The sequence below is a fragment of the Pipra filicauda genome, unplaced genomic scaffold (assembly GCF_003945595.2).
Source record: "Pipra filicauda isolate LSUMZ 115617 unplaced genomic scaffold, ASM394559v2 scaffold420_size638996_pilon, whole genome shotgun sequence".
NCBI lineage: Eukaryota > Metazoa > Chordata > Aves > Passeriformes > Pipridae > Pipra > Pipra filicauda.
This window is the reverse complement of record NW_024104555.1, coordinates 419,843-564,021: the sequence shown is the minus strand read 5'-3', so window position 1 is coordinate 564,021 and position 144,179 is coordinate 419,843. Positions and strand designations below refer to the sequence as shown.

The 144,179-nt window shown below is 38.0% G+C and overlaps 2 protein-coding genes and 1 long non-coding RNA gene across 3 annotated transcripts; 1 reads left to right on the top strand and 2 right to left on the bottom strand.

Annotated features, from left to right (window-relative positions):
- Window positions 1-44,124: 44,124 nt before the first annotated feature.
- Window positions 44,125-51,502, top strand: RNF32 (ring finger protein 32). Its single transcript, XM_027715496.2, is given in 7 exon segments — window positions 44,125-44,141; window positions 44,670-44,947; window positions 48,972-48,988; window positions 50,466-50,561; window positions 51,000-51,037; window positions 51,039-51,159; window positions 51,344-51,502. Coding segments are annotated over 7 exon segments (726 nt in total).
- A 5,796-nt stretch (window positions 51,503-57,298) lies between these two features.
- Window positions 57,299-130,061, bottom strand: LMBR1 (limb development membrane protein 1). The gene is made up of 17 exons (XM_027715501.2): window positions 129,826-130,061; window positions 114,347-114,419; window positions 111,884-111,923; window positions 109,369-109,508; window positions 104,158-104,261; window positions 85,024-85,150; window positions 84,743-84,811; window positions 82,227-82,291; window positions 81,059-81,131; window positions 75,463-75,543; window positions 74,382-74,458; window positions 74,043-74,120; window positions 73,061-73,134; window positions 72,735-72,825; window positions 71,192-71,258; window positions 66,755-66,916; window positions 57,299-64,830 (listed from the first exon to the last, which is right to left on the bottom strand). The coding sequence occupies exons 1-17, from the start codon at window positions 129,886-129,888 to the stop codon at window positions 64,748-64,750; spliced, it is 1,467 nt and encodes a 488-aa protein (XP_027571302.1). The 5' UTR covers window positions 129,889-130,061; the 3' UTR covers window positions 57,299-64,747.
- A 4,958-nt stretch (window positions 130,062-135,019) lies between these two features.
- LOC113984994 lies at window positions 135,020-140,006 on the bottom strand. Its single transcript, XR_003539697.2, has 2 exons — window positions 139,887-140,006; window positions 135,020-136,262 (listed from the first exon to the last, which is right to left on the bottom strand). It is a non-coding gene; the product is annotated as an uncharacterized LOC113984994 (long non-coding RNA).
- Between the last annotated feature and the right edge of the window lie 4,173 nt (window positions 140,007-144,179).

Here is a 144,179-nt window from a genome sequence, read left to right as displayed (position 1 = left end):
TAGAACTATTTTCATATAACTTTGATACTGAGACTAATTTAGAGACATAACATGACCATCCTGCTCTTAAAAGACATCACTCTGATCTACTCTTTCAAAATAAAATTAAGCAAACTTGAGGATTCTTTCACACTTATTTGGGCTTTTTTTAATTGACAGTATAGGTTAATATGAAACATCATGTGTTTCCCCTTTGAAAATGACTGGAATAACTTCCTCAATATTATTAGAGAATAGAATCTTTCTCCCTCTGTAGAGACCCATGTGGAAACAAGAGAAGATGAACATTTTGCATGACACAAAGATCAATTGCTCTGCAGCTGCTGCCACGACCCTCAGGCTACAGTGGAGTCATGGCCCACTTCCTTTCCCCTATAGGAATCTTTTGGTTAATGTATCCACTTAGTTTGCAGCCCAAGTATAAATCTTATTTTATGCCAACTTACTGAGAATTACATAGCAGGTTGATATCTATCTATGCGGCCTGCACATTCCCATATAATAAAATATCTGTATTCAAGTCCTTTCTGACACTACATGAAATCCAAGGGATTTGTGTGGTGAAATCTTTGTGGTGTGATTGACAAGACTCCTGGGGCCAGGAAGCCACCACAGGTATATTTCTTTGTTCAGTGTATCTGGAAGGAGTGACCTGGTCTGCCTATGGAACAACTTTATTAATATTCAATAGTTAACACTCAACAGCTTTCAGAACTAACATATAACACAAAATACTCCTAGGAATACAATGCAGACATAAATTCCTTCACAGATGTCTGTTCATACTCAGTCAGTCATCAATATTGTCTTTAACCGGCATTCTCATGGCACCTTCCGTGTGAAGACCTCTACTGGGATTAGTTAAGCCTCTCACAGCACATATGTGAAGATGGCAGAGCACTCAAGGACTAGCACTGCATATAAAAGCATGTTACAGAAAAGGGAAAAGTCCTGATGCAGGGTGAAATATTGGCCTTTTAAAGGTCAAAAAATGTTTTCATTTCAATGTAAATGGAAACAGGAATTGAGCTCATTTGCTTTTTTTTTTTTTAACCTATGAAACTAAGGATCTTTTCTACTCCTCCTCTCCTTTTGGCTGTACTCCAGCTCCTACACATGCAACAGGGATTGATAACAATAAAATATGCTGGTATTGAAAATCTGCCCATTATTAATAAGGCAGATGATTCATTACTCCTTCAATATGATGTTAATGTCAGAATAAAGCCAGCCTTTTATTGCTATGGGGGGTTTATTTGTTTACTTCAGAGCTCTGTTGCTCTTGCCAACGGTTTAGATCCGTAAGAAAGTGAGATCATCACAAGTGCTGCCGCAGCAACACCCACTTGACCCCTGTCCATTCCAGACAGTGAGAGATTTTCCATTCTTCTGAATTGGAGTAGGATCAACCCCACTGTACATCACTGGAAACTTCCTCACCCTCCTGTTGTTGTTCCGCAGAGTCGGATTAGGACTCTTCCATAACTGTACAGTTCATTAAGGTTTCAATATACACATATTCTGGATGTAAATTACTTTCATGTCTCAATATACACATATTCTGGATGTAGATTGCTTTCATGTCTTCACACAAAAGGTAGCAAATGCAAAGTCCATAATGTTGTCACGTGGCAGCTCAGTCTGGACACTGAGTAGTTACAAAGCCTTGTCTTCCCCTGCTACCTGAACCCCAGTGTTCATTAAATGTGTATTTATAGAGTGAATGAAAAAACAGAGTATAAGGAGAGCAGAGATGGAGACCAAGGGTACACTGGGATGGTGATGGCAAAACCCATAGCACCCATAGCATAGTATTCATCAGTTGTTGACGATGACACAATGACATTCTATCAAATTAAAACTGGAATAATAATTTCTCAGATCTTGTGGCTTGAAGCAGTTTCTTAGGATATTTTATTTACAGTGACCTCTGTTTACCAAGTCCTTTTACCTGCAAGTGAATTCTGTGTACGTTATGCTCCTTGACTTTAGGAATGTCCAAAACCAAAGACTTTATGAAATTTTGAGTGGAATTTATTTTCACTCTTCAACAGAAAGAATGTGCAAACATATCAAGATTTCCATGTAAGAAATGAGAGGGATTTGATTCTAAAACAGCTGAGTAGAACAAGTACTTCTCTGGGACAGAGGAAATCTGCCTTCCTGAAGATAATCCTAGTGAGCAAACTGCAGTCTTTCTTTGCTCTATGATAGAGATGATACTCCTTGCTGTAGAAATGCTTTGTCATTTAGTTAAAACATGAGAGGAAACTTCCCAGGCTGGATCTGAAATGAAGCAGCTGAATACCTGGCAAAACCCATACATCATAAACTGTACCTCTAAAACTGATATTCACTTCTCCTCCTTATATACCAGAAACCTAAAAATTCCTTCCTTTTACCAAATTGCAGGAAACATCTCATCTCATTAATGCCACTCTTTCTTAGAATCTTTTAAATATACATTTTTCATTAAAATTCTAATTCTTGATAAACTGAAAGCAAGATCTGGTGACAAAGAGGTTATAATTAATCTAGCAAGACTAGTCAAAGAAATCCATGTAATTGAAGGAAAATGTATGAATGAGGAGACTAATGCTACAGAACTTCCAAAGTCTTTTCTGTGGAATTAATACTATGGAGACCTATAAAAGATTAATCAAGATAAGCAATCGATAACTTCTCAAGTGCTAATAAGCACTGCCATGTTCCATGATATGTTGAGCAGTTTATCATGTTTAACCATATGAAGATTTATAGAAAATCCATTGTTAAAACCAAAGGATGAGGTAATGCACCACTTAGTAAATGAAGTGCAATTAAAATTTATGCTTGATATTACACATTCAAAAGATCTGTAAAAATCATTTTGATTTCCTCTTTTTAAAGAAAAGAAATTAACGTACGAGTTGTACCTTCCAGTCAGTAGTCCTGGGAGAACAGTGAAGACAGCAATGGCATTCTTCAAGTTAATATCTGCTTTCAAGGGAAAGGTGATGAAATAGCCTTAAAAAATTGTTAAGCTCTCTTCTCACTTCATTTTACTTAGGGATCAAACTTTGCTTGAAAATTCTGAAAGTTAAATAGAATACCTATTAGGAACATAAAGGTCTCTGCTATCCATCAATCTGATAGATTTGCAGGTCAGCTGAGCGAATTACTTAATGGCTAATTAATAGTCCATAAACTACAGGTCTTGACCTTGGGGTCACTGTGACAGAACTCCACACTATAGCATATTATTAATTAAAATCTTCAAATTATGTATTTAGTAAATCAATTATTTAACATTATTAAGGTCTCTCAAATGTATTGACATGATTTTTTATTTATTTATATGTCATTGGGCAACAATATATTCTGACAAGCACACCATAAGCATTCCTGGTAAACTTGACAGAGTTACAGTAACAGAATGTATACCAATGCTTTTCCTTTACATGTGTCTATTGTTTGTCTAGTTTTAGTCTTATTTGGGGGAATATTTTGTAAGTAACAATCTCCTCCAAAGCTCAGCAAAAATTTTAATTTAAAAATCTTTATGGTCATAGACATCTCATAGGAAAAAAAAAGTTAAGATCCTGTCTGCTTGCTCGATGAATTGCTAACTCTTAAAAGCCTTGTATTAAAACCACTGACACTACGTACATCCTTTTGCTTTTGCAGTGTCCTGGACCATATATTTAAGTTTATACATAGCTGCACAGCCACATATATATGTATGTATCTCTATACACATACCACATCATTGCTCTGCTCCAGTTATGGTCATTCTGGAAGCACAGATGATTCATGTTTTTTCTATGGTATGCAGATAATGATGTAGGAGAGAAAATAAGCAAACTAAACATTGTCCCAAGGACTATACAAAATTACAATCAAATTTCAGCAAACAAGAATCAGATTTTCAAGGTACAGATGACTGTCACCTTGTAGGACCCAGCACAGTCACTTCACTGATAGAAGCTGGATAGAGAGAGAATGAGCTGAGGTGCCTCCACAGACATATAAAAAATCTAGGATGGAGACAAATTGAATCCAAGGCTCTGGCAACTCATGAGATGGCCTGGTGATTAGTACTTATCCTGTCTCATAAGATAAACTCTTTAACATCATTGCTACTGCTCACAAGGAGGAGCACATTCATGTGTGCAGATGTACTTCCTTTGAATTGCCTTTGGAGGTACCTGCTCCTCTCCCCTAAGATGTGGCACTGAAGTTCTTAACTTCTGGTGTGCTAAATGACACCTAAACTAGATGCCTTAAATAAACAGCGTGAGTTACCTCCCTCCATGGACAATAAATTATCCAGACAAATGTATCAGTATAAATTAAATTGGTATGATAGATACATACAATTGAGGGTGTGTAGCACCCAATTAATTAAGTGGCATATTCATCTGCAATTAGCAAATAAGCTCTCAGATCTTGGCATGGGTACTGTAAAGTGTGTAAGCCATGGCTATGTAATTACAATGAAGCATGACTCTTTCTCATGATAGTTTCTTCAGGAGAACATATCCACTCTAACCTATATTCACAGATTGCTCTGACTCACTCAAAATAACATTTTTCAAAAAAAATATATAGTTTAGAAAGCAATGGAAGGATTAATAAGATTATATTAGAGACATACTTTGCTGGAAGATCACTTTGATTACTAACACTAGCTGATTGTTTTTAAACAGCTTTACTTCAGAGTGGTACAAATCATGTACCACCTATAACTGATATATATATAATAGTTCAGGAAAGTGTTCCAGAAACATTTACAGCCCATGCAAGTTTGCTTGCAAGGTGAGACCATCTTCTTCCTTGATTTGAATAGCATGAGTAAAATTGTCTATAATGCATCACTCTGCATGACAAAGTCCTTATCAGTAGACGCTGACAGAGTTGAGTTGGCCTTGGATCTCCTGTCTGCAGAAAAAAAATAAAGAAAAAGAATCCTGCTAAATACTGTACAACTCTTCCACTGATGAGCAGGGAGTTGGTTTAAACTGAAGCAGTCTGCTCAAGTCAGGCATTATATTTTTGAAATATCAACTTCTTGGCAGAACCTTCTTACTCAGCCACCACAGTCTTGAGCAAGGAACCACATAAAGTCATAGTGCCCAAACACGATGCCACTTTCACTCTGAGCTTCAATTATTGCTCTTTGTCTGCAGGTCACACACGACACACCACCTCACTGAACCAAAGGAAAATCACGCCCGAGGGCCATGAAATCAGTGACACTAAAAAGACATTCAGTGACATTAGTATGTCATGCTGGATGTATGACCTGCAGAAGAAACACTGTGTTCCAGAGCAACAAGCATTTCCTATGAAAACCACGTTGCTTCCTGGCATCTCCAGGGCATAGGATTCACTGCGTTTATAGCGATCGTCTTAATGTATCATTTTATTAAATGTTTCAGGCACTTTCACTTACCTTTCAGAATTAAAGATTAATCAATTCCATGGCTGTGTACATCTAAACAAAATGTATTGATCCCATTCATTTTTAAAAGCAAGACACTACGTTGTATTTCAATATGTCATATTTTAAGTCTTGCTTATTGATCACATTTTGAGAACTCTTGATATTCCACTGGAAATTAAGATACAGAGCAAGCATAGGATTTTCATTATGATGATGTATCCATGGAAGCCACAGTCTTTTGTATTGACATGCTTTTGTTTGCACTGAGATCCACCCACTTCTCTTATTATAAGCAGAGGCTCTACCTGAGAAACATTATTCATTTTAGTGTTCCTGCTGTCTTCCCTGGGACCACACATACACATTGAAAGCAACAGATCCTAAAAACTGGGAGTAGACTTGCATGAGTTTCACATTACATATAGTCCTATACTGCAAGTCTGCAGAAACCAGCTAGTTTTCTGGGAGCAATTTTACTGAATTCAATTCCTGACTTTCACCTTTACAGCAGTTAAGTTCTTCAAACCAAAACCAGCACCTTTGGTTTGCCTCTTTAGTACTTAATGTTGGTCTAGTTGGCTAAAGATAGATTTCATAGAGCACCAACAGCTTACAGATTCCAGACATGACACTGAGGATCTCATAACTCAGAAAGATTAAGCAAGGAGGGCACTGTTCCTCACAACTGCACAGTCAAATCAGGAGTCTGGAGGCATTAAGCAATGAATCGACAATCATTGATACCATTTTCAAGATTTACAGCTTTATATTACTCAGCCTTGGAATGTTTATAAAGCAGCAAACAGAATATTCAGAAAGTGAGTCTGTTCACCAATACCAAACATGTTCCTACAAGGCCCCATTTTCTTGGGTAGTATTTCTGAATGCATGCACAGAAATTGAGCCAGATAGTCCTATTGGTCCCAATAGAAGTCCAAATGCTAAATATACACACAAAAAGCATGCTGGAAACATGCCACTTATGTAGTAGTTTGCTGAAATGGGAATACATTGGATTAGAAGAAAGCAGTGAATCATTTCTGGATGCTGCTTGAAAATATCAGATTCACAAGAGGATCTAAAAGAAGATGGCACATATCTTAAAACCCCTCATCTGTGCATGCATTCCATGTGTTGCTCTTCAGCATTACCACTGAAGTGTCTTCCATAAGTAATAAATACGTTATGTAAATAAAACATAAATAAATAAATTCTAGAGCTCCGGGCAAAAAAAAAAGAGCTTATATTATAATATCATAAATTATGAAGAGTAACTTTTTAAAACAGAACCGTGCTGATAAATATGTGTGATAAGACTGAGTAAGGCTTATTTAGTTTCAGAGTGGAGTAAATCAGTCAATTTAAGTCAATGTAATTATAGAAGGAAGATAATACAGTGAAGTCCTCAAAAAGTCATCAGATTTCTCCCGACACTTTTTTTAATCCTGAGAAAGAACAATGTAAATGAAACCTGTGCAAGAGGCTAAAAAAAATTTATTCAGTGAGTTATAATCACAGAATCGTAGAATATGCTGAGATGGAAAGGACTCATTTGGATCTTGGAGTCCAACTCCTGGCCCTGCACAAGACACCCCAAGAATCTCAAAAGATACCACTTTTACTTACTCTTTTTAGTACCTTTACTCTCTAGCTACTTTTAAGAAATCAATACACTCTTTTCACAGGAAATCACCGTCAGTGATTTCCTGTTTATAAAATGTAGAGGAGAATAGAAACTATGGACTTTATGCTAGATCACTTCCTGAAATGTGGTGGTTTAAAAGACTAATTAATTGAGTATATCTACCACAAACAAACGCACTTTGTAAAACAAAACACAAATACAGCCCTGCCTACCTAGATATGAGGTTTCTCAAAATGCGTGCTGATTCTTCAAAATAAAGTGAGGCAAAATCAATTTTTTTTCCCAAAATCCTAGAGCGCTGATAAAAGGAGATTAGGATTTAAATTGTTTCTGCTTTAATGGAAAATGCAAATTGATTTGATCAATTTTCAAAAACAAAATTAAAAGTGCAGGCTGCCAACCATTTTTCTCAATAGGGAATTTCATTTGTTCTAAACACCAATCTTTCTGCTCCTGTATCTGTAGCCCACTTGCATAGTAGCAACTGCTTGGTGTAATAAATGTCTATTATAAATCTTTAGGAGAGTCAGAACTGATAAAAAACAGTGACATTTCTCAGATTGCCTTCTGAAGTTTTCATTTGATTTTCTCTCAGACAACTTCCTCCACACTTAATTACCCCCTTCAATCTCTTAGGTGACTTCCTCTGCCATACCCTGAAAGTTTATCTCCCCACCTTCTATAGATCCTGTTACACCTAAGATGTCTATATTTTTATGATATCATTAATCCTCAAGATGACTTAGTAGTGCACCTAATAAGTAAGCTGTCTTTGGGAAAGGCCATTCAACTCACAAAGAATATGACCCAATATCAATAATATCCCATTTCTTTTCCTTTTTACTTGTTTGATGACACCAGCCTTTATATTAATGAAATCCCCATCAATTTCCCTTGTGGAGCCCTCATACCCAGACACCGAAGTTCCTCCACTTTCTACATCTCCAGTTGAGTCCTCTATTGTCATTTTCACAGCTAAGACCAAACTTAATTTCTTATTTTCCATAACACATTCTCACTCTCAACCTTTCCAGCTCAGCTGCACTTGAAACTAAGCTCTCTCTGACTTCTCTCTCTCAATGTATCTCCTCAAATCTCCCACATCCATGTTTCTTCTTTCTTTCAAAGCTTTCTTTCAAAGCACCTCTACTTTCATCTCCTCCTACACTCCTTAGCTCTGGCAAATCCATCCTCTTCACCACCTTTCCTTTCATGTATATCCCTCACTTTGTGCCACCCAATTTGTTTGGAACATACTCAATTATTTATCAAATTTTCTCCCTCTCCTTCTCATCTATGGAATAAAAACTTCACCATTACTAGGCATGAAGAGTTAGCATGAGTGTATAAAATCATGGACATCTCTAATCTTACTCATAACATTCTGTTGATGTTTGGGAAAGTATCTACGGCCGATGTGGTCTTAAAGTGGGTAAATCACAGAGTCCTGGTCTAAAAAAATCTTGATCTTTAGAACAAAAACGTTTCTAAGAAATAATCACACCTCTAAGCACATGGAGTCCCTCATATTCCCTGCAACATTTAAACCCAGATACATTTAAAATTTACTTCCATGTGTATATAATCTAATCCTTTATCAGAACTGAGCATTGTACCAACTCATATTTGTAGAAATGAACATCTAATTCTACCCAGAAATTTACTCTTGGAGAACCAAAAAAGTGCTTTAGGTATGCCAGATTCATTGAACACATGATACTTGCTAGATTTCTTTATCTTTCTGCAAGCATCACGCTATATGGTAATACCAAAATTGTCCTAAGGGTTTGACATTAGTTCAGATCTCAGGGCTTTGATTGCCATCCAGACTAAAAGCATTTTGTAAGTATGCCAAATTAATAAAAATGCCTCCTTGATACTGTTCACCCGGCCCTGCATTACCTGTCTATACCCATCTACACCAGAAGAACAATGTAATTTCAATTCTGAGATTCCAGAGAGAGTTCAAAAGACATTTCACTCCACTCGGGAGTACTCATTTATCTCTAATATATAAACCCATAAAATTAGGGTAAGAAATAGCTCTTCTGCTGTAACCTAAGCCTGTCTATGCAAGCAATGTTTTGTTTTCTACTAATCCTAATTGTAATCAAGTTGTAGGTTCCATCTATCCAAAAAATATGGATCCAAACTGGCCTTTCCTACCGTTATGCTTTAACATTTCATATTTACTCAGCCTAAACTGAATTGTGGATTTTGCACAAGAGAACTTCTATTTATTTATTTACATCAAGAATGTGTTCTAGAAGGTAAGTATTTGAATTACATTCTTTGTCTCTTAAGACATGTCCCAGTATCTATTACAAGAAAGGAAAAAGATTGCATGTGGAAATGTAAATGCATCAAAACACTTTAGAACGATCTAACTACAAAAGGAAACGAATGAGACTAAGTTAAGGAATAATAGGGTAATACTGGTCGATGCTAAAATATATCTGCAGAGGAAATAAGTTTAAAAACTATGTGGTTTGTTGGTTTATTTTAAAGTGGGGAAGAAGAGGGAAATCAAATAGATTTCAATGGCACACAAAATTCCACACCATAAAATGCATCAAAATTAAGAAGATGTGCCAGGAAAATCTAAAATATCTTTGGTTCACGACTGGATTAAATATCTAGATCACTAGTGTAGAACTGAATTAGCAGAGCCATAAACCCTATGATTCTACGATGGCCTCATCCTTGAAATTCCACATAATGAATGGAAGCAACAGTAAAGTACTGACAGAACTGACACTAAATCTCCTCCAAAAAGAAAAGTTCTGATATTATAAGATACATCACCTGTATCTCGTACACATTCTTGAAACATCATAAGTAGGCACCATCGTGCCATCCAGTCAAATGCTTTCTCCTTTTCCAGGTGTAGCTTACAACTGGAATACCTGAGTTGTGGCTCCATAATTTCCACAGAAAATCTTATCTACTATCAAGCAAGTTCCTTCTGTTCAATTAAAATACTCTATAAAATATATAGCCAAAGATAACGCTATCAACTTTGTGTGCTGGTAGTCTGGTATAAATCTTACTCCGTATAATGGAGAAAGAGTAGCATGTTATCAGGACACTGCATGCTATTGTAGATACAAATCTACTTCAACTTCCATCTTATTCCCAAAACTCATTAACATATGAAATTGGAAATTCTATGTAGGACCTCATGCACAGTGGTTAATCCTCTAATAATATTATTAATGTGTTGATATTAATAATATTGGCATATGGTCAGAAACACCTGGTTGCAAAAATCGCATACTTTCCTTCTGATGGCAAAAGATAAAAGTCTGTTTTTGAACGAGGAGCATGACAACTTGAATGGAATGCTGATCTCCTTTCATAGAGTGCCAAACTTATCTACTATCAACTCCAGAGTTTCAGTAAATATTATCCAGTCCTACCTCTTGGAGAATTTTAGCCAGTTATGTTGCAGTCAACAGAAATCAATTAATGCTATTTTCATAGGCATAGTTTTTTCTAAATCTCTCCAAATCAATATAACATTCAACTAATTTTATTCATTCAGTAAGCTTTGGAGTCTTCCTATATTTTAATTTAAGAAAACCATTCACTGGTACCAAAGACCTGAAATGGGTTTACACTGTTAACACTATTACAAATCACATATAATGGCATCTCAGGAAGTTGACACATTTAAGTAAGATTGGAAATGTTATTGTTCATCCATCAATTTAAAATGTGACAGAATACTGGTTACTGAAGAAAGAGTTGCAGAAGGCAAGGGGACAGTACAGACTCCAGAGAGTAATAAAAATGTTTCTGTTGTATGGAATTTTCAGTTGACTGCTCCTGTATTATCCTCTTCAGCATAGTTTAATATTCAGCAGCAATAGATATTTCTTTACATAACTCACAAACTATGCTTCATATACTTTTAATTCCTTCCTATCTAATGAGTTCATAAAAAAAAACCCTGAAACACATATCAAAGCTAACGAGCTGATGCAAGAGCACACTATGTCAGCATCATGTGCTTATATTTCTCTACCCCTACAAACCAGAGACGAGCACAGCTGAGTCTAACTTTCTAACTTCTCCACTATTGACTTTCAGGGCTTGATTCAGCTGCCCAAACAAAAGCCAATCTAATCTAATGCCATCTGAGATACTACAGAGACTCTGCAGCATCCACCTGACACCCACCAGTGGTGACGCAGGAGTGGCACATGAAGGACCGTCATGATGTCCCAAAGGATCTCAAAAGGCACTAGATATCTATGCCTATGTTGCCGTGGAATTTAAGTGCTGAAAAGATCTCCTGGAGCAGTTAATTAGGGGTGAGATAAGAAAGGGTTTATTTTGCCAAGGCTAAGATGTTACAAGACACGCGCCGGCCGTGCCTGAGATGTTACATTTTATGATACCATCCATCCAATCCCAGATGTGTCCACCCTGTGGCCTTTACTCTGGTCCGCCCCGGGTCCACCCCCTGAAAATGAGTCGGGGGGCTTTTTGGGACCCCCTGTTCATCCCATCTTCCTCTCCCTCAGAGCACAAAGGGTACATAATTACTCAATTTTTGACCGTGTTCTGTGGTTTAGGCCCTGATATGCTGTTCTGCCAACAATCTAGGCCTTGCTTGACAAAAGACTAAACATTTCTGCTATATTCAGGGGTATGAGTGATATAGGGAGCATAGAATGGGGTAAGAGGGTTAAGGAATGTGTAAACAAGGGTGCTAGAGGGAAAGGGAAAGGGACAAGGGACAAAGGAGGGAGGGTTACTGCTTTTAAAATCTACTTATAAAACTTATAAGGCTTACCAATAAAAGAAAAATAAAAAAAAAAAATTAGGGGCTTAAGGTATCACCTAGGCAAATGTATCTCACTTCTTGTTATTTTAGCAATATGTTTACTAGAAGAAAGCTCTTGGGACACAGTGTGCTGTCATAAGCTACTAAATTATACTGCATTAAACTCTTTTAAAAACTGAGCACACTCTGCTCTTATCTCTTCACAGTTTGTAATGGGAGGTGGTTCCAGAGCCTTACCTGCTCTATCTGATACTTACAAATGTTGCTCATATTGCCGGCCTTACTCATGGATGATTAAACCCATTTGCTTTAATGCCAGCATGTTCCAGCTTCACTAGCACTGGTGATTTTCCTCCCTTGCTGGTTGTACAGAGAAGCCATATACACTTACAGCACAGTGTTTCCTATGCTAAACAATGCTGGGCTTTAACAATGCTTTTTGGGATGACATTAATACTCTTTATCACTACTGGAAACACTGTGTCTGAGGCTCTGTTTGCCTTTTCTGCCGTCACTTCGTGAATCACACAGACATCCTGTTTTTAACTGGCAAACTCCAGACTTTCTACGGTGTTTGTCATCTTGTGTGGGTGAACTTCCACATTACAGCAATTTGTCTTTTTATTAACCCTAGTTAGTATATTGACATTTTATTTAATTTCTTTCTCTTCCTTCCTATTAATATTATACATAGCCAGCTAAGTTATCTATTTACCGCTATTCAGTATATCCCTTCTTTGATGCAACATGAGCTCTCACCTTCAATCTTAAGAACTGCAAGCTCACCATTTTTAGCATAACTGAGGAAGGTCTTCATTAGTTTAGAATTTACACCTTGGGCCAAAAAGAAAACAGGATTGCTTTCTGTTTGGAGGGTTTGAGAAAGAGAGAAGCAGGAAAAAGCAGATGAAAACAGCTGATTATCTGCAGACAGGCAACCTAATTCTTGTACTTGGGTGTTTAAATCTGATATCTAGAGAAAAGTACTGTGAACCACATCTTGATTGGGCAGGAAAGAATGTAAAAACCAATGATGAAACTCACAACCACGGCACTATCATGGCCATGCAAGTACTACAGTATATAAAGATGTACATATGATAAACTCACCCTCCATTGTAAGAAATTTCCACTTGTGTTACTATGTTCCAAGGAGCTGATGCATAGTAATGGCTTTTCGCTCAAAATGAGACTATCTCCAAAACAGTCATCTCTATCAAGTGTGAGGAAGCAAATCCACAAAAGGAGGAGTGTTTAATAGGCCAAAGGGTTGTGTTGTCATCCAGCAGGACCTCCACGTGCTGGAGAAATGGGCAAAGAGGACTGTCATGGAGTTCAACAGAGGAAAACACAAAGTCCTGTCCCTTGGGAGGAATAACTTTGCTATAACTTGCTGACCAGCTGGAAAGCAGCAAAATAGGAATATTCTGGTGGACACCAAGTTTATCACGATCCAGTTGCACACCCTTGCAGCAAAGGCCAACAGAATCCTGAGCTGCACTAGGAAAAGCACTGCTAACAGTTCAAGGAGGGTGATTCTTCCCCTCTACTCAGCACTGGTGAGGGCAGATCTGCAGTGCTAGCTGAAGTGCTGGGCTCCCCACTTGAGACATGGACACATTGGAGCAAGTTCAGGAAAGGGCCACAAAGGTATTGGAATTTCTGTCATACAGAGAGAACTGGGATTGTTCAGCCTGGAGAAGAAAAGGTGCAGGTGGATCTTATCGAGGTGTATAAATACCTCATGAGATGGTGTACACAAGATGGAGATAGACTCTCAGTGGTATCCAGGAAAATAAGATATACAAACAGGGAATAAGAAAAAACTTCTACATTGTAAGGATGACTGAACACTGCAATAAGTTGCCAGAGAGGCTGTGGAGTCTCCATGTTGGATATATTCAAAACCCAACTTGACAGGGCGATGAGTAACTTGCTCCAGCTGACCCTGCTTTGAGCAGGAGGAGCTGGACTAGCAAACTTCAGAGGTGCCTAGTCCAAAACCCACAAGAGTCCAGATAAATCAAATGGACCCTTAAGTCTCTCACCTGTTGCAATCAAGAAAAGAGACAACACCTATAACAAATTTGGTTTTCACCTCTTCTAATTTCATGAGGCACCTATCCAAGCTATGTCTCTAGGCTCCATCTATAGTCAATGGGGTAGGGCAGCACTTCACAAGAGGGTGCAATTCATGTCTAAGACAGGAGGCACTAATGACTATTTGAAGAAGCCTCCCCTTCCCCCTTCACCTAAACAAGAATTTTGGGTGTCAAGAGAGGTCAGCTGAACCCCATGCCACTTCTTACACACTACCTTTGTCCATTGCCACATTCATATTTCTGCTCTTCCCCTTTCCCCAGTCAATTGCAAGTCCATTTGAATTTGCTTCCACTATGTCTCCAGACTTACTAAATCAAATCCATTGTACGGCACAAAAGCAAAGGCTTTCTTCAAATCCAAATAAATTATGTTCAATGTTTCAGGATTGCCTCCCAATCTGCTAGTGTATATAATGCATTTAAATGAAACGTATGCATATGAATGGTGATTGCTCCTTATTGAAACGCACATCTCTAAACACCCTGTAATCTTGTTTCTTACCAGTGTCTCCCACAAATTATTCCAGCATAAAAGGCTTTCTTCTTCATCCTCAAACCAGTTTTAAAGCCATAAAACACAAACTGTTACTCAAGCGCTTATATTGTCATTGTATTTATTATTTATTCCCTTTGCTAACACACACAGTTATAAGGGTTTTCCAAATGTATAAGGGAAATTCTCTGAAATCGAAATTTGGACGAAGATTAAGAAAACAATTAATGTATGAAAGACACAAAGGAAAGTCTCCTAATACTCTAATAATTGATAATTATTTAGAGACCTCATCTGATGCTTATTGCCAAGAGTAAGAGACTTTTTCTCTCTGCAATGATTTTTTTGCAGCCTGAATTCCTTTCCCATCAGGCAGTCTCACAGAACCATCTGATCTCCTAAATGAGCAAAGTAAATGAGTTGTCCTTTCTCTGCCTATGTCTCATGCATTCTGATTTCATATCTGTCGATTAAACCCCTGAACAACTCAGAAGCATTAAAATCCAGATACATTCTCTCCAAAAAATAATGTATAAAGGTTTTCCTAGAAGATTTCTAGGATACCTGTATTTTTATTGAGTCTCAACCGCTGTCAAACTGCAGTTCTTCCAATTTGCCTACTAAGAAGTAAATTTCACAATCAAAATTACTTAAAAACCTAAACTTCATTTTCCCGTTGACTGAGGTCCTTCAGACTCAAATCACATTGAAAACACCCTACCTACCTAAATCCCTTTTGAGAACTGAGTGCTTCATAGCCCTTTCCCAAAGAAACCTACAGATCTGACTATTTATTTTCTTTCAAGTAACAAGGTGACTTTTTTTTTCAGAAAACAGAGATTTCATCACCAAGAGAATAAAATAGTCTTCTAGAATGACGACATTTAAAATATGCTAGTTGCAGTATGATTCTTGCATGAACAGGTGATGAAAGAAATGCATTTCTTCCTGCCAAAACTAACAGCTGTATTATTAAATATATTGATAGGATTGTGCAAAAATCCAGTCAGATTACAATTGTGAAAAAATACCTCATCTGCTGCTTCTTTTTAATACAGTAGCAAATATACTGCCTGGTTTGGCTTCATGCCAAGATTAATTTTAAATTGGACCTCATGAAATATTTATGAGGTCCAATTTAATGGGATTGCTTTCTCTGGCATTAAGCCTGTGTGGATAGCATCTTAAACACTAATGTTTTTAACAGAACCTCAAGACACACACACAAAAAATCCCTGGCTATTAATAGGCTTATTAATAAATTGTTTAACACTGACAGTCTGTGTTAGAAGTATTTTGACAGGCCCTTTGTAGTGAATCTTTACCTGCTTTTCTCTGAGCCCTCACTTTGCACTCTGTCAAACAAACGCTGCTTAGCATTTAGCTAAATGGTAAATCATCATTAGTTAGAAACAAGCTGAAGTAAGTCTGAGTAAAGAGCTAATCACACTTAGGTAGGCTTTGTGGGGAACTGACAGTGCAGTGCTCAGAAAGCTACAGACACCACTCAGCTCCTCTGTGGCTTTCTTGACTCACTGAGACACCATTTGCCTTTGGTTTCTAATTACATTTAATAGTTCAATAAAAACACTGTATTAAGACAAGTATACTTACAAAAAACCTCAGTGTTTTGTACAAAGGAAACATACTGAATAATTGATAAATCATTTTCCTTCCCTTTTTCAATTAAGAGCGTGGACCTAATCTCTAGAGCAAATTATTTCAACTGCATTTGAGCCCATTTCTAAATAGCTGCTTCACTGCTCCTCCTCCATCAGTGTTCAGAGTGGACCTTCAGCAATCAAAAATCATGAGTGGAGTACAGTGGTAAGGTCAGTACAGACCACAGCCAAATTTGATCTCAGTGTGTTGCTACTAGACAGCACCACTGATGTGTGACCTCTGGTTAATGTAGAAACAACACTGGGGGTACCCAATGGGGGTACCCTGACTTTATGGGTCAGCTCTGCAAGCTGCAACACAGGTGCTTGAGTATAGAGACACGTACAGAACCAAGTACCCAACGGAGTACAGAACCCGTCTTTTTCCTACAGGGAGCTTTGGGAGGCCTGCCCAAACAGACGTATGTCTGGAGCGTAAGGCCAACATATTCTGCACCAGAAAATACATTCCAGTGTGTTTCCCAGCATGATCCCTTTAGAAGGGCCACAGATAGCTCATACACCTTTGGGAAAAGCAACCGCTATGAGACAATCAGAAAAAAGAGGTTGTCCTTCAGACCTGCTTGGTTCAACAAATCTCTGCAAAAAAAGGATGCTTGTCAGAAGGGTAGAATGTATCAGGCAAGCAGGAGTGAGTAGCACACAATTCAGAAATGAAAGAGTGTGGGGAGAAATCACATCAAATTATGTGTTTAAGTAATTGGAAGACAATAGCAAAAAGATACACTTTTCCGTATGTGTGACATCTAATTCTAGAACAGCAACTTACAGTCACAGAGTGTGACATGACATTATAAAACATTCCTCAGATCCTTTATAGTGGAGTTAGATGTATTCCCACTTAAATTCCATATCTGTATCACCAATTCTGCATTCAAAGAGGCAGAAAGTTGGCTTCACAATTTGCCTTCCCAGGACTCAACATGTTCAACAGTGAGAGTTTTTTAACAAAAATAAAGCCACACTACTAAGAGTTTGGAACTAAATAAAAAAAGCTAATGATCTAAATAATGAAACTACATGGGAGTCTGAGGAAGGCAGATTGTAATTAGCCAACTGGAATTTAGCCAGGATACCACAGCTAACACCTCTGTGACCTTCAATCAACACTCTTTTAATATGCATGAAGTTGGGTTTCTTTATCATTAATAAACTGAATGAAAATCCAGTTGGAGCAAATGCTCTGTTGGTTGATTTTCATCATTACAGAACTGCTGGAATGATGAAATTCATGAGGGAAAAATGGGTGAATAGTCAGTCTTAAATGCTTAGATATCTAGCAGTCTGTCGCCTTTCCAACACTTCTGATGCTGACAGTTGTTGGATGTGCACAGAAAATGTTTTCACACTCATAGCTGGGGTGTATAAGCAACATGTTCACTCCAGAACTCTTCCTGGCAGAAACCCAACCACCCAAATTCCCACTGTAGTCAGTCGGAATAAAGAAGAATCTGTGGAATGATACCTTGAATTCATTTCCACACTCCTGTGAGACCACCGTAGCTCTTTCTGGATCACATGCTGCACACACCCACTTTTTTAAGGCATGAAAGCACCGGGTCAGAACAGCACAAAGCCTGCCCATTTTGTTGTTCCCACACAGATCAACACCCACAGCATTAAAGAAAAGCTAATCACAGGAAAGCCATGATTCACAGGCAGCCATTTCAAATGAAGGAATCCCACCCCACACAAAGCAGCTCTATGGAATAAAAACTTTGAACCAGCTACCCCTGTTTAGGAGTGTTGATAGCAAGATTAATTATCCTTCCGTTGAGAGGCAGAAGCTGCCACAATGATGTGTCACCAGCACTTACCGAGCAAGGATGTATTCATCACAAGTGACAAGACTGCAGAGAAGTGAAATTCTTGCTTAATATTTGTCTGTATGCTAATGCAGTTTGAAAACAAAGTTCTCTAAAGCTGGATGAGAAGAAAAAAGAGAAGAAAAAAGAAAAGGAAGAAGAAAAATGCTTTAGCCAAAGTAAACTACAGGAAGAAGTAAAGCAATTTAATTTTTTTACTCATTTTACGGGCCTTTTGAGATTTAATCTGCACAGCCATTAGGGATTTAAAGAGGACTGATGTTTAACTTGTTTGCCCATTTGACTTAAGACAAATCCAACTGACAACAACAAAGCACTTTCTTTGTCTTCGCCACCACTTAATTTAAAAGGGACATGTTTACTAACAGCTTAATCTGTTTAATACAAATAGTCTTTTACATTCTTTAATCCTGTCCAAAAAAAAAAAACCAACAAAACAAACCTTCAAAAACCATTTGGTCCCTTCCAAAGCCCAAAGCTGGACTTTGGGGCAACCTGATATCAATAAAATATCTTAGCTGTACAAACAAAACCGCACTGAACTATTTACATCATCTTTATACAAGCAGAAAAAAATATGTTATTTTAAAAGTGTCTGCTGAATACTATACATTTTTTTTTTGTGATAAAAGCTGTCAGTCTGAAGAAATTCTATGGCAAATGCACATATTTATTTCATGGAGCTGCATGCACAAAATTCTAGTTAGCATTAGTGAGGATTAATGTCAAAGAGCATAATAACTGCATCATCTCTCAATGTCACACTGTTTCTAAAAACTGCTTGGGAGAGTTCAGTGGTCTTTCTTCAATGCACATATAGCCTTGAATTGCATATGGAATGTCCTTTTTTTTCCTAGTATATTTTCTTCCATGACCACCAGTGTCGCTTGGTTGTTTAATGCTAATAAAGATGGAAAATGTCTTATTCTGTAAAAGTGTTAACCACCTGCCAGTCAGGTTTATTCTTCTCTGATTACATTTTCTCATCTTTGCTGCTGATGTTAACCCCAATCTAGCAACAAAGCAGAGTAATGAGAATAAACATATTCCAGTAGTCTTAGTACTGGAACTGTCTGCTGTATGACCTTCAACAAACAGTTCAGCCCCAAGCCAGTGTAACATGTGAGCATAGTTTAAGTCAAAGAACAATCTTTCACAATAAAGATGCACTTTATTGTCTCGTAGCATTGAAGCCTTGCCTTTCCTCTGTATTTCAATTTCTCCATCTGCAAAACGGACTAAGAGACATTCCAGCAAAAGGATATTGTAAATACAAAGTAATGTTCTTGTCACTTTGCCTGAAAACTTAGTTCAGGTAGTGTCAAACTATCCTGTAAGGTGTCCAGGGTTAAATTTTGTGGTTTGCATTCAACATTCTTAGTTCACAAGCTTCAGAACCTTGCAGAACACTCTAGATGTACCACGTTACCATCATCTCTTCTTGTATTTCAAAAATTCTAGTAGCGTACATCTTTCCTCCTCTTTAAATATGAAGGAGAAAATATATGTCTGTAAAATACTTTCAGGGTTTAGTATTTTTAATAGAAGGCACTATAAAAATTGTGTACTGTTTTACCTAATATGTCAGCATTGCTTCAGGAATTAGACAGTTATTAAAATAAAGCCTTTTATCTTCAGATTCAAAAAGGAATGGAACATAAAGACACCTCTGTCAAAATACTCATAGTGACTACATTCATGAGTAAACTCAGCCATACAAAAGCTAAGTGATTATTAGTCCCTGGTTAAACAAGGAGCTCGTGGAAGAAATGGGAACAAGCCAATACTAAGCATTTACATAGGCCTTTTCACACAAGAATTTAAAACATTTTACAAAGAAAACAACAACGAAAAAAGCGGCACTTGATTCCTGAAACTCAGTCTTCTGCCATATTTACTACACATCAATCTTCTCCAGAAAATGTTGGTTGAAACATTTACTTTGTTACACATATTTTCACTCTACCTCTGTATCAGGTATACTGAGTAAACTGCAATTTTATACCAACACACGTGCTTTTGAAATCAGATAAATATTTGAACTTCACTACAGAGGCTTCTATAAAAGCAAATTACACCCTGTCCTGTAAAAACAAACCAATCTTTGATAGTAATAATAAAAATCATATGACAATAATCGTATTTTCAAGTTAATGGCAAAATAAAGAGCTGTTAAAAGGGAGTCTTTATCAGCCTAACAAATATACTATATTTTAAACAGACCAGGGCCACGGAACAGCTTAGATTTTCAGAGGTTTATCTGAAAATTTCCCCTTAAAGATTATTTAAGATTTTAAGTGTTTTTGGAGGGAGGCTGTTTGTTTATTTCATATTTATAATAGCACCTGGAGGAAAGAAGACCTCAACCTATCTGTCAAAATCATAGAAATAATTAAGAAAATCCCTAGCAATATTTTCATTAATATTGTGTTCATCAATTGATCAAAATATCTAGTTTGGTCTCAGAAATCTTACTGGTTTAGTGAGACACAACATCTTTAAAAAAAAAAATAAAACAAACCATGCTGTCTCAAGGCACTTGTGAGAGTAAGACTGGGGGATCCACTTGCTGTAAGTGTAAAATGTTCATCCCAATTTTATAGACCTCTTTCGAAAGCCTCACTGGGCTATTTTCAAAAGCATGAAGATGCTTCAGCTGAGAGGCTGTCTTTCCCTTCAGCTGCAAAAGTATACACAGGGGATAATTAAATTGCAATTAACTTCTAACCACCTTGTCTCTCAACAAAGTGATTCTCTCCTGTGGGAAAGGAGAAAGTAAACGGGATTTGGAGGTGTGGTGTACTTTCCTCCTTGCTTTACCAGAGCTGACAAATGCCTACTCCAGCTGGAAAAATATAAACAGCTCCAATGAATCACAGAAGTTTGGACATCTTGCTTGGTTACTTGATGCCAGATATCTGATAATGCAGACACTCACTAATCCTCCACGTACCTGGCATTTTTGGAGTAAAACACAGTATGAATAGTTGGTTAGTGAAGACAGGGACTTTAATTAACCTTACTTTGTGGGAATTTACAATTTTAGGCTACGCAAGTGGTGTCATTTAAATTTTCTGCCCTATCTCTCTTCATATTTTCGTGCATATAAACTGTAAAAAAAGCCTTGGGTGTCCTCCTTTTTCAGAAGGCAGCCCAAAAAATTCCTTGGAGACAAACTCAGTTAAGGAAAAAGGCATAATAAAATAAAGGAAAAAATCAGTTTAAACATCAAGAATTCTACAATGTGTAACTATTCCAAAGTCATAAGAGCAAAGAGCAACCAGGGATTTTCCAAACGTGACCTCTCCCAGTGGTAGCAAAATGCTGGATGTCATGCTGAGAAATGGGACAACCTGAAGAGGAGGTACTCATCTTATTGTTTTTTAGTGAAGAATGATCACTTCTGCTGTGCAGGCAGAAGAATAACAGGTGAAAGAAAATAGCTTTTTATTGCAAAGTTTTTAGTGCAAGAATCTTCTGTGTCTATGGTCTCACTGTAATGTCTCACCATTACCTAAAAACAGCTGAAACTAGGCAGGCTCTGCAGGGAATGTCACCATAAGGAAAACCCCAATTACAGCCAATGTGCCCCAAATCTGTGATGTATTTTGCCGTGTGCTGCTTCAGTTTCCTCTGAAGTGATAAACCTGTAACATGAGCGGTAAATCTGTTGCTCCCAACTTCTTCAACTGTTATAGTGCCTGGAATTTTTATGGATGTATTTTTGGTGGCCTTTGGGCTTTATATTATTTCTTCATTTAATATTGAGAGTAAATACAGACTATTTATGGACCAAAGACTAAGTTCCTCTCTAATGTGCCCTTGTAAAAAAAAGTTAAGACTGTCCAACTTTGTGACATAATAGAGGATTAGGCACTTGGTGGGTTCATCTGGGTTGGAATTTAAAAGTTTCCGCTTTCAGTGTTCACCTTCTTGTGTCTGAATCCATTTCACATTCAAAATATCCTCACAAAATGTGTCTCACAAATTATTCCTGTTTTTAAGAAGCTTTCCACTGCTTTTAAGACCATTGTCAGTGTAGTCAGAAACTATCAGAATCAAGAGTATGGTGATAGGAATGAGGGAAAAGGTTATTTATTTTTTCATGCCAAATGCATCAAGAGCCAGGTATCCCCTACAAGGCAATTGCTGTATGTTTAGTTTACAGCAGCTGACCTGAGCATCACACTACAACCAAGCAATGTAACATACATTAGAACAGAGTTTCCTCTCTGAAAAGAAATGGGAAGTCAACAATGCAGCTAATTATTACAGCAAACAAAAGTCAAATTAATTAAGACTTTTTCTTGTACACTTCATTTTTGCTAAAGGACTTTGTGAGGACACAGGAGGGGTATTTGCAAGTACAGTGAAAAAAGACCATAAAAAAAGGATGACAAAGACTCAGTTCAAACTTGGGTGTGCAAGCTCAGAACAGTCACAAAAGTAGAGGCCTTTCAGCTCCTGTTTTTGTCTTTAAAGGAATAGTTTGTTGAAGATATAGTCTGCAGAAGCACATTTTGGTTTAACTGTGCTCACTGTAACTATCTATTGATACCAGAAAAGAATTCCACTTTCACATGATTATTGAAGAATATTATGCCAAGGCATCCAGATTTAAGGTATGGAACCCTTTTACAACCTTGTAAGTAATTAACCATTGATCCATGGCATGTTTCATTCAATTGAAGGAAGAACTGAGAAGGTATCGCAGAAAATGTAAGTTATTCACAGGTTTTCTTGGTATTAATATAAAAATGCAGAAGACTCTAGCATTGCAACATTGCAGAATCTAGCTGTGCAACATTTTATTTTAATATCTCATTATATTTTATTCATGTGATGAGCTAATCCAATTTTGATGCAATTCTGTAAATATGGCACAGTAAAAATTTCAAGTTATGGTTTTGATTGCCATTTTTATCCTGTCTACTCTATTTCACAGCTCAGCATCTCCAACCAGCCTTCACCTCTCACAGTGCACCAGTATGGTTCCATCTTACCTCACTATTGACAATTCATGGTTCAGGGGAGATAAATTAAAAATGAAGAGTTTGTCTCACTGAGGAAACTGAGAGTAGAAAGGACAATCTCTAAAGCCTACATAAACAACTATTTACAGTTTAAAATCAAATTTCCTTGTGACAGAGGAGAGAGTTTTTAATAGGTTAAAATAGTGACAAAATATGAGTATTTGATAAGATGCAAAAATAAAATGTAAAGTTCTATAATCCAAAAGGCATTTCTTTCTCCAGTGTGTACAGGATAAAAACTGTTAGCAGATAACATTAGTAGCCAGCTAAACCCAACCATCTGATTAAGCCAGGTCATGTCAATCAAAGTTTAGGGTCAAATAATATTGTGAAGTGTCAGAGATCATGAAGAGATGGACACAGAGTAAAAGATACGAATGGTAGGATGTCACACATGAGATGAATGCTGAAAAGAGGCACAGATATTAGGAATATGAAAATATATCACTGACCTGATTCGCATTTCAATTATGGAGCTTTTATTTCTTTCTGTTTGTTCAAAGTGGCTTTGAATGAAAAAAAATTAAAAATCATAATCCTACCGGACTTACTGTCATGACCTCATCTGGTTCAGTGCCGACAAGAATTTAAATCTTATTTTTCAATAAAATTCAATTATTTAATACTAGAACTGGTTAAATATGGAGGTGGGGGGGATAAAGAAAAGAAAAATTCAAATTCAAAAAACTATTCAGTCGTACTAGATTTCTAATATCTTTATTCATCATTCATGCATGTTCATCTAAATTCATTTTCGGCTGCCTGAATGGGAATGTTTCAAAGACTCATACTTGATGTGAACACCCTGGGATGTGCATCTACAGTTCTGTGTAATCTATTCAGAAAGCAAAACCATTATCATGTGTACCAGGTAACCAATCACAAAATACCAATATAGTCTACCAATATAATCAACTTCTTGTTCGGGAGGTTTAGTTTGGATTTTAGTCTGAACTACTTGCAATTGGAGTGTTTTAAAATTGCTCACAGAGAATTGCATTGGTTCTGTCACAGGAACAGGTAAGTTTCAAAGTAGCTTTTAAAGACTAAACCCATGCGAAAGTCACATAACTGAAAATATCAGATGCAAACAAATAAATGGTACAAAAATGATAGGTGGCCTCCCTTCTATACTCATATCTTGCAGTGGTAAATCTGAATACCAGAAGTGTTAACATACAAATCAGTGAGCAGAAATTCACTACACATACTACCCTAACCAAACCCCTCTTATAAAGGAGGGAAGTGGAAAACCATTTTCATCCCAACTTCCTTTTATGAATCTTGCTGTCAACAGAGTATCAACTGCTAATGAAAGGTTCCTTCAGGCTGCCTTGTACTTTACTCTGAATCAAAGTATCATGACTGCTTTCACCTGCTCCTGCCAGGATAATCATCTGAAAGTTGATCAAACATATCTGAACCCGTACAAGAGCAATAACTGATGGAGACGGATGCTGTCAGCTGGGAAGATGTCTTCACGCGCTGTTTGTTCAGCACTTGTCACCTCTGGATCACAGTTCCTCTGTGTGCACCTTTCTTTTTTATTATGACAACACTGCAGTCCAGCAGCTTTCATTCCTGAAAGCTCGATGAAAATACGTGATGATTTTTTGAAATATGAGAAGAAGCTGCTTATCTTTGGAAAGATGTTTTCTTTGATGCTGGTGTAAAAATGCATGGAATGCATCTAAACTCAATTAAGGAATATTTGTAGTATCACTTAACCTCTTACAAATGCTTCCTGGCCAACTGTAAAGAGAGATGACATTTTCTTTGAACAGAAGAAAAAAGAAGGATCAGGGAGATACATATTAAAACTTACTCCTTGTGGGAATTTGGTCTGGGAAATTTCTTCCCAGAAGAGGAAAGTTTTGCCAGCAAAATGTAACACTATGTAAAATCATGTCATTGCTTAAGGGTTGGATATATTCATTACCCAAGAAAAATCCATCTGAAGTGCTGGACAAGTTGCAAAGACACCAAAAAAATCTGTATTTTGCTTAAGAATATTACTATCAAGAAACACTGTTCCTTAGCTCTTCTACTGCACAGACTTTTCCCACTTCCTGGTGAAAACATAAAAAAGCTTCTTCCAAAAAAATTTGGTATATTTTTCAAAGGTGGTTTTCTATTAATTTAATTCATTTAAGAATTTCATTACAGCAGATAGATGGAACATAGTGGCAAAGATCTGAGAAAGAACAGATTGTGCTAATAGGACATACATCTAAGATCCCCAAGCTGGAAGGAATACAGACCTTGTCTTCTAAGCTGGCCATTCCAATGTAAAGTAAGTCACGAGATGCTGCCAAGTGCTGCTAACTATCTTACTGTTCAAGTATTTTACATCTCTAAAGTTATTAACAAAACCCAGCTTTACCTTTTGACTAATCACATCAACACCTCTAGGAAACAGGCTGGTGGCCATACTTCAGCTACTAACACCTCCATGGTCCAGATTCTTACAGCCCAAACTCCATCTGAATCTGAACTCCTGCTGCTTGTTGCCTTGCTTTCAAGGATTCTCAAGTAGCAGAAAGCAACAAATAAGTGGAGGTTAGGCTGTGTGAATCATGGAATTTCGTGTCCAGATCCATACCATGTCTCTCCAGGGCTGATGGTTTTAACATGAAGCTTTGGAGGAAGAGGGAAGGGATAGTGCAGTGTAACACACAGTGTTTGCCTCCCCAACCTGTGCCAATGTTACGCATTCATCTGAGACTGAAAAACAGACCAGGAAAATAAATCCCAAGGGTTCTCCAAGCACTAAATGAAAAGGTAAAAGAAGATGAACTGGTTTGGGCTTTTAGATGCAGTAGAATAAGGAAAGGTGACTTCAGAACACTCCATGCTTCTGAAATTCAAATCTCAGCTGTGTTCTTTCACTTACATGGATGATACAACAGGCTCTTTAAAGAATGATAGTGGGTAACTACAGACAGAAAAACTGAAAATAAGAGAATTCTTTGACTGCTCTAAAAATACCTCCAAAGGAAGGGTGTGTATTTATTCTGCCAGAGCCAGGATAAGGCTGAGGGTGAGAGATGAGGAATTAAGCAGCAACCTGATAACACCAGCATTAAGAAATACTATGCACAATGACAAGGTGTCAGCTGTCCTTGGTTACCATTCAAGGACAGTAATGGAATTGCTAGTGACTGTAGGAATCTTCTCCACCACACTTTTGCACATTAGAGAAAGGTGGTCAGTAATTAAATGAGTGGATTTTATGCTGGCAAACATCTACTCAAACTAATGTGCATTGGCACAGCATCCACACCGCTGCCACTGCCATGCACAAAGCTACCCACAACCTGCCCAAAACAAAGTTTGCTCAGATACTCATGCAAAATACCCAAGTATTTGCCAGACTTTCTGGGAGGGATTTACAACCCATACTCCCAGAACAATATCATTAGTACTGACCATTATCTACTTTTCCTACAAAGGGTACAAGCTGTTGACCAAAGGCTGTTGTGTCATGAGATAAATGACTTCCTGGAATTCCCTGGATAAAGGCACTGAGAGATAATGCAACACATAATGACCTCAGGTGGCCTTTAGACTAAGTCTAAGTTTCCATAAGCAGGAAACTGGAATTTCCTACACTGTTTACTGAGTGGGGGCAAATTTTGGTAGTTCCCTATCAGTCTGCCTTTAGCATCAAAGAAACACCAGATCAGTGGGATTTGGAATTTTAAGTCCTGGTTCCTCATAAGACTTTATTGCAAACTAAGGAGCAATCACACTAGTTCCTCCTAGTTCCTCCTGACAGAAGCTGGCCAGGTAAGTAGTAAACACACTAAACTGTATGAAGAAACAATTTATGCATGTTTTTCCAATTTGTTTTTCCAAGTCATTTTTCCAATTTGTTTTGTTTCATTTTCAAAGTGTTTCTTCATAAATATTTATCAGAAGGTGAGCACTTTTGCACTTTTCCAATTCATGCTTTAAGTGCTCTGCCCTCTGAACATCCAAGCCTTTTGATTTTGTTGTGTTATCAAAGTGACTCACGCTGGAGAGATCTGTCACCCTGCAGGTTTTGGGTCATCATGAACAAAATATTCTTGGTCATTTTGGTGTTTAAGCCAAAATCCAAATGCATTGATAATTAATAAATACTTCACTGGTATACTTTAGATATTGTACACTGCCCTGGTAAAAGGATATTACATTGCATTTATAAATTTATAAAGTGATGAAGGAACAAAGAGTCCTTCCATGTGGAGCTCTCACTTCTAATTGTAAATCATATCTGTGTGGGAGATAATAGACCTCTCTGCTTTCTCATTTCTTCTTTTATTCTTCCAATTCTTTCTCCCATGTAAGTTTTCCCTTCTGTAGAGCTTCCTTTTTCCATCCTCCTTGGAAAGAATGCTCAAATGCTTTCAACACAAGAATATAACATAAAAATAATTAAAATCATCAAAAATAGGGGATCTTATTTACTGGTGGGCCAAAGAAGAAACAAAATTAGTGGTATGTAATCAAAAATAACTGAGACACAGAATGGGGGAAACAGTGTGGATTTGATATAATTTGCCTGAGATTTAAGAAGGCATTTGCTAGCCTAATCTAAAAGTTAAATGTCCCCAGTACTGGGAAGGAGTTGTTGGTTGGACTGGGAAGATATCAAAGGAAAAAGACCCTTGCAAATATAAAAGTATAGGGCAAATAGAAGTGATTGACAGGTCAACACAAGGATTAATATGAGGACAATTTCAGTCACACTGGATATAATATAAGAGCACACAGTATGGCAGAAGAGCTTAGCAAGAATTAAAACAAAGAAAAGGATGGAGCAGTATTAAGTTTGGTACCAATAATTTTGCAAGTGATCTGAACAAACTGGGAAAGCATTTGGGAAAATTGTTGGCTTCCTTATTTCAATGTCAGAAACGCAAGTTAATGAGACTTTCACAATAGTAAAAATTAATAAAACAAAAAAACTCTATGCTGTAGAACTTTGCAAGAAAGCTCCCCTGATGAAAAAGTATAGTTTTATCTGCTAAGTCTCTCCTGACTGCTTAGTTCTCAGTGCTCAACAACTTTTAAAGAGAATTATAACAGTAGTAAAAACACATACACCTCCTAGTATTTACATGAAATGAAAAATCTCCATCTTCACTTAACCTTCTCAAAGGGCATGAGAAAAATTATCTGCCAAATGGTGTTGGCATACAAAAGCAAATTGCAAGAAAACATTGCCTTCACTTGGTGCAGTGAAGCACTAAATTTGTAAAAAATTCATGAGCCTTATCAACAAAAAGTTATCACATATCTGAAAATGTATCACTGAAGATAACACTTTCTCTTAGTACTGAAAAATCATTTGAGAAGCTAATGTTTCATTCGGAGACTTTGGAAACTGAAAATCCTACAAAAATCTGAATAATAAAATTATTTGGGATGCTTACAAGCTTCATTTGGGTCATCTCTTTAGATATATGTGGGGATTTGACCCTGGCTGGGCACCAGGGACCCACAAAAGCTGGTCTGTCACTCCCCTCTTCAGCTGGACAGGGAAGAGAAAATATTACAAAAGGTTTGTGAGCTAAGGACAGGGAGAGATCACTCACCGGTGACCATCTTGGACAAAACAGACTCAACTTGGGGAAATTGGTTTGATTTACTACCAATCAAATTGGAATACAATAGTGAGAAATAAAAATTAAATTTTAAAACACGTTCCCCTCACACCTCCCTCTTTCCTGGGCTTAACTCTGCTCCCAGTTTTCTCTACCTCCTCTCCTCCAGTGGTGCAAGGGGACGAGGATTGGGGGTTGCAATCAGTTCATCACATGTTGTCTCTGCTGCTCCTTCCTCACACCCTTCCCCTGCTCCAGCGTGGGTCCCTCCCACAGCAGACAGTTCTCCACAGACCTCTCCAGTGTGGGTCCTTCCCACAGGCTGCAGTTCTTCATGAACTGCTCCAGTGTGAGTCTCCTGCAGGGTCCCAATTCCTGCCAGCAAACCTGCTCCAGCGTGGGCTTCGCTCTCCACAAGTCCACGGGTCCTGACAGGAGCCTGCTCCAGAATGGGCTTCCCACAGGGGCACGGTCTCCTTTAGGCTCTGTCATGGGGTCCTTCATGAGCTGCAGGTGGATCTCTGCTCCACCACGGACCTTCATGGGCTCCAGGAACAGCTCCTGCCTCACCATGGTCTGCACCATGGGCTGCAGGGGAATCTCTGCTCCAATGCCTGGAGCACCCCCTCCTCCTCCTTCTGCACTGACCTTGGAGTCTGCAGAGTTGTTGCTCTCACTTAGTCTCACTCCTCTCTCTCTCTGCAATTGCACTTTTCCTTTCCCTTCTTAAACACATTATCCCAGAGGCACCACCACCATCACTGATGGGCTCAGACTTGGCCAGTGGCAGGTCCATCTCAGCAGAGCTACTTGGCACTGGTTCTATTTGACATAGAAGCTTCTGGCAGCTTCTCACAGAGGCCACTCCTGTAGTTCCCATGTAAACCCAACACGACACTGAATAAACTGTCACAGCCCACCACTGAAACCTCCTAGCAAAGGCTGTGCAAGTCATATACCTCGGACACTGACCCCACCAACTCACTCTCACTGCAGGTAACCTGTTGTGATGCTACAGGCTCAAACCTGGAAGTGAATCTTACTTACACTCAGATGTTTAAGTGTCCACTAAATGGACGAGCTGGCTCACAGGAAGTTAAGCACATGCTCAAGCATTTTTTCAGTCCCGGGTGACAATGCACTCACGCCACAGGAATTGTCAGTTTTAAGCAACCTAAAAGCACCTAAGAAAAGAAGAATTTTAACATAACCAAATCTGACTGCTCTCTCTCTCACAGCTGAGGTAAGGATACAGGCATGATTTGAACTGCTTTGTTTTCTACTCAAGTGATGATGACTTTGGTCACTGAGTGCATTTTACTAGTCTCTTCAGAAAGAATGATCTAACAGGGTAAAAGAAAATTGCTAGGGTATCTTCTAAGGTTCAATACTTTCACTTATTCTCCCTGAATCACCACTTAAATCACCTCTTAAAATCACCACTTAAAATCCTCTTTCAATGTCTAAATATAAACAAATAAAAAACAAGCCAAATCTTTTCCTCTAGTACTAGGTTTAAGAAGAGTATTATATCACTTTCCTCAAATAGCTACCTAAATACAGACATGTTACAGTAATAGTATCCTTAACAAAAATGTCTTTATTCCTTAGCAGCTAGAAAGGAAGATCACCTTCTAGAGACCAGTAAGGAAGAATGACATTAATTTGACCTATAAGAAAATTCTACTGTTGGAAGCACTAAGAATACAACTGTGAAAATGGAAAATAAGCAAAATTTTCAGTAAAACACATTTGGAAGTGAAGCACACTAATTAGTTACAGTGTCAAACAAAAAAAAAGATGGGATAGTCTTCAATTTAGAAAGCAAACATTTTTTGTATTACAATCATTTTCAGGAACTCATCATCTGACACCTGTTCTAGCAGTAGCCTCAGATAATAAAGACATCACCTTTGGATTCTGAACTGCTATTAAAAAAAAAAAAAAACCACAAACAAACAAAACTAGAACAAAAACATAAAAGTGCTTTTGATGATGCCAGAGGAAGCAGAATTTGCACATGCAAGAACTGGAGTTAATCAAAATGGTATCTCTGAGGTAGTAAGGAAGAACTACAAAGGTGAAGAACAAAACGCACCACCAGAAGATTCTGGTTTACAACAGAGAACGCACTGTCTGCAGAGTACAGTGCTCTTAAACAAGGCTGTTTTAGACTTCCCACTTAAAGACCATCTTTATGAGAGTTCACAGCTTCCCCAAACTGTAATGATTTGGACTGACATTCTCAAAAATTTGTCTGATAAAGACTGAAGTTTTTGAGAAATGTTGACCTAAAATGATTCTCTTCTTTCTAAGGGATGAGAGGATGAAAGCATTGCTTCCTCTATTACCTCCTCCCCCTCTTTTTATTCTAAGTAAAAAATACCTTTCACAGCTGTTTGGTGGAGATGCTACAGCTGCCTCCATGACTCAGATCAGGATCTGGAAACATGGCATAGCAGTTGCCATAGCATCAATATTCTGTTGTTCTGTTGTCCACAAATTAAGCCAAGTTATGAGCTTCTGCAAATCTGCCCACACAGACTGAGAGGAAATTTTGACTGTGTAGCAGATAATAAGAAGCAAGCTCCACTGATTGAAACCTGTTGAAACCAAACTGAAACCTGTTGGGACAGTTGGATTGTGAGCACCACATCCTCCCAAATCACAGGTCCATCCCCTGGCAGGGCTGTGCCTTTCTGCCTGTGTGCACCCACCAGGCCCACTGCCTAGGAATGAAAGCTGGAAATTTTCTCCCTCCTGTGCTTTTCATTGCCTCTGTCTGTTATCCATCCTCTCCTCATTCAGGGTTAGAAAGCATATATTGCAAATTATCACAGTGGAATGAGAACCAGGCAGAAAAGTTTTTGGATGATTGGATAAAGAATCTCAATTACAAAGTTCACGGTGAAAGCTCAGCCACATAACAAAGAACAACAAACGACAGCAGACTGTCCAGTGCCTCCAGTGACTTTGGCAATCAGCATATTTCTAGGTGCAACTTCACAATCACCTTTCCAACAAATCTGAAATTTTATTTCTCTCCACAGGATGGCATTATAAATATTAAGGATGGAAAAAAACCCGAACACTCTGGAATCCCCCCATAACTTTTTCTCAACACCGCAGTAGTTTTTAACTATTAGATGTTCATCTACAGGAAGCCATTTCATTCCATGTACCAAGAGGGCAATAGTCTGGCAACTCATCACAGCTGGGCAGGAAATGAGACTTACATCTTTAAGACCCTCTCTCATTTACAACAGGAGTTGAAAGAGAGGCAATGCATAAGGAAAAGAAAAAAACATGGTCTTAAGATAAAAAATATAATCCTCAAGTATTGGAGTCTGGTCAGCTTTGGCCACAGCATCACTTACATGATGCTGAAAAAGTCACCCTGATCTTTTCACTGCTGAGCCCTGATTGTCTGGCCCTCACTTCCTGAAAATCCAGATTATGTATGAGATCACTGAATCTGATTTATGAATTGGCTGAGAATTCAGAACTACAGGAGTTGGCTACAGATCTGTTTTCACTACAAGAAGTGTAAAGTACTCTGAAATGTGTGAAGTTTAAGGCATCTCAAACTGAATTGATAAAATTAGTCATCACTTTTACCTTGCATTTCATCATCTTTCCCGTCCTTGTGTGTTAAATAGCAACAATACATTAAACAGTGATTAATCAAAGGATTAATAAACTATCCTCTTATGGTAGTACTATAGAAAGATACTTGAGGAAGTTGATAATCATGTATTCAATGCTGGACAGAATGGTGTGGAGCAAATAACTCAGTGGCATACACTGAGCAACTGAGATAAAAAGAAACATTTCATAAAGCTCCTATTCAGCGGTGTCTATTGTATATGTTAAAGGCACAGACGCCTCATAGAAAAAAGTAGCTATGCAATCATGTAATTTAACATCCCTGTCAGGGTGTGGATGAACAAAAATTACCAGAATTAAGATTGCCTATGTATTTTCTGTTTTCTCTACACTTGACTTTACAACCTTAACACTCTTGTAACAAAGCATATGATATACTGACATACTAAAAACAATTTTTCCACTTTTGAGTGTTTCCATGTCAGGTATTTGTAAACACTTTTTTTGTATTAAAGTCCTACTAACATTTAGAAAGGTCATGAACTTTGAAAAGTCACTGAAGTTTATATTCAAAAATATTAGTTTATTATACATTTCTAGTTATTTAGATACTGTGCCTGCCTTTCAAAAACACATGCAAATGCTATCATTTATCAAGCAAAGGTGTAAGACCACGTTCAGTGACCCATTTAGGAGGGTATGGGGGTAGAAGCCAGGAATCTGAAAATATCCACTTTAAAATGTCTCCCTTCTTTAACTTGGATCAATTAAGGAAATGGTTTGCCATTAAACTATGGCTCTCCCACACACCATTTAAATACACACTTGACTCCCATTGAAATGGTCAGTTCAACTTAAATTAGATTGAACTGTGCATAAACAAAAGGCTACTGGAGAGCACAAAACTCCCATAGCACCCTCTACTGATAAAGAGGGAATGGGATTAACATTCATACAGAGCAATTCCACAGAACAGGCAAAGTAAGAGAAAAGTGAAAATGGGTTTTCACTGCGGTTCAGAATTTAAGCTGCTGCTTTATAAAGGGACCCTTTCAAGACATTACACTTAAAGGCCCAGTCCTGTAGTCCTTACTCTGGCAAAATTCCAGCTGAAGTCAATGGGAATATTGCCTGTGTAAGGACTATTCAAAATTAGTCAAACTGTCTGAATATCATTCAATCAGCTCTAATCACTGCATTGAGAATAAAGGCCGTAATTTTGGCAGGTTTTGTCACTTTAAATTCTTCAACAAATACTTGCATTATTCTCTGTAAATCATCTTGCCAAGCAGTATTTGTCAAATAATTGGACAATTTTTTTCCATCAACCATTGAATAAATTATGAATAACAAGCACTGATTTAACCATGTGACTCCCATCAGTCAATTCTTAAGTTTCCTATGAAGGACTTAACTGGGGTTTTTATTGGTGGCTTAAACATTAGAGAAAATCTCATTCAACAAGAACTACTCAGCGACCTTTCCATCAGTATTGAAGATGTCAAGGCTAAAACTAAATGGTGATTTGTTTTTTAATTGTATGGACTCTCATAAATGTTATCATATTTTTGATAGAATGTCTAATTTCACTCATTCTTCCAAATTCTGGAGTATAATTTTAGAAAAAAAAAATATGCAAAGCTCTTCTTCAGAGAGTTGATATATTTAAAGAGATTTAATAACATTTGCCAAATTAACAGATATACTTGGAATAAATATTTTCTCTCAGTAACATAAGCTTCACATAGGCACGATAGCTACAAAACTATCACAGTATTAGCAACAGTATTTGTGTCTCCTATTCAACAAATATTTTTCTGGTTCTTTTGCCTTTGAGACAAACTCTAATTAGAAATATGAGGGTCATTAGGAAATTTTAAAGGGAGGGTGAAGATCCAGATTTACTACCTTTTACTGCTCTGTTAATAAGAAATTAAACTAGAAAATAAATGCACATTAAAACATATCTCATAGGCATTTAAAGTAGAAGTTTAAAATTTCTTTTTAAAAAATAGGGAGAAAAATTAATTTAAAATTAGAAATACTAGGGCATCAGAGTGCACTGATCACCAGTATCTAAAATATTAAGTGACTTCTGGTTTAGAAGAAGAGACAAACCCTTTAAAAGATCTGTTATTGTGCAATACAGTAGCAAGAGAAAAATCTTAGTTTTACCTGAAGTTCTATAGCAGCTGTTGGTACTATTACTTGGAACAAATAATTTTGGATATTTATGGTCTCATCTGAAATTGCTCTTCAGTAACACCTATTCCTCCAAATGGCACACACCCTGTCATGATGGATACACACACAAGGCAGTCAGAACCAAGCACATGCACAACCAGGGCCTAAAGCATCCCTCTCCTCCTTTTCTCTCTGAGATGAGCACACGGGCTCCTTGAATGACTTTCTACTCAGGCCAAAACAAATAAAAACCAATAATGATGTGAGGAGGCAAGGGCAAATGAGCAGATGAGCAAAAAAGATTGTCAGAAGAGTTTATAAAGCAATGGTGACTGGTAAAACAAATTAAAATCTCACAGGGAAAAATTAATTGTAGAAGGCATTACTACTCTATGCAGTGGCTTGCCCTACAGAAGCAACAGGGATTCCCTCTCTCTCTCTCTCTCTCTCTCTCTCTCTCTCTCCCCCGTGTGGATGTATCTATATGCACATTTTCTTGTCTCTTATTAACTTTCATTAACTTTGTGTTTCCCTCTCATTAATTCACCTTTTATTTCAGGTAGTATCAGGAAGTGCAATTAGCTGCATCAAGAACATCTCTGCTACCCAAATTATTTAGCTGGTAACTATGTTTATAATTAAGCGGTTTAACATCACTTTATTACATCTTCTCAGTTGCTTACAACCTTGCCAAACTTCAGTTGTCTTCCATGCCAGGTTTCTGTCTTGGGAAGAAACTTTTCTGGAAATTTTCTGTAAAAGCCTTCTATGTGAGTGGAAAAACTGTTTTGTCTACGTTCAAAAAACTTACGCCTTTCACTGATATTGTTGGTGTGATAATTGCAGAAAAAGAGATAAAATTTGGGCGTGTCCTTCTACATATGCTCAAGGGAGTCTTGTCAGAGTTGGCAGATTTACAGCCTCTGTCTACTGCTAACATGTTCCATCTTCCCAGAGCTCTGAAAATAAAACCACATTGACCATATATTAACCCCAGCAGTTGACCGCTGTCTATTCTTGTCCTACACAGGCCTTTTTCTGCAGCCAGGGGACACCAGAGTAAGAAGCACAGGGCCTGAGATCAGAAAAACTGTGACAGTCTTGCACTGCAGCCTAAGATCTGTGGATGTACAGTTGGGCAATACGGCCTGGGCAGTTTAACCACACAGCTCTCCTGTGCTCACTGCTCCCCTTTCACTCTGTGGTGCCTAGGCAGTACAGTTAAAGCACTCCTTCCTGATGCCAATGGAGTATAGACATGGAGCTGGGAAAAGGTGGGAGAAAGGGCTGGACTGGAATAGACTGGGGTAAGAGAAGGGAAATCTGCATCCTACAGCAAAAATAGAGAGCAATTTTACATTGACTGTAAAAACTGATCCTAATCAACACTCAAAAAGAACCCCACATCTCTAAAGACACACTCCCTAGCCCTCACAGCCTTATTTCTGTAATTATGTTGGTCTTTTACTGTAGGACTCTTCTATAATCGCTCTGGTTTTTCATATTAAAAACACATTGGGGTGGATTCTCTGCTGGTGTAAACTGGCACAGTGCCACTGATTCTAGTGGAACCGTGCCAATTTTCATCAGCTGCAAATCCGGACCATTCTTGCTAATTTACTTGTAAAGAAGCTCCCCACATGCCTCTAATCATTTCTATTTTCCCCCTTGACCCTTCCCGTGTTTGAGGTTGGGTTTTTATCTTAGAAACGTAGTGAGAAAATGCTTTATTTTGTTTCATCAGCAAATTGGGATGTCATTAGTCACCACTTCTAGCCTCTCCTCCAAAATCAGACTCACAATAGAGTGCAGCACAAAAAGCTTTGCAGCACCTCTACGGTTTGTTGAGGTGCAGGAAGGGACACACACCCTGCAGCTTCCACGGAGACTCAGGTGTTAAGACCTGCTCTGTCAGAAAAAGAGATGGCACGTGCTTTGTCTCTATGGCAGTTTAAACACATCTACAACGAACCTTGGACATTCCACTGACTGATTTATTTTTCTGATGAAAGCTTTTGCTTTCTATTGCCAACCTAATTTTTCCCCACATTGGCTTTAATTGTCTCACCTTAATTAACAAGGGGGTTTCTTATGATGAGCTGTGTTTCTAGCTTCTGTAGAAAAACCTTGTGTAGCATTCTTTGTGGAACACGACTTTTTGAGAAAACTATATGGGTACTTCTACTGCCAAACTTCTCCATTAAATTGTTAATCTTTAAAATATATTGTAAGGCTGGAGCAGCAAGATATACAGCTGCAACAGTCAGAGTTATTTTTCCTTAGAATTGTACTCCATCCAAGCTCTTTATAGTTTCGTGTTTTCTATCTTAAATGATTTTATCAATTAAGTTTCCTAACACTAAAAGAAGTTCACCATTCTAATTCCTGGAATCATACTCAGAGCCATTTACCCAAACACAGTTTTGTGAAGCTGTCTACCTTCAGTTTTTCTCTGTTGTATCACATTTTGCTGATTAATTACCTACATTTTAATAGGAATTCAGTTAGCAATTCTTTAGCTCCTTCAGATTCCTTGGATGAATGCCACGTGTTCTGACTTTCACTGTCATTTAATTCCATGGTTGCTGCAAACCCTGTATATACATCACTGCTTTTGGCAAAGATTGCTCTTAGTAAATAGCAAATACTAAGACAAGTAGTTCCTCATGATCTGCTCTGCTGAAGTTCTAAGCCACCAAAATACTTTATTTCTGCATAAGCTCTTTGCCTTAGTTTGTTCCCTTTGTACCTTGGTGACTTCTCATGCATTTCCAGCACATTGGCAGTATAAGTCTAAACTTTCTTCAGATTTCCTCTGACATGTTTGAGATTAATTACACTTGTATTACAGGGAAACAGCTTTGAAAAAATAATAAAACCTTATTATTTAAAATACACACCAATAATGTCATCTACCTCTACTCACGCTCTCTTTGAAACCACATTGGAGAACAGACTTTGCTTTGTGCTCTTTACTGTCATTCTCAACCAATTCAATCTAGTATTTAGCCCAGATATTCTCTCTTGGTCCTATTACTCTTCCCTTTTCTTGCCTAAAAAAAAAAAACAAAACTATGTAATTTAGAGAACAGCCTCCCACTTCCACATCCAAATCTCTTTCCTACACAGTATACAGAAATGAATTATTGTACCTCATTGATTTTTTTCCTGAGCACCATATTTCACAAGTGATAAATTATACCTACATTATCTTGATGTCAGACATTAAGCCCTACTCAGAGTTTCCTTTAAGCTCCTTATAATCAGTGTTTGCAAGTTTTATTATTTTACTGAAAAGTTCCTCTTTAGAGATATCTTTTCACCCGTGCTGCACCACAGATGCAGTTGCTTGCTTTATCTTCTGTTCTTGGGCGTATTATGCAAAGGTGAGAGGTCTGAACATTTCGTAAGAAATGGGACATTTTCGTCTGCAAATACCAAGAGGAGAAAAGTAAAAATGTAGAAGAATACTTTTTCTTGTAAAGAATGTTTACTGCATACACTTTTGTTCTATCAGGAAATGTATAATACTAAATAGAAATAAGAAATATTTTTGAGTTGTATAAGTTGCTGATGAAACAAAGAAGAGAATACTATATTATTTAAGTACCTTAATTTTTTTTAAGTTAAAATTTGTATAATGCACAGGGGGAAAAAAAGACAAGAAAATATTCTAGGCATCGGCAAATGTCTCAAGAGTGGTCTGACAAACTCAATCTATTCAGATTAGCAACAATAATTGAGGGATGACTTGATGACATTGTTAATGTATCTTTTCAAGGAGAAAATACCAGTTAATAAAGAGCTCTTCAGCCTAGCTGAGAGAGGCATAAAAAGAGCAAATGGTTAGAAGCTGATGCCAGACAAATTCAAATGAGATATAATAAAGAGTAACGATGATTAATCACTTGAACAGACAACCTCCCTCAAGTTATGAAATTTTTAGATGAAAACAGAATGGCTTTATGAAATACATGATTTAAACAAATGGTTTGATTTCTAAACTTTGCTACCTGCATAAAATTCCTTGCACAATCTTAGGAGCTCAAACTGGGTGATCAAATTGTGCCTCAAACCTGAAAGTTTTAACATGTGACAATACATAACTTTCAGAATCACACGACCATTCCTAGCTACTGCTGGTTTGTTTTAATTGTCTTTTTTGCATTCTCTTAAAATGGTACATTTGTGAAACAATTTTCTAACCCTCTGCCTTACTACACAAAAGGTTAATTTCCCTTCAGACAGAGCAGGTAAAAAGCAGGTGAAAGTTGTATTTAAAAAAACACTCCTGTTTCAAATAGCATTTTACGTAGAAAAAGAGAGAGAGGGAGAAAGAGACACAAACACGAGCACTGGAAGTATTTAAAGCATGCTCTGAAAATCTCTGTGATGACAGTTCGAAGAAAGCAGCTTTATGTGCTACTGAGCCCATCTCTACAATGTCTTTTAAATGCAACTGTTTACCTAGAAAATATAAGCAAGGGCCAGAATCTGAACTAGATGAGGCACCTTTTGAGTGCAGACACTGAACTGAATCCTTAACTAATAAATTGTTCCACACCTTTGTCTGAAACAAGAAAAGCAAAGGTCTGCATTTTCTCACAAGAATGCACAAGCCCCCTCAAAAGCAATATGGTTTTCTACATCTAAGTCTCAGTATTTGTTGACTTAAAGAGTTTGTATGAATGACAATGCACATCACTGGTTTGTTACTTCTGTCATCTGTGCTACTGAGTGTACCTTGGCGCAGATCAAAGTTGAAAGCTTCTTAAAAGATACACAAACCACAATGTGACAAATAGCATGCTTTGTTTGACACAGCAAACAAGAAATTACTTTCATCAACCCAGGAAAAGAATCCTGTGTTTTCAGTGCTAATTCTGAAGACCACAGTGATGGAACCAGAGCTTTACTTCATCCCCAAGGAATGAGGACCTCTCCAAAGACAAACAGAAAGGAAGGAACAATATCAGTGCATTAAATGCTGACAGTGGTACGAATTGGAGGCTTGTACTCTATGGTGCACATTTGCAAAAAAATCACCCTTTACACAATTAAATGGATTTCCCACAAAGCGAAAAATGCCTCCACTGAACAAACATTAATCTGACCGGAAATTATGGATTAAAACATAGACAGTACTTCACAGATAGATCCAAAGCTAAACATTCCTACATCTATCACATTACACAGCCTAGTACCACACATGGTTAATGCACAGGCATCAGAAATATTGCAAACAAGATGCTTTGTTCTTTTTACAGTAACATTACCTAAATAATTGCTGACGCATTCTTATAAAATATTTGAAAGTTTCCACAAATATAAGGCACTTCATATCTGTAAATCCTTACTACATTTGCACAAATTGAGTAAAAAAAATTTCACTATGACATATGCTAATAAAAATCAATGGTCATATATGAAATCACATTCAGTTTGGAGTCTAATTTGATCCAAAAATATATATATACAAATTTCCCCTTAAATTAAATTTTTTCTCCCAGAGAAGGAAATAATACTTACTTAACAGAACAGATTTTTAATTCGACTGTGAACAAATGACAGCCTTTTTACTAACTTGAAAGGGCTTTAAATGAGACCTAGTAACATCTCTACTATTCTTACAAAATAAAATTGTGCAGCTTTCCCACTGACTTGGAAGAATGTGCCTGGAAGTTAACAGAAGTTCACAGAAAATGTAAACAGTAAACAAAGAGCACAACAATGAAAAATACAGAGTATGCCTGTGTACACCTACAAATAACTAAATAAACACTGAATATATGTGAACAAATAGTAAACAAGGTAAAACATTTTCAAACTCTGAGAAGAAAGAGCAGACACTGTGCTTTGATAATTAAGGACGTCTGATTCAGTTCTCTTAAAATAACCTTTAACAGGGCAACTACAAAGCTCTGTGACACGGTGTTCCTTGCTGAGTCAAAGGCAGGGCTCACATGTGCAGATTTGCCAAAACCTGCCCTCCTCAGTCAGCAGAAGTATTTCAAACCAGAATTCCTTGTTAATGCACTCAGATTCAGCTCTCATTCTTTATGACAACAGTGCACTTGATTCTCAGATGAAAAATTGGCTTGTAAAATTTTGGTAGCATAAATGTCCTGATTTCCAGTGGGGAAAAAAATATCTGTATGTTTACATGTGCAAAGGTTTACCCATCCTATTCGCTGTCCCTGGAGCCTGGTTTGGAGGCAGTGACATAATCCAACATCACTGTAACTAGTACATAACAACCCTTTCAGGGAGAAGCTTAAGACAGGTACAGAGCTCATCAAGCTCATTTACCACACAGGCTTTACTTGTTGTGCCAAGACACGCTTTTATAACACATTCTTTTAAAAAACACCATTCAAACACTGATCAATTTGAAGTAGCCTACACAAAAGTACTGCATTCCTTTCAAGTGTTTTAACATTTTTATTACACTCCTCTAAACACGACTAAGTGTAAAAACATATTACAGACAGCAAGTTTCATAATATAAAGATACAATATCAGTGAAGCTCATTTCAGTTGCTGTGCTAAAAAGTTCACTTCAAACTTTTGAACTAGAATTACTGTTTCTGTATCAGATTTATTCCACAGACACAATTTAATAGCTCTTCCTGAAAAGTTGCTCTCCTGCCATTGATGACAGCAGGCCACCTGCCTCTGTTAATTAGCAATACCATGTCCTGTTGCAGCTCTATAACAAGAAAACAGATTGGCTCTTCGGCTGGAGCATTTTGTTCTGCAAGACCAGAAGCTGTTGAATCTGTGTCTTGCTCCTTCAAAAAGGCTTTAAAACTTACTGCACCCATGGTACCTCTGCTGAACGCTGCTATTCTGTCACTAAAATTCTCACTGTTTCTAAGTCTTCTTAAAAAAGGATTCTGTAAAAGTCAATCATTCTAGACAGTTCCATCATTTCAGCACTATTTAAACACATGATTAAGATTTCAAAACTATACACATGGATAAAACCAGGTATCATTAGTCACTTATTAGTCACCTTCAAAACAGGCAGTGTGTTCATTATGTTAATGTCCCTGGAGTGCTTAAAGCAACCTTTTGCATTTTGAGGGGAGGCTCTTGGTAAAAGGTGGCACTTAATAAGAAAGAGCAATTACTATGGCATGTTACTCTCCAGAAGACTGTAGTATGAATTTTAATTTCTTCCTGACCATGTTTCTTCTAAGGCTAATAGAGACATTTTAGCTTAGAAGCAGTAGGAAGTACTGTAAAAGTGAAAAGCAAAATAAGAGACTACACTAATCTTCTCTGAGTTTCAATTAAGGCCCAGCACCTCTGGATTAAAGGCTTATTTTAACAAAAAGCCTTAATTAAGCATACATGTGTATAGGATCACCTTAATGAGGTATGACAGAAACAGAAGAGATGGCAAATATTATTTTAAAGAAGCTTATTAACAACTTTAGGAAATTCTGTCAATGATTCCTAAAAAAAAAAAAAAAAGTAATGCAATACTGAAAAGACACAAGAATGTTGAACCAAGTTCAGGCATAAAACAGTGAAACCAAAATAGGTGCAAGAGAGATATTTTTCAGTATCTTTGTATTTAATTGATACATATTAATGATTTTTCTACACATCAGTGGCTTTAATTTTACAAATATTACAGCATTTATATTTCCATTTAAATTTTAGACAGGAGAAAATAATTTTCTACTTTATTTCCTAATTTAAATTTATTGATAAAAATCTTTAGGAGTTTATATTGTAAAATAGCCCTTCATCATCTTACTGAATTGAATTCAGTGTTAGTCTTAACTTGCAAGTTCACTTTAAAAACCGTTATTTTATCTTTTCATTCCTGCCTTTGGAAACAATCAGTGATTTAATGTCATTTTAAAGATAGCCACTTCAGTTGCTTTTTACATCATCCCCTACAGTAAAGAGAGGTATTCTCATTTGCAGATTTGACTTTAAAGTAATTACTTATAATTACAGAGAAGTGCATCCAATGGATTAATCACTCCATTTATATGCTGCTCGAAGGATTACTCTCAGGACAGCTTCACTGCTTTTGCTTGGAAAATGTCAGTTCCACAAGAAAACAAATCTCTCAAGTCCGTGGCAGCTGAGAAGGACTCTGTCAACTATTTAAACCCAAAAAAATAAATAGCACACCTGGACTTAAGACAGCATCTACGCCTGTTCTCATCAGAAATAAAGGGCCATCAAGTGAGAATAACCAGGAAAATAGCCAGAGAAAGCCTACACTCCTACTGGGGGGCTAGAGGTACCTTCACATGGTTCTGGATCTGCAAGAAACGTGTTAGTGCTTATCAAAGACAAGGGAATTGTTTCTGGCTCAGGAAGCCAAGCTCTAAAGCCTGGGAAGTCCCTGAAGGAGCTGATGCTGTACCAAACAAAGTCTTACTGTCCCCCTCAGCTGTCTGCTTTCCAGAGGTGGACGAAGATTGGACATTAGGGGACAAAGCTCTTTGTGTGATCTGTAATTCATCTCACCATTCATCTCATACAATTCACCACCATGTTCTCTTTGTATAGATGATTTTTTTTTATAATGATGACTCTGTTATGGAGTTGCCAAAAATACAGGTCACTGAAAATGGCAGTGAGGAAGCTGATGAAGGATTCGGAACACAGGTCTTGTGAGGAGTGACTGAGGGAGCTGGGGATGTTTAGCCTGGAGAAAGGGAGGCTCAAGGGGGGACCTTATCACTCTCTGTGAGTACCTAAAAGGAGGCTGTAGTGAAGTGAGTGTCACTCTCTTCTCCCAAGTAACAAGCTGTAGGATAAGAGGAAAGAGCTCCAAGTAGCATCAGGGGAGGTTTAGATTGGATATTGGGAGAAATTTCTTCACTGAAAGGGTTGTCAAGCATTGGAACAGGCTGCCCAGGGAAGTGATGGAATCACCATCCCTAGAAGTGTTAAAAAAATGTGTAGATGTGGCACACGCGTGTAGATGTGGCATATAGGGACACAGGTTAGTGGTGGAATTGGTAGTAACGGTTGGACTCAATGTTAGAAACCTTTTCAAACCTAAAATATTCTATAAATCTATGACAACTACAGGGCCTGCCTCCCATCTTACTGCTGTGTCCCTGCCCATGGCAGGAGGTTTGGAATTAGGTGATCTTTAAGGCCTCTTCCAACCCAAAGCATCCTCTGATTCTGTGAAACAGAACAGCATTGTAAGCAGTGGCTCTCCTTTGCTACAGACACTGTTAAAGGGTCTCTCTTCACCCTCTGCCAGACTCCACTACTGAGCCACATTCTCCAGCTGTACCAGTGAGGATGTTGAGATCACAGCAGAGCAGCTCCAGCCCCGAAGGGGCTGCCAACATCATCCTTGCTCTGAATGTCACAGGTTTCCTTGTCTACAATAAACTAATCTTGCAGAGCAGTTCAATGGGACTTATTGCTATGGCTATATTTTTTCCTCAGTTCAGCTTGAAATTTGTGGTTCCTCCCATTCATTCTGAAGCCATTCTGTGTCCATCTGGGCAGTTGACTGGGGGTGAAATGAGGTTGACAGGGCAGGAACACGGTGGTTTATGGATCCAAAGTTCACTTCTGTGCCTGGAGCAGATGTTCTCTCCCATGGGAGCCCTAGGAGAAAACAAGTGAAATTTTAGTGAATTTCTCATCTGCTATTGATGAGGCTGTTTCTGCTGAGAAACATTACTCAAATTCTTGTACGTGTCTGTTTGTAAAACCACACTAATCCTGTAAAATCAGCTAAAGGCTATCAATGGAACATCATGATTTTACACTGTACGATTTCACATCTCTTAAAATAAAGCATAAGTGTGGGGAGAAATGGAGGAATAGGTAGATAAGCCCATTCACTGTATAAAAATAATTCATTCTTATTTATATTCAGTATTCTGGAAGGCAAAGTTAGCCTTTGGGATTGTTTTTAATTATATGAAGTTAAAGTGTGTTTGGGCATGCCAAACTTGTATAGTTCTTAATGGGTTTATTGCATATAATAATTATAGGCTCAGTAATTAAAACTTAAAAATTACTGCTATTTTATCTAATATAAATGATAAATCAAAGATTTCATTTGACTTTTTATAAGTTAAAACTCGGATGTGTCAGAAACATCAATCTTAAATTTCACATTATGGTAATTGTATGTAAGGCTTCAAGTACTGGAGTTGTATGTGTATAAAAGCCTTTGACAAGTCAAAAATATTGGCTAAGAGTGAAGTTTCTTTTATTTTAGTGTAATATGTACAGGTTTAAATAATTTACAACAATAACTATTCGAGACTGGTTGGGAGTTCTTGCTTTTTTAGGGTTGCTCCTCCAAAAGAAAGATGATACAGTTTCTGCAGTTTGTCTGCAGGATCATATAATACACACTCATCAGCTCCAGGATTTTTCATTAGCAGAACATTTTAAGTCAAGGATAAGGGATACCAAAAACATTTACAAACCTGTGAACAAAGAAATGGACAGAAGAATAGTAGATACTGGACTAAGAAAAAAGAGCACTCACCACAAAACCAAGGAAGATGCAGAAAAGGAGTATGTTCTTGATCCCAGTACTCCACAGCTAAAGTTAGGTAAACCATTCTGATTTGTAATTTTGTTTTTTATTTAAAATAAACTAAAATGAGGACACTAAAGTTTCTGTTCAGTAGGATAACCTAATGCTAAACAGCATAATATCTGTTTTAAAATTTGACAAAATTCAGCAGTTTAGTCCATTAGGTAAACAATGGAATTGCCATCAGTTGCTTGAATGTTTCTTTTCATATCTGAAGTGTATTTTAAAATATTATTCTTGTGACAGTGAAAGTAAAAAGGAAGATAGTGCATTTTCATGAAGACAAATTCTTCATTAAGAAGCAAGAAGTATTTTTAATGTATATTGACTGTTATAACTTTCTTTACCTTTTATTCTCAAGGAAACAGTAGTGATTTTGATACTGTATTTATTTGGGGGAATATTTTAGCATTAAGATTTTTTTTAAGCCTATTTGAAACTGTTTTATTCCTCATTCTGTAAAAAAACATTTACTTGTGCTGCATGAAATGTATTCTTCATTAATATCTACCCACCTTTGCTCCAAGTTAAAAAGGTTTGTTTTTACAATGGTCCTGGGGCTAAACCAGAGAAGAATTAACACCTGTAGTTAAATACCTTTTTCAGTTTAGAAGCAAACGTTCAACAAGATAAAAGTCACAGATGTGAGGGCTTGGAATGATGCCTGGTGAGAAAATTCACTTTTAAATAGTATTATAATAGTACAGTTGTGGAGCAGCAACAGATGATATTGCTTAGAAAAACAAAGCCAGGGAGCATCTTAACAGACCAGGAGAGCAAATGTGCTTCCCATCTCTCAGTTTCAGTCTTGCATTTCCCTTTTCTAAAGGCTTCAAAAGTATTTTTGCCATGAATGTCTTCTTGTCTCCATCCTTTCACTTGCCCTGATTAGGCACTACTTACAGGGTCACTTGGCTCCACAATTTTCAATTTTAAACATAATGAACTTTCATCGTCCTTAATAGTTGTTTTGTTTATTCTTTTTCATAGAAACAGCCTTGGGCCTCTCTGAAGATCACGTTTCCTCTGCTGTAGCAGAGTCCCAGCTCTAAAGGGAACCATGTAAATCAGTGACTCTCCCTGCAAGCGCAGGCATCTGCCTTTTGGAATCAGCTGAAGGTTAAGAGGGAAACTTCAAATAACAAAGGAGTGTAACAAGTGACAGGACAATGGTAGTAAAACAAGCGGGTTATTACTATGTTTACATGGTTATAGTTCTAAAGATGGGCAGGGTTTTTCTTTGGTTCATTTTGAAGAGAGGATAACGGAGGGGAAAACAGCAAAGAGGTACTGGGGTTAACACAAGTATCGATAGTGAGTGATTATGGAAGCTAAAGTTTGTGGTGAAAAAATGCAGCCCAAGTGTTAACATGTTCTCTGATTATAAGATGAAGTACTTTCTCTTTAAATCCCAGCACTTACTGAAATGTTCCATATAAATGTTTGTGGGAGTGATTCAAAAGAATGTGCCAAAATATTTTTTTAAATGGAAAATGTTTCTGGGTTTTGTTTTTTAACATTTTCACCTGTAGTCTCACATTATTTTAAAATGCTTGTGCCAAGCTTTCTTAATAAGAATTGTGTGGTTTAAAACTTGCAAATGTGAAACAAGTTTGAAAATGTAATTCAATATAACTTTGTCTTCTTGAGTTTGTGGGTAATCAAACAAAATCACACAGGCCTCTATAATTCCTTTTTTTTCCAATAGGCACTTGAGTCTGAAAATCAAATAATAATGGTTTCAAAGTTAATGCATGCAATCATTTTGATAATCTTCATATTAGGATAAATAACTTTGATGTAAATTGGTGTGTCAATAGATGGGTTGGGTTTGTAAACTTGATGCATAAGGATGAAAATTCTTCAATGTCTTTAGCTGTGGTAAATGTAAGTTTTCACTACTTAATTTTTTTTAAATGGTGCTTTGAGAATATCTTCACAGAGCCTTTTGCTTTGACCACACATCCCTTCTTGTGTGTCCTGCTGCCAGTTTTCCTTCACCAACTATGTAGTATAAAATCTTTCCTTCCAAACACCTGTATAACCTGTCCCTCACAAATATCCCAGTTGGTTTTTATCAATTTGAAGTTAGGTTTTACCACCAATACCTTCCAGTTTCAATAATCCATATGTGAAAATTTTAAATAAGCATTTTTTTTTTATACCCCAGGGATATACACAAAGCCATCTCAATTTATTCCTTAAAACAAAAACAGTCTCTGACCACTGTAGTTGGAAGGAAATCAAGGGCAGGCACTTTTTATGTTGTGATACTGTCTTTCATGCTATGACTTGCTTTGCTTCTTGTTCACTCCCTCCGTACCCAGATTTTCTCATCATCACTTGTACATATTGGACTATCAAAATGGGACCTTGTTTCTTGATACCTTTACAAGGGTAACAAAAGTAACAATGTGGGGTCTATGTGAGCAAAACCACATTCAGCGAAATCACTCTTCACGTTGTTCCAAAAGCTTGAAATCTCAAAGCCATCCTGTTGTTCTAAGATATGGATTCAAACAGATTTATGTTGGAAGGATGTCATGACCTCACAAGGAAGTAGGGTAGGTATATAGTTCAACCAAAGGGAAGAAAGTATTCCTTATCATTTCTTTAGCACCTCACAAAAGTTCTCTAAAAAGATCAAAGGCAGTTTGTGCAAATTTTAGATGATTAATGATATACATCTGTAGATGGATGTCTCAAAAATTAACAAATCCTGTCCTAGAATAATGAGCTACTTGAGCGAGGGGATCACCAAAACTCCATTCTTTGGTTTGCTAGAATTCCTTTTTCCTTCATAACTAGTACAATGGGTTTGGATACACAAGCTGCCTGATGGGGTTTTGAAAGCTTATACAGAACAAATATGTCTCGAACAGTAATGTCAGATTTATGCAAAGACTCTGGTATGAATGAAAGAGTTTACCCTTTCCTTCCCATTTAGAACTAGAACTCTCATCTAGGTGCCATCAGTTTTCATTGTAATCATTGTATATCCCTCTTCCTTTCTTGTTTTGTCAAATACCACTGAGGCCTCATCATGGACTCATGTTATTGGCTTATTAAACATGCCTTCGACATTCCTCCATGGATTTTGGTAAATCCACACAAGCTGCTTCTTCTGGTCTTCAAAAATGGAAAAGATCTGTTCTTTGCTGTACATACCAGCATATTTTTTTTACTACTAGGATACTGACTCTGGACTTTATCTGCCATTTGTGGGGGCAGGCAGGAATACTGTAAGTATTTTCAGTGATCCCTTCTTTAAGAAGGCAGAGATTTCACATGAACATACAGCAAGGCACCTCACGGTTATCATTTAAGATCAACAAGCTCAGCAATCACAGTGACACTATCCCTGGCGTCTTGTGACAATATCTTTGTTTCTTTATGCTCTTTATTTCTGTTGAATATGTTACAGTTTCATCACAATTCAGTATTTTTCAGCAGGAACAGTTTTTTATTATACCACTTTATTCATTTTTTTTTAAGAACACATGAATGCAATGCTGGAGAAAACTTCACAAATTAATTTTAACAGATTTTATTTATACTGATGATTTGAAATTATGTTATTGTGCATTGTTACATTGTTTAGTTAATCTCAGTTTAATGGCTCTGAAAAGGTAACAAAATAAATCCAAATTACTCACAGATAAAAGTTTACATTAGAAAAATCCTGTATAAATCCTGTGTGTAAAAGAAGTTCTGATAGTTACTGAATAGTTAATTCATTAATGGTTTGAGTTGGAAGGGACCCTAAAGATCATGGAGTTCCAAGCCCCCTCTCATGGGCAGGGACACCTTCTACTAGATCAGGCTGCTCCAAGACCCATCCAACCCAGCCTTGAGCACTGCTCAGGGATGGGGCATCCACAGCTTCTCTGGACAACCTGTGCCAGGGCCTCACAGTGAAGAATTTCTTCCCAATATCTAGTTCAAACCTGCCCTCTATCAGTTTGAAGCCATTACCTCTTTGTCTATCACTCCATGCCCTTGTAAAAAGTCCCTTTCCAGCTCTTTTGTACCCCTTTTAGATACTTACTATGAAGAAGTATGTTGCCTGTCAGTGGTTTGTCTGATGTTATTTTGGACATGACATGGCAGAGGAAGGTTGGTAGTACTTGTTCACTTCTTAAGTTATGATAGTAGAGAAGGTAATCAGCCTTTTTATCTGTTCTTTCAAAGCAGGTATAGGCTATTTTCTGCTTCATTTAAACTGTTGTTAGATACAATCCTGGCCTTCATTCATCAGAATGCTAAACACTCGCTATTTATACAATCTAAGATATATTTTGTTTTCTCACAAGTTTCATTAATTGCAGTTTAGTGCAATAGTTATTTCTATTTGGAACATGGAAATAGATGTAGATTTAATACCAGTCAGTCACTTCCTTAGGTTACCTGATGAAATTCCTGCATTTTACCTTGATGGCTTTGTTCAATGTATGTGTGTAGCATAAGCATAAATACATCATGCTTTATTACATTCTCTCATCTATCATCTTGAAAATATTAAGCAAAAGGGACAAGTGACTGATTGAAGAGAGTGCTGCTTCAGAGAGGTGATGATGGCAATTAGAAGAATTATCCCAACTGCTTGCAAGTTTCTTTCTGCAGTGCATATTTAGGGTAGTTTTTTCTGTCTGTTCTCCCTTTTAATTTTTCAAGAAGACTTTTTACAGCCAAGTCTGTGATGTGAATCAAAGCCTTTCAATAACCTTAGATGCAGAGGTTTTGCTTCCTTTTACATCAACTGAAAGCGTATGACTGTCCAAAGACAGGTAGGACAGATCTGGCAAAAGACCATTCTGCCAATTTTTGGCTACCCTGAAAGTCTAAAGTTTGACAAGAGAGAGCAAAAGACAACACTCATTAAAAAGGTTACTTCAGATTTGGCACAAAAAAGGGAAATGCCTCTGGAATTCTTTTTGTCCTCGGTGTTTCGTTAGCTTTCCTCAGGGAAAAAGCCACTGTATCTGAAAGCTTTGCCTTCAGCTGGCTGCTGGCCATTAATCCTCTTGTGTTTGCCAGCTCAGTAGTGCTCACTACTTGTTCACTCTTTTCCCAGCTTTTCCTTCCTCTAAGAGCCAACTGACCTTTTTGTCCAACTCTATGTCTTTTGTCGGGATGTAGATCATCAGCATTTGGTGGGAATTTAGGTCAGATAAAGGTGAAGTTTTCCTGTAGCCTGTGAACATAGTTTCTCTTTTGGTTTTGTTTTGGGTTTTTTTTGGTATGCATGAAATGCTGCAGTTGATGTGTATCACTTCTCTAAATTTAACATCTCTGTTGGGAAAAGGGACGAAAATTAATCAGCTTTCATTTTAAGTGTTTCTTTTATAATCTTTCCTCCAGTCAGTAGCATTTGGCATTTCTTGCTTTCTGCCACTCCATGCATTGTTAACACAAAATTCACAGATTCACAAACTAATTTTATTTTCACTGGAAAGATTGCAGTAGTAACAGACAGAAACCGATGACCTTTCAGGCAGCCAGATTTTTTCTTGTCAGCATTTTTTACTTTTCAGCTTTTAGAATGCTTTAAAGTCAGGCTTGGTTCTTGGGGTTATTTTTCTCCTTTGAAAAAACAGGTGCTGCATTCATGTTCCCGTGTACTCCATAAAGTGAGTACATTTTCATATAACTATTCAAGCACATAATAGATGAGTATTTTAATTAAACCACTTAAGTGAATATCTTAATGAATTAAATGTAATCATCTTGAAAAGTAATTTTGATTCCAGATTTTTATGATAAGAAATATAATTTAAGGCTATTTTATGATGAAGCACTTTATTCTTTTTTATTACCTTTTTAAAAACTGTATGTGTAGTTCCTAACTGAGCTATACACGGATATACTAAGCTGGAGTACTTTAATTCATGAAATTTCGTGCAAACATATGGAGATTTACAAAAGTCTCTTAACACTTTAATTTTAAAAATATGCATCTTGTAGAGTGTTCATGGATTGATGAATAAACTGTTTTTACATTCTGTAATCTATCCTGTTTAATCTGTGCCAATGAGATTAAATATAAGTAATTGTAATTATTTTTTCAGGCATGCCTGAAAACCTTTGGAAAATTTACAGGCAAAAAGTTGTCCTATGTGTAGAAAAGAGCAGTATCAGACCAGAGTGATACATGATGTGGCATGTTTGGTTAAAATAAAGTGTGCTATTAGGTAAGCCTTACTTCTGCTACCCATGTGTCACTGGACAGTATCTGTTTCTAAATAATATTCCAAAAGTGTTAAACATTTGATAATAGACAGAATGAATGCACTACAAGAGTTAAAGTTTGAAAAAAATGCATAAAATTATTGTTTCATATAAATATGTATATTAGCTTGAGTCTCCTCCTCTTGAGCAAAATTTCATCTTAGGGAATTCAAGCTTTCTGGAGGGATATATTGTTAGAAAACTGTAGAAAGACTTGAGAGAAACAGTGCCTCCTAAGGATAGTAAATTAAGAAAGCAATTATTTGAGAAAAAGTTATGTTGCATTCGCTTCTTTGGTCTGCTTCTTTTGTGTGATTCACCTTCCTTAAATCAGAACTCCTAAATATCAGCTCTCTTCTTTTTCATTTATTTCTTCTTATTCATATCAAACAGGCAGCATGGGAGTCACTCAGTTTTTTTGTTAGTCTGTTCATTCCACTTAGAAGGAAAATGATTTAAATATTTAATTTTAAGGCCTGCCAGTTGCCTGGCAATATTAGGCCCAACAATACTGGGCTTTTTGTGAGTCTCTATGTTTTCCCTTCTCTTTTTGATAAATCTCAGTGATCTATTTTCCTATAGAATTGTATGAAGGAGGTACAGTAAGAGGAGAAACAAATAAATCCATAAACAATCATTACTTCCTTTCACTGTCACCGTTCTCTCACTGAACACTGAACCAGGTAGCTCCATTCCATTGCTTTGCCCCTCTCTAACTTCTGCTCAGAGAGCAAAAAGAGAGCTTTGGAGGTACAGACCCCCTCTTGCTATATTCCGTGTTTCTCTATGACAGTGAGATTGTACCCTAGAAGTGTCCTGGCAGAGTGGTGGAACAAAACTGGTGCTGCTGCTCTGCTCGTGTGCTGACAGTGGCAGGAGGGAGAGGAAACACTGCTCTCAGCTTTAAGGCTGAGACAGACTGCTGGTTGCTGGGCTGCCTCTGGAATCAATGCAAAGTCCTTCCCTGTAGCAGAGCAAATGAATATGGGGGTGACTGAAAAAAGGTGATGTTACTTTCAAAAGTGTTCAAGCACTTAAGTTTGGAATAAATGAATCCATTGGTGGGTCGTGACTGTCCTCAAGAAGCGTGATGAGAACAGACAAGAGCAACACTTCGATTTTCCTGCATGAAGGACCAGGGAAGCAGTCATATGCTTCTTTCCCAAAAAGGCTGTCAATTTTCCAAGGTAAGCTATGAACAGGGCGTCACTAATGGGAAGTTGAAGAAGGTTCCTAAAGTATCATCTGTTAAAATTTCTGCCACAGAACTTCAGATGGCTACAGCAGCAACCTACCAAGCTACCTATGGTGGGCTGGCTTTTAGGGTCCCTGTTTTTTGTACCTAATTTAGGGAGAAAAAGCTTGATAGACTGCTCACACTTCATCACTCAATTATAAAAGCCGTGGGCAGGTCTTCATTCAATATAGTTTCCATACATAGTCCACAGTAGTAGGAAATCATTTTCATATGTAACAGTTCAGGATTTTGCAGGGAACAAAACAGGCACCACTTTTTTACCTTCTATTAAGAATACATTTATAGTCTTCTCATAACAATTAGCCAGGTCTAAATGAATTCAGTACTTGTTGTGATTAAAGGATATGTACTTATTTTTCTTAGTGGCTTTCAAGTGGCAACAGGAGATGAGTTTTCCTGCCATTCACTCTTATACTTCTAAGTGTTGGTTAATGAAAACACTAAAGAAAGTTTTCACAAGGAGCTATCCATTTCCAGATGTTAAAAAGCTTTCCTAAAATAAAACTTGCTTCTCAAAATTGTGCTGTGCTTTTAAAATGTCACTCCCTAAACATTAGCATAACCAAAAGGGGTCACAATTGGGAAAAAAACTAATTTATTTTTTAATAACCCTGCCGCCTCTGGAAGGATCACAAAGGTTAAATGTCAAGTCTCATACACTTAAATAAATATCACAAAATAAAAAACAAGGTCTGAAATATTAGTACTGGGAAGGACACATATTACTTTTTTCAGGGTGCTACAGTAGCCCTTATTACACCTGCCATTAAAATTTTTAATAATCTAGATCAAAGTCGATAAGAAAGGTCACTGAAACCAAAGTAGGCTACTTTTTAGCACTACTATACAGAGAGAGCAGGGTGTTGCTTCAGCATGTTAGGTAGTGAATTTCTTTGATCCTATCTATAAATGTCACTCCGTATGTCATTTAATTGTGGTATAGTCTTTTATTGGTGCAATTAAATCTTTTCAAATGCATTACATTATCTCCAGCTCCGCTAAAAATCTTGCCATTGTTTAGGAAGCGAGGTAAGTCATTGTGAAATGATGCAGTTGACTTTAGTTTCTTCCTTCCCCCTCCACATGATTTCTCCCAACGATTTTAATTTAAATCTCACCAAACAGTATAATGGTCCTGGAATTTGTTTAGTCGTTTGACTTCCTTTATCACACGGAGATGGTAAACATTCTGTTGCTAACTTGAAGTGGCTCCAAGCACCAAAACTAGGAGGATATTAAACCAGTAAAAGCTTATCAACTGATTCATTGATATGCTGTAAATTCCAGCCTTTTCATTTTACTTTTGAGGGTTGCCATAAGTCAACACATTAGTAAGCAATTTGCTGACATTGGATCACTTAAAAAGGCTTCCCTGTGGACAAAGTTCACCTCGGCACTTTGTTTCACCGTTTCATTTTATCATAGTCTTGTGCTGCTGTACAGATGACTGATGCAGTTTTGCATACCAATGGGGTATTTCACATAGTCTGTTTGTGCCATTCTAGTCAAGCTTTCAGAAGTCACAGACTTAAAACGCAGAGGCATGGTGTTTTCAGAAATAAATGCAATCAATCAGTTTCAGTTGTTTTAGGGGGGGAAAAAAAGGTTATTCAGTATTATGCATTAAAACGCAGCAGGATTTAATATTTAAATCCCAGAACGTGTTAACACTAACAAATTATACAAAATGCTGATTTCCTTTCTGTTCGCATTGATAGTTTAGGCTGATTTGCCAGCTAGCAAAACTTCTGGATCACATTTCAGCTACCTTTTTTTTTTCTTCCCAATCTTAGACTTTATTTGCTGATTGATGGATGTGAGTTGGGTCAGGTCATAGTGCAGAAAATACAGAAGTAGCTCAGAGGAGATAGTATCTTAGCAGCAGAGGAACTTCATGGACCCCTGTCTCAGGCAGGAGAAGAGTTTTCCACTTTATTTTTACAGTTCCAGCTCAAGGAGGCTCAGGAAAGGACTTTCAGGATCACTTAGTGAAACAGGGAAGGGAAGCGCAAGCTTGGCATAGAAACAGAGAGCTTCTCACTTTTAAGGGAAGAAGGAATAAGCAGCAGAGGTACAGAGAGGGGCTTAATGTGTCCCAGCCCACGCTGCCCCCTGCCCTCAGCTCTCCCTGGTAGTCAATTGTCCTCAGCAGATTGTCTAGTCCGAGTTCACAGACAGAGGGCAGGTCCTGGAACTGACCCCAAACTGCCTGTGTTCCCTCCCATTCACAGAAATAGACCCTGGATAAGGGCTGAGTTACAGCATGGTTGCTATTATTCAAATTTTGTGTCCTGAGTAGCTTTTGGAAAGCACCATCGTGGCTGCTCTACCTTTCTGTTACATCCCTCCTCGCTTGCTTACAAACACAGGCCAGGTCTGTTCAAGTTTGATACCCATATAAATGAAGACCAAGCAAAAATCAGGAGCAAAATTGTTTTCAAATGGATCAACCTTTACTTGATAGTGAACAGAAACCATAAGCTATATAAGGGTTAGGTGTCATCTTACCTTGTATTTCCTGAATTTAGGCTTTAAAATTAAATCAGTAAGAGCAGTTAAAATTACAATGTGGAGTAGATTCAGTTCTAGTACCCAGGTAACAACAGTTCAGGTACAACTTACTAGGGTTGTTGTTGCTTAATTAAATACATAATGACTTTAGAATATTAAAGACATAACCTATTTCATGAGTCCTTCAGGGAGCACACGGTGTCATTGTTCAGGATTGTTTGGAGACCACAAAATGTAAATATTGAAGGAGGCCTGTGGTGGGATCCCTGTTTATTTGTTTTCTGTTTTACACATACCACCCAAGGTCAGTGTGGGAGACACTCAGATTTGTCTTTCCTGTCAGTGAGCAGTTGTGAGGGGAAGCACAAGGTTCCCCATCTGCTCTTTGCTACACACAGAATTCTCTTACAGACAACACAAGGGGCTGCTGCTTCTCTCATCACATTGGGATTTAAATACACTATACAAGGGCTCTCGGGGAACTTTTCTGTTTTGTTAAATTGTTAAATCAGCATTAACTAACAAGGAAACTAAATCCAGTTTGTACTGACACACGGATACATTCTTTCAATAAACTGTTGTGTTAGGGATCATTTGGAAATACATTAAGTTATAACAGTTCAAAATTAGAAGTGAATCAGACCATAGAATCAAAAGAACACATGGGATCAAATCTGATATTTAGCAGGAAATTCAGGAAATGCAAAGTTGATATGAAATCTTAGAAGGTTAAGTAGGCTCTTCACATACTTTCTGTGGCCTTTTCTTAGGACTTGGACTGTTGATTCTCTGGGTCTAGAAAAGTTGACTTCGAATATTCTGATATATAGCTATGAAGGGTCACTTTAGCAGTAGGAAGGAAGCATTAAAAAAAATAAAAATTAAACAATAGGAAAGTGTTCACGTGCCATCAGGCTGCCTGACCTTAAGCTCAACCCTTCTACCACCTCACCTTCCACTTCCCAACCCACACTCCCTGAAAAAAATGGCTCCTTGTTTTCCTATCAGGTTTTCGCTCACAGGAAACGCATGGAGAAAAAGGCTCATGTTGTATGGTCATGGCACAGGTGTCAAAATGGTCCTTAAAACTGCTCTATTTAGGAGCAGTGACACAAAGGCAAGCCTAAGACTTGTGTGAGTCCCTGCAGAGATTTGATACTGTGGTGCATTGGGAGAAACCCACAGCAAGCTGGGATTGCACTCAAGGAGATGATTAAGTTCAAGTAAAGTATTCACTGCTTTTAGGTATTTATTTTGCTGAGCACAGGTGGGAGCATCTTCAGATACGAAGACAAGACTTCTCAGGCCTATATGCAATATGTGGAAATATATTTAAGGCAGTAGGTCATAAAAGTCCATATTGAGGACAACAACTGAGATGCCTCTTCTCTCACTGCTTGTCAAAAAAAAAAAAAAAAGAAGAAATAATTACTGAAGACATAATGTACTGCCAGGGCTCAAGCTTGAAGGTTTCTGTGTCCACTTGAGCTCTGCATTTCTAGGCACGCATGAGCATCCCCACAGGCAGCAAAAAGGATGATGAGAAGGTTGCATAAAACAGTTGAGGGAATTGGGAGTCATTTCTTATATAGATGATAAAGGGAAACGTAACCTTTCAGGCGTGGAAAAAGCTGGTGCAAGCAGAAAGACTTGTTTGACTGTGGACGTTTGAGAATCAAATTAAAGCTTAGAGCGCGGCAAGGACCCTTCGCATTTGACATTTAGAAAATCTTGAACAATTAAACACTGGAATATACTGCCTAGAGACAGCAATCACATCACAGACAGTCCCTGCCAGCCTGGTTAAATACCAGGAATAAGGCAGGTATGTTTGATCCTGCCCAGCTGGATGGATCAGACATCTTCAGGTCTCTTCCATCCACATGATTCTTGAACTTTAAAAACAGTCTAAATGCTCCTGTGAAATGGAAATTAAAGTCTGAAGCTGTTTAAGTTTCAGACAGTTTAGGAAACATGGTGGTCATGTTTTTAATACATTAAAAATTGCCCTTCAGTCAAACTATTAAGCTATTGAAAATTACTTACAAATTACATAATCACCATACTTTCCTATAAACAATCCCCACTGGCCTAAAGCAGAGGGTTCAAATTAATTGCACACCTGTCGTAAAACACAGGGCTGTGATGCCTCTGAATGTACAGGAATCTCCAACACATTCCCTGCATTAGCTATTTTAGAAATATAGCCACTGGAGAATCTGAAAAGCAGGTTAAATTGGGAGGAGGAAAGAGAAGGGAGGAACACAACTATTCACACCAATTGCTGGCAGCATAATTCAGAATGCCACAGAGATTTTTGGTTTTTCATTGCTTAAAATAAAAAAAAAAAATAAAGGCACCAAACCCTGCTATAAATCACACTTTACCTTTATTGAAAACACAGTAAAAAAAAAAATCTTCCTACAAAACATTCAGTGTAACATTTCAAACAAAGGAAAAAACACAATACCACTGCTTTTCACAAAAAGAAAAAAAAAAATCAGCCTACCTAAGGCAGCAAGTATTTTCATTTATTTTTGTAACACAACAAAGGATCCACAACAGAGAACATTATAAATCGTATTCCTGGATGACCTAAAACAAACTGTGAAAGGTTTGGTGGGGAGAAGGTATTGTTTGGATTTAAGTAACGCTAAAAGCACAATTTTTCAGCTGTATTATACCTTGGTCAGATACATCCACGTGAAAGGAAAGTCAGTTGCTCAAGATTGAGTTTACAAAGCCTTAAGCACAAACCGGACCGAGAGGGGACCACCAATTCCCTGTTCAACATCTCCCAGCCTCACAAGGTTCAGACTGTGCGTAATTTCTAATTTTTTTTGTAAACTGAGATCTCAACCAGTAACACTGCGATGAAAAACCTGAAAGTGGGTGACAGAAGGTGTCTGCTGCCATCGTTACAGCCCAGCCAGCAGCAGCAACAGCCATAGAAACACCGGTTCAGAATCGTACTTTTACGGTCGCGTCATCCAAGCCCACGTGAAGCTGGTCCCAGGTGACAGGGATCAGAGTGCCAGCAGCACTCTGAGAATGTTCTCTGTCTCCTCAGTGGGAATTTTAAAGACAAAGCTCCACGGAGACAAGAGCAATGTGTGTTTTCTATTTAGGTAACATAGGGTTGGGTTTCAAACCCCACAGGGAAGGAAAGGAAACATAGCCTTTTTTTGTATATACATGTGTTTCATACACACACTTCGAGATTTCAAATCCGTGACCCAAATGTATCTTCATTTTCTATCCATTTGTTTTCAAAGCAATAGAACTCATAGCAGGTAAGGGAAAAATACTTTTGAAACCTACCTTTAAGAAATGGTAAGTGGCTCAACTTTTTTAGTTATATAAAGCCGGGGAGAGAAAGTTACTCACAGAGATTTTGTGACTCTAATAATTTTTGTCCAGACTGGAAAAACTCATGGTTAGGTGGAAATGGGGAAGTCATGCACCAATTAATTTTCTCCTTAAGCATTTCAACACATCCATTGTATCCACAGCACAGGTACTGCCATCATGCCACTTTTCTGAATGATCACTTTACATGAGGAGAGAAGGTCCAAAACATGCTCATACACATGAAATACAAAGGTACAAAAACACACGGAAATCCTCACCCTGGGACCACACAAAGCCTGACTGAGGAGAACACTGCCCACACGACGTGTGTCCATCTCTGATGGAGCGAGGCAGCAGGCACAGAGAGCTGAGGTCCCACTCCCATAAATCCCACGGCAGATGAACTGCAGCAGTTCCACAGAACATCAGCTACTGTGCAGTGACTGCCACAGCACAGGCTCAGAGTGGCTCTACCAGCACATCACTCCCACTGAGAAAGGGGCTGGTTGCCCCACGCCACTGGAAGTTAAAAATCACAAATATATGCAATGACTAAACCTTTTCCCTCTCACTCCTAATTCAAACTGACTTATCTCTTGGTAATTTGTTAGAGGATGCTCTAGTGACAGGATTGTTTAAATGGAATCTAGTGGTAAAACAAAAAATTAATGAATAAATGCTAACATTTTCACGATGGAGGAACAGTTCTAACTAGGGAATGTCTCTGTACAGGCTATGTGAGAAAAGAAATATATTAAAATCAAAGCAAGTGCCCCAAAACTTCAACAGCTGGTATTTATGGAAGCACTGAATATATGAGGAATGCAAAATAAAGCCCTGTTCAGGAAGGAGCTTCATCCAGTGATGCTGGCTATAAAACTTAATGTAATGGGGGGAGGGGGAGCAGAAGCAACAGCAACACTTGAGGTTAGTGATCAACAAACATTTAGAAGCAGCATCCCAAAATGCTCATGTAGGTACATATGAACGTTCAGACACCTAAACACCTTGAAGAATTAGGATTTCCTAATTTCTGTGTTTATGTGAGGCCTTCATACAGATACAGCTTTTAAATAGCTTGGAATTAGATATGTCAGGAGTATCAGTATGTACAGGATACTTCTGACACCACTGGCTGTTTGGAGTCACCTTCTATATTTGTTAAAACATTTAATGCTATATATATTAAAAAAAAAAATCTAAGAGCAATAAATGAAACTTTAAAAGTTACTGAAAAAAATATGGTGATGAACACAGAAGTAGCAAGCATCCTCAGGTTTTCTGTTGCCAAGAGATATTTTCAGAAGTTCACAGGCTTCTATAAAGTCCAAGATAACGTTGCACTGTGAATCACAAAACAGATTTTAAGAATTGATGAAGTTGTTTTCAGTGTCAGTGAATCACAGGCGTATTTAGAAACCCTACAACTGACGTTTGTATACTAATGATACGTGTTTCTTCTTTCTCTTAGAAAGAAGAGTTTTAGGTGCTTCAACTGTGAAACATTTCAAAAACCTTCCACTAAAGCTGCCTTCTGGTATGTTTTCTTACAGTGCATACATCAGAGCTATGTAGATTCCTCTTCTGCTATTTCATGTTTTGTCTGGATCAAGAAGAGTATCTGTTCTAAACATCAACATCACAGAGTACGACAGTGAATGACTTGAAAACACAAAAAAGGGAAGCAAGATGAGATGTTAGATGTCTTCAAGAATTAAGGCCAGATTTAGAAAAAAGTTTCATCAGCCCCGGAATTCCATGAACTTCAGGATTTTAAATATAGTTTTAGTAACATGGAATTTTAAAGACTGACTAGGAATATAATCAAACAGTCTGCACAGGTGAGCTCACACCATTTCCTACCACCCTTCCCCAATTACTGGGCACAGTGGGGATTCTGGAAGCCACATTTAGCGTTAATTCCTCATGAGATGTGTTCTCCTTCCTAAGATTCTGACCAATATTCTCAGGTTTTAATTGTTAAAGTGCAACAACTGTGGTCTGGGGGGACACAGTTCCTCTCAGAGCCATGCAGCACTCTTGGGACAGCAAGAAGCCATTCAAATAGAGAATGACTGCACAGTCATGTACAGACAGGAGATCCTGAACAACTTCTGAGCCCCAACTGAAGCGCCGAAAGCGACAAGCTCCAGCTCAAAAACACCCCAGCTATCACCTGGAAACCCAAGGCTGCAATCCCCACCTGAAGTCACCCAGTTCAGCACCTAGAACTGTGTGTGGCAGAGGGACACACCACGGGCTGATCTCACACCTGGATCACAGAAAGGACCATCACAACTTCATACAACAGAGACTGTGTATACCTTGCCTGAGGTAAGGGCAGGGGGTAAGGTAGAAAAAGGGGCAGAGGTTATATCACCATCTGGGTGGTGGCTGTGGGCTTAGACTGCTCTCCCTGAATGGGATGAATTCAAAAGAAGCATTTTTGTAGAGTTCAAATACTGCTAATGTGACTGAATTAACCTGCCATCTTACCAATAGCAAATTCAATAGTCATGGGTTGGGGAGGGAAGTCAGTGTAGGGAATATTGTCTCAAGTCAGCACTAAAATAACAAAAACCCTAATGCTAGGGAGCAGGGGATCTTATTTCATTAAAGCAGTTAGAGGTTCACAGTTCACATCAATACTTTTTTAAATTAAACTAAGCACATTTTTTTTTAAAGAGGTTACTTATGTGTAAGGCCTTAGTGTCCTGTCTCTGTTTAAATTATTTCATCTAGATTAGAAAAAATTGCTATTTTCAAGATCAGAGAATATGATCTTGAGGCTCAGCTGCTGTATGTACGCCACCATCCCGCCTCTGGAAGAGGATGAAAAGAAAGAGAAAGGAAAATAAAAAAAAAATTTTAAGAATTCAAGGAAAGCCCATATGCAGGAAGAGGTTTCCACCTTATTCCTTTCTACCTGTTTCTACCTTATTCCTTTCTAATTTAGACAGTAAATTCTTTAAGAAAAGGGCCATCATGTCTTTACTACACAGCAGTGGGCACATGTGAGCACCTCAAGTAGCATCAGCTGCTGCAGAGACACACGGGAGAGCAGCAGAGACCTGGTGGGACAGAGGAGGGCTGCGGCCCCTTGGCACTCACCACTCCTGGTGACACACTGGAGGAAGTGTCACTGTCCATCCCACTGAGCACACGGCTGCAGGAGCTCCTGCCCTCCCCTCTGTGGTGCTCGAGGTGGTACTTGGGAACCAGACAAGGAAAACAACTTGTCAAATCCTTTAATTTCTATGACACTAAAACAGTCAATAGGGTGAAAGGTATTGGAGGAGCAGGGACAAAGATAAACATCACATTACAGACAGTAAACAAAGCTTCCTATGAATGCAAAAATTGTTACTTGTACAGTAACCAATACCATTAATTTTTAGCTTAAAATGATAAGCATGTGTGCTTTAGGCTTAGAAACCCCACAATATTACAGTTCTGCCACTCCATTTAATATTGTGCTACCAACACAGAATAAAGCCAAGAAATGGCTAACTTAAAACACCTAGTTTACATCTATTTTTTGGTCTTGTGTGGTATCTAGTTGAAGATGGAAGCATTGATGTGCTTTTGCCTCATAAGAAGTGAGGCAGATGTTAATGTTACTAAGATCAGCTGTATATACCTTGAAGGTATAGAACACCTGACTCTACATGAGTCAAAATACTAGGAATGTACTGTCAATATCCATTAATGAATTACCAGTTGCTTGTATTTAAGTGACAATATGTTCTGTGAAGAGTATACAGTGACCTGTATCTTACACGCAGTAACAAAGTTTTGCATAAGCATGTCATTTTCAAGGCCAAAGGTGTATTTTAATGTGGACAGTGTCACAACATCAACAGCTCATTTTAAATCAAAACACTGTCAGTAGTTGCACAGAGTAGTTCTGAATTTCCCGTCCACCTTGGAAACCACACAGCATCTCAACTATCCCACAGATTCCAGTGTAAATTCCTTCCATACATAGCTTAACTCATACATCTGCCTGCAATACCCAGCAGAAGGGGTGGAGACAGTCAAGGCTGCAATGCTTGTTTTGAAAATGAGTTTTAAAGCCTTGCCTGAAGTTTGGGTGCTTCTCAGCAGGAACTGCCTCTGCTTAGTTTAAGTAATTGCCCAACTCACTTTCAGAAACCACACACACAGTATAATCCACCCTTTTCTGTGTTCCTGGGTCACTGGTGTCAGGACAAACATCTCTCCAAAGGCATGAAGAGCAAGACCAAGGATGGTTCACACTCCCTTGGTGTATTCCTAATATTAATTTCTTCAGTTTCACAGAGTGTATTTAAATAACTGTCTTAATTTTGTAACAAAAATATTTCTATATAGCTAACTGGCCTCACACACCACAATTCACCAGGCCCATCAAGACATGAGGACAATTTTGGTCATACACTGACTTGCATGAAGAAGTGGACACATTTCAGTTGTTTTTAACTATAATGCTAACACATAGGGCTACAAGCTCTGAGAATACCTGAATGGTGCCCCTAATAATATATCTCCCAATATTTTAAATGTAAACACATTTTAAAACAACTTTCAGTTACAGCTCCCTGTTCTTAGTTGCAGAACTTTGACTCAGATAAAGATTTCTCTCTAAAGTGTCAGCATTAAACTCAAACAACAGGAAAGATGCTTGTAAATCTTAGTGAAATCAAGCAATTTTACTTTGTCTTCCAAGACTTGGTACAACACATCAACAGTCAGTTCAATAAGCCTTGAATTTATACCAATCACACACACAAAAAAGTAACTCTCTAGCATCATATTTACTACAGCAATATTTACATTATGCCCCAGATCAAGTCAGAAAAGGCAGCTTAAAAAAAAAAAAAAAAAAAAGGAGAGAAATCCTTGTGTGTACTGGAGCTTGATTTTTTAAGCACTTTAGTGAAAAAACCAAGCAGACATTCACACAGACAGCAATAAGGGCGACAGCCCAGAGCAGTCATCTCAGGAGAACAGTCAAAGAGTTTCTGACACAAGGTTTACCTTATTTCGGAACCACAGTGGAAAGCAAGTTGTCCCCAACTGATCACATATAAAACCCCAAACTACAGACAGACTGACACAGTTGTTTTATAGAAATGGGAAATAAACAGGAACATTTTCTGGCTCCCTACATGATGGGCACTCACTGAACATGTCCCCATTCCAATCTGTTTGAAGCAGGACAAAAATGCAACCAGATTTTGAATACTTACTTGGTTTTTTTCTTTACTGTAAACTGCTTACAGGATTCCCAAGGCTGCAGTAATGCTATGAGAAAGGATGTTACCACCCACCAATGCCATCCTGAATCTAAGGCCTCTGAGCAGTTAAACTGTAACACTGCAGAAATTCAAACTACCAAGATTGAACACACAAGTTTTACTTATCAAACCACCTATGTCATCTCTATAATCTTAATTTACGATATCTATACATATAGGCCTATATACATCTTCATGTGTACATTAAAAAAACAGGCTAGTGACAGACACTGAACTGTGCCACTGAACAGAAATCCTGGTAACTGGAGTACAAATTCAGAGAAATTTACTTCAAATTAAAGACTGTAGAAAACCGCAACTGCAGCCTCCTAGGCCTGTGCTCCTTGCATTGATTACAAGTACTGCTTACACACAGTAGTTCATCAAGAATTTTACAGGGGGGTACTGGGAAGGGTAAAGGACCTCCACAGCACAGTAGCTCACAGAACTGCAAGAGCTGTGACAGGGGGTCTACACAGCTTTTTACAAAGCATACTAGGCTCAGATTTAACACTGAAGGTAATCTTCATGTGGACTTCAATAAGACATTGTTTGACCACCAGTAAAGCAACCTGGCATTTAGAGCTAAGGACAGACAGCTGAAAACATTGGCCTTCCAAGAAAGCATCGTGACACAGCCTACTGTATGCAGCACAAAGGGAACTGTGATCTCCACCAGTTACTGCTATTTTTAAGACATTCTTGTAGAACTGTTTGTCTCCTGTCAAGGATGCCTACTCCAGGTACTTTACATTTCCAGTAAGGGTCATATTGGGCTTCAAGTGTATCTTTTCTTCTTTTTTTTTTTTTTTTAACCAAGTCCCAAAGTTATTCTTTATAGCTGTGTTTGTGTAACACAGGAGGTACTGTGCATTCAAAATGGTAACAAGTTTAAAAATAAAGATGTGAGACTTTCAACAAATAAAAAGGAATGCATTATTCTCTTCAGTTTCCAGTCTTCAAGGCACCTCCTGCATTAACTTACTGGGAAATAAACAAGCAGACCAAAAGTTCACTGGAAAGAGAAGAATGTGACACACCTAACCTCCTCAGAAGCACAGAGCATCAAAAATGAGACAAGGCTGGACCCAAACTAACAACAACTAAAAGCAATCTAAAAATGCTGATGAGATGACGGGAATGCCATGAGGTTGATGTTTTCAGCTCTGTTGATTGCAGGTGATTGTTATCACAGTGATTTCTGATGGCCATTTGCGGACGGCTTTGTCTCCGAGTCTCTTGGATTGTTTGATAGATGAAGTTTATCTAATCCTGCAAAATATTAAGAATGAGATAAAACTCAGACTCTCCCATGTTTCATGCATACACGAGTTCAAAAGAATACAGAGAATCCAAATTCTACTTTGTGGTTAAGGACTTCACATTTGCTGAAGACCAGAACTGACCTTCTAGCTCCGGTAAGAATTACTTCTGGGAAATTCCCTCAGTGGTTTTAAGTGAGAAAACCCCATTAAAACAGACAAGCATGGAAGCCAGAGAATCCTAACTTAACATTGCTGAAATCACAGGCTTAGATGTTAAGAACCAAGAAAGACTTGCAATACTTTACCCTGTCAACCTACAAAGACCTAAGTAATTACCTAAAATACTTCTTTTAAACTATAGCATCTTTCTGAAAATCACCCATTGTTGATCCGAATGTCATTGGTGATGACCATATCACCTCTCTAAAGTGTTTATATGTCTAATAACATTTTTAGGCCTACATTATTATGATTTATCTCAGTTTCCAGCCATTTGTTCTTATTGCACAGTTCTCTACTATTAGTGCTAATTCAAGTCTCACATCCTGCCCCAGGCAAGTAATTAAATTACTCTTTTTTGGGGGAGGGAGGGGGAGGTGGGGAAAGATAGTAAATTTAAACATATTTTATTCACAAGAGGCATGATGTCAGTCCTTCCTTGCTTGCTACAGTTCCTCTCTGAAGTCTCCTATCAAACCTCTAAAATTAAGGATCAAAAATGGAAAGAGCTTCTAATTCATTTAGTGTAGACTATACTGAATGTTTTACTCAAGTGCCATGACATACAAAGTTAAATTTCTTGCATTGCTGGAATTCCAAAATTGACTGCACTACTAAAGAACCTAAAACTCCTCAATAGTGTCTTATTTGTAAGTCCCAATATTACATGAACTCTTTTTGGTCATAGGCCAATTTTGGCTCTCATTCTTGACACTGTTTGTTATGTACAGCAGTGAAAACAAATACAGTTTTTGTCAGGAATCTGGACATTTCAGGGTTTATAACTCCCTACTTGTGTCAAATTCAGTGACCACCTATCCTACTGCTCCTGCATTTTCAGGTCTGTTACACTGCCTTCAACATACATAGTTTTTTATTAAACACTTCATTTATAATTATTTTACAATAATTTTAACCTAATTTGCTACCAGCAGAGGTGCACTCTGAGAAGTGCTTGGAGTTTGTTTCAGCATCACAACTCTGAAAGCAGTAATCAGTGAAAATTAACATGAGTAACTTTTAGATGCTGCAAACTGAATCCACAGTTACAAAGAAACAATTAAGTTTCACCATTAATCCTCACAATATAAGCAAATACCACTCTAAGGATCTAAAAAGACAGGAGACTTGTTAATTAGTAAAGACAAGATGTAGCAACAACAATACATATGTACATTTTATCCTCTTAGTATCAAATGTGTTTCAAGTCTTTCTTCTATGATCAAGAAATATGAATGCACAATTTGATCAAATTTTTTGTTATATCAGGTACAGGTTTGACTCAGACATCTGCTAAGACTCTGTATATTCCATACAAAGATTTTCTGAACACGTGTTGGAAAAAAACATCACAACAAAGCAGCGAAGACCTCCACTATTTTAGGGAACTAATAAGTTGCTTTAAACAAAAAACAGCCAACCCATACACAAGCTGCAGTTCTGGTTTGTAATAATTGCTCATTACTGTGCTCTCCAAAGGCTGAAAATCCAACTGCAGATCAGCAAGTCTCACATATCATTAAAATCAACACTGTACTTTTGCTCTGGACTCTTCAGAAAAAAACGCAATGCTACGAATCCTCATTTTAACTTACGGAAACTTCCACCAAAAGAAAAGTTTCCAGAACTTTACCAGTAGCATGCACATCAAGGCAACAACAGTGGAGAAAGGAAATCCTCAAGCACAAACAGAATTCTCAGAGCTGTGTTACCTAATGCCTTCAGGAGCTCTTCTCGCACTGCAGAAGTGAACTTTCTGACCAGACACAATGTTGTCATGATAGCAAAGAGCAAGTTGTAAGATAGTACAATATAGAAGTTCCCCAGCCAGTTGAACCTTCCAAAGTCTCCAAGCAGATCAAATCTGGTGATTCCTGTTAAATTGCATGTAAGATTTAGATCAAAATATTTATAACATTTTTTTAAGAAACATAAAAATTTATTTCTATTACATTTACATTTGAATGCAGATTTCTTTCAGACAACACATTAGAAGACACACCGTTAAATGTACAAGACAGTGTTCTCAAGATCATGTTCTACTTTGTTGACCACTATAAAACTATACCAAAACCCTTACCAAAATGTTTCCTAAATTTCCTAGGAAAATGCTTGAATAATGTGAGTTGAAATTGTCTATTCTAGGTAAGAACTTGGCTTTTATAATTTCAATAAATAAATAAAACTAGGAAAAAAATCTATCTTTAGCACGAAAACTGCTTGAAACTTCAGTTTCTATGAAATCCTTATTTATTCCAGAAAGGATGAAATGCCTCATGGGCTTTCTTATAAAAAAATACAGGTAGGAAAGAGCCTTTCTATGAGAGCCACAACATCTTGTGGTAAACACTAAGCCTTTGTAAGTGTTTTTCCAGAGCCACTGTTTTTGAAACCAAAGTTTAAAGACATCTTTGCAACTGCAGTTTTTCTCCTGGATAAACCCACCACTACAGCCATGGAGTATGTGGCTGAAAGACGGTGCTGACAGGTCTCCTTCACAGTGCACCTCAAACCCTGACACTCGGGCTTTGTGCTGATCAAAGGTCTGTCAATCACTACAGTTAAATGAACACAATTTTTCCAACACGTGGAAATGTCTACAAGCTGTAGGGCCTATCCTAGAAAGCAGGAGAGGAAGAACCATAGGCTGTTCTTTTGTCAAGTCTTATCAAGTACCACACTGAATAAATGGCAGAACATTGAGATGATACCCACAAAACCATTGTCTATGATTGCTAAACCATTATATTCCCAAAAAACCTCTGGTGTAGATGATGTCACAGGAAAACTTGATCTTACAACAGGCAAAAGAAGATTTGCTTTATCCCAGAACTAACACAGCAGCACCAAACGAGGCAATGACAAAACAGCCCTGGCTCTGAAGCTCCTGGAAGTGAGTTTTCTGTTATTTCGTAAAGGTTTGGGATCTTTTAAGAACTGACTTCAACAGTGATAATAAACGAAGAGAGACAGAATTAAGGGTCCGTTACCCTCCTTTCAAGGGTAAGCTTGGCACTTAGGAATCTCATTGTGACTGGATACCAAAGACTTGCAGCTAATTATCACAACGTTAAAAGATACACCTACTTCTTGTACTCGGCATCAAAACACGGGAATCAAACTTCGTATCTAAGGAAAAGATCCCAAAATGAAGAAAATGAAAAGAAAAAGTTTCAAAGGATGAAGCAAAACAATCACTGAAGCTGATCAAAATAGCAACAGGGAGAAATATCAAAAAAGCTCAGAAGATCTTACCACAAAAAGAAGAAAATGGCTGCCTGAATTAACTGGTAAAGAGATGAAGGACAATAAACTGCTTTCCCACTTAAAGGCAAACAGTGTCCTTAACATTTCCAAAGGCAGCAGTGTTTCAGTCAGACTGTGAGGTTACAGGAAAATTGAGAAAGTCAGATTTGAATGTACAGTCTTCCAGAGTTTTAAAGGAAAAGAAACAAAACAGGCAGAACACCAGGGAGAGAGTTCTCTGAAAAAGGAATAACATTCCTTGATACAAAGAGGTCCAGAAGAACAGCAACCCACAGAGCAGTGTTACAAGGACAAACAGAAATGAACCCTGACACTTCTGTTAGAGCAGGTGGGAAAATACTGTCCATATATTACATTCAACTTCTTCTTACAAATAAAAAATGTCACTGCTCATGAGAAAAGATCTGACACAGTAACATTTCATAAACTTGTGGGAGAAAGAGATAAAAAGCTTTGGATGACTTTCTTACAGAAGAAGTACCTACTGAGCTCACAGAGAAAAAAAACCCCAAGACTAATTTGAAAAACTATTTAGTAATTGAATAGAAACCTTCATCTCTACTGCTCCAAATACATATACACAAAAGCTGGTGACAATTTACAAAATAAATTGTCACAAAATCTCTCTATTAGAGAATTCTTCAGGTTAAAAAAAATAGTATGTTTTTAGACTGTACATACAAAGAAGTTTAAAATCCGTTTACTCAAACATAACGCTCAAGAGTAGAATTCTAGGAGAACTTTTGTATATTAGAAATTTCCATTTTGTCTGCAATTGTTTGTTTCTGTGTTCCTGATTATTAAGTACCCTGTTCCCAATTTTTTTCTCGGTGGGTAGCAGTATGGTGCTGATGGGAAACATTTTTGAAGGGCTGCTAAAAGACTGAAAAGTTCTGGGAAAAATGAATTAACTTATTTAAGTAGAATAACTTATTTTAGTAAAAACTTTCCTGGAGTTCTGGAAGAATGACAGATGAGACACATCCATCACCTACATATCTAATAAGAATGCTATGAAACATAAAAAATTCTATTTCCATTTTTAAAACTTGAAGAAGGTCAGTGCATGTATCAGATAACTTCTGCTTTTTCACCTTTCCCATAAGGATAAAGTCCAGCCTTTTCAGTATAGTCTAGAAACTTGCTTTTTTAATAGAGAGAAAAGACTATGAATCTGCTTAACATATTTATTTCTTTTCATCTATTCAGAGCCACAGGGCAGTGGCATGTAGTGCAACACACATTGATATTTTTGCAAAGCACCACATGACTCACTGTACTCTAATACACTCTATTAATCCTGTTTGGACAGCTGTGACTGTGCATTTGTTAGCTGTGTGTTAATTGTTCCATCTTTTTTCTTCTTTTATTTATCTCTATGGCAAACTATTCAGGAATTTCATTTGTTAGTCTGTTTTTTAAGTGAGTTTTACCATTAATCTGTTTCCTATGAGACAACAATGGACCCAGCATGTACACTTACTGCCACAGAATCCGGTTATTATCAACTCTTAATCTCATGGATCACTAACAATTAATTTTATTTTCTTTTAAACAATTCTTGAATGCAGTAACTCACTGGACACAAACTAACATTTTAATTCTGTTCTGAAACACTGATTTTTCAACATAACATCTTGCTCTGTGTGCTAGAATCGTTTTACTTCTTAGATCTTTATCGTACCGTCTATATTTTAAAACTGCACTACTTTAAATACTTGAATTATTCTTTTGCACTTTTGTGAAGTTTTACTAGAGATTTTTTAAAAATGAGCTCTAGAATGCATATTTTAAGATTCAACGCTCCAAAATGCATCACAGAGGTTTTTTTGTCTGTTATCGAAATGACTACTAAATCTACTAAAACTCCTCATCCGTAGATACACCCAGTGTGACAATATACAGTGTAGTTTACTAGAAAACATTAACTACTCTTGATTCAACAGTATTCTGGTTGAAAAGAAAATCAGCTACAGAACTGCTGGGCACGCACTGCTGGTCTGTAGGCCTGAGCCAAAACTTCTAATCTTGTATTTAAGACTTGTACAGCCCGAGGTGAAGACTTTTGTTTAGTTCCACTTAATGTTCCCAATGAAATTCACATTAGCTGCAAGAATTCCGCACCACTTAAATATATAATAGCCTTGAAATCTAACTTCAAGAATTCAAGCTGAAGATTACCTTATTGAACAAGGTGAAGATACAAAACGTCTTTCAAACTGGTTAAAACAGTTTGACTACTTCAAATGCTACTGCCAGTTCTTAACAAAAGAATCAGAAGTTCTTCAGTTCTGCTACGCTGGACTCCGAATTTTTTAATTTGAAAAATGAACTAACAAAAAATACAAGCAGATTATTTTAGAGAAAATGAAAGTAGCCTGGTATCATTGCTGATAAAGAAAAAACTTAATAAATGAAGGGTCATTAACTGTTTTTAAAAAGACATTTTCACTCAATGTTATCTCAAATGTTTTACCTGGAATCCTTGAATGTGTTTTTTGACAGAAACTGAGCACTGTAATTTCACAGTGAACATGAAATTATTTTATACTTCCCTGGACAATCAGTTTTCATAACTATTCCTCTCCTCATCTCCTGCTCTAAGTTTCCAATCTGACCTACCTTTTTAAAAGAATATATTCTGTAGAAAATGCTTCGCATCTCTTCCTTAGAAAGTATGTTCTGCAGCTCATGTACGTAGAATGTACATTCAACAACTCACTCTGGTGTAGAAAAGAAGCCCATGCATACATGCTCTTTCCATTGAAAATGATGGCAAATTAAAATACAGCTATAGGTTGTTCTTTTGTGTTGTTGGGTTGTTTTTTTAAATTCAATTAAACATCCTTTATTATAGTGTGTTGTACTTCCATTTCACTTACCCAGTGTCCTTGACATCACTGGCAAAGCAGAGCTCAGCACCAAGATGGAGACACAGTTCCCGATGATCTGTTTGAAAATGATAAACAGTAGTTAAATGATAAATGAGATTGCTGAAGGGAACACAAAGAAAAACAGTGGTCAAGATGAAAAAGAAGAATTCTTAAAAGGTACATTCTACAAATTAAACCTAAAGCACTTTACTTTAATAATACAGTAATATATTGTTAGTCTCGCTGACTTCTGTCACACTTTCCCATATGGTGTTACACAAGATGAAGATGATCCATGAAAAAAATCAAATATGTCATCGTGTGCTTTTAATCAAAGTGTTAGATATGCTTAGATTCAAAATAATTCAAAACTACCACGTTGCAAAGCATCAACTGTTTACTTAATTCCTGAAAACGTTTTATAAAAGAATCATTCCATGGGCTTAGAAGAGACAACTGATACGTCATCAGCTTAAGCTTTGGATGTAACTGCTTGTAGGATTAGCATTATTTAAAAAATTACAACAAAGAGCTTCCTTTCAATTCAATGCCTGTTGTCTACTTTAAATAGTACAGAAAAATTCACAGCTGTTAGATTTTACTCTAGTTCTTGTGAAGCCCTTATAAAGAGTAATTGAAACTTTCTTTCACAAAGGATCATTTTCTTCAGTACTATTTCTATCAGTATCTAAAAGAAAAAAAAAAAACAAACCTGAAAACTTTTTGAAAGTAGGTAGACATTTGTGCATTCACTATTTATCTCTACACTATTTCTGGCATACTGTAAACAATTAAAAGGAAACAATAAGAGCATTTCAACTCTCTACAACTTATCTAGTATAACCATTCTGTGTGTTGACCTACTTTCTCCCTTCCAACAATTTATAGTAAAAATATCTTCATCCATTACTTAAAAAAAACAAAAAGCTCACAACAAAAAACAAACAATGAAACACACTGAAAAACTAACTAAATTCAACATCTGTTCCTTAGTTACTGATCACCTCCCCTTGTCAGCTGTGGGAATATTTTGCCAAAAACCTAAGCATTAGGTAACAGCATTTATTATTCAGAAGCTAGCGGTAAATTGTAGAAAGTCAAATTAGCTTCAGATTGCTAAATGTTGCTGAATAGCCCTCCTCAGTCTTAGTTTAATTATTCAAATTTGAATTACTTTGTCTGTATTACTTCTAGAAACCGACTTGTTCAGAACTCAAACAAGCTCCCTGAAGTACAGTTAGCACAATCAAAGTTACTCATTAGCAATACGTTTTCTTTGAAAAAAGTTCTTTCACTTGCTTTTCTATAGCCAGTTAACAAGCTCTGCCATCCCCGGCTTTTTACAAGTGAATGGATGCCATCCAAACTAAACAGAGCACATCCTCTTTCCCACTCATTCAGCATTTTGAAAATCTTCCAGTTTGTGTTTACGCAGCTTACAAATACTGATCACTGCAAATGAGCCATTCAGGGCAATTACTAAGAGAGTCAGTTTGTCTTGGGTGGCAAGAAAGAGAGGAGGGGGCCATCCCCGTCCCAGACTGCACCTCACCTTTGTCATAGTTGTGTCATCCTTCCTGGGAGTGAAATTTTCAAAAAAACGAAGACTGTAGAAGCCAACAACAGAGGATACCATGAGATAGCTGTGAGAATCAAGGAAAAAGGAACCTGCAAGGAATGCAAGCTTCACTCAAGTTCTCAGCAGTCTCCTAAAAGTCTTAAGAACTAAAGAAAAAAGAAACAAAAACACTTCAAGTGTTTGAGAAGGACTGACCTATCTCTTTCTTCTTTACAGGCAAGTGTCTTAGTAAATTACCAGTGTCCCAGAAAACTAGACAGAATACTTGTTAACAGACAGAATTCTTACAGAAAGGATACAAAATCAAAATGATTTCAAGTGCTGCTCCCACAAAGCCAAAGGTGGATAGGGAGGCATTTCCTATTCCAGGCCCCTACAAGAAGAAAAAACTTTGCATAATTTCACAGAATCACAGAATTTAATAAGATACATAACACTTCATAAAGTTAACATCTACCAGGACCAAAAAATTAACATCTTCCATGAATATAGCCTTTTCTGAATACAGTATTTTAGGGGTGTTCTGATGTCCTAACCTGCAAGTCCCACATCCCATGAAACGGCATCAGCAGCTTTCAAACTGCAGTGAAATGTATTGCCAAGACAGAAGGGATAATGATTCACTTTGGATGCACTCTGCACCCACCCACCAGGCTGTGTTTTATACATACTCCACTGCTTTGGAAACTAAAATAAGATGCCTCAAAGTTACACATTTCTAATTGTTCACAACGCCATTGGCAGAGTGGCCATCACACCGAACACCTTGTACAGCTCTGGCAGCTCATGCCCAGCTATGCCCTGGGGAAAGCACTACAAAGTTAATAAAACAGCCCTCGTGATTAAAGATACTATGACTCAATGAGCTGTTCTTTACTTTCTTCAAGTATTTTTATAGTAAAGAAGGAAAACATGACATGTTTTCTAAGAGGAACACAAACCAAGTCAAGCTTTTCATATTGTTTTTTAATATAGATTCTTAAATTGAACATTACTAGTCTGTATGAAAGTAGAAGACGTAAGTAAAGCACAAACTTTACAGCTTTGCTCTACTGAATCACTGTATCTACATAAAGCTTCTGCACTAGTTTTCATATGAACTCACTATAACATGACATGTAATAAATGTTTGTGTTTGCACAGGAACAAAATCTAGAAGCAAAGTCAAGGTCAAGGCTCATTAGTTTCCATGTTATTAAAGCAGAAGTTCTCACTGGCACTTCTGTAAGGACTCCAAAGTTTTACTAAACTTATAAAAATCATAAAAAAAGTTTACTTTACCCCTGATCCCTTTGGCATTGCAGTCTCATCTACCAACAGGTAAAGAATGTTGAGAGCAACCAAGAGAACTGAGATGGACTATAAAGTAGAAATAGTCTTGTTATTTAAAAGTATTCCACATGCTTAAAAGGTATACATTTATCCCCATCGGACTCCATAATGTCAAGTTCTTTTAAAATGGTCCAGAAATATCCAGAAATATCAAGATTGTTGCTTAAACACACATCACCCAAAAATTTTAAAATTATTCCCCCCTACAAACAAAGAATTCTTCATAATTTTTGTTGAGGAAAAAGAAAAAGATAAAAGGAGAAAAAAAAAAGGAGCGAGAGTTCTTACCGTCTCAATCAGTAGCAATATCATGACAGCTGGATAGACTAAATTCCTTTCCCAAGCAGAAGCTTTTTTCCTCCTTTCTGTCCAGAAGAGAAAAACCAGAAGCTTAATAGCATAGATCACCTTAGAATATAACAAGTAAGAATCATTCAGCTATCTATAAACTCTTGTTGTACCTACAGGTAACAACAGTAACTTTATCTGGAACAAACATCAACCAGTTCATAAAAACATCCACCCTGCAGAGCTCTACAAAGCAATGCCAAAAATACGAAGCCTCTCTAGAGAAAGGCTGGGGAGACAGAACTAACAGATTTTTCTCTCTTGCATGCTTTACCCCAGCTTTTTCTTCTCCTGGCACATAGCAGTTCTACAAAGTTGAAAATACACTGAATTTAAAAATATGCTGTTTACATGTATGTATTAGCATGACCTAAAGGGACAGAACAGAATTTCTGACATTTAAATGGTATTTTCCTCTTGTAAGGCAAGAAAGACAACTTCACTGGACATCACCAGCATGTGCAAAAAAAAACCCACAATTCGTTCTTACCACAGTCTTAGTTTGCACACAACAAATTGATAAATGCAAAAATCCCACAAACCTTTGAATAAGTAAGGAAATCTCTGCTGAGTTGCTGCCATCACCAGAAGCATCACTTTTCAGTTTTAAAAGACACAAACCTGCTAAGAATTACTTTACTGCTCTTTAACACAACTTGGCTTTTATAGAAAGAAGTCAAAAAGGAAAAGTATTGTCTTAGATTAACACAAATAATCATAAGCATATTATTAATTATGAGAAGACCACAGTATTGAGTTCCATGCAAGGAAGTCAAGTGTTTCAATTTCTCTAAAATTATGTTAAAAATAAGATCCAAATCAGACTCGCTACTTAAATTTGTTTGTTGGAGGGGCGCAAGGATTCTGTGTCATGTATTTATAGAAACTATGACAATTTGTAGGGGACAAATTTGGTTAAGAACAAACTGCAATCAATCAAGCCACTGATACAAGCTAAACACAGCACCTTAAGGTCATTTATTGAACTATAATTCACAGGAAACACTGGAAAGTTCATTACCTAGATTTGTTTTCTTGCTTTTCACTTTTTCAAGCTCCCGTTCCAGCTCTACTGTCTGGTATTCCACTGTGGAAGATACACCTTTTAAAAAAGAACACAGTATTTTGGATGAGACTAAGTAGTGTAAGACACACGGTGACAATTCAGATTTAGGAAGCATCACATTAACACCTGTGATTTGAAACTGCAGGTGTTTCTTTGAGACTCCTCAACTGCTTTTCAAAAAACAGTCAAGAGCCTCTAACTCTGTCTAACCAGCAGAGTTCAGCACATCAGAGGTTTCAGTGTGATCTGTGATCCACGCCTGTCCTGCTGAGAACAGCTATGGTTAAGCTTTTGCACAGGTCCAACGACCACAGCGTGACAGGCAGGATGTGTCAAATGCCTCACTCTTGCATCCCTATATGATTCTTGCCTTCAAGGGCATTATTACTCAGCAACACAAAGGCAAAGTGGAGCTTTGCCTCCAAAGTGTCTAGAGCTCCAGTTTCAGCTTCTGCCCCACCTTCCCTTTCCTCAGCAAGCTCAGTTTGCATACTGTTGACCTGCTTGGTAACATATCTTCTGCTCATACCAGTTTGCCTGATCTGTCAGTCTCTCCGTGCAACAGAGCTCCCCTCTGACAGCCACAATCAGATATTGCCCACAACCCCACAAGGCCATACTCTTCCACTTTCCTTTTCACAGTTTACAGCATACGTGTGTCACTGTTGTGCAACTCCTCATACTCTCTCCTCTGCAGCAGCTGAAAACTAACAACCATAATATTAACTCTTTTCTTCCTGCTAATTTTTCCCCTAAAAGTTGCTCAGCGACTTTTTTTCCTATCCCTACACAGCCTCTAGGAAACCCAGCCCATTTTCTCTCTCCATTATTTTTCTCTTCAACCTTCCATGCTCTTCCAACCACTTCTCTTTCCCAGTGATTTCCCTCCTTGATGCCAGTTCCTCCACAAACACTGCACAGTGTTCACGTACTGACACAGCTCTGCAATGATGACTAGAAATCTGCTGTTTCAGTTCCCATCTCATTATTCCTCCTTTAGCTTTCACTCTCTGCAATCACAAACTGAAAATGTTCCTCCTGGGATAAGTTAGAAACACTCTCCACTCACCCTTGCCCCACTTTCATCCCTTTTATTTCTCAATAATTTCACCTGAAAATAAGAGTTCATATTTTCCCTGTCTACTCTAGACCAATCTCACTCTGCAAAAACACTCTGTGGCAGTGACAGTTCAAGGTCTTAACAAATCCAAAGTCCTCTCCTGTTATCATTTGTCTCAATTTACATTCACACCCTTCACCTGTTGGCCATTCCGTACCCACGGCCTCACCTTTGGCTGTGGGCTACCCTGTAGTAGCACCATGCTCCAGATACTTTTTTTAATATGAGATTAATATTCTTCTCCAGGCTTTTATCTCATATCTTGATCATTTGGCTACAAAAAGTAAACAGCACTTAGGCTGCTGGCACACTAGCACTACTTTGTAGTCCAGTCTCATTATTTCCTTATTTTCTGTTGTCTGCTCATCCATCCAGCGATCTCAGTACAAGAAAAGAAGGTTACTCTTTTTACTGCAGAGTATTAATACTGATTTGTTCAACGCAGTCAAATCATCAATGAGACATCCAACTGTTTCAAATATTAATTTTTACACATTTAATCAAATGTTCTTCACACACATTTTTGCATATAACACATATGCACATAACACATAGCACTCTGTGCTATGCCTAAACATTTATCTTGGATTATAGTGACATAATGTGTGGGGAGTAATATTTACAGGGCATCAAATACATAAATATCTCTAATCCCAGGACTAACCAGTAAGACCTCCAAACACTGTTCTGTAACAACTTTTACTCACTTGAAGTGCTTGAAATATGAATGTCAGTTTAATTTCTCCATGTTTTTCAATGAGTAATCATAATGTGGGTTTTCAGAAAAAGTCATGTCTTTTAAAAAAAGCCCCTGAAGCTACTTATCACTATAAAAATAAGCTTTTGTGCTGATGCATTCTCTCTGAAAAAAACATCTAGAACATCTTTTTTATGGAATGACTAATTACTATGAGGTGGGGAAAAGGACAGATATAGAGCTCAGTGGGAAAAGAACTTTAATGGAAACAGCTGAAAAAGAAGGAAAACTCAAGTCGGTATCTGACACTTTCTTCTTCTCCATAACTGATTTAGGGGTCTCTGAGGAAAAGCTCAGTTGAATATATATGTTGTTTTCACCCCTCAATATAAAAATCCAGAGCTCAAAACCCTGATTTCATAGGAGTCTTTTCAACAAAGTCAGTATGAGCACATTAGGTCCCCAAGAGACAGGTCAGTAGAAATCCTGAATCATATCTAGAGTGCTGCTGTAGTTCCTCCTTAAAAGCAGTTGCAAACAATAGGTTGCTATACAAAAGGATATTTTACAAGAGGGGAAGGCAAAGTTTCAGACCAGTCAAAAGAGTATTTGAAAAGGATGCAGCTAAATTCTTAAAAGCTCTCTAACATTAGCTTTATTTCAAACACGCACAAAGTTCAATGTCAGCGCTGTCTAGCCAATAAATCAAATTGGGAGACGAGACTTGTTTGGACTAGCAATGAAAAGTTAGAAGGGATTCTCCAAGAAAGCCACAAAGCAGCTCATTTAAGGTCAATTTAACGGTATTATTCTGTTTTTCTTCCAGCCCCGACATAAGATTTCAGTACCTCAAAGGAAATTGTAAGAGTATCTATTTGCATTCCCCCAAGGTGATTGGCAGTTCAACACCAATTAGTTCAAAATTACACTGTTACTAGTGTGCAATAAAAACAACACCTTTCATCTTTCTTACATAGGTAAGGATACCTTCAGAGCCAATAACTTTGATCAAGTAAGTATTTTTGATCCTACCCCACCCGTCTCTTTGGATTCAGGAAAACTAATAGCTGAAGGCAACTTTTTTCTTTTAATATAAAAAAGTCCCAGCTTTATTCTTCGACTGTAGGAGTGATGTGGGTACTGAAATATAATACACTGGAAACAAACATTTTCCCAAAGCCCAGTATCTCTTCAATAGATAAAAATACTAGGGTAGATAACACAATCAAACTTTCCCCTCCCTCCTCCTCCAATTTTCAGTTAGACACTGCAGACACCTGAGGAGGAAGAAAATTAGTTCCCACAAAGAAGATCTACAGTTTCACAGTTAGATTTATTTTCAAATATTAAGAGCTTTACAGTCATCAAGTATCGCTTAAGCCCCTGCTCTGGTCCTCCTCAGTTTTAATAAAAATTGAACTCTTTGGTTATATATATATAAGTCAAGTATATATTTCAGAACACTTCACTGCAAACCTGCCCAGCAGGGTTACTTTAGCACATATATTTCCACCACCAATACTGTGGAAGAGTTGCAATAGCCGTGGCAGGGGAAATGTGTAGCCAGATTATATCTGCTGTGATACAGCAACAAAGAGACTTACACAGTTTCTGTGTTAAGACACAGATTATGGCCTCTAACATCACAGCACTAGATTTACTGATGTAATTAGCACCACCTTCATTTGTACACATTTTTTAAAAATGCAATAAACATGGTAAGCACGAGCCTTCACAGTTCTGGCAATAATGATGTCTATTTTTCTGACATAATTTGTATGCATTAGAAAGACTTCTAGAAGAGAAGATGAAGCTTTCCATGCTTGCCATATTAAGTGAGAACCATGCTTAAATTTACTTAACTACTCACAAAAATCCTGCAGAGTATCTTCTTGCACATATATTGGCCCCAACCTACGTGCTATATCCAAGTTTAGATTTTCATTTACTTTTCAGCTTAAGTCCATTAATTTTCTCTGTACACCAAACGATGGTTTTTCAAGCATTCCTTCAGGTGGGGGTGCCAATGCCATTTCCTCAGCATGGGAAACAGAGGAATTCAGCTCCCTCTCCTGTCACAGGACATTTAAGCCCCCACATCTTTCACCATTGAGCAGTAGGCTGGTGAGTGCTCCCTGGACCATGGGTGGGTTGTCGTTCCACTTTTCACTGAATACCAACCCATGCGCTGAAAGAGAATCCAGTCTTTCACTTGCAGCTGGGGAGCCACTTGCACACGTTCTAAATCCAGACCCATTTAGCAGACACCTTCACACAGACTAGGTCCACCCCACGAGTGATATTAAACTGCAATATGAACAACTGTTGCACAGACTTCTGCACAGAAAAACAGCAGAAAAGCATCACCTAAATAATCACATTCCCTACCTGAACAGCAGAACCTGCCCTGTGCTACTTCCAATTGATACTTGAATAACCATCGGGTCATTTTTTTGTCGTACACAAGCACAATCACCATGACAACATAAAATACTTCATAACAAATATCTTACAGTTCCCAGATAACATCAAACACACAGAATAATCATAATTACCCTATCACAGCTTCAAAGACATTCACTGCATGCACCTCTTTGTGTGCCTGTATGTGACTGCACATATAAACATGTGTAATAGTATAGAAACCTGGGCTTCCAAAAAAGCAAAGGTGATTGTTACTTTTAAACTGAAACAATGGCTGATTTTAGCACAAAGAAATCATTAAATCTCCAGACATTTTAAACACTGGAATAAAGATGACCACCATGATGTCTGCTATCAAAGGTACTTTCCCTCACCAAGCAACTTTGAAAGGAGACTTATTTAGACCTCAAAGAAGGAAGGATTGAGATATATGACAGAAGACTGAAAAGTAGGAGAGAAAAAGCAGGAAATTAAGAAAATTAAGACTAAAATAAGTCATAAGACAGCACAACAACGAGTTTGTCATGACATAAATATTTGGTTTTCCAACCTGAAAAAATTGTGGATGGATGGCTTATCTGTGCAGTTAAAAGCAAGTCAGAAGATCTGTACATGATTTCCAGGTTTATAGAACCAATACATTTTCCATAATTGGTACCTGCCATGTTGCAATACTCTTTCTCTTGGAAGCCAAAGCTTCATACTGTTTTTTAAATACTTCCAAACAGAAACACCTTATTAAGAAATGCAAGACTGTAATATTAAATACAAGAAGTCTATATTTTTATAATTGTGTATTTTAATTATTTATTAATATAATTATTCGAATTATTAAATTTATCAAATAGCTCCTAGAGTATAAAAGACTGCTCTGATTTCTAATGAATTATTGCCTTAGATTCTGAATAACAATGAACTGAAACACAAAAAACCCTCCAAATTGAAAACAAAATGCACACTGTAGGAAGTAGAATCTTTTGCTTATAGAAGTTACTGGTTCTTCAGACAAGGCTAAAATTGAGACATTTACCAAGCCAAGATATTTTGCAGTAACAGTTGTGGGTCTGGTCACTGCTCAGTTGCTTACTCAGAACATTCACACATTAGAGCTGATGAACATGTTAAAAACAAACCCAAAGGGAACCACACACATAAGGGCCAATCTTGAACAACCCAGTGAGCAATGAAACACACACATATAACGCTTTCTACACGCTAAGATGTCAAAATTTTGGATTTTAAGAGAAAACAGTGAGACCAATGCTCCTGAGCAGAACCACTCTACCCTACATACTGCATACCATACATACCATTAAGCTTCCTCTGAATTGCTTCTTCCTCCAAAGTGATGATATACATCTGCTCATCTAGGTCTTCCAGGATCTGTATTTGGAAACACAAACATGAACTGAGCGTCAGAGGCACTTTTTTTCCTGACTGCACTAATATAATCAGGTTCACTTTGCTCCAGTAACCTATATTTTAAATATAGAGTCTACATTTACAATACTGACACAAATGAGAACTTCACAGAAACACTATTCCATTCTGCTACAGATCTGTTTCTTTACTGCAAGTAAACTTCCTGTTCAGTTTTTATTTACGTTTTCAGTTTCAGTCTAAAGAGATGGAACAGTATATCTGACCTACCTTCAAATCATATCAACCCTCACACTCGATTTAAACAAAAATAACTGCAGACTTCGAAAAAGGATATTAAAAAGTTAACTTTTCACAGAAGCCAGTATTTCAAGCAAATATAAATTGCTATTGGAAGCTAAAACCAAATAAATTAAGTCTGTCTACCTTACTATCAGGTGCTTTGAGATTAAAATTTATGGATAGCAAAACAGTACATATTATCTTTGTATTTCCAGGATTGAACTGACCAATGAAAAGGAATGCAAGACCTAAGTACACCTAAATTTTAGTAACTATGAACAAGGAAATGCAATAGCCAATCACTAGAGCACTTGTACATGGTACAAACTTCTCACATCCCTCACAGCACTCAGTATGTGAACAGAAGAGAATATCTGTGCATAAAAAGTTCTTTGCTAAGCCAACTACCCACATTTCACCCATCTAAGTGTACCCCCAGGTACCCTTCCTGTTATACAGCCTTTGTTTGCTCTCGGATCCTTTGCTCCTGAACTCAGAACAAGCCCACACTTTTCAGGTGTTTGTAAAACACAGTAGGGAATACTGGCAATGAATAATACTAGTAGCATTGATAAAAATTGAAAAATCAGAGGAAGTTTGTATTATTATAAGAAAAACTTTCTGCGGAAAAAAAAAAAAAACAGGCTCTTGTGCTATATAAAAAATTTCAAATGAGTACACAAGTCATGGCTATAGAAACTCTGATCACCTGAAGTCAGAATTCCATAGAAGTGCAAGCATGCTAAAAGAAAGTACCCAAATGCCATTCTACCTTCGCACAGGTTGCACAGGAGGACAGAATTGTGTGGCACTTACTGTCGGCTTCACCAGCAACTGACCCATTACTGTAAACATCCGTGAGAGTCCCACTGGCGTGCACACTGTGGGGGAAGAGAGAGTATGCAAAACAGTCACTTGTAAGAAAAAGACCAATTTTTTACTGGACACTCACTGTGCTATTCCACACATAACCATTTTTTGGTTTTGAAGAGAACTGCAAGAGCTTCAAGGTCCAAAGGTGAAGTTTCAAGCACATTGCAATCATATGATTTTTGAACAAGACGAGCATCTCTCCCCTTCAAGAGCTTAACTGTGATTTTTTTCTTTTGGCAACAAGGAACATATTATCAGATATCTTAAAACTTTCTCAACTAATTATTTATTCAAAGCATGTGGCACCAGAGGATATGTCTACACTAGTAAATTCAGCAGTGCCAGGATACATTCCAGGGCTTTAAGAATGGATTGCCCACACCAGTATTTTGCTAGAACTATCCCTGGCATGATTTGCCCTGAGCCAATTAGCACATTCTCAAACAATTCTCAGTGCAGTTCTGGAGTTCATGCAGCCCAGGAACCCTTATCATGAGGCAATACATACACAGACACCTTCTGCCAACTGCAATATCCTGAATGGAATGACACTGGCTGGCCACTGCACTGGAGAACATCTCAGGCCCGTTACAACTATTAGCACAGGTATAGCTGCAAGGTCAAGAGATCCCAAAGCCACTTTGCTCTGAAAGTCATCCTGCAACTTCAGTTGGTAACAGGCTCAGCTGCCAGATTTTAAGCTACTTGCTAAGAAATAACAATGGGTCCTTTCCAATCCTAGCCTGTGATGGTTTCCAGGAACGTTGCATATATGCTTCTTGGGAGAAAGGTTCAATGTGCTAACAGAAAATCATTATTAGAAAGTAACAGTTTAGGGAGAACAGCTTTCAAATACTGAAACCTGTAAGAGATGAAGGAATTTGTAACAGCACAGAGGAGGTTATATATTTATAGTTTCCATTATAATAAAAGTGTTACCAAAAAAAAAAAAAGGAGAAGCACACAAGATTTTATAGTGAGGATTACATTTATTTTTATTAACTAGTGCTTCACTGTAACTTCTATGTATCACAGGAAAAATACAAGATATTCAAAAATCTAACTTAAGCCAGTCTTCCTTTACTGCAGAGGAAGCCTGCAGGAAAAGAAGAAAAGAGAAAGAAAGTGATGCTCCAAATCACCGCTGCAATAGGCTTTACTCAAACACTGCTGCAGCAACTAAACCAGCTGAAGATCTACAGGAGCTCCACTCCAGCAGCTGACTCACTGCTGTTATGCTGCCCTTTCAGCTACACAGATCTAACAGCTTTTGGAGGGCCTTAAATAACCTCAGTGATTTGCTTGTACAAGACACACGTAACTCTTCCAAACACTGGCATTTAATCACAACGATTTTGGTGAACTGGTTTACAACAGCCCCAGAACACAGGCTGTGTTTTCAGCTCTGCTGAAACAAAACTACAGGGCAGATGCAGAAGTTTTGTAAACCAACGTCCCATTATTAGTACCTCTTGTGAATCACACTCTGGAACAGGCTGCACCAGACACCAAGAACCACAGTGTTTTACCTCTCCCAGCTTCCTCCAAAGTGGATTTGGGAATCTGCACACACAGAGAACCTAGGGAGATTCACCAAGGTCTCTTTCATAGACAGATCTGCTTAGTATTAGGGACATTTCAGATTATCATTCCCCACCCTTTCTCCACAGTGGCAGCCCTGGGTTAGCTCTGAACGTATCAAGCTTGGAGAAGGGATGACACCATGACAGTCTAGAAAGGGATATGTTCTGTCCCTCTCAGCAGTTTTCTAGAAAGCATTCAGGGATGGGGTTGAGATTATAACTGGGATTTGGAGCCTTCCATAATGTTTCTTATTCCCCTAAATACGGAAGACTCAACTCTGGCTAAGATCAGTTGATATAAAGTTGAGGGTTTTATTGCATTTGTTTTAAATGCAATTGCATAACTGACCTGCAGACTGGCCAGATACCAGCTCTGTGATTATGAAACCTGACTGCACCATCTTCCAACTCCTGTCTACACAGCAACATTTTCAATTACAAAAGGAAGAAAGGTAGTTTACTGAATATAGGACAAAGTGTTCCAAAATAATTTTCTCACCATATTGCCAACCTCCTGCAGACATTTCATTTAAAAGTTGTGCTTTTCTTTGCAGAATGGAGTTCCTATTTTTCACCTACCTACTTTAACAAGTTATAAGTTAAAATTGTTTTGGGTGAGGTCTGAAGTTGCTCAAAACCCAAAAATGTAAGGTACCATTTGTTTAAACTTCAGAGCCCAAACCTAACAGATTTAGATCTGAATTTAAACTTACTAGGAAAAGGAAAAAAAAAAAAAAATCAAACAACTTTCACAATCAAAAAATTTCCTTTAATCGTGAAAAAAAACCTACTACTAAAGAAAAATCCCCCAACCCACAAAAAAAAACCCCAACATTAAATTGGTTCATCTTTTGAAATAATCAGGAAAATACTTACACAGAAGTAACAAGCATCCCATCAGTGATATACAGGAATATAAATATGGGAGGTAGAATTCCCAGAGGTCTGTAAAGAAAACATTGAGCACAGCCTTAGCTTATTATACAGGCTACTTATGTCACAGAATTTAACAGAAAAATGGCACTGACTGAATGAACAGAGATTCTTTACAACCTGTGCAATACTCACATAGCATTTACTAAAAATATACTTAACTGGAAACATCCATTTCTATAATTAAAATTAAATTAGTGTTACAATTCTTCTGCATTTCATACCATATAAAGACTCCATACTGGCAGCATCATTGTCTATGAGTGCTGAAGCCACCCATACGATTCCAAGGATAAGCAGTGCAAGAAGGATGAGCATTACAAGGGTTTCCAAAATGCGTGCTCTGATGCCCTGTGGGCAGAAGAGGGGAGAGGAAGGAAAGAACACAGTCAAGAAGTTTGAATCAGATATTTTTAAATATAAGAAAATTACAAATAAATAGCAGATCCTTCTTCCTAAATACATACTCACATTTTATCATGTAGACAAAAGCATAACATGTAATGCACATTTAAAAGGCAGTGCATAAAAAAAGGAAGTACTTATGGTTTTATAGTGTCCAGATTGCATTTTCCCCCTTAAACCCATAGAAAAACGTTTTAAATTGCATATGCCTTACAGTTCTCATTAATCTCATTATTCCATAAAGTACTCTTTATACCATATGATTTCGCTCGAGCATTTTTAAAAGATGGATTACTTTCCTAATACTTTCAGCAAAGAAAGTGGATTAGCAAATTTTTATCTATGATTCCAATCAAGGGAATGGAAAGCCAATTATGGCAAATAGCCAAATGGCCCGGCAAGCATTAAACCCTGCGCAGGTACAATGCACCAATTTCCTTAAAATACATTCTGCAGCTGCGGCTGCACCAGTCAGTCTTCAGAGCCCTCCAGCGCACAGCCGGAGTACTGCTGGCTCCTGGCTCCTGCTGCAGCCACTGTTCCCATCATTCCCATCATCCCTGCGTGCCTCGTGAAACACAACACAAATCACTCCTCTACAAGGTGACAGACCACAGCATTTGCTCCAGTCTAAACATGTAACAACGCTCTAATAGTTGCTCTAAGAGTTGAGTCTTAGATTTGCAAATATAACTATACCAACACATAAAATCATACCTCCTTTTTGCTGGTGTTTTTATCACTAATTTAACTAATTTTGAGCAATAGAGCAATTTGGACACTTTCTTCAGGCATCCTGGCCTATGAAGGGACCATTAGATTGATGTTCAAATAACAATTTTACTTTTATTTTTCTTTGTTTGCCAGCACACTGCTCCACAAGCAAACCCAACTCTTGTTTCTCACACAGATTCACACCAACTTGGGGATATTTCACTGCAAAGACTATGTGGTAGTTAAAAGCAGAAAATTCGTTTTACTTCATTATTTGTCTATTTTTGTCACCTCTTCCCTCACTGCTTAACTAACAGGGTAATCTTTACGTGGCATTTACCCTGAAAATTACGCTCCCTACATAATCACAACAATCAACCATGAACAAGGACCTCGGGCATCCTGACCCTGAGCACTGATGACTTGTAGCACACCACTTCCTCTCCTCCACCAGGCCTCTGCAGAACAGCTAAGGTGGCACAAAGGAAAATAGATAAAAAGAGACCTTCACAAAATTCCCCTTAAGAATAAAGTGGACAGATGAAGTCCAAATCCATAAACAATCTCAAACAAGTAAATTTCAAATTAAAGTAGCATAGGATAGGATACAGTTTTACTCCTAAAATGTATTTTGTATGTAAGAAAAGGAGCTTTGAGGTTGTTAAAAGTTGTAAAAATGTTATTTTTGTAGTGTTCAAAAACCAGCTTTCAGTCTTCCATGAATTATTTTGAAGGTAAGCATCAAAGGCAAATACATGTGTAAAGTTTTGAACTTGAGTAATAAATTACCAGGAAACAAACAGATTACAGAGTAAGTACTGAGCACTGATAGAGAGCCTTTACAGCAGAAGGCAAAGGACTAAAGAAAACCAAAACTTTCAAGGATACATGCACAGAGATCTACTTCAGGCTTTCCAAGACAATAAATATAAATCTACTGTCTGGGTTCCTGAAGGCCTCAGCCACAGAAACTGGATTCCTTTCTTCCCTTCTATGAGACACATGCACAAATCTCAGCCTCTCTGACTTCAATTGTCACAGCAGCAGATTCTTCTGGATAAACCTGGAAAATATTTCATTTTATATAGTGACCTGAGCACCAAATCCTCCTCCCTTGGATTGTCCAAATAGACAAAGAAGAAATACACTACTAGGGAGACAGTCAATGTAAATAACACTTTTTCATACTGCGGGTGTTCTCTAAAGACAGGTAAGATTAGGACGATACAAGTAACACTCACTCTCAAAAAAAGGAATGACCACAGCAAGTACCCAGAGCTAACCATTGCTTTTGGTCACAAGTACCATTGGCACAAACCCTAGAAAAAGCCAGTTAGCTGCCCAATGAGCCTTCCCCATTTTTTTTGTTTCCATGCTAGTTTGATCAGTCTTAGATTCCTGGAAAATTGAATCAATCTCCTTTTGCTCTCAGTAGTTACATCTATGTCCACATGTGTGATACACCAACAATACTGCAGTCTCATGTGGATTGAAAAGCAGGACTGACAGCTCACTCCAAAGCAGGACATTGTTTATATTACAGCACATACACACCAAGAATCACACACTGATGATCATTTTAAAATAGTAAAATAATAATATTTTTAGGAACTTCAGTGAAATTAGATAGAAATATTCTGTCACAGACAGCAATGAATACCTGGTAACGGTCAAGGATTTAAAAAAAAAAAAATTAAGACACTTAAGGCATATAGGTAAATACTTAACCTCAATTAGGCACCCATAAGACTGTGCCCTATGAAAACATTAATGTTCCAAGCACATTAGTTCATACTTACACACACTAGTGTATCTGCCAAACAGCTGCAATTTGTAAGGAACGAAAAGTTACAGAAGTTTCCCCCCGAGCATACACTCACATGGAGAAAACCTCTGGAGAATCACAGGAGGGCTGAGGATGGCAAGGACCTCGGGAGGTCACCTGGTCCACATGAAACAGGGCCTCCTAGCACTGGATGCCCAGGACAGCGTCCACGTGTTAAATTTTGAGTACCTCCAAGCTTGAAGACTCAAAAACCTCCCTGGACAACCTGTGCCAGTGCTCAGGCACCCTCACATTACAAACTAGTGAGAAATGAGCCTTAGACACCCTTACTACTTCTTATTTCTGCTGAGGGTAGTTTTGTTTATTCCAGTGAAAAATCCATAGCTTGAACATTGTCATTAGTAACATCACTAATTTAAAAGCTGGGCAAAAATCTATACTCCTGACTTTGAGAAAGATACAGGTAAATACAAGCAGTGTTGCATTTTATTTCAATAAATCAAAACTATCCAAATAAACCTTGAAATTCAATGGTTTTTATTTTTATTTTTTTCCTGAGCAAAAACCTCTTCCCTGACATTTTGGTTTCGGCTTAACATTTCTTCTTTGAGTCACTTCACTTCTCTCACACAGTCCCACTATATTACCCAGATTTCTTAGACAAACCAAACATCCTGGCACATCAAAAAGAAATTCACAAAACACACAAAATGTAATTGAGCTTGAATTTTAAAATTAAATTGGTAATTGAAATACGTTAAGGTTTTCATACTTTCACTGCTATACACTAAGAATATTGCTGTGACTTCAGCTTATATTTGTGTGGGAAAGAAATAAGGGAAGCAGAAAGACCTAGAAAAAATTTATTCCTTTCAAAAAAACCTCGTCTAGAATAAAGCCTGGGATTAGAAAGATTATTTGCCACTCAAAGATTAGAAAATCTGAATCTGTAATCAGGAGACATTGTCCTCAAAGGAAATAGATGAAGCAATGTAAACCATGGTTAGTTCTTCAGACACTCCCTGAAGATATCCAAAAAATACCAAGAGTGACACAAACAAATTTTTAACTACAGACAAGGGGCGCAAAAAGCCTCCTCACTTTTGTACATGTAGGTGTTGCTCCTACTCCCCAGGGATATGCAGAGAAGAGGGAATAAGCACTAAGAAGGAGAAAGAGATGAACTGGAAGTGGAACATAAGAACAAAAGGGAACAGGACAGCACTAATGCGAGTTAAAAAGAAAGGTGGAAGTGTTGAAAAGAGTGCGATTTTTGGTCTTCAAATCATACATAAACTTCTCTGTACACCAAAAATGAGAGGGATGTTGCTCCTGGGAGGGACTTAGTTAGGGCCATTGTTTGGGAAGCATTAACACTCTCCACAATTTGAAGGGAGATGGTACTTCTCCTTCTGGAGAGTGATTTCAGTTTTAGTATCTCCACTTCAAAGTCTTTTTCCATGAAATTATCTAGAACAAAACATCAACTGTCATTGCACTACAAGCATAGTTCCACTCACAATTTCCTCAAGTGAGTTTCAGATTATCCATAAAGCAAAAGCCACTTCTGAAAGTCAATTCCCTGTTGTCCCTGAGCAGAAGCCTAGCATCATACAGGCCAACCTGACACATAAAATGAGTCTCTTGTGGAAGATGGAAAAACAAAAAATATGGTGAACAAAAACTTTTGGAAGCAAATTACTATAATCCAATAGAAATTGTAATTAAACTGCTTAGCAAGGAAATTGGGGAAAAGGACTGACAGATTATACTCTCAACGCTCCTCCCCACTCCTCTTTCTTTTAAACTTCAAAGTTTCACGGCACATTTTCAAAATCCTCCTAGTTCTTTAACGTGAGCACTTAACAAAGTGAAGTATTTTATTAAAGGAAAGATGTTTAACACATCAATCCCAGTTGACTGGAACTTGCCAAAAGCCCAGTAACATCTGTCATCTTCTCTATACACTAATGGGGGGAAAGTGGGGAAAAAAAAAAAAAAGAGCATTTGAAGCTCTCAAGGCCTGACTACAAATAAAAGCTTTCCTACAAACACATTCTATGCATCTTGTGGTTTGTACAGCCTTACAGACACCTGACTTTCAGACTTCTAATTCTTTAAAACTCAATTGTGAAGACATTCAGTAGTCTTTAGTTTAATCCTGAGCTACTTATGCTGCCTGGAGCACCAAGCCTAGGGGTTCGTGTTTCCAGAAAAACCTAATTTTAGCAGGAATGGTTTTAATTATTCTAGAAGTGTTCCGACAAATTTTTAATTGCTACTCTGGAAGGTGTCATCAAAATCTTACCATGTTTCTTTCCTATTATGATTAACACAGATAAGTCATCCTGGATGACAAATAGCCAAAAGATATTAAAAACCAGTACATAGCCAAAAAAGGAAATCCTTCAGCTGAAAAGGCCAATGAAGTACAAATGGCAACAACAATCTTGAAGGGGTTACAGATGTCATACAAGAAATTCAGAAAGCAAAATTACTAAGGAAACCATCTCTCCTTCATCAGTACACTTGTGTTAAAGGATGACTATTATGCCACTTACAACACAGTAAGACTTTTCCTGCTGTGTGTGTTCACACATAATACTTAGAGACTGGTTTTACTTTGGAAGGGAACATGTGCAGTGATAGTTTCTTACAACTTTTCAATAAGGAAAAGGAAGAGCTCTTGATAATGGAGACAGTAAGCGCTGGGCGTTTTTCTTTCCATTTGAAATTCTGTGACTACTTTAAATTATATAAATGTGTATATATATGTATTATATATTTATATGTATTATATAAATGTATATATTTTGTATATATACAAAATGCTTTGCCATTAAGCTGGTAACAAGTGAAGACCTTCCTCTGGACACTGGTTGTCCACAAAGTTTCAGACATCTCACACAGCCAGTGATTAGCACAGGGATCTTTGCTGACCACAGTGACTTACAAGGACAGCGCACAGGCAAGAAACATCCTGACTGCTCCTCTCTCCATTAAGAGCCTCAAGTTAACTCTGGAAAGTTTAAAAGGAAATCTCTGACAATTGCCATTCTAGCAAGGCTACGGTAAAACATGCACCACATTCCAGGAAACTCACTGTGGAAGATACCATTATCTTCCAAGCAGTGACGCAACTCTGTGCCAGAAACTCACAGGTTATTTTTTGGGAAAAAAAAATAAAAGCAATCAAGCCATTTTTTGCCAATTTTTGCTCTGCCAGTTGTGATTAGGAACACAAATATTCTTCAGAAATTTAAGCCTAGTTTTTAATGCCTTCTAATGCTTTATGAATTTTAACACATATGTACAAATATTTACCCAGAGTTCCTTTGCTTTAATGCTGATTGAATATATAACTGATTAAAAATAATTGAATGATTAAAAACTTTCAACATGTTATTTTCTCTTTCTGTAAGAGGCTAAATTCCTCGTAAAATCAAAGAGCTACAGCCCCACCCTTACCTCAAGAAAAAGCATTTCTTTGCTGGAACATTACCTGGCTATAGTGATTTTGATGAACATATTATTAGCTCCTATAAAATGGACATTTTTGGAGCTACATTGCCAATGTGGGACACGGAATAGCTTTTGTTAATTCCGTATTTTAATTTGGTTGCAAATTGTGCAGAAAAAAACAAAAAAAAACTATTATCAATGAAGTAAAAATTACATGTTACACACAAAACCAGAGAGCCCTAACTAGGTTTCTATGGTGCTGAATATTTGAACACAGTTCTGCTTGGACATCTTGACCTCTTGCAAGGTAGGTAAACATCACTTTTTACACCATGCCCTGACCCATGGGGAAAGCCTGGGAAACATTTCTGCAGTCATGGCACATTTAAAGTACACATGAGACCCATTGTTTTCATGTGACAGTAAGGAGTCTTAGTAACCTCAAGATTTGTTCAGTGCAAGGCTGACTGCAACAAACACGCACACAAACATCTGCAGGAAAAATGGAGGCACTAGAAAAGTGAGAATTACAGTGGGTATGAGGTTGGGGATGTTATATATTAAGATCAATCACAATTTTAGCATGAGACACCCCCTCTTTCTCAATTTGGGGGCATTAGTGAAGAGATGAGCATCAAGCATTCCACCCATTTCTATGGTTAGACACCAAACTTAGAGCAATCTGGTTCCAACCTATTCAAGGCAGTGCAGAAAGACGTTTTTTAATAAGCAAAGGAGACCCATTTTGCATCAGGTAACATGAAACACTACATTAAGCACACAGATATTTAGTTATGGGGTCATTACCTTATGAGACTGCACAAATTCCTGAGTCAAACCCAGAAGCTGTAGTTCTAAGAGAACTCAGTTCTTTAAAAAAATGTAGGTGCTAATGACTCAGGACCCTCACAGAGTGAGTTAAGAAAATTTTAATCAAGAAATAATATATTCAGGCATCAGATTCAAGTAATCAGAAAAAATGTTTCCTTGTCCATAAAAGAACCAAATACTTCAGGCTGTAACCAGAACCAACTGTGTCTTCTCCCACACCACATCTTCCCTCACAGAATCCTTTCAGCCTGTGGGAATGTTAAGATTAAAGTGAGCACTTTTCATCACAACACAATACATATATTTTAAAGTTTATATTTATTTTCCACACAATACAAACAGTAAAAAATCAGTCATAAAACAGAAACTTTCAGCTGATGTCTGTGTTAGTATATTTTCCCAAATGGTTTCACAGTGGTTACCATTCTGCCAATGGAGCGAGAGGAGGCAGCTAACATCATTTAACTGTATAGAAGTTAACAGTAACACGGTGTAAGTAACAAAATCCAGAAATTTCAAAGAGAAACTAAGAACTGGAGAGAGAAAAACCAAATGAAAGTTAAAGGAACTTGATGGGAAAAAAAAAACATAATTAATTTTTTGGTACTGGCCAAAGAGATGTACCAATAAGTATTAGACCTATGCCTGCAGAGTTGGAAATGAAGGACCAAAATACCTCAACCTGAGGTCAAGAAAAAGATGTCTTTATTTAGTAGCCTGGTGGAAAGGACATCTATCCAGGATGCAGTACACCCACTGGACTGACTCCTCTGCCAAAGAAAACTTAGGCTCTCCTTCAAAGTCCCAGAGGAGTATCAAACCCCAGTGTTATAGTATATTTTGGGGTCCATATCCATCAAACTTTCCTGTTGACACCACTGCACAGACATAACTCAGTGAAATAACCTAAGAACCAAGATGGACTCCTTGCAGACTTGTATCCTTGCGACTCGGATAAAAAACAGGTTTTTCCTCACTTTTTTCCCTAGGACTTATTTAATTATCCAATAGAACAGGGACTCCAGTGAGAATGATAATGTGGGATTCATTTATTGCCTAGCAATTAAGGCACTGTTTCAAATACATGGATTAAAATTATTTAAGGAAAGAGCATACCCTGGCTCTTCCACATCTAGGTATCATTCTTGTAGATTTAATAGAAATAGTACATTAGAAACATTATTCCTTCCAAATTTTGTAACAGAATATATAAAAATTTCTGAAAATAAGGAAAAGCTGGACAGAATAGCACAGAAAATGCAAACACACACTTGCTGGAATAAAATAATTACAGTCTACAGCTGTCAGATGTACACCACTACCCTGCTGCAGCCCATCCTAAAAAGGACAGATGCAGATCTACTGACACACAATCCAAACCTTTGGGAAATAAGAAATGAAAGGATAACACTGTAAAATGATGACTGTCCCAAGGTTACCCTTTCCCCCACAAGTTTGCTCTGCTGTTCCATTCTCTAGCCCAGCCCTCACTAATGGAGCTCTCAGATGCTCCATTCCTTCCACCTACCAAGTTTCCCAGACTTTCCAAAGCCACCTGCAACAACAACACGGGAGCTGTGGGATTTCTGACACTACGAGTCTCCCTCTAATCACTTACTTTTGGATCAGAAAGAATCTTTCCTGGTGGACTGGCGTGATAGGAAGATAAACACAAGTTTTCCAACATCTTTGTAGCTTGGCAGAGGATTAAAATAAGTAATGCAAAAGTATAACGAAAGACTTGGAATTCATGATTATACTTCTGGTAGAAAGAAACCCTGAAGACAGCTACCAAAAGCAAATGACATGGAGAAGCACACAGGCCACTTTTAAAGTTCTAAAATGAAGAAAAATAATAGAAAAATAAAATAAAAAAATTAAATTAAATTCAAAAATCCCTGAAGTCATGTCTGTTACTAACCCCCTGATAGGGTGAATAAGATAAGAAGAAAAGACACTTCTAGGAATTAGTCAAAGCACCAGAAAGTTGGAAGTTTCTATTAATAAGCTGGGAAACCCTTCTAAAAGCTACATCAGGGAAAAAAAAAAAAAAGTCAGGAGAAACTCATTGGTTCTCCCTCCTCCTTTGCTTTGTAAATTAAGTTGTGGTCTGCCTCACAAATCCTTACTACAGATGCATTAGTTCCTTCCTTGTGTTGTCAATTCAAAATAAGTAATTCTTAATACAGAACAATCCTTAATGTGGAGTATTTCTAGTAACACTAAATAAATAATACAGACTAAAGGTCTAAGTATCACATGGTTATCAGTATTAATAAAAGCCCGTTGCTTTTAGAAAGGGAATCAAAAGTGGTGTTTGCCTAGTAAAGTCACATTTAATAAAAGGAACTCTATTAGAAAAATGTTTAATGCCTTTCTACGATTAGGACACTTATATTAAACCTCTCCACTATCAATATAAAACTATATGGAAATTTTCTTCTCTGTGAATTAAAATTCTAATTATATTACATCTGTAAAGTATTTTTAAATTTTTACATAAATTAACAGAAACGCATGAATAGACTTACAACAGAGACAAAGTTTTTGCTTGTCCTGAACTGTCAGTGCTTGATGTTAATGAAGACTTAAATGAAGACACAGACTAATGTAAAAGTATTCAAATACTCAAATCTTAATTAAGAGATTTCTCATGCATAAACCAGCCATTTTTATAAAACAAATCACATTCTTCAAAGAGGAGATCAATTTAATGTTTCTTACCATTTAATAAGAGAAACTCAAACACTGAGATGGGAAGATGCTCATATTGCCTCTTGAAGCTTTTAACTCAGACATGTCAAATCCTTGAGGCACCTACCTGCCTTTTTCCATTGACTAAGAAAAGGGCCTTCTAGATCCCCTGAATTACAGTCATTTCAGGGATCCTGCATGTGTGAATACTTCCCTTCCAAAGGACGGTAAACTTTTCTAGTTTAAATGAAACAGTTACATTAATTTTATTATAAACCGGAAATAAATAAAAAAAGAAGAAATACATCTCAGGTTTTTTAAACACACATCTGTCATCTACCACAAACAGAAGGGTCTATAGAGGGCATTAAGAATGCTCCATCCAAACAAAATTTAAAAACTACTCATTTCTGCCTAAAAAGAAGTGTCTTAGGGAAAAAGTCTTTTAGAACACAGTGCTTCAGTTACATCAATGATAAATGAAGATACTCAAGTGTAGCATTGGGAGTTGTTCCATCTGCACACTTTACAAGTAGTAGAAGTATTTAACGTGTCTATTTTTGCTCATGCAGAACTCCGTAAACTATCCTAAAACCAAATAAAAACTGTAACAGAAAAAACCCCACTCAGTTTATTCACTAAGAGAGCGGCAGAGAAAATTATTCACATCTCATTCCATTTGCAGGCTTCCAGCTACACGTTAAGGCTTTCAGCAAAGAACTGTGGAAATTCTAGAAAGCATAAACACGCTACATACAGCACAAATGTGCAAGTTCAAGACGACGTGGGCGTGGGGAAGGCACAAAAGTTCAGCAATGCATCTCATTCCTGGCTCAGACGGGGTGGAATAACTAATGCTCCAGTGCTAGCTTCCAAAACTGAGCAGTTTTACAGACGACTCTACCTACTCATAATGTGTCACCTAATGCAGTTTCTCACAGTGTGCTGGAGAAGTCGTGGTCAGAAAACCACAGTTCAAAAGAACACATCATTTTCTTTGAGCAGTATTTTTATCCCAATATTACTAACAATCCTTGGTTCATCTTGTTACTCTAAAAATTTCCACAGTTCAAACACATGAAAACGCTGCAAGAACACAGACTAACCTGACACATTTTGATTTTCTATCTCATCCAGCATTATAGAGTTGGTCAAAAAAAGTAATTATAACCTAAACCCCACATACTGTGGCAGAAAAGCTGAAGCACTGTTCAGCTAACAACGTGGCAGCGAGGCAGGCAGTCCAGAAAAGCTATCCCAAATAAACTCTACCATTAGCTTATCTCCTGGTAGCCTATTTTTTTGTAACTTACACTGAGGCCTCTTTAAATGAAGTACATTCTAATTTATGGAAGCAACCTACTGACATTTAACTACTTCAATGAAACGGAGCACAGATCACATCTCATCACATCTTGATCCAATGTGTGCAACAACCAGCATCCACTTATTTCCCCCTCAGCTGTCCCCAGGTACAGAACTGTTACATATATTCAACAAACCACAGATCTCCTTATGCTAAAATAAAAAAGACAGATTTTTGCATATAATGTCCCCAACTGACTTAAGCAAGAAATCTTATAAAACCTTATAAAATATTTTACATACTTACAAAAACAAATTCCTAGTAAGCCATTATTCCTCATCAGACAAGTTTTTCTCTCTTGGCCACTGATTCTTGAATTTCTTTTTATTTCACTCTCATTTGACACATGGTGTGGCCTTAAGCTGATGAATACGTGCATGTTATTTATCTGTCCTGCACAGTCTTGCATCCTAAATGTCTAAATACAGACAGTTAGGTCAAAAAAACCTTATGCATACTGAAGTTGAGGCTTTGAATTATAAAAATTAATACAACCAGCATTTCCAACCTCTGTTGACCTACCTGTAGTAATTTTCACGTTCTTACTGTGTGTAATGCAAATTTTTCTTACACTCTTTGTGAAAGGACAGAAAATAGACTTCACTGCAATACTTTTTACAGATAAAGGTATTTTCATCTCACATGAATCTACAGTAGAGTTACATACTCCTGTCACAAGTTTGCAAAAGCAAGCTATACACTCACAAAACTCTTTTAAGACAAATTTGCTGATATATATCTGTAAAAGAATTTATTTTTCCTCTGCAGAACTGCAAATGAAGGACCCGGTAGTGTAGCTATAATTTTAACACATTTTTGGAGTTTAGTGTAGACACTTATCAATGTGAAATGCTAACAAGTATAGTAAACCTTCTCATCTTCCCTTTCCTGCCATTTTATAGGGTCTTCTCAAATTTAATATTAGATGGGCCTGTCCTCTACAATACAAATTACAAACCCAATCTACCTTTAGCCACGTACACAGCATTTCTGAGACTTCGGTGGAAGCAGGAAGCACATGAAGGTTCAGGATATGGACCATCCTTAATGCAAGATTTACCATTAAATACAGTCCTTAACTCTGCACCTTACATCTTACAGATTATGTTATGGGTTTGTGCAAATGTCAGCTAAGTATTTTTCTATTTTAATAGGGAGAGGGAAAAACCCTGAACAAGCTGCTTGCCAAATCAGAATCCCAGAATAATCAGGATCTGCTTCTAAACAACAACAAACTCTAATAAATTTTAAGTGGTGTCATTTTAAAGGACTTCAGTTTAAAAACTGGATTTCATATCTGAACTTGAAATGTTAGCTTATGTCAAAAATACAAACCCAAACAGCTGCCTTTGATGTGACTGATTAAACAACTTTTGTCTCTGGTATCACTAATGGAATGAGTAAATGGGTTGTAATATAATGTATAATAATTCAGTTACATACTAGTAAACATTTCATACAGATCAGAGCACTAAAGTCTCAGTTCATGTTGAATGATTTTATAGACAAATAAATATGAGCTTAAATGCCAAATAAACATCCACTGTTAACAGGGTACCTCAAGACTGTTTGGAGAACCATTACACACAGTGGCCTGTGGGTATTGCAGCCAGAGGGACATGCAAGCACAGTTAAATGCTGTTTGCAAACAGGGTTCAAGATCATGCACTCTCCAAATCCCCTTTCCAGCAAAATCAAGGTAAATTTTAAAAACTGACTGGTTTTAATTAGAGATAATTTCATATTGGAAAGTAATTCCAGACCACTTATTTGCCAGTATTTTGCCATAAAGAAACGCTCTCTTTCCATGGAAAACTGCTTGAAATAAGCAAAAAAGGTTCTGAAAGTAAATACTTCAAAATTAACTTTAAATATACTTCCTACATTGGCTTCGTCACATCCTGAAAATATATTTTACAGTGTTCTACACCTATAGTTGTACCAGAGTTTTACTGGTACAAATAACAAAGCTCCTGGAAAAATACAGAAATTAGAATTTCCGTACACACCGAGAAAAAAATTCAGCAGGTTCACTGTTCACTGTACTTATTACTGTGTTTAGTTACTTAGAGTTGCAAATACAACGCATTGCAACCTAATACATCAGACACTGAAGCTTAGTTCAGTCTTATTTCGTGGTGACATGAATAGGAAAAGTCATTGCTACGGATAGAGTGGATCAAATCAACTACTGAGGAGATGGAAGACATACACACACTGGGGTTGCTCAGCAAACTAAAAATAACTTACTTTTACAGCAAAAAAGCAGCTTCAAAAAATGTTAATAATGGTATTTCTGCAAAGCTTCAATCTTTCACCCTCTCCCCAAATAAGTAATTTTACTTGTAAAACATATTTTTAAAAGTCATGCTCCAATGAAAGAGGCGAAGGGAAGAAATCTGTCTTAAGAGCAAAAACCACTGCATTTCACATTTGGAAAGGAACCTACACCCCACATTTTACTTGCACAGGCTGAGCTGCCACTGCTAACTCAGGCAGGACTTTGCAGCCACCACAGCCAAATCTTTATACAGTAGCAAGCACTACACAATAAATGTTCTGAACACTGGCCCAGCTCACCTGCCTTCAGCGTATGAATAAACTGCTACATTTTTAAGTGGTGTTTTTATTAAAATAAACTCAATGAGGATTTGGGAAGAGCTATCAAGGAAAGGCAAGCAGATGGAGAGACTAGCTGACACATAACAATAGCTGGTGAAATATTACTCTTATTTTCTGTAATAAACACCAAGATCAAAACATTACGCAAGTTAAATTTCCTTGAAAGGTTCCCAGCAGGAGTTTTCCTTTTTGTTTGTGCAGTACACGATTTCCTCTCACCCACAAAAAACATACCAAGAATGTGCATGTGCCACTAACACTAAGCAGCACTTCCTTAATCACTCATTTCCAACAATTTATGGATGATCAGTGGCAAAAACGAGCAAAAATAATGAAAGCATGCAATGAAAGCTCATTGAGACAAACCGGCTTGGACTTCCTACTCATTTCTGTGTCTCTTTAAGATGGGGATCTGATACAAATTAGCCACTGGGAAAAAAGTCATCTGGTCATAAAATACAGTACAGGGTCACTTTTATGTAAGTTTGCCAAAAGGGACATAAACCAGGACAATTTCAAACTGTGACACAGGATAGAAGTATATTAAAAAAATCTTTGTTCCTCCTCCATTGTGCTGTCATGTTGCTCAGCTTTATAGACATTCTGAGCACCAGCTCTGGCCTCTTCGCTTCCACCTGGTCTACCTAATTAATTAAGCAAGGAAGTTACCTCAAATTTTTGTACTATTTGTTTTTACTATCATGCACTTCTTTTGATGTTCCAGGAGTTAACCTCTTAATCCACAGACTTTGTGTGTTGTGTTCTGAACATTTTGGGATGTCTGGATAATTTGGATAATTGGTCAGGATGTTGCTGTCGCTCATGTTAAACTTTATGCTATGACTTCAAGTTCAAAGATCAGTATTAAGGTAAAATACTTCATAAAGCCTTTTTAAAACTCTACACTTGTGATTATACAATACCCAGTTATTCCAGTTTGTCACAGTGGTTAGGTTGCACTATTTGTATTTTCTTACAAGGAAATTACTCTTAAACATCTTTACCTTTGTCAACTTCAAATACATACAAATTTTTGCTGAAGTTACATCAAGAGAAAGCATATTTTAAAGGTCAAGAAAAGGTATAGCAATTATCTCCTCAAAAATGATTGCCTCCTTCACACAGCAGCACACATGTAATTTTCTGTACAATCTGTTATTCACACATGGAAACATCAGCACTGTGACCTACAGATGCTCAGCTGCAAATATCACATTTTTTCTTTTTGGAGGGAACGATAAAGAATGAGGTTAATTCTGACACAAAGAAACACAGCTGACATCTTTGCTTCGTAACTACTACAGAATCTGAGCACATCACTGACGAAGAACTGAAAGGTTATCTAAACAAGGAACATAACTTTATGCGCAGACTATACAAAGGAAGACAAGGAGAACGTAGAAAGATATGAAACCGCTTTTAATACTGATGCAGGAGATCAAAGTTACATCAGGTAGTCCAGTAGCTCAGTTAATGCACTGGCTAAGGTGTAATGTAGCACTGTGACCTTCAATTACTTCAGTAGTTTTGAAAAACTAAATTCACGTATGTGCACAAAAATACACGTGTCCATACACACATATATGCACATACATGTCTGTATATCATACACCTCCAATATTGTTTTTCTAATTATTGTTCTGATATCAGAAATCTGCAACTGCCATTAAATGGAAACAAACTAGAGCAAAGAGCAGCACTTAAGCTCTTTAAAAGGGCATGGTCAACCTCCCTAGGCCCAAAATGCCCTTTTTGAATTAACATAGTGGTTTTTTATTAAAAACTAGGCAAGGAATCAGTCTGAATTTCAGGAGAGCACTGCATCCGTCCGTGGTGAGTGTCTAATTTCCAAATTTCTCTCCTCTGCACAATATGCAAGCCCTTGGTTATTTTAAACTGTTGCCCTGGGGAATTAAACTGAGTCTATAAGGGGGGCCATGTGCCATTTAGAAAGTATACTAGCAGCCAAGAAAAAAAACCTTAGCAAATTGGAAGATGGTTAATCAAACCCATTCTGATTCAGGAAACTCAAACAGTTAAGAGAGCAAGGCTACAATACAGGAACATGGAAAGAAAGGTTATACAAAGCTTTAACAGCAACCTATGAGCTATTTGAAATATCATAGCTTGCAAAAAAGTCACATTACAGTCAGTGCATAAAATCAGCTCTTATAGCACAGTCTATGATAAACACTCAAATAGATGGCTAAAAACTTTGGGGGTTAGGTCCATATGTGATAATAACTAAAATTACTGTTGCTATTTCATCTGAACAAAGACAGTCATTAAAAAGTAAAAAAATCTGTTCCATTTCAGAAATGAACCTCTTTTAATAATTCATTTTCAGAACTTTTATCAAAATCCAGCCAGTAATTCATATATGAACACGTTCAAATAGACATCTCCACTGTGCACACCTAAATCTCAAATGATCTATGTAGTCATTATAATGAAGGTAATTCAATGACAAATCCAAGATGACTTGCATAAAAGCTTCCATGGCAGCAGTCATCCAAATTTTGAGCTGAGTTGGGTATCTAGAATCAACTGCTTTTACAACTCCCAACTGAAAGATTAAAGATTACATATCCATGCCAAATCTCTTTACTGAATGTCTTTACACTTACAGTAGCTTGCTCTTCTCTTAAATGCTGCAAGTTTTGCCAAATGTATGAAATGTTCTTTTAAATTGAGACCACTGAAATCTTGATTTTTCCAGCGAACAGTAATAGCATTTGAACAATGTTTTATCTCTCTGGTCTATTAGTTTGATGTGATGGATGACAAAATACAACATTTTTTTAAATTTACACAAAATAATTTGTTAAAGTAACAGAATTCTACAAAGCAATCATGGTCTCAAAATAATATCTGAAAAGAGGTAAGAAATATAACAAAAATCTACAGGAAGTAAAATAAGATGGGAAATACCCTTCCTTCCCAGATTCTAGAACTGAAAAACCTACACGTAATCCCGAGTTTGATTAATCATAAATTTTCCCAGATTCTAAGTACCCAATTACGTGATGTAATATTGTAAAATATATATAGTAATTATTGCAACTAGAATTGTTTATCTGCATGAGCATCTGAACAGAACAGCACATTCAATTTTAACTACCAACTTAGTCCAGAAGTGACATCTGCCATTTATTTTCCAACAAAAGTGATCAAAGACAAGGTATGTTCATATTAAAATAGACCACAATTTCTACATCTTCACCATCGGCCTTAAGGCTCACTCCAAACTGATCAAACAATTCAGTATGTCTGCATCCATTTTGGATACTTTGAAATAGAGCAGTCTGGTAGAACAGATATTGGATAAAGGCCTTGAGCACTTATACCAGGAATCACATTTGGCATCTGGGATGTTCCAAAAACATCGAGAAGTAAAAAAAAAAATTCCAAAATTGAGTTCACTCCCCTTTCAAAAGGTGAGTCTTAATACTAAAATCTGATCTCATCCACCCCATGAAAAAGCCAAACTACTCTAAAGCAGCAACAATCACCTTTTTACTGACAACTGAAAAAGATTATGGTTCTATCTCATCTGGATTTACAGATGCTTCCCAGTTTAAACATGTAATGGTCATCTTATTTATCTTGAATGGGATTTATTGATAGCCACTATCACTGTTACTATCAAAGTTTCATGTAAAGTGCAAGTTCAATGTATCCAGGATACATAAAGTATCTGTTGGAGCCAAGAGAACTCTGCAAGTCAAGGGGACACACCAGAATGATGGTACCCGGCACACTAATGGAGAGAATCCTTGGTTTTGTTGGATTGCAGGAGACACAAACCTCACTGAAATCAGTTATTTTTTTAGAAGATACATATTAACAATGGCTAGATACTTAAAGGAAAATGGGGTGGCCTCCACACAAAAACTGGAAGGACAAATGGAGTTGCTAAAAGTTCTTAGGCCTGTAGACACCTGAAGTGGAGGAAGAAGAGAGGAGAGTGTTTTCCAGCCAAGTGACAAAAGGAGTTAAGCACAGTAGCCCATCATCAAACTCCTTTAAAGTTGAATGCATTAGTTTGGTCATCCAAACTCGTAGCTGAAGGGCCCTGGACACACATCTGCAGTTTGGTCAATACATGGCAAAGACGCGGCATCATCAACTCAGCACAGGCGATGCCAAACAACATTTACACACCAGCAGGGACCAGCCAGGGTGGTGTTTTCTGCCACAGTTGTATTGCTCAGTCTCAGTAATATCTCCCAGTACCTTGAGCTGTGGAATACAGTTTTCGCTTCTCCACGTTGTTCTCTCAAATTAAAATTTTTCTTAGAAACTACTGCATGAAGGATCTGTTTTCTCTCTTAAATGAGCCCTAAAATCCCAACTTGAATGCAGCACTTCAGTTGAGTTTTCCCTAATTCCACCAAGAGCAAAAATGGCAACATCACTGCCTCCATGCCAGTTCCTGTCAATGCAACCAGGAATTACATTTTCCTTCCAAACACAATTATGCCCCTGTGGCTTTACATGACATGCCATCCATCAATGATTCATAGTCTTTCATATCCATCTTTAATTCTTTTCATTTTCCAGACTTCAGATCACTTTCCAAGACCCTTTGCTTTCTGAGAACTGTCATCCAAAGGGAACAGAATTCCCTCAAGTGTAGTATCATTAAAAACAAAAGTGTAATCATTTGGATGATAAAGATTAATGGAAACGCGCTACAATTGGTCCCCAGACAGTCATTCCAGTTTAATCTATTTGATATTTATGATTTGAAATTCATTTTGATGTGCCTCCATTATAGTAATTTTTCACTGTAATTCTTTAGTTCACATATTAACACAACTGTTATCATTCTATTACTCAAAAACTGCTTTGCCAAGTTCCATGCCTCACTGAAATACTTGGCTCTCTTAAGTATATTCAACTAAGTTGAATATTTTAGGGTATTCTTTACCCATTTAAGACAGTTTTCTTAACATATTATTTAAATATTGACCATACTTGAATCTTCTTTGGGACACTTGGAATTTTAAAATTTACAAATCAAGCTTGTCTTCACAGGATCTGTTATTTAATCATCTTTCCCATTAGCAAGAAACCTGTCCTGCTTTTCCTTGTTATGTTATTTCTAGTGTACTTATTGAACCTTCTCTCCTTTTACCATCCCCCCAAAAACCTCATTTTCAAAAAAAACTTGACTAAACCTCATTTTCCAAAAAAATCTTGACTAAATAATTTCATTTAAACAAAAACAAACAAAAAAAACAACCCAAAGAGTTAAGTCATCTTCTTGGTCTCAGTACATGTAGCTTTTCAGGATACCTTTTTCCCCCACACAATGGCTTGTGCAAGACTGTGCAGCCGTATTTACACCTTCACATAAGCACACACATCCCAGAGCCAAATCCTCCCAAATTTATAATTTCAGTTTCATCAGAAAGAAGAGCTGAAAAGGAAATATATACTGCAGTTACTCCATATTTAACAGTGTTTTCCTACCTTTTTTAAGCCAGCAAATCCTTCTGATTCCAGAAAGAAAAACGCAAAGGGCATCAACACAAACAAACATAGATTTGAAAAAAGAGAAGCAAGATTCCACAAACCTGCAACAGACAAGAAAAAGTTTACATTATATGTTTCTAAGGTTTAAAAGTTAAACATACTACATTTTCCTCCCTTATATATAACAAAGTAGTATATATACAAGTGCTAACAGCAGCCAGGTTTTTATGGATACAGTTATTGGCAGGTCATTGCTGAAAAACATCTGTTTCTGTGTAATGATCTTCAAACAAAAATTGGATACCAACCTACACAGCAGCAAACATCTGAAACCATGGACTACTTCCACAAAATCTCATTGAAGGCTCTTTAGAGAACTGTCTTCAAAGTTTTCAGGACAAAAGTATTTTACTGTTATCAGTGAATCTCACAAGAATCAGTTCTGTGTAATCACTTCCTCCATATTTTTTCCAAGAGAAACTCCGACAAACCATGGATTTTAACATGAGCAATACACAAATGCCATTGTCACCTCCAAACCAGAAGATAGCAACAACAGCCTTCCACTGGCTCAGTAGGCAAGAGGAGAGCAGTAGATGTTGTTTACCTCAACTTTAGTAAGGCTTTCAATCATCTATAAGTCCCCTCACAGTCTAATTTAAGAAGTAAGGTCTAGATAAGTGGACTCTGAACATTGGATCAGCTTCTGGGCTCCCAGGGTTGTGACCAGCAGGACAAAGTTAGGCTGGAAGCCAGTCACCAGTGCTATATAAACCCCAAGGAGTTCATGGTGGGTTTAACATCTTCATCAGTGACCTGGGTGATGGCAGAGACCACATCTCCAGCAAGTCTGTTCAAGAGAGAAGAAGGGGAAAAGCAGTGTCCTCCTCTGCCACTCCAATGAACCTCAACAGGCTGGACAAATGGACAGAGAGCAGAGAAGAGCAGACTCAGGGAGATTTTATCAATATGTAAAAATATCTGATGAGGGAGGAGGAAAGGAAAACAGAGTCGGATCTTCGCAGTCGTATCCAGTGAATGGAGAAGAGGTAATGAGCATGAACTGAAAAACTGGAAAATCTACTTTGCCATAAGAGGAAAGAAGAAAAACAAACAAACTAAAAATCCCAAATGTTTTCCACTGTGAGTGTACTCAAACACTGCAACAGGTTGCCCATAGGTTTTGTACCCTCCACCCTTCAACATATTCAAACCCAAATGGGCAGTGCCTTGAGCAGCCTTCTCTGACCGACTGCTTGGAGCAGGTTATTTCCAGAGCTCCTTCCAACCTCAACCATTCTCAACCACGGGAAAAATCAACAACTACTTACAACTAGGACATCTGTAAGACACATGTGACATCTGCAGGAAGGGAATAGGTTTAGCAAACAGCCTGAAGTGACAGCTAATCTCCATTAGGGTATCTGCTCTATAAAGATTTTTTTAAGCTGAACACTTTCTGAACAGCCAGTTTCTGGTGCCTAAACATAAACCCATCATCACTCATCCTATCAGAAGTTGTACAGGATGTGGTGTTTCTTCTTTATAAAAGCAGAAGCTTACCTGCAGTTTTGCAGCTAAGAGGTCTAACTACTGTCACATGTTCTGCATCCTGAAAAAAACAGCTTTTACTTTGTAGAGAAAAACAGACTTAGTTCCTCACCTTCCCTAAAGCGCACGTTTCCACAATTCTGTGGGACTATGTTATATCACCTAAATATCACTGAAAAAAGAATATCCCCCATGATAAGAAAATTTGAACTAACAGTTTTGTTTGTTTCCTTTCTTCCCATGTAGAGGTTTTTTTTCCTTTTCTTCTTTGAAACTGTTCATTTTGGAAAGAATAGGTAAGGAAAGAGACATTTACTGGGTGTGTGGGGAATTCACTATTGAGAGAATCTCTGTATGTAGTTCCAAATGTAAAATACTTAGCAGTGATCTTCACCTATACCCTCCTAAAAAATGCTTTCACCATATACTTCCTTTCTCCTTAAATGACACTATTTAAATTTGAAGAAGAAATAAAAACAAGGGGGGAAGAGGGAGGCAGGGGACCAAAAGAACTACTACTTCAGCAATTGACAGCACCAGGACACCAGGAACTAAACTTAGCCAAATACACCACAGAAAAAAAAACGAGAAAATTCCAATAGATGCGTGAAATATAACACTCAATTGCTAAGGAAAACAGACTGCCTAAAGGTGGCTAAACTCCAGCTAACAAAGAAGGGGATTTTTCCTTTTGAATTAGCTTAGCCAGGAAGCTCCTGTTACCATTCGAGAAACATTCAGGCATAGCAACATCAGCAAGAATGTCATTAACAGCCCTTAGGAGGGGACATTAACTCAAGCAGTCTGCTTTTTTTTTCCTCCCTAACAAGTAAGACACCAGAGTTAGAGTAGAAATACTACTAGATGGGGGTGGGAGTCTTATTTCAGTAGTTTTCTCTAACTGAAGACAGACAGTGCATTTAGTCACCTAATGCAAAGCTGAATACCTGCTTGTCCTAATTTCAGCAGCTCTATTACACATGTATCTTACAATACAAAACAATGCTTAGGTGCTGCACAGCATGTAGAGCATTTTAAGGAAGGGAAGAGTGGTGCATATCCAGGTGATTTTTAAGAAGTTAAAATCCACAAATTTACACATTATCAGTTGATACCAACCACATTTACAGAACATTAAATTACAGAGCTACAACATGCACCTGAAGTTGAGAGGGAAGGACTGTGACATTCTGCTGCTGACAAACAAAAGCACGTTCCTCCAAGGAAGGAACATACAGAGCCCTCCATATTTCTTATCCTAATTTGATAGTCCAGAAATCAAATTAAAATAGACCCAGAAAAAGAATTATTTCCTACTATGCTGACTGCATCATAAAACTGCAAGAGACTTGCAGACATCAACATACAAAAAAGCTTTAAGCTATTAGAATATTTTAATTTTTTTTCCTTTGCATTTGTAGTGACTTAAGAATGTCCCCCATAAAACATGTTAATAAAACACAGAAATTAAAAATCTCTCAGTCTTTGGCAAACAGATTAGACCCTGAGCAATTTCTCATCCTTCTTATTCATGGCAGTTTCATTACGTTTTACCCCCACCTGGTGGTTGTACCCAACAGCAGCACAGGGGAACACCAGCTGTCAGAACTAGTTCTGGGTTTAGTTCAGCATGTATTAATTAGGTAAGAGTGCTCATAATGGATCCAGGCTTTAGAAGTTTTTTCTGCCTAGTTTCAAAAATTTGAGGCATACATTTTCTACTTTTCTATATGCCACAAATAAAGCAACTATGTGAAGTATAAAATTCCTTAGTGTCAGGTTCAAGAACCTCAGATTATAGCTGTAATTGATAAATCTAGAAAAAATGAACTGTTTTCAAGCAATACAAATTCTTCCATTTGATAACACTTGCAAAGCAGTACACAAGCCGTGCACGAAGGCTGTGCTGGACAGAGACATAACATTGGCTGGGCTTCAGTGCTTGTGATGGCACTACGAGCTCGCACAGCTCGCACAGGTATTTGTCGCTGACCTCGCCGAGGTCCTGCCAGACAGGAGCAGGGTTTAGAGCCGGGAAACGCCGATGTGCAAACCCGGCGAGTGCCACAAGAGGGAGCCCTTCCCCCAGGGAAACGTTCCCGCACACAGATCCAAAACCTCCTGATGCTCCTGGAGCTCTTCACACCAATTTAACTCACACAAGGTTTACCACAGTCATACCTGCCCCTACGGTAAGCTCTGCAACACACACACCTGGAAGCACCAAAACGCTGAATTTACTTTCTTGCTATAGTCACTGCTATTGGACTTACAGAATATAAATTACACTGTGCAGGCATAAAGTGGTACTTTCCAAAGATTACCACATTAAAATCAAAAGAAGATGGTCACTGGAAAATTCAAAAGCCTTCTTATTTGACAGCTACTTACTGCAGCAGCTTTCTTGTTAACCCAAGTTTTCTGCTGTAGTGTAGCAATTCTGACAAAGGGAAAAATTCTGAATTAGCTATTATATCATTTTCAGTCTCTGAAATATTTGACTGTCCTTTTTCCAAAGACAATTCAGACATAGAAGGAAGGATTTACTTTATTTTTTTCTTATGTTTGCAAGTAAAGCATGTAAAGGTCTGAGCAGCCAAAAGCCATGTGAAAAATGAGAATTAGTTGGGGGTTTTTTCCTCCCATGGAGGAGACATACCAAATTAACAATCCCCTACGATGTGTGACAAAACAAATCATAGAATAACTCAACTAGAAAGAACCTCCGAAGTCACACAGTCGAATCTGCCTTTAAAAAAAACTAAACAGCAGGTGCAATCAGGTTGCTCAGGGCTTTAACCAGCTGAGTTTTAGAAAACTTTCAAGATCTCCCAGTGTCTCTGGATAACCTTTTCGACTGTCCAATCATCCCCAATGTGAAGAATTATCCCTTTATGTTCTGCAAACACCACTTCTGGCCTCTCACTTCACAAAAAAAGCAAACAAACAAACAAACAAACAAACACACCCAAAACTCATCCTTGCAAGTGAGGGATCTGGAAAGTCATGAATTTGCTACTTGTGTTATTAGACATTTAGCAAAAGCATACATTTTTTCAGAGAAATATCCACTCAAGCCAAATTACTATCTGTTCACGAGAGCTAAAAGGACACCACAGTTAACTTGTAAATTATTTGTTCCATATTAAATAGTTTCACATAGTAAACCTACTTTCTCCAGCCAAATCTACCAAAGAACGTCCTGTTTTCACCAGTTACTATTTTACTGCATGTCTTTACCACATGATATGCTTATATTCATAGCAAGTTTCTTAAAACATGGTTTTTTATATTGAGAATAAATTTAACAGCTATCATCTTAAAGAGAAAGGAACATGAATCTTGCATTAACACACAAGGAAGAAGCTTGAATAGCATGTTTCAAGTTAGCTTCTAGTAGCTCTTATTTACATTAATATTCAAAGCAATCAATTTGGTTTAATTCCATCAAGTCTGCCTAATTCTTAAAAAAAACCCAACAGAACAGTTAAGACAGATTTTGTGAAATATCACACAGCAGCAAAAACAATGAGCCAACAGAACATTAATTCAATTAGCATATTAAATGAAAATGGAGTTATCAGTTTGAAAATAAGAACACATCTGTGCAAGTATAATGAAGACATCCATTTTAATTACATTATGCCGAGTACTAACCATGAATTAGTGAGCCATTTAACCACTGAATATAGTAGTTTTGTGGAAAAGAAAGCAGGATCTCATTGCTGATTATTGAGAAAGGTAGAAGCAGGACTGCACCAGCTGAAACTGCTAGAGTGAAGGTGCTCAAGAACAGCCTGAAATTTAAAGAAATGTACCACTGTTACCACCAACATGCTCTGAACAGGGGGGAAAAAAAGTAGTTAGCCTACCTGTCAATCAGTGTCTGAAGGCAACACATTCTTACACTGTAAACGGGCAGGAAAAACTGGGATTTCCACAACATTTCACTTCCAAAAACCAAATTTAAGTTTTCAAATAGTTTACAGAATCCAGTAAAAGAATTAGTTTTTACCAACTACCACGATTATTCTCTTGGGACTTGCATGCATTCAATTCCAATGTGATACAAAGGTTAAATTACTGGAGTTCATGAAATATCTTTTCATAAGTCCCCTCTTTTAGTTTTCATTTCCCACATACACATATATGCAAGAAAATAAAAAATCCATTTCTATATTCTTAGTACAATTTTTAAAAGCAGAGCAGCTTTCTAATGTCTAAAGAGTAAAATTATACATAAATACTTTAACACCAAATTTTAAAAAAATTGCTTTTCTTTCACAAAATGATTATTTTAGTTATCATCTCATAGCTGTAAAGTCAATACTCAGAAACTGTCAGAATTATTTCAAATATTTAAGCTTTTTCTTTGCAGATCTCAAATACAACTTATAGCAAATGCCATCTTGTGGCATTAAAAAGAACTGCGTTCTTAGAAAAAAAAACAACAAAAACATTCTTAAAGAACAAATACAATGCTACAATAAAATTAGAAATAATTCTAAAAATAGCATGACAAAAAACGTGATCTTAGATAGATCATCACTACAACAGGAGCATCAGTAACTTGCTTACAGAAATTTTACTTTTCCTTAACAGTCTACGAATTCATTTTTCATTTACACAATACTTAATCAAGAGAAGAAAGTCTGAGTGACTAATTTTATTTTTAAAAATATTCTTATGCTATTGTTGGCTTCTGAGACTTTTTTTTTCATTGATTTAAGGATGTTTAAGTATTCTAAGACAGAATCGTGAAACCTAACACACTACAGAAAGGTGCTACAGCAGTTTGGTTTTGTTTTCTCTACACACACCCCTCTTAAGTCCTGACAATTATGCCACGTGAAGAAAAATCTGTGTACAGATGCTTGAGAGTTATTGCTTTTTGAAAAACAACGTGCACACTCTTAAGGAACAAGAAAGCTTATGCTGAAAGAAAAACAGCATTTTGTATTTATAACAACACTTTTAACAAAATGCTATTACTCTGATGGAAGTGCTAAGCTTGTCTTAAATTGTTCTTCATGTAAACACAGTGTATGTTTGTTGTATTTTAAAGTTAAATTAGAAAACAAACGCAGGGGGTTAACAGTTAACAAGACAAATTTTACCCTTTGAATATCGAAAAATGCAGAACCACAGGTGGACCACAGCTGCTATAAAAATAATTCAATCTAGAAGAGCCGTCACTGTAGTCTTAAAAGCACAGGAGAGATGTTCCTGGACTTGAGAGGGAAGAGCTTCATGGCATTTAAAAATATGTATTGTTCTCTAGATCTGAAGTAGACCTTGTGGCAAATAAATGTTTTGAATTCATAAAAAGTATCAGTATCACACTACTGGGAGAAGTGCACCTAAGATTTACATGTCCTTTGTACATCTATTTTACATCTTGTGCTTGCCACCACTGCACACCTAAAAGTGAACAGCTTGCAATGTACTCGGCACCTTCCCAGGGTACAAGACAAATCAATAAAGTACTCAAAGAGCTCTCCTTCCAAGAGGATGACAGTACCACCAGGGAAGAGCTAAGAACATTGTCATAAGTAGCAGGTTCACACAGTTCAGCAAATCATGTAATTGAGATGGCAGCAACAGCTCACGGATGTTCTGTAAATCCTGAGACATATTTAAATAGGAGATATTAATATCCAGCTTCATAAAGGAACAGGATGAAGACAGAGTTGCTGGCAAACAAGCAGGTCTGGCAAGTGTTTGTCTTCCACTTGTTATTCTTTTTTAAGCTTTTTTACAATGATCAGATACAGATGTCTACTTCAGAGGGAGCTAACTTTCTTCCCAGGATCCACTGCCTCCCTTGACAGGGCTTCCATTGACTACAGGGGGAACTTTAAAAACCTGCATTTTAGAGATCTAAACTTAGGTGCAGATCTTGCACTGAGTTCTACCTCTTGCATCAGGTCCTCACACAATATTCTGGCTAATGCAATGTTCATGCCTACCAGGAAAACCATAGGTGAAAAAAGCCCTAGACCAAACTTTGATAGCACAAGGTACCATGTAACCAAATCTTTTTCCTCTGTCCTCTAGCAATCTATTTGCTGTCACATCTAAAAAGGGCTGTTATTTATCTGAAAGCACACAAGATTCTTATCATAACAATATATTCAGGAAAAAAAGTTCTGCACAGAAGAGCTATACATACGATATTCTGTTAACAATGGCATCTTCATCCTCTTGCTCATCTGAAAATTAAATTACAGCAGGTTATATTCAATACTTACATGTCTTTCCTCAGGCTAAAATGTATATACATATGAATAACTTTAATTTACAATTAAAATTTAGACATGCAATTTATTAGCATCAATATTTTAAGAAGGTTCCTTCCAAAAATGAATACTCTTGCCTTTTTTTTTTTCCTAGCTGAACTCTCTTCAATCAATGTAACAACCAAGTTATTTCACTGGACTTAAATATGCAGATCAAAATTTCTTGGAAACACCTTCCAGAAGGCTCTGTGGCAAACACACCTTCAGACTACTACTGCCATGGCTGCTACTAGAAACTGTCCCTTTGGGCATCTCTGAAACCAGGGAGAGCAGGCAAGCTATAGCAAAGTCTTAGGGTCCAAGCTAATTACTGCTGGAAATCCCTAAATAGATGTTTCATTTTCAGTATTAATGTCTTCTCAAAACAAGAAAGCATTCCCAGAGCAGTAGTGATGACTACTCAGTTGCTTCCCCTTACTTATCCCTCTTCCCAGTTCCTGGGGGTTTGTGACAACAAGGAAGGGTCTTGTTATTCTTGCTCTTTGTTTTGGATTTAAGGTATCATGGCTTCCCTTCTGGTATTTCACATTTCAGACAATTTTTGTTTATTTATTCCTCGCTTAATACTACAACTATTTGAAATAATATCAACATCTAAGAGATCAATCACTAACACATAATTTATTCTTCACAATCTTCTCTACATCAGTACACAAATGTAAGCATTTTTAAATTTGAAATCATTTTACATTCAGCTTTCTTGCATTTGTCAGGTTTTCCATAAGAGGTAAATCAAATTTATTTTAAAATCTAAGCATAAATAAAGTCAGGTGTTTTACGTACTTAAGAGTCATGCACACACTTGAAATAAACATGTAACCACTAACAAGCTATTTTGAAATTCTTCTGTGAAAGTACATAGGGTTGTTGGATTTTTTTGATGGGAAGCTCATGGTATTTTGAGAGACTAAGTCAAGGTCTCTTATGAATCATTTTGGCTAAAGAGCTTTTTGGATCAAGAATGAACAATTTGTCCTTAAAGAGTTCCAGTTGTGTTAACTCTTCAAAAATCTCTCATCAGGAAGATCCTAACAAGCTACAAGGTTTGTCTACCTAAATACTCACAGAGCTTTCACAAAGACAGCTGCAGAGCAGTTCCTCTTCCTAGCCAAGACTAAGTGCCAGAAAAAGGTAGTAAAAGTGTCTTTGCATCCAACAGTATCTGCCAAACCAGTTTCCTCTTCCTGTTTTTCCTGTATCTCCAAATGGTAACAGCTTTGTAGTATCCAAAATACATATTAGGATCAGAGGATAATGTCAGTCTTACTTTCTACGTTTAAAGAGATACATCTTTTTTTAAGGTATTAAATTTCATGAAGCATTTACTTTTTAAAATGTGACTCCTTCTATGAAAGCAGCTCTATCATAACACAGGTCATTATAGCTGAATAAACAGTTTCAATTAAAGCTCAAAGTGCCAAGATCATCATGCACAAGAATGTTTCTACAGTATGACTGACTATTAGCAAGCACCAAGGTCCCAGATAAGCTGCCAAGAGTCAAAGATTCTGACATTTTATACAGATTTTTATGCTACTGTCTTTAGAAAAAAATATAGATGAAGATGACAGGGCTTCCTACAGCCTAGTTTCAGACAGACAATGTTTCTAAAGGAAAAAAAATTATAGTATTATCTCAAGAAATAAGACTTCAGTGGAAGTCATAAGGAACAGGTTAAGAATAACTAAAATAACTTTACCTGAGCAAAGCAGGACTTTTAGAAGAAATAAAGCACTTTCCTTCTGTATCCCTGGTAACATTTTACTTTACCAGCTAAAGCTGTAAACTTGATTTTGGTGCTAAAACAGAGCTGAAAATACTTATTCTGGAAAAGCTGACGTGAAAGGAGAGCAACAGGATCTAAAGGTAAAGGAGGCAGAAGCGTCTACTTGACATTAATCCCTTTCTTCCCTCTCAAAAAAGTTAAAATTTAGGCTGTCACAGTGCCACAACAGAACCAGTGACTGTGGCCCTCCCACTCAATCACAGAGTGAGAACGTCACTGATCCCCTTCTGAGACACTTCAGTGCTCTCCCTGCCTTGCTTGGTGATCCCACATGGCACAGTGAAGGACCTGAGGAGTGCCAGAATAGGCACAAAGGAGGATCTGGGAACTCATGGCTCAGGGACAAAGGAAACAGAGAGTGGGCAAGACAGCAGCATAGACAGCAGCACAGACAATCAGGTCAGTCCAGGCTGTCCCAGACCAGCAGCCTGGCAAACACTTTTGGTCAAGGATCTTGTTCTTCTGCTTTCTTTTTTCACAGAGAAGACAAATCATCTATTCACTTGAAAAACAGAATTATTTTTGGATATGTTAAAAATTCTGTGCTTACCTGCTTTCCTTTTGTATCTTGTGATTATGAAGTAGGAAACTATGTAGAGAACAGCAAACAGGAGAAAACAGATCTGGAAAAGAAAAAAAAATTGCATCTATTAGGTTGTGAAGAAATGTCTGGATTTTAATAAACAGAAAATCCAGTCTCAACAATTTAAAACCGAATTCAGATCAACAAGAGTGTATTCTATGGAAATTTCAAGACTCTTACATTTTATATCTTATTAATAGAAAGCTAAACCCATAAGAACAGTTTAATTAGAATAACAGGTACTGGGCAATTATATGGCCAGCAAGTTTTACTCTAAAATTAAGAAAAAAGCCTTATTTACAGTGTGATTTTTTTTTGTCTGGGGGAGGGCTGGGTGAAGTGGGTTGTTTTTTGAAGTTTGAATGCACTTGAGTTGTGAAAGTTATCAGACTTATACGCCCTTCACATGTAACCTAAGGATAATTGTATCTTATACAAGGGGCTCTCTGAAGATCTATTTTGGAGTAAGCTGTAAAGCTGTGGAAAGCAAGAAACATGTTTACTATTTCCATCATGTCTTGAATCAAACTAATTCCAGGTGACAACACACACTCCAGAGAGACTCGTGTGCCTACACTGGATGTCCAAGCCTGAGCTCAAACATGATGTTTTCTTCACAGTCAGAAGCCAGGGGCACAATCTTCCTCTTCATACGGCTGGGGGCTTATTCAGGTCAGATGTACCTTGAGCCCAGAGTGACTTGCATCAAGTTGTTCCTAAGACGTAGCACCGGAATTTCAACACAATAAGGTAAGACCAAATCACCTACAAATATGTCAGAAATCTTAGAGGAAAGGAATCAAACAGCAGGACAGTTTTAACCCTCCAAGTCTTTGTGGGGTTAAAAAACCAACACATTTTATTTGCTCCTGAATGAGGCATCAGTGGCTCAACACTGTTTCCTTCATCTTGGGTGTTGATACTATTAAAAACGTGACTCAGTCAGACACGCAGCAAGAAGGAAGCATCTTCTGTGCAGCAAAATAACTTCACTGGGCAACGGCTGATCTATTTATTTAATCAATCATTTGTAGATTTGTTGCCTTGAAAAACTCACTGTCTTAAAAAACTCAGGAGCAGAAAAGTTACCCTAAGAAAAAGGGAAAAGTGAAAGAGAAGGTAGTGATGATAACCCCGGAAAATTTGCATCTAAGTAAGCATATTGGATCCAAGTCAGCAGATTCAGAGGGAGAAAGAATGCATTATTCAGGAAGGACAGCCTTTTTATAAAATACTGATAAAAATAAACTGAGAAAGTTATTTCCCTTGTGTAGTCAGACATTTCAGATTTAAAAAACCAAAGTATATCCAAGTATCTGAGTAAGGCATTTGGGAGCCTGGAACTGCCCTACAGGTGCCTCCCAGAAGTAGGACAGTGCTGTAGGTCTGAAAGTGGCAACCAAGCTCATTCTCTGTGCAGGCAATACACAGCAGCAACACCCAAAATACAGATGCTGAAAATTAGATTTCATGACTAGATCTCCGAATTCAAACATTTAATCTGAATAGAGCTCACCACTCCAACTTTCCTGAGGAAGCTTCAAAGAGGAAAAGGTTTTGATAAAAAATTCAATTCTTTAAATAAATAATTCTAATTATAAATAAAGTTATTAAGATTTAATAAAAAAAGTTGGTATATTTTTGAATCAGGAAGAACAAAAGAAACTGAGAACAGCCTTGGTTTTTCAGTACTCTGACCCAGCTTATCCTGTCAGTATCAGAAAATGCAATGGCAGTGCTGAAAGAGAATCCTTCTCCAAGCTTCCAGTTCCTCTGAAAACTAGACCAAGGCTACAGATAGAGACATCTAATTTTAGGTACCCACTTTTTAAAATCGGGTATCACGTACACAGGGTCAGTGAATTCTTTAAAAATCTGTCAGATCCAAATAACACTGTACTGACATAAAAGAAATATGTAGTTAAGTTCATTTTTTGTTTAATTTTATTTAAAACAAGAATAAAAGTTACTGCAATCTTTGTTTGTACCTTCAAATAAAACAAATGACCTTTATTCTATCTGTGATAGCAAGGTTACAATGAAAATGTGGGTCTGTGCTTAAAAGGTGCCACTGAGACAAAGGAGATGTTTTGAAGGGCACAGCAGATAAAAGCTGTCCAGTAACACAAACTATCAAATGCTGCATTTCTGGTTTTAAATAACAGCTACTTTGCAACTCAACAGTAAGGGGTAAGTATGTATCTTGGTGTAATCATGCCCCTACTTCTGTGAGAATTGAGAACAACTTTGTACATGTTTGATAAAGTTGTTTATTATTGAGAATTCACATAATTTTAAAATGATGGGCAAGAAAACACATAAATTCTGATAAATGAAAGCTGTAGGATCTTAGCAAAAGAGAACTCATAAACTAAAAGTCCTTCAAACTGACCAAAACAAGTCAAGCAGCAAACTCAGAAATATTACTGCAGTCTCAATTTATACTCGGTGAAACCTCTGATCCTGAACTGTTTCTAACCATGCATTCTGAACAGCTTTCTAAAGGGAATAGCTAAAGTCAGCATCCTAACTATTTATAGAGTGGAACTCAGTTAAGCTGGGGAAAAGGAATGTGTTGCCCATGATAGCTGAAGAATAGGCTCCACTGTCCTGACATGCTGCAATCCTGGGTTCTTATTCCTCATGCTGCTGTTTGATTCAGGATATTCTGTACTGGGAAAAAAGAAAACCAGCTTTGTTTGTACTTGCTCAGCTTCAGTTTATGTTTCTCATATGAGTGACTGGGCTTGTGTGCAGCACTCCAGGTACAACCTTACAGCTGTATGGAACAGCATTAAGTCCTTCTTGCTGTGCTGAAAGTGCTTCACCACATTCACCTGAGTAACTCAGCATTGTCCTCTGATTCACTGGAACCATCCACATTGTCTTTTCCAACCACTTCCAGCAGAGCAGCTCTCAAGTTACAGTAGAAATGTGGATTTAGAGTTCATCACCACATCTTTTTTTAAAAAAACCCCACACCTTAACGTCAAACTACGTCTATGGCTTTGGGGTAATTGAGTCCTTTCTAACCACGTTCTAACCCTTTGTTGTGTTGACTACATCCCCTGAAGAACTAGGTTTGTGCTAACAACAGAGTGGTTTACTTCATTTTCACCTAAGTTGAGCAAGATTGCTCTTAATGCTACCTGAGGAAACTGAACGGTAGCTTTTTTTTCCTCCCAAAACACACCACCTTTTGTCATGTACAATACAGCCAGTTTCTTAGTTACTTTACAGCTCTTCCACTAAGGAACACTGACCCTAGTTTAAGAAATACCTTTTAATGCATTTCCTGGGTACAGCCCTTGGCATCCACAAAAGGAACACTGTAACAATAGCCATGTGGCTTCAGAAAACACAGTTCTTAACAAGTCCTGATTTGACCTTCTCAAAAAACCCCTGGAAGAGAGCTAATTCTCATGTGCATATGTTCATAGTACCCTAAATCATCTGTCAGCTTTCATTTCTAATCACTTATTAAAAAGCACAGGCAGTCATACTGAAATAGGGCACTACTCAGAACACCATAAAAAAAACTACATCAATACCTTCAGTGGAAAAAAAAAAGCCTTTATTCTTTCAATTCCATCTTTTCTTCAGAAAACTAGCATACATGACTGTATTGGAGCCAACACTGAAATATAATGCTAAATCTAAATTATTTTGCAAGCTGTTTCCAACCAAAAAGCAGGTTCATGCCATCATCTCTACAGTAAGAGCTGACAAAAGTTAAGGATGCTAAAATACAGCAAATCTAGGACAAGCTATATTCCTCAGATCTCCAAGTTCTCAGTAAGGAGTTTTTCACTGGAGCTCAAATGAAGCTCTTTCAGGTTTGATTTGCAGAGACAGTTAAGACACTGTGCAAAGACTGTACCCAAATGTGATAAGTAAGGATTTCTGACAGCCCCCAATAGTGTTAACTGAAAAAAAACCGAGAAAAAAACCACACTTCACAAGAAATAATACCTTCCAATATTAAAATTTATTTCCTTAAATTCATTCAAACTTTGAGAGACAAAGTAGTTGTGGATCTGTTGCTACAGTTAGACTGGGAACTACTCTAAACACAACTATGGCGCGTTCTCACCTTGTGGGGAAATACAACTCAGTCCATGTTTGACCAGATGGATCAGAACATAAAGGAAATTAAGAGGAGTCCAAGAAATGTATACAGTTATAGCCAAACAGTCAAGCGAAGCAATTCTTAATCATTTTTAATGTTTGTGTGTGTGTCCCCTCCACACCCCTCAGTAACTAAAAACGAAACACATGGATTCTATGTCACATAGAGGGGCTCCCTTTTAACAGGGGGCACATTAAGGAGTCTTCAAACCTCATGCATGTAATTCATCCACATCTCTTCCCATGGACTAAATACAACCTCTGGTGGGACAAGCAAAAGAAACCTGTCTTGCCCTGGAAGTGCTTTATGCTCCTGCTTAGATTACACACTAGACACGCCAAGAGAGGCTACTTGGAGACACACTGCACTACATTCTTAGGTATCTGGTATGCAACTCTTCCACAGAGTCATACTTCTGGATTTCTCACCCAAAGTCATCCAAGTATGATCCAAGTCATTCTTTTGGATCTGTACCACACAGCTCCTGTGAGAATGGAGCTGGATATCACCTGCATACATTTCAGTTCGTAACTATGTGTCTCTAAGGGGTTGACATTAAACACGAGCAATAACAGCCTGAACTAATTCAAATTACCTTGTACTTATCCCACTGACAATTACCAAGGATCAGCTGACACTAATTTGTCCATGTGGATGACCTTTAAAACTCTGGCACTGAAATTCATGCCTCAGATTGGAAAAAGCATCATTTTTCGTTGCAAGGGCTAGAGCTACCCTTTCATGATAAGAAAGACTATGCTCAAAATGCATAAGATTCTCCTTTTTTTTCTCTTACAAACAAGATTCAACCATCTTTTACAACTGTAATTCATGTGTGTGTGCATCAAAAGCTGCATTTTCACGTACAGGAAGATCCACAGATTCTATTTATGTAGCATGGAATTATTCCCAACTGTTGTGCAGGAAGCACAGGTGTAGTTTACACAAGGAAGAAAGCACATAGGTGCCTTGTCCAATAATTGTCCAATACCTCTCAATCACTGTGCCCTGGTAGCACACGCTCCAAAGAGCATCCTGGGCTGTATCACCTGAAGCAAACCAATAATCATGGGAAGTAATTATCTCACTCCAGGCAGCATTCATCCCGTCACGTGGAGTTGCCGAGTCTAGTTTTGAGACTCCAGTATAGGAAAGATGTTGGTAATCGCAGCAAGGAAGATGGTCAGGAGGCTGGAACACTTGCCTTGTGCAGACTGGCTGAAGGACCTCAGCATGTTCAGCCTGAGACAAACAAGGCTTCATTAAGGAGACAGAGCTGAGCTCTCGACCATGGTGTCAGTGGGAGGATGAGAGTGAAGGCAAGAAGAAATCAACTCCATGAGGAGAGACAAGCAGTGAAACCAGTTGCCCAGGAAGGTTGTACAGTCTCCATTCCCAGAGGCTTTTAAGCCCTAAGTAATCTAGTCTGACACCACAGCTGACCCTCCCCTGAGCAGGAGCTTGGAGTCCAGTCAGCCTTTTTTACTGTCCTAAATAAATAAGCACCATTACAAACTTAGTCATCTCATAATTTATACCCTTCTCCAGGTCATTTATAAATGTGTTTAAAAGTATTAGTGTAAGCACAGGCTCCTCTAGGACTGTGTCAGGGGTGTCCTCCAAAGATCCGGACATCTTACAGAACAACTTTTAGCAGCAGGAACCACCAAAGAACTCATTCACAGAAAGAAGTCACACACCTTAGTAATGTTCTTTGACTTAATACACTTCCAAGCACAAAACACAGGTTCAACACATGTTCATTTCGACTTGAAAAGCATCAAAGCAGATAAATTATCATTTCCTCCCTCTTGATTGCATAGTAGCACCTACCATAAGGAGAGAAAATCTGGAAGAGCAAAACAGACAAGAAGTGAACAGCATCTTACATGTTATGTAAGAAACGAAAGATCAAGAAGCTCTAAAAAACTAAGGAGTTAGGGAAGAAAGGAAATAACTTGAAAACCAAGTGGCTGTGTCAGTATCAAAAATCGTTCCTGTTATTACAGCCACCAGCATTTCTGTGCAAATGATACACGCAAAAAAAAGGCTACAGACATAACAAAGAATATCTCCACTTCTTGTTGTTACTTTACAGACTGTGTCCTTTTCCCTAAGTACAAAAAACAGCACAGAAAAAAGAGAAGGCAGAAGTCACTCTGGGTAACATCACCATCTAGAATATGTCTATTTACATGTTTGAGTGTTCAAAACGGAACTGTCTGTGTTTTGCCTGTGATTACTACATACAGAAAACAGTTGTGTTGCACTTCCGGGGTTTAATTTCTGTAACAGAAGACAACCAAACACAGCACTGTACACTCATCTCTTACTGCTCTCACGCTGCTGAAGTATTTTAATGTGCATTAAAATGCCACATGGCAACTAAATAGCTTCTTCTTACTGTTCCACTTGGCAACTGCTTTTGTTTACTTGCAGAAAGGATGACAGGAATAAACACCAAGAAGATTCAGGTGGAGACAAACAGTTCTGCTTGGTCTATTTCTAACAACTCAATTATCCCACTGACATCTAAAAAGCAAACAAGATGTTCCACCTGTTTTGGATGTGTCAACAGTAAGTGACCTATAACAAACTAAGCACACTAAAGAAAAAACTGAGAGCATAGTTAGAAGTTTTAGTTATCTCGGCATTCATTATATCATCTGCTTTGGACATCTTATTTTTCTCAAAATGAGATATTAACTATTTATTCTTAAAAACTCTGCACTCTGTGGTTAGATTAAGTTCAATCTCAATCAGCCAGCCCTATACACTTCGTATGACACACTAAATTCAACCTTAGGAGAAGATGTCAAATATGTCCTATGTCTACAGATTAATTTTGCTCATTAACATCACCCTCCACAACTATGATTCCCCCACGTGTATGGTCTCCTCTCAGGACTCCTCCCTGGCTTAAAACATGTGCAAGATATTGACCCACTTTTTTTTGTTGGTTCCTAAGTCATCAAGAAATTATAAGTGGTTCATGGGCTGGGTGCCTAGACTTGCTCATCTAGGAAAAGATTCCAGGATCCAACAGAAAATAAAAAACATCCAAAAATATATTCCATGTGCTAGAAATTCTGCTGAAGATAAAAATCAGCTTCTACAGCCCTTCAGAAGGTAGCTTCCATATGTCATTCACCTAAAACTACATTCACATTAACTTCACCAACAGCAAAGCTCCACTTCAAACTAATGAAGGAATTCAAATCAATAAATTAATTTGTTAGCTTTTACATTCCCTTTTAGGTGCTTAATGGCAATGTATTTATATTGCCAGGTAGAAAGAAAAAAAGAAAAAGATATTATGGCATCTCCACAACTATTAGTAACAAGCCCAGGATACCTGTGTTCAGGGTTCTGTAGTCCATACCCAGTAATACACTCAAATCCCCTCAGAAAACAACAGCAAGTCATTTTTGTTTGACCTGTACAGGCTACAGCATTAAAATCAGAGTCAAGAGTACTTTTCCACATTAGTACACGATTTAGAAACACTCTCTAGAATTAACACCAACAGCACTAACCCAGACCATGCTACCATTCTGTCCCTGAATGAAGGTACTGCTCAACACTGCACAGCCAGGCTATGATAAGAGTTGTATTAAAACTTAAGAGTCATTCCATTAAAAATGCATTTCTGAAAAAATAACCTCGGAAGTCTCATTAATACAGACTTAGTAAACAATTTATTTGTTTAAGACAGCTTCTTCGGCTCATATTAATTTTTCAGGGCAAAATGCATATCTTAGAAGACAGAGCTAATGAACTTTCTCATCCTAACACATAGAAATACTCTTCCTTGTCTTCTCACACATACATCTGTAGCATTTTTTAAGTGGCACTCCCAAAACACAAACATATTTAAACTGCAATACCTGTGTGTTTTCATAATTCTCTACTGGACATAAGTAATCACAGTCCAACTTAGCAAATATTTTAGACCTGTTGCTATTGTCAAATTCAACTAAAACTCACCAGCATCAATTCTTCCCATAAATATATGAAAAATAGAAATTACAGTGAGATAATGGAAAAAATGGGATACTAGAGGTATAACCAGACACTTAAAATCAACAGTAGAACTGTGAAGTACTGTGTTCTGATGACAATCATGAAACCTATTCTGGTAACCACACCACTGTAAGACAAGAAGGTGAAAGGGGAAAAAAATATCACACACATACAGTGCTTCTGTCCTCTGTGTATTGAACTCAGCCACATGCAGATACGCAGACTTCAATGCCATCAATAACATAATACCTGCTGTGGAGCACATGTGATTTGGAAACAGAGGAACTAAAACACAGATCTATAGAATACTTTCCAGTTAATCAAAATTTTCAAAAATTGAAGTGTTCAAATATCAAAACAGTACAAAGCACAGGCCTCTCTCTTGCAATCATGCTGCTGGTAGTTAGAAACAACTTTTCACATATCCGATTAATCAAGAAACTAGAAACCTCTGCATGGGAAGCAGCTGAGCAACTACCATACATATTCAACACCAAGCTGATGAAACATCAACATGAGTTTTGAAATCACCTTTAAGAGAGTCAGTTGGGCCCCAGAAAACACAGATCAAAGCTGCTGAAAGTATGAAGCAATTTCCCTTGTCACGTGAATGCCTAATCTAGAGGCAGTAGCTCATTCCAGGTCATCTCTACCTGGCTGTATCCTCACCTTCTGGACATTATATGCATAAAAACAAACTACAGTCACAACTTGCAAACTCTCTCCTCTTCCGGTGTCATTTGACAGCACAAATTCATAGGAAAGCGTCTGCAGTTTTCAAGGTAAGAAGGGGAGCATGAAGGGAGTAGAGAGTGAGGCAGAAGACTTTCGCAACAGGAGTTATCACTGCCCTCCTAAATGAGAATAAATACCAAACTAAATACGGGAGGGTGAAAGACAGGAAAGGAGAAAGCACTTCAGTTTAAAATAAAAAAATCACTCGCTTAACCTTGAAATAAAAGCGGTAAGCTTATGTTGAATGGAATAGTTTTTTTAGATAGTCTTCCTTAATCCAGATTTCCAAGTATGTCACCAGAATGGAATTCCGACTTTCTTATCATAACCTCACTGGCAACATGCTTCAATTCTCTCTCCACTCTGACACTACCACCATCTCCACTGCTGCTCTGTTCTCCTCCTCACCCACCCCTCAATCCTCCTCAACATCTCTGAAAACAATTCTTTCCAGAGAATCTTCTGCTAATAAACTCAGTAACAGTCAGCATCCCCCACCACAGCAAAGACTGAGATGTTATCACAACCCTCCGATCTCCCAGTTACATCCTACCTCTTATCCAGTCTCTCTACTCCATGCCCAGCTACCCAAACAAAACCAAGACGGATATGCTTGTTTGTGGTCCTACAATGAGCAGCTGGTTTTGTTTGCTATCATTCTTTCACTTTTCATTAGATTTTCTGAAATCTAATCATACCTTAACATAAAATTTTCTTAAACATATGTCTGTACCTGCCATGAAGTGTGTCACCCTTCTGGTCAACTGCTACCCCAAAGAAATACACCAGGAACTCAAAGGGAATTATTTTGAACTGTAAGTAATTGCACCTTTGTATACTTCAGCCTTTCATGCTTATTTTATGTAAACAGAAAACGTGGAACTCTCCAAAAGCTGTTTCTGTTTTGGGAATAAGTATCCCTCTCCACTTGTCTACGCCAAGTATTTGGAGATGCCTATTGATTCCAGATGGATCCACAGTGCTGATCCTCAGGACCAGCAGCCAGATGACTCATCACTTCTTAAAGTTCAGTACAGTACCCATGTTTACAAGTAAAGGTATATTTTTAAGATGACAGAATTATGCCAACATTTTATGTACTTAATTATGTTCAATGCACATCAATTTTTCAGTTTTATATCTCAAGCCACTACCACAAATAAGTCTTTATTCAGTTACAAATCTTTTCCAGAATATTTGAGAAAAAATAAAAGGAAGTAATACTGAGAAACCTGGGAAAATTTTATTTTTGAGATACAAGAAGCCATTTAAGGTATAAATTAGTCTTTAAGTTTTCAACGCATGGATTGAAAAAATTTCAGTATTTGTAGCAAGTTTGTTCTTAAAAATCACCCACCCTTCTAATCAGTATTTTCTTCCTGGCCCACCTGCAGAATATGATCACTTCTGGCATGAAAAAGGGCCTGCAAAGATCACAATTTTTTAAGGAGGCAGAAGCGGTCAGGAACAAGAGCACACTCCCAACAGGAGTACGGTGCTTTCTCATTTTACAGCCCTATATGGGACAAATGCCAGCAGTAACCACGCTGCACTAGTTCAAAGAAGAATCCTGAACTAGTTCATAGAAGAATCCTGAACACCATCTACCCCAAGACAGGACAAGACGACAAAAGGTATGAAAAGAAATCAGAAAAGAAAACAAAGCCAGTGGTATTAGTGTGAAATTGCAAACAAACAAACAAACAAAAAATCAAAGACATGAGGCAGTTGCAACTACCTAAAAAGGCCTTTCTAAACTGCTAGAAATTATTTTTATATTCAGATTTGTGCACATAAAATAACAATCTTGTCACCTTAAAAAAAAAAAGAAAGAAACAAACTTAATATTAAAAAGATGTATGGTTAAAAAAACCCAGGCCTTATCGTAGAGAAAATTGCATTAAGAAATAGAGAAACTAGGTTTCTCAGAATATTTAGTATCTGAAGCCTGAAAACTTTTAGACCTTCAAATGGAAGCATCTCACGTTTAATATAAAACTACATATTACACCAGTTTCAACATCTGCCTGAACTTGCCTGAAGCACTCAGAGTCATAACAGCACTTCTGTATTCCAACTTATTTTACCAGGACTGATTTTTTTCATGACATTATTTAATACAATAAACTACTTCCCAAACATACTATGTGTATTCTTAAGCTTTCTAAGTAATAATTCTGTGGTCACAAAATCGTGTCCTTCCATAGTTTTCCCCACACTGCAAATACAAGTACAGTGTATGTATTTCACTGAGGAAACCTCATAACTAAGTGTACACGTATATTTTTACAAACTCAAAATTCTACACTTTGTAAGTGGAAAAATAACAATTAAAAAAGTAGATCTAAATTTTAAAAGTCCAAACTAATGTTGCAGAATAGAGGACTCAAACCGGAAAAAAAGGAACGTTAGAATATTCTAAAAAGGGAACCCAGGGGACCAGAAAGAGACTGAACCATTGCACTTACTCGATTTACATTTGAAATAAACAGTTCAAAACAACACCAGCAGAAAATGGAACACTTTATAAACAGACATAATAACAGGTCACAAGGGAAAAGCAGGTCCCTAAAAGCTCAAATATCTTCCATGGATGTGCGAGATCTCAGCAAATTATGAAATGAACCTAAAGGATCAAGAAGGGCAAACTAAGTGTACAAAGTAACAGAACATATCAGACCAGCACAGAACATTGTCCAGCCCTTACAACTCTTTCATACAAATGCTGATCAAGTACAGAACACAAACCTTCTTCTATATTTTGCCATCACCTACAGTCGCTTTTCAGAAAGATGCCTCTTTTAGCCAGAGCTGAGTGTGACTCAGGCTTTGCTAAGTCAAGGCTCTCGCTGACTTTGAGCAAACTCGTGGCTGTGCCATGTCTCTTACACTTGGGTCATCAGTTCACAATCTCCACGTTTACTTCACTGCATCTGAATTTTAAAGTTCACACAAGTCTGAGAGTCTGGGTGTTTTCAACAACTGTTTGAAACAACAGATCCTCTACATGGAAGACTCACATAGAAGAGCTATGCTGAAACTAGAGTAGGGAGTTAACCAGCTTCTAGTAGTAAAGATCATCCTCATGAAGCAACAAAATACAGGGCAGATGATTTTATTGCCAACAGGCACCCTCTTGAAAAAAACAGGTACCATACAGACACTCCAAATGAGGTCAAGAGCGAATGGGTCGGAGTTAAATTAAGCTTTAAACCACTGAGTCACCTCAAAAGCAGATGAAGGATTTATTTTTTAAAAAATCTTTCCCTAGCCTTGCTCAATCTATAAACATGTGTCAGAAATATTTGTCTTTTGAAGGTGGAATTAGCAGAAGTTGGCACCTGCAGAAAGAGACAGGCACCACCAGCAGAAGGAAAACAAGCCTCGAATTTTTTTATGTTACACAACTTTATGGAAAACTTTGTAGCTTGCCAGTTCAGAGAATAGATGAAACAGAAATGAAGCATTACACTGAAGCTAAGTTTAGTGTGCCCTTAGGACTCCATCAGAAAGCACAGTCTAAAAATCCTGTACGTGTTCAAAGAAAATTTCTAAGGGAAAAATGAAAAGGATTTTCTTTTCAACTACATCAGCTTACTTTGATTTCTCTTCACTCATGAATGTATCATTTTAGCTTCCAGTAAAGACTGTGGCAGGCAACTAGCTCTCCAAAGACACTACTACCAGATTACATAAATTTGTCTTGCTCCTTACAGGCAGATACAGGTTTCCTCCCTTGTAATATTAAACAACAAACACAGAATCATGGAACAGTTTGGGCTGGAAGGGACTTTGAAGATCAACTAGTTCCAATGCCCTGCCATGGGCAGGGACACCTTCCACTATACCAGGTTGCTCAAAGCCCAACCTGGCCTTGAACACTTCCAGGGATGGGGCATCCACAACTTCTCTGGGCAACCTGTTTCAGTGTCTCACCACCCTCACACTAAAGTATTTCTTCCTAATAACTATTCCAAACCTACTCTGTTCTAATTTAAAGCCGCTACCCCTTGTAACACAAAATCCTTCTATTAACTGCTCCACTGCCCCCAGCCCACCTGCAGCTGGAATCAAGGTTTTGTGCCTGTGTCAGAGTGGAGTCTGTTCCCTCCTCCAGCTGAGGGGCTGATGATTATGCCCACTACCCACACAACAGCTGTCTATTTGCATATTTTAAGAAATTATATTAACCACATAACTTCATGAGCAGCAAGAACAGGAATGGGTAGGAGAGGATGTTAACATAATTGTGCATGTAAGGAACACACTCGGTGTGCTCCATCATGCTCAGACCAACCACAAATGCACTCGTAACATGCTCCTGCAGCTACGAGGCTGCACACTCAGCTGGGGGCGGCAGCACTTTATGCACTCCTAGAATTCTGTGGTCTTCCAACATAAATTAAAGACTAGATCACAACTGTACCAATGCATGACTTAAAAGGCAAAATTGTTATTATTATTCCCACTGGTTAAACAATAACAAAGGTGGCTAGTGATCCATGTTAAGATCAAAGTAAAGTTTCAAGAGAAAGAATATTCTGCCTCCACTGTCCAAACAAAACAACACTGCATCGCTAAAATATGAGTTACTGATGTCTTATATGATTTCTTACATGGCTACACCAATAGAAAGAGTTACCAACTGCTCTAAATGGGCTGAAAAAGCTTTAGAAAAGCAGCTGCAGTACAGACGAGACACTTCTTTGAGTTTAATAGACCTTCACTACTTGTAACAGTACCCATAGAGGCTGCACACAGTTCCTTCAGACTCAAAATCTGTGCATCCTACCAGATACAAAAGCACCATACGTAGCATAAGATTTATCAGAACAAGACTCTGGTGGAAATGAGTAGGAGATAATTAGCACACAAATACAAATGGAAAAACAGACACAAGGGAGAAGACAGGTGATTTGTGCATACACCCGTGTTTTCATACCACAAAGGTGATTAAGATAATGCTTAAAGCCTTCCTTACAAAATAGTATTTTACTTTTTATGCCCCTTCACTAGTCACACCTTCAAGGACATACACTACATGCCCTCCCAAAAGAGAGAAAGTCCAAAACGTCTCCTAAAGTAACAATTCTTTTCATACAGGCTTGTTTCGCACTCTTCGGAAAAAAACATCCCAGAAAGAGAACACTTCACCAGAAGAAAGAAAGTTTTAACATCGATTCGTAAAATATAGAAAAGGAATTAACGCTCTGGGGATCCAAGCAAGTCTCTGTTACCAAATGACCGAGCCGTAGGCCTACATAAATCAGCTAACAGTGGGATTTTAGAGCTTCCCAATGTAGCTGAAAAATATTTAAAGGTAAATTATGAAATCATATTTTAATTCAAGAAATGTCTTCTTTCTCAGATAACAGTGACCACAGAGAGAACGTGATCCCCCAGCTGAGCTGGGACAGCACGTGCACAGGAGACAACACTGCATGTCTGCTGTGAGCAGCATGTATTTCCTTCCTGGAATTGAAGCAGGAGAGGCAGGAACCCCATCAAAACACCTCCACCAGCTTTGAATAGCCTTGAAAACAATTACGAGGCAGTCAGAGAGGAAACCACAACCGCTCTCTCTGTCTGCATGCAGGATGCAGGGCTGCACCTGCCTGCTCCGTATGGCTCCATTGGGAGAGCACTGGGCAAGAGGGGTCAGGGAAAAAACATGAAGGTTACACACAGCCACTGAAAACAGCTCAACGAGGCAGGAGGATCGCAGTATCACAAGTGGTAACACAAAATCCCACGTGCACCTGACAGGAACAAGGCTGCACCTGAGGGCTGAGGTGTTCACAGAATGGATCAGGTTGGAAGGGATCATAATGAGTCATCTGGTCCAACCTCCCTGCTAAAGCAGGGTCATCCTAGAGCACCTGGCACAGGATTGTGTCCAGACAGTTCTTGAACATCTCGAGTGAGGGAGACTCCACATCCTTTCTGGGCAATGTGTTCCACTGCACGGTCACTGCACAGTAAAGAAGTTCTTCCTCATGTTCAAGTGGAACTTCCTGTGCATCTCCTATGCCCGTTGCCTCTCGTCCCATTGCTTGGCAACACCAAGCAGAGCTTGATCTATCCCCTTAGCACCCTCTTTTAGATATTTATACAGATTAATGAGGTCCCCTCTCAGTCTTCTCTTCCCGAGGCTGAACACTGTTCACGAGGTTGTTGCACAGTTATCTGTTCCCAGAGCACTCCGATGGAGCACACCGATGTCCTGTATGGATACACAGCATTCTCCCTTTTCACTGAAAGCACGGGGAGAAGAAAACGCTCCAGGGGGTCGGTAAGCGCTGGGATCCTCCAGCCGGCCCGGAGGGAGGAGCACGCGCAGCGCTGCCCATCCGGGACGGGCCCCCGAGTCCCTCCGGGCACTGGGGCAGGCAAGGACAGCGGGGGGGAGCGGGACAGCCCCCGGCTGCACGGGGCCAGGGCTGGGGGCGGCGAGCACGGCGGGCGGAGGTCCCGCAGTGACAGGGCGGGGAGGAGGTGGGCGGGGAGGAGGAGAGCGGGCGGGAATCGCGCAGCCGGAAAGCCCGGCGGAGGGTCCTACCGTGTACTCCCGCACTTGGCTGTGGAAATTCTGCTCCCGGATCGTCACCTCGTCCGCTTCCATCCTTCATAGTCCCGCGGCCCCCGCGCGCAATGGCGGCCGCCGCCGCCGCGCCTGCTCCTGCCCCGCCGGCGGCGGGCGGGCCACCATGGCCAGCGGCAGCCCGGCTGCTCCCCCGGGCCCCGGCGGCGGCGGAGGGGCTCTGGCTGCGCCGGTGCGTCCTGGACGGGCGCGGCGGAGGCGGAGGCGGAGGAGGCGGAGGAGGAGGAGGAGGAGGAGGAGGAGGAGGAGGAGGAGGAAGGGCGGGCAGCGCCGCCTCAGCTCCTCCTGCTGCGTCACCGCGCAGCGACCCCACGCGCGCCGCAGCCCCGCCCCCGGCCCCGAGAGGGGCGGGGCTAAGGGGTGGGGGCGTGATCACACAGCAAGGGGCGTGGCTTAGCCTGAAGGAAGGGAGGGCGAACGCGACCCGGAGGCGGGGCCAAGGGGAGGCGGGGCGGGGCCTTGGGGGCGGGGCCGGGGCGAACCGGGACGCGAAGGGGCGGGGCTTGAGGAGCGGGCTGGGGGGGCGTTTTTGATTTCAGCGGCAAGGGCGCGTTTCACGGAGTCGCGGAGGCAATTGGGTTGGAAAAGACCTCTGAGATCATCGAGTCCAACCGAATGACCGAACACCACCACGTCAACCAGACCACGGCACCGAGTGCCACATCTAGTCTTTCTTTAAACACCTCCGGGGACGGTGACTCCACCACCTCCCCGGGCAGCCCCTTCCAAGGTCTAATCACCTCGGGTCGTGTCGAAACAGGTCACCTGTTTGTGCCTGTGCGAGGCAGGGACAGGCGGAGTCCCTATGCGTCCTGGGGGCAGGGAGAAGGGGAGATGGGAGAGGGGAAAGGAGTTACAACTCGAGTTCCATTTCCCCGGAGCAGCTTTTTGCCTTTGGGTGATTTCTGCCGTGTTGTTCTTTGCCCGAGCGCTGTGGTGCAAAGGCGCAATCACCCTCTTTTCCCCGTTCCCGCTACACGCGTGGACAATCTTCGCTTCTGAGTTTGCAAGTAGCTCAATTGTCTAAATACACGCAGAAGACTATTGATCTAGGACACACTACAAAATATAGATTGGGTTTAGCAAACCAAACACTTCTTTCAATCCAAATTCATAACATTATTCTAAAGAAATTCCAAAAATAAGGATTATCATTATCTGCCTATTTACATCTATTGATACATTATCCATGATGTCGTTGCCAATCATAATTCTGATTATATTCACTCCCCAGGCTCTGGCCCATCTTCTTGGTTAAAACAGATGGTGAGGTATTTAGGAAATTTTGGAGTTAGCAGAAGTATTTCTTGTAGTTCTGAATGGATGCAGAACTTCCTACAGCTTCAGTATGGTCACAGTTCCACCCTTGTTTTTGATACTTGTGAAGATACAGACAAGGTATTTCCAGGCAGAATCACACCGTGGGTGTGAGGCCAGAAATATTCCCACTCTCTCTTGTCCTGAAGCCCACTGCTCAAGGAGGGAGACTTTAGGTATTCATTGAAGCTGCAGCAACAGAAGACAATCAAAAGCAGAGCTGAAGGAACAGGGAGCACAGTCTTTGAGCTGCTTCTTGGGGAAAGCTGTCCTACTTTACCGCTATTCCCAACACAGCACTAGATTCTGTCTGTTAGACAATATTATTACTCATCTGGGTTTTTTCATTCACCTATTTCCACTTATCTTCAATCTCCTTTTCCTCTTCAGATGCTGAAAGTGGGGAAAGCATCCAGAGCTGCCAAGAGGAATTTGACATGAGACCTGGGCTTGTGAGAGCAGCTGATGTTCTCTGCTGAGGAGCTGGTCCAGAGTGAACAGTGTAACTGCAGGCAAGGTTTATAGGTAGAAGCAATATCTTTTACTTTAACAACAAACACAGCTGGCAAGAGCAGACAACTGTCTGGTGTGCAAGAATCTGATCTCAGGGAAACCAAATTCTCTCAGACCTGCCTATAGAAATATTGGTATATAGACAGGTTCCCTGCTTTCATCATCTTGTATAAAAGACATGCACAATAAATTACAATGGCATTATATAACCAGGGTGTAAGGAACCTAGTGTTAGGCCTTCAGTGGATTTATGATGAAGATGGAAGTGCCGTAGCCAGAACAAACGAGATCTAAGAACTGGGGAAACCAGAAGGTCCAATTAAATTGGGAAAATGAGAACAGTCAGATATTCAGCCAGCTATGAATAAGTTAAATCATACATACTAATACCGAAACAAAGGAGTAGCGTGGTTGAGATTCAGGCCACAGGCAAGCAAGCAAGCTGATCCATGCACAAGGATGACCCACAAGAAGCAGATGGAAGAGTGAAAAAGTCTGGGGAAGAAGAGGCAATAAAAGCCATAGTGAGGAGTCAGGGAAAGATCTCAGGGCCAGGACCCTGTAGGCTTTTAGGGAGCTTCTGCCAGCACATACCGATGCCCGCTGCCTGTTGGTTAGGAATCTAGGCCTGAGGTGAGTCTCAGTTCCTGAGCTACCTGAGAAATTATTCACCCACTGCCCAGGAACAGCTCATGGAATCTGAAACTAAGTTTATTTTATTAAAGAGCTCTGAGAGTTGTATCTAGGCACCAAGAATTTAATGCATTTCTAACTTTATCTGCAAAGATATTAAACACAGGAAGACTGTGAAAAAATTAGCCGTATTTTGTAGCTGTTATAGAAATTAAAACTAAGATTTGGAAGAACTGAACCCTCCACTTCCACTTGGGCTGTACATTTTCTTTTTAATCTATTGAATTTGAAATAAACCTGAGGAGGAGACACAGGACATAATTTGTCTCATTCTGTGGACTGGCAAGTTCTTTCTTCCATTTCTAGCAGACGAATCATCAGAAACACGATACACATTTGTATTTGCAGGAAAGGCAGGGAAGGGGAGGAAATAGCTTCGACCCTTTCTTAGGCAGAAGTTATTGCTCAGTTCTGAGGTGTTTGCATCACAAAAGAAGGTCATGGTAGCCACCACAGCAAAATCTATTTATATCAAAGGAAGTTCAGTGCAGAGTGGGCAGCTCTTGCAAACCAGTGAGGAGATGCATCCGACTGACTGACGCATCCATTGATTTCTGATGAGAGGAGTATTTTGAAGCGTACCAGAAGAAAAACTCACAAATCAAGTACCTTGCACCAGAGAGTGTTTGAAAGACCTCTGGACATTTTTCATCAATATTTAAGACAAAACAAGACAGTACTGGAGGGACTGTCCTCAGCCATTCCTAGGACCTCAGTAACCCTAAGGATTTTGCGAGTTTATTACTTTTCAGTCTAGTTTTAAATACATTTTTCAGCTTCAGGATTACCCAGTGAGTGTCTGGTTCCCTGATTCCCCAAGGAGGGTTTTATGTGCAGTGTTACCTCTGAGACCCTCTAAAAAAATAAGTTGGGATATTCAAGCTAATACAATTCAGTTGAATTGTCTAAAATGGAAGTTTCTAAATTTAGAACTGTTTCACTAGGAAGGTTCCCTCAGAATTTGCCAATGGATTTTAAATCACTCTCTTTAACTGTAAATGTGAATTTGGCAGCATGCCTTAAAACCTAAATCCATCTCGCAGCAATTGAATAGGTGATGACTTCTTTTCAAGCAATCATTGAGCCAAGAGCGGCTTGGACTAAATAAAAAACAGGAAGTTATTCTCTCAGTTAATACGATACTTACATGCTTATATTCAAAATATTGCCTAAGAATTGGCCAGATTGAAGCCCAAAGCCCAGTTTAATATGTTGCCAAGAATGGCCATTGATTTTAAAGAGAACTTAGGGTAAACACACACCACAGATGATACCCAGCACTTTACATACTCAAAAGCCAGTCGTGGAAGACAAAAAGAAAGATGCAAAAGTTAAAGTAACTTGATCATGATATAAAAGAAATTTTATGCTATCATAGTTATTTATGATAATTAATAATAAATAATAATTGTTAGTTATTTATTATAAATTAGGATTATTTATTGGGTGATTATTTCAGTGTCTTATATTTGGTAAGCTAAAGCATAGCAAGAGTTGCATCAGAACTTGAGAAATCCAGCTCAATCAGTCTTGGATTCATAACTTCTACTTTCTATTTCTTTACTTTTTTTAGATCAAAATAGTATGATTATTTTTTTTTGTTCCAAATACTTCCAGCCTGTACCTTCATTCTGTCAACCCAGTAACAATAACTGCCCAGCTAAATGTATTACAGCATAATATATAAAATAAAATAGGATTCAGTGATGAATAAAACCCCTTCTAGTGCCTAAGTTTGCTTCACTGATAGGAGCCTAAAGACAGAAAGCCTGCAGAGTTTCTTACAGGCAGAGGCATAAACTCTGCAGGAGTTCAGTGTTGTCAATACAGGAAGTATAAGTCATGTCATGAAGCTAGAACAGTTTCAGTTCCATATCTAGGCAGCATGAAGTGCCTGAAAGCTCACTTTGCTTCCATTCATCTTTAAGTGTCTTTTATGCCCTACTGTGAGCATTCAAAGCACTTCTCAGATCAAAATAACAACAAAAACAAACAAAAACAAAAAACCAAACAAAAAAACAAAAACAAAAACAAAACGACAACAAAAACAAAAACAAAACACACATTAGGAATGAAGTAAAAGGGAATATTCAGGACATCTGCTCCATCTGTGAAGCCATGGCTGATTTGGCTGATTCTTCGAGTAGATATTTACTGGTAAAACTCCTAAACTACTGCCAGGGTCAATATTGTTACAGAGTTGAGGACTCAAAAACCAAACCAACAGAAAAAGCAATACAAACACACACACAAACACAAAAGCCTCCCTTTCATCAGTTTATGTCTGTTTTGAGCCCAGAAATTAGTGTTAGATTCAATCAGTCTCTGAAAGGTGTTCAACTAGAATGGATAGGTGAAAAGAGTGAAAACTCACTACTTCTCTTTATGGTGTGTTCAATATTTAATTCCTGCTAATCACAATTCACCTCAAAATCTCCTTTACAGTCAGTTAAAAAGATCTACTCTTAGTAAATTTACTCTTTAAAGATTTTTCTCAACTGCGAACTCAATTTTTTTTCTTTCATGCCTGAATAGTCTCCAAACTTTTAACACACTTATTAAAATGCAAGCGAGAGAACTACTTCAGGCTCAGTTTCAGCCATTCTATGAACAGAACAAAATCACCCCCTTATTTTATGATCTCTTTATTTTTATTACAGACCATTTTAATTATTACAGAGGAAAACAGAACACAGATTCAGAGATGAAAAACATGGTTACTTCCCAGAAGTAAATGGAATGTGCCGTTGAAACACTCGTGTCTGCTCTTGTCCTCCTGCTATCAGAGGTCTGGCTGTAGGTAAAAGGCTTTGGTTGCCATGTCCACTCATTTGCTTACACAGAGCAAAGCCAGTTTTAGGGACATTTTAATCCAAATGGTACAGCAATCATTTCCTTGACAGAAAATAGTGGCTACCTCATATCAACTAGTACCAATCTGTAATTTCTATTCTGAATCACTGTCCTCCAGATACAGCCCTGGTCCTGTAGGTGGGACCTCAACCCCTTGTTCCCAGTGCATTCATGAAATTTGACTCAATTCAAGACTCTTTTGTTTTCTGTTTCACAAACATTTCAGATTGCTCTGTATGATTAGCTCATCTTTGTAATTTACCACTCTTATCTCAAGTATTTGCCAATGTTTCTGTGTCATCTGCCAGTAGCATTAGCAGTGGTTTGTTGACCAGAATAAAGATACCCTTTAAAAAAATGTAATTTCTATATCTGGTTTGGTTTTTTAGAATCAAAATCAGTTTTTCTTATATTTTTTCTCATCTTTGGAAACTTTCTGATGTACTAAGTACATGTAATAATTATTTTACTGGTTGCAAGTGTTATGTTTGCCCTTATGGAATATGAGCTTGCCAATATCACATGTTGGTTCCATGGCAACATCATAATGGGATCCAAAAGAGTTATCTGAGCATGAAGTCAATATTATTTTTGTTAGTAAATAATCATTAGAAGCTTTAATGTTGTTTTACCACTGGCTGAATAATAAAACCAGCATATGCCTCTGAAACCAAATTGTCACAAGTGATATTTCTATTCTTCCAGAACAGATGCTTTCTTCACTTCTGTGCTTTCTTTTCAGTCTCTGTTTAGTTCCCACTCTTGACATGCCCACATGGTACCATTTTAAATTACTCCAGGCCCTGTTCCACTTTGGTTTGTTGAGTTTGTGACACTGTGTTACATCTACACAACACACCACACAGGCTGTAAAATCTCACCCATCACCATGTCTGTGCTTTCTCTGCAAACATTGCTGATCCTTTACCTTCCATTGTTTCTCTGTCCCTTTGGAATATTATCCTTTGATTTGCAGGCCAGTCAACATCTTTCATTAGACATCCTACTCTGCCAATCTCCTATTGATTATAAAAGATAAGACCATGCATTAGGCTGTATTATAAATGATGAAGCTGCAAATATCCACTCATATTATCAGTTCCTGACTACTTAACATGGCTGTACTCACTGTCCTTTAAAAAAAAATTAAGTCATTAATCTGCTGGGCCATCTGTGCTCAGTCTGAACTATCCTCGAGCTACTTTTTGTTAGTTATATAGTTTTAAGAAATGGAATTTTACAGTTTTCGGAGAAGACAGGTTGCAATGTGAAATCCTTAAACAATAAAAAGGCCCATTTTTGGTAGTAGTTAAATAATTTATTTTTTTTCTCTCTTAAATTCAGTACCTGACTCATCATGGCTAAGATGACTGTATTGTTAAATACCACATGGAAGGCATTTCAAAAATCTATCCAGTATTAAACTACAACCGTTTTTCAATCTCAGTGGCAAAATCACATTGCATAAATTTAGTCTTTGAAAGTAAGCCATGCACCTTTTATGAAGGACTTTTATCCAAAATGCTAGAAATTTTAAAGGAAATTAATCATCTTAATTTCTAAAATTAATAGGTGCAAGATTTATTCCTAAATCATGGATACTCCTTTCTAATTAAATTCAAATGTGTTTAATGCATCTCAGGAGTGTTAAGATAATAAGTAGTCTTTTTCTGGAACTTAACATCCTCGATCCCTGTCAATAATTATATTGGGTGACTAATAAAATATGATGCCAGGCATTTTTTAAATCTTTATCTTCCTCCTCTGTCTCATTAGCAAAATGAATAGGTTTGCACCACAGGCACCACCTAATCTGGAGATTCAATGTTGTTCAAGGACATAGCAAATAAATTTCAGCAGGTATTCTTTCCTGCAACAGTCAAATATAAAATACACTTTTACAGCATTTGCCCATTGCCATCCTAAAATTTCTTGTTGCCAAATAAGACTATTGCCATTGTAAAAGCCACCAAAGGCTGGAAGACCAAAAAGGGCCACTACAACTGTCAATTCTGATCTCCTGACTAGGAGAATTTTATGCAGTTGTCCCATCAAAGATTACACTCCTCATAGTGCTCCAATGACTAGTATTTGATCCACGGAACATGGCACTCATCCATTCCACCAGTGGTCTATCAGAAAATGCTGACACCATGAGAACAGGTTATTTTATAACATAAGACAATACTTATTTTCAGAAACTGGACTCAGCTCTAGCAGGCCTTTTAACAGAAATCATGCCCGCAATGTGAAATTAGCTAATTTGTTCTTCAGAGTTTAATTTCCTTTCTCAAGTAGATATTACATTACAGTAATTACACCTCAAAGTAACAAAAAAAAAAAAAAAAAAAGGCAGGCTCCTCAATCCTTGGGATGATATATAGTGCTCTAGCCCTCATATAAAAGCAAAAGCCATCTCTAGTTACTTTTAACATTTGGGAATATCTAAGTATTTGAATGGAAGACTCCAGAGATTTCATATTATCTCGAAGGTGGGAGGATAGAACAAGGAATAGGCTGTGAATCATCCAACTCTTTAAAATATTTTCTTCCTAATTTTAGGTCCTGTAAGCCATACATTAAACTCAAATTATACCCACTCTGCCAGTGATTGCAACTGCAGAGATGCTCCATGCTGAATACTCAATCCATGTCTATGCTACAAGGCACGTATGTGATATTGGACCATATTTTATATATGGTGTGTCAATCCAACTCCCTGCTCCTTGCAGAAGTACCTGAAACTAAACCATATGACTAAGAGCAATGTCCAGATGCTCCCTGTACTCTGACAGGCTTGGTGCCATGACCACTTCCCTGAGGACCCCGTTCCAGTGATCAACCACCCTCTCAGTGAAGAACCTTTTCCCAACATCCAATCTGAACTTCCCCTGACAGTCTCATTCCCTTCTGTAAGGCACCCCTTTGACAGTCACTATCACACTGTGCCTGTTTGGGGTTTTTTCCCATTTTATTGAGCTGTAGCCCTCAGCCTGGGCAAGAGGAAAGGTCAATCTACACAACATACAGAAAAGCATGTGGCTGTCCTACAAAACTTCCAAATCCAAGGTTTGTCTAGAGACTGTTGTCTACACACTTCTCTGTCATTCACTTTCTTCACTTCTACCAGTCCTGACTTGTGTAGAGAGGTTGTTGCCAAGGTCCGCGTCTTGAAAGCCAGGCCACACTTAAAAAGAAGGCTGAAAAAACTACAAGAGAAACTATCTCATAAGTCAGTCCTTTTTCCTGAAGCCATCTCAAACAAGACAGACACTTATCAGATATTGAAAGACACAGTTCTATCTTCCTGTGTTCCTTGGGACACCTGGCACATCTCAAAGTACGTTCAGACTAAGTACAAGCAGAGATTGTACTTTGCCTGTTCCCTGGGGCAGGCTGTCAGGGCCCTGAATGTCCCAATAGGTCCCTGACCAGCTCCACTGGGACCCTTCACCTCTGCCACATCTACCTACTGACCTCTGGGCAGGTGGCAGAGATTAGCCACATCCGTCTAAAAAGCTCCTCACCCTGTCTGGTCCCCACTGAACGTGCTGGGGAACAGAATTACTCTGGGCGTGGGGTAGTTGCAGAAGCCTTCAGGGCTGTGACCTGCCTCTGTGGCTGGGCTTAGCATCCTCCAGGTTTCCAAAGTTATCCTGGAGCTGTGAGAAAGTTCCTGGGTGTACATCTCTATAGGTACTGTAATTGTAAATGAGGGACATGCCAGTCTACATTCCCATTTAAAAAAAAAAAAGTCCAATATACAGTTTAAGAGTGGGGGAGGTGGTCATGAATCAGCTGCTATGATGTCCTGGCATTTCCCTTTTCCCTGATCTCAGAAAGCTGGGAATGCCACCAGCTATGTTAGAAATGCTTCAGCTACACTCTCTGCCCCATCTTCTGCCTGGAAGAAGACAGTCTTGTCAAACAGCATTGATACCTGAAAGTCTCTTAACAGCCTGATATCTGAGGCTGCTTCCTAGACTTGAGAATTTGTGGAGGCACCTGAATCTAGGATAAGTCAACTATAAAAGCAGACCCTAATTCCCCCTCAGTGATGTGAATTTAGCATATGCCTCTGTGTGTACACAGTGCCACCATCTTAATCTGTCTCAGGTTTTCCTATATTCCAGACAGAGGTGTGCAAGCATGGCTAAAACTTCTTCATGACAATGCCTCTATTCCCTGGCCTGTCTGTTTGCCCTTCCCTCAGTAAATCTCATCCATGGCCTGGATTAAGTCCTCCCAAGCCCTCTCAGTGTCAGTTGAACCCTACACATAGAAAAGGCACAGATCTCTTGGTCTTTCAACGGAGGAGTGCAGAGAGAAAAGTCTCCCCACATTACTGGCTTTCAAGTTACATCTTGCACTTGTTGAACATCAGGTGTCCTCTTTTCCTGACCAGGGGCACCCTGCTGTCCTACAAGCTGCTAATGGCTGATATGAGAGGAGTGGGACAACTCCCAGGCTCATTCACACAAGGTTGAAAGTGTCAATAGTCATCCTTTCATTTCCATGAGTGTATAATAATGGTCACTGACCCCATTTCTCATCAAAGGTGTGGTCATGCATGGCTCCACCTGTAATAACTACGACATGACAGAGGAGTGCATCTTATCCCTGGCTGAAGGAGATGATCATACCTTTGGCCTTGCTATGGGTGTCCTTCAGCTTTATTACCTCTCGCCAGCTTCCCCCTATTTTCCACATGTTCCATGTTGATATGGCTGCTGTAAACAGGCCTTCCCAGAATTATGGTCTCACCCTCTAAAGAAAAAAAGCATAAAGGTCCCTATAGGCCATTATGTCATGAGTTCAGAACTGATTGTAAGCTTAGCTCACCACAGTATCCTGGCTCTGCATCATACATAGGAGGATAGAAGGCTGTAGAGTTTTTAGAGAAGCACAGAGAGAAGGAATTTCTCCAATGTGAAAGCAGGTACACCATTCCTACATTCATTCTTCTATGAAGCATATGCCCTACAAACTGGTTACTGATAACCTAACAGAATCTAGTTTTTCTATTTTCAGTACCACTAGGATTATAAAGATGTCATCTCTTTGAGACAGATGATTTTTTGTTTCTAAATCATCTTATTCTGTGAATAATCACTTATTTAAACTGTACAGATAGTAAAAAGTTAACAATGCTTCATAGGATATATTCATACTGTTTTACATCCTGTGTGTTGATACCTCAAAATTTATTTGCTTTTACAGAAATAATATTTTTTGCATTGTTGTTAATTTGCCAATAACTAAACATACACCATAAGAGTAGATTAAAAGTCATTATAAGGCACAAGAGATAACATGGATACAAAGGAGTCACTTCGTCCTGAATAGTAAAAACAACAAACCATAGGAAATAACTCTACAGTTTGTAGTCACTGCTGAAGTATTGCACAGGAGGTAGTTTTCTTTGAAGTACCGGTAGTGCTGCACAGCATATGACAGAGTTTGACTATTTATGAAGCCACGTGTGCACTGAATATTGTTTCTGCAGCCTGACAGCTCATCTCCCTACATCACACTGTGTCCTGTCATCCCTGGGGGTGTCTAAGGGCCATTACTCTGGGCATACACTGACCTGATAACATCAGCATCTTTAAATCCTAGCTCACAGCATGCTTTGCTCCATTTCTATGGAGCAAAGAATTAGCATAATGAGGGTATAATTTCAGACCAATTTGCTGTCTCATTGTGTAGTAAGAAAACAATCAACCTTTCCCAGATAGGCCTTCTCCCTACTCAGCCCTGTTACCAAAGTCACATTTAGTTTGGAATGCATTCAGGCTGCTAGCAAACCTGTGAGGGAACTCGTTATTGAGAATTGCTCTTGTCCTAAATAACACTATAGGCTATGGCAGACATTTGGATTTCCTGTGGTAGTGGCAGGGATAGCACCGCAGTGACCTCATCCTCTTCCCAAGTTCTCTTCACTGCACAGCAAAACACCCTAGTGAAATACAGTCTTTGATGGCTGAAATGCCAGCCATACACCTTCCCTTCCTCTGTCTTGCATCCCCACCACTGGCTCCCATATTCAGCTCCATCACCCCACAGCAGGATCTACTGGTACATCCTTCTAGCCTTCATATTTTCTCGTCATACCTTGAGTCATGCCAGGTGTGAGGGAACATTAGCTTTCCTGTCAAACAGCTCTGAAGGAAGCCTCAGATTCCTTCTCTATGGCCTAAAGCACCTTACAGAATACCTGAATCAAAACCTGTTTTGTCTATTAAATTTCTGAAATTTATCACATAGTTTGGCACTTGTGAAGTAATCCTGCAGCAGACACTGGGCAACTCCAAGTTCCCTACATCTAATTGATTTTTGTATTACTGCAGGCTAATAATCTCCAGAGAGCCTCTGGAAAACCCAAGTGAGCATTTCATCTGAGCAATTTGTAGAAGAACTCAAGCAAGCACCTCTCGGGCTGTAGTGCTGATCCGGTCCAGCTTAGTTCTTGTTCCATTTGTTCCAGCTACCCCTCAGCAGCACGGACACAGCAGTGCATGGCCAGACAGACCTGGGGAAAATAACCTGGCAAAAATAAAAAATTTAATCAGAATGAATTCTCTGAGTCAGTTCTTTCTGTGTCCACACGTAACTGAGCAGAGGGAGCTATTCCAGCCACCACTGTTACAAGAGGGAAAGGCTTGTGAGCTACATCACACACACAAAGCAATCACAAATATGTTCTTCTGTTTGGCCAATGCCATTTGTAGTAGTGAGAGTAATAGAAAATGTGAGAAACTATATTGTCCTTTTGCTCTGTGCACAGACAATCCTCCTAAAGGATTCATGAGTCAAGAAATGACTATAGACCATAATTTTCAGATAGTTCTTCCTGCCCTGTGATATGGAATAAGAAATGCTTATGCACAACGTCAGCAGGACAAGTTTATTGCACTTTTTTGGCAGAATTTGTTTAGGGGTTCACTCATACAATAGATTTTAAAGTGTATATTTTCAAATCATTAAATGAATTTATATATCATATGAATACTTATCCATAATGTGTTTGTGTATTTATATATCTATTTTATGTGTGCGTGCTTATTTTTATCTATATTTAAAGTTCTCCAAAATATAGTTACCCTGACATAGTACTAAAATAAGCTTGTACAGAAGACAGCATTGCATAGTGTCCTCTGTAGAATTTCTTTACAAGAGACAGAATATATACTAATTTGTATCCTGAATTAATTTCAACCAAGGTATGGGTATTACCTTTTCTCTCTTTCTTTTTTTTTTTTTTACAAAATCAGTGTTCATTGAGTTTTCTGAAAATAGTATTTTTGCCTCTACAAAGAAGCAGCAGCTTATATTATTCTTTCATATGAGTTTGAGTGTGTATGTATATGAACAAAAGAAAAATATAGCTTAATTACAGTTGGAGTGTCTCTTCGGCTTATCATTTTATTATGCAGTTTATATTTTATTTTCTTAAAAGGAACATTACAGTTTGTGCCCCAAACAAACTCTTTATTTTAAAATGGAGGAAATATTTAAATGGCTGCTTGAATTAAATACAAGAACAAATAAATTAAAGTGTTATAAACTGAAAAAAATATTACAGACAAATCTGAAATATACATAAACTAAAGCATTATCTTAGTTATCTTCCCCTGTTAGATGCGTCATTGCTTGCACAAAGTCATGTACTCCAAATCAATGTCTTCACTTATGCTACACTCTGGAAAAAAAAATGGGAGTTTTGACTACATAGAAATATAATAAGAACTTCACAATGTGACCTATAGTTTTTACTGAAGTAAATTAATGGATGGCATGCAGATGCCAAGATTAAACAGAGTAATAACAAAACATTAGTAAGCACTTTTAGTGTAATTAAATTTTTGATGTATTGCGATTTTTAGCACATAATTATTTTTGAAGGAACTGGAGAGTAATACTGGATCACACCCCTATTCCACCTAGTTACTAAAGAATAAAGTGTGGTGATATTTTTAAATTCTATTGCAGAATAATGGTGTATTGTCCATCACTGATAATGATGGCAAGGTTTTCCTCATCTGATAATCACTCATAGTGATTACCTAATAAAAGGACAATCCTTGGTACTATAGGAACCTCTGGTCAGTCCAGAATGTAAGCAAGAATCGAAATGTGCTATATAAAGCATCTCAGCTTGTAAGTGACCTTGAATCTGCTTCCTTATTGCTGGAGGCTGGGATTGTTCCATGGCTACATTCCCAGTCTTCATCAAGGGGTTGCTGGTAACATCAATCTTAAACACAAGTCTTTAAAACTATTTTTGATGTTGGCCTTGAACAAGTCTAATAATTTCACTTAATCTCCTCTGTTTTCACACAAAAACTGGAATCTAGGCTGACTTCTAATTTTTCACTCTTGTGAAATCCAGCCACAGGTTTTCTGTCTGCCATCAAATATCTGGAATCACAATTAGATAAAATATGTCAGATGCCCTGTGACACTCAGCCATCTTTATTGTATAGAAGTTCACTTTCAGCTTAGAGTAGAATAAATTTTGCTTGACTCAGAGGTCAGTCTTTGGGAAGAAAAATGAGACATGTGGTCATTTGCGTATTCAAATATGCAAATTGAATGCATCCAATTTGCATTATTTGTCTCCTAATGAGAATGACCTTTCTGCTGATAGGAAAAAACAATTGAAATCGGGCATGTGAAACTTATGGAAGAGTGTGAAGTTCCAAATCTCTAACAAAGCAGGCCAACTGCTTGCTCCTGTGAATTAAAAAACAGTCAGTGTTGTATTGAACCCCAAATCCTGGTGTTCTTTCATCTTTAGGGACACCCAGGTTAGGTTCAGTATCTGAATTTTGCTGCTCAGATGTATCTCTAGTAACACTTCTTGCCTGGCACAACTTCCTCTTCACCATCATTTACCAAGAACATCTAAACAGTTCTCCCACCACTAATGTGGC

Excerpts from the sequence above, each read along its gene's own strand:
- LMBR1 (XM_027715501.2), bottom strand. The coding sequence starts at position 129,888 with ATGGAAGCGGACGAGGTGACGATCCGGGAGCAGAATTTCCACAGCCAA. Across the intron at positions 82,292-84,742 it reads GGGATGCTTGTTACTTCTGT|TGTGCACGCCAGTGGGACTC; the intron begins GTAAGTATTTTC and ends CTTCCCCCACAG. Across the intron at positions 81,132-82,226 it reads AGTTGCTGGTGAAGCCGACA|ATCCTGGAAGACCTAGATGA; the intron begins GTAAGTGCCACA and ends TTCCAAATACAG.